We start from the raw sequence: 144,179 nt of genomic DNA on the forward strand, positions 1-144,179 counted from the left end.
TATTTTTTTTAGATTCAAAAAGATTGGTTTTTTGAAAGTTATATTAAGATAAAATAGCAAATTTGACATTTTATCTATGGAAGCAGACATTTGTTTTGGGACAACCCGAATGGAAATCAGTTGACATCTTTTGGAGTTATGTTTGTGATTGGTTTTATGTATACTAGCAGATCGTTTTTGTATAGCTGATTGGTAACTTTTGTTGATTAACTTATCATTAGTTAATTTGGAGTTAATATATTTTTGTTGGATTAGAATGTATAGCCGTAAGTTGATAGCTGATATTGACAGTAATTTCTGTCTAATCTTGTTCTTTCAACAAATGAGTAGTTGCTTTTACAATAAATAGAAGTAAATCTACACATTAATTGTATAAAATCTCTCTGTCATTGTTATGATACTTGATAGATAAAATCTAAAAAAAAAGGACTTAATTATCAGCTTTGTTGCACCTGGTGTGAAACTGATTATCCAAAAACTCATTATCTGACACTTGTATAGGCTGATAACCAGAAGCGAAATACGTTTATCCATATATTAAAAGCCAATTAGTGTGACTTCAAGCTGCAATAGTAAGATAGTTATTATTTGAAGTTGTTTCTCATGTTTACTCTTTTATTAGGTTCTATCACTACTTCCATCCTATGAAGGAAAGCGTGTCCTTGAACTCGGAGCTGGTATTGGTCGTTTTACTGGCGAACTAGCCAAAACGGCAGGCGAAGTCATAGCCCTTGATTTCATTGAAAGTGTGGTAAAGAAGGTATGCATATGGAGAAAATAAAGTATATTCATTATACGTTGTAATTGTTTTGTCATTTATAAGTACTACTATTCTTGCAGAATGAGAGCATCAACGGGCACTATAAAAATGCCAAATTTATGTGTGCTGATGTGACGTCGCCAGACCTAAGCTTTCCGGCTGAATCAATCGATTTGATTTTCTCAAATTGGTTATTGATGTATCTTTCTGACAAAGAGGTAAGCCTTGGCGCCTTCAGTTTTCCATAATGTTGCGAAAATCCTTTCGTCCTGCTTAACTTGTGTATATATAGATATATATTTGTTGATCGAAACCTGATTACTATAGTAGTCCTACGAAATAGAAATAACTTCTTGATAAATGTTTGTTGAAGTCCCGACGGTTATTGTGATTGAATATGTAGAATCTAGTTTAAACATTAGTTTAAGGCAGTTTAACTTAAACATGTGTTACATCCTGAAGTTAATTCCTTTTTAGTGAATATATAAAAGTTGTTTAAATGGATCTACAGCTCTTGATTCAGGTCATGACACAGCAATTTCATCATGTTGTTATAGTCTTTGTGTTCTTCTACCAGAGGGCTAGTTTTTCTTTTTGTATTGGGTTTCTTTTACTAACGGCTAAATGTTATTTATTTTGGAAACAGGTTGAAGATGTTGCAGAAAGATTTTTGAAATGGGTGAAGGTGGGAGGATATATTTTCTTCAGAGAGTCATGCTTTCACCAATCCGGAGACCATAAGCGAAAACATAATCCTACACACTACCGTGAACCTAGATTCTACACAAAGGTACATATATAATTGTCATTTGACACTATAATATCTGTAATAGGTTTTTCGCATTGCATGAAAATTGCAGTGTTATACTTGACAGAGATCAATATCATTTTACTTTTTGTCATATTAATTCTTTTTTTCATGGGTTATGGTTATTTAGGCCTTCAAGGAATGTTACGTAACCGATGCATCTGGGAATTCCTATGAACTTTCTCTAATTGGATCAAAATGCATTGGAGCTTATGTCCGCAGCAAGAAAAATCAAAACCAGGTACTTTGTTTACTACAAGTTTTCTGGTTTTTGTTTGGGACAGATGTATGCATCAAACTTGAAATTCCGGAAGCTTTTAATGTATTTGACTCCTTCCCATTATTACTGAAGTTTTAATGTGACCCGTTTAGGATTAAAATAGCATAAATATACTAATTCATAAGTTCAGGGGTCTAGATTACCACCTCTATCGGGTGTAACCTATGTAGCACTGAAACGGGTACGTCAAAGGGGTACGGGAACGATACGGGAACGGGGAACGGCAAAACTAAAAAATTCAGGATACGGGTACCGCAATACAAAAATATAGAAATATAAATTATATCGATTTTTTTATAGAGAGAGACTTGAGAATTGAGAGATTATGTGTAATTTTATATGTATAACTGTATAATATATGTTTGATTAGTGATTACTCATTGAATGTTTAGTGTTTAATAATTGGTTTTGGAATAGAAGAAACTTAATGTTAATCAAATTGTATATAATATAGCCTGTTTGGGTTTGGGGAATAGAAAAAGCCCATTAAAACCTTGATATTAGTTAGAAACAGTATGGAAACTTCAAAAAAACGTTTCGGTATCTATAGAAAATTCAAGGAGACGTTTCATACGTGTTTCGTATGCGGAAACGTTTCCATGGAGTTTCGGAAATGGGTATGCCTACCTGTTTGGAGTTTCGGTGCATCATAGGGTGTAACTTATGTTGGATTTTTTTGCAGATCTGCTGGATATGGCAAAAGGTGGCTAGTTCGGAGGACAATAGAGGCTTCCAGCAGTTCTTGGATAATGTCCAGTACAAAAGCAGTGGCATTCTACGGTATGAACGCATATTTGGACCTGGGTTTGTGAGCACAGGTGGAATAGGTATGTCAAAATTTATTATTTCAATCTATAGTTGCTTTATGAGTTTATCCTGTAACTGTGGTATGTAGCATCTTTGGTCCTATTAGGCTCTAACTATGCGCACTCTGCCAGCAAAATAATCACTTTCTTGATTTTCTGTCTAGTCTGACTACATTATCCGATAAAATGAAGTTGCAATGATTAGTTTTTAATGTTTGGATAAACAGGTCTCATATCTATACTATCTAATAAAACAAATCACCCATTTTTTCCTTAAACTTTCTACCTTTGAAAGACCAAAAATACCCTTCTCCTTTATTCACTAATTTATACGTCTCCATCTAATATACCTATAATACCCTTAATGAAATAATTTATAGTATAGATCCCTCAAGACTTAAAATAAATACACTACCACCTTTAACATCAATTATTTTTAGATTCGCCCCCACCGCCGTCCCCACTGCCGTCTACACAGCCTTACAATACATTAATGTCGTTAGTTCCCATATGAAAAGCCTCTTCCTTTCTATTTCTTATAATACATTAATGTCGTTAGTCATTTTTCTCTGTTATTTTCTTGTATAATCAGCAAATATGTGAACATCTAGTTATATGATTAGTGATTAATGTAACTTCTAACAACATTAGCACATCCTCACCTACTCGCATAATCTCTTCAAAATTGCATGTCCAAAGACCATGGCCACTGAGCCAACTCCTTGGGGTACTTTGGTGTTTATCTTTTGATTGGAAGATAGAAATAGAACTTTGTTTAAGTGAATATGGGGTCTATTTGGAGTACACTTTAGTTATATAATGGATCAAATGAGTACAAGTAAAAAGTTAATTAAAAGAGAAATGATTAATTAAAGAATACTTAAGTTCTAAAGATCTTCTAAAATTGCTTTGTGATCATTGCAATTCTGTACTGTGAGCAGACACCACAAAAGAATTTGTTGCAATGCTGGATCTAAAGCCCGGCCAGAAAGTTTTGGATGTTGGATGTGGCATTGGGGGAGGCGACTTCTATATGGCAGAGAACTTCGATGTTGATGTTATTGGCATTGATCTTTCTGTAAATATGATCTCTTTTGCTCTTGAAAGATCAATTGGGCTCAAATGTTCCGTTGAATTCGAGGTCGCTGACTGTACTAAGAAATCATATCCAGACAATTCGTTTGACGTTATCTACAGCCGTGACACCATCCTCCATATTCAGGTAAGATTGCCATATATATATGATGGTTGAGATAATCGGTTTCTGTTGTTTGAATAAATAGACTGTACTTCTGATAATGTTAATCTTTTAGGGGTAAAATAAGAACTCAGTTTCATACTAGTTGCAACAAAACAACACTGATTTTCAAAGTGAAGCTTCTTAGTTACACACCATAGTAGCCTAAATCGACAAATTTGTGCTCCGATTTGGCGATTTCTCTAGACGCCTCTTCATTTTTCACACTAAAAATGTCCCTTTCTTGTTTTTGTATTGGTTCATTATGTAATTATAATCGGGTATTTTCTTCTTTATGGCATCCAGGATAAACCTGCTTTGTTTCGAACCTTCTACAAGTGGTTGAAACCAGGTGGCAAAGTTCTCATTAGTGATTACTGCCGAAAAGCTGGAAAATCGTCTGAAGATTTTGCAGAATACATCAAGCAAAGAGGATATGATCTCCATGATGTTGAAACTTATGGAAAGGTATCAATACATTAGGATACACACACACATAAGATATCACTGTTGGTTTATATGTTAGTGCCATGTTTCCTGATTTGTTTAGATGTATTTCTCAGATGCTTAAAGCTGCTGGCTTTGGAGAGGTGACAGCAGAAGATCGTACTGAACAGGTTTTTTCCATGAACACCCCTCTCTGTATTTTGTTCTAGTTTTTTATTCTAAAGGTTGACCATTGCAAGCCTGTGCAAAGGCGTCCATATAAAGTTGGTTAAGCACGTAGTTCTTTCTTTCTGTCAATGTTACAACCCCAAATTTATTTTGTATTAATAGTGGATGGCACAATGGCCGGGCTGGGTAATGGGTCAAAGCTGTAGTAGAAAAGGGTAAATGGAGGGAACTTTTGCCCTGGTACCACAATTGGATACCCATCGACTCACCCCGTATGAGCCATATGATGCATGTACAATACCTCCATCCTAATCCCTACATGATCTGGGCACCCCGAAGGATCGAACCCGCGCCTTTAGAACTTCACATGTGGGCCTAGGCTTCATTGGTAACGGGTCAAAGTTGTATCAATTTTTATTTTCAGTTTTCTAATATATTTAGTGTTTTAAGAATAGTATAAAACTATATTTTTAAAATAATAATCTAATTTCTTGACTAAAAGTGATTTAAAAGGTTGTATGCATTGAAAGTACATTCGAGTTGCTACCTTTAGCTGCCACTATATAGAGCAGGAAGTAAGTTTACTCATTTGTCATCAGAAGTCAGATTTGAGTCAGATACACATGCCCTTTGCCTAAACTAGAATGCAAGGCAAGGAGCTTTAATGCACTGGGGCCATTGGTAACACTTGTAATGAAATCTGTTGCCTCATTTTCAAAATCTATAATACTCCGTCGTTTTATTCTCCAGTTCATTGAAGTCCTTCAGAGGGAACTAGAAAGAGTTGAGAAGGAAAAGGAAGAGTTCATCCAAGACTTCACTGAAGTGAGTGTTTTATATTTATACCACCTATGGCAAACTTGTTACAATTCTGTTTTTCGGACATGCAATAGATGATGAATTTGTCTTAACGTTTTATGTGAAATTGATATCTGTAGGAAGACTACAATGATATTGTTGGTGGTTGGAAGGCAAAACTGGTCAGGACTGGTTCGGGGGAACAGAGGTGGGGCTTGTTTATTGCGAAAAAGAAGTGATGGCATGATGGGTATTTGTATTTCTAGTATTTGTATGTTATGAACTCAATTTCTAAATAAAAAGACTGGCGCCTGAGGCTCAGCTATCTTGTGGGTTGTAACTTGTAAGTACTATGTGTGTTGTAGAATCACTTCATTGGTTTTCGATGTTTTAATGCATTATATGTGCTTTCTACAGTGTATATTCCATGGTACTGTTTTGTGGTCTTAGTTGGTGTTTCACCCTATAAGACGTTCTAGTTATTAGTCAATCATTATGAATTACAGACTTGCTGTTAAAGGATATGAGATTGTATCATAGATAGCAACTCTGTTACTAATAAATTTTCAATTCTAACAATGTTACAGATCTGGATGATAATTTCATTACCATGTTTGATGGAAAAAAAAAGGTCATCTAGGATAATAATGATTTATTAGAAATAGACCTACTTAGAATGTTAAAAAGACTAAATACACGAAAAAAATGTTTGCAGGCATATGTAGATTGCATTCATAGTTATGTACTCTTGTATGATAAAAGTAAACCTTAAGTAAAAGCTATCTTGTACTTCAAAACATTAAATTACTAAAAACAAGTTTAAAAGTTCAAAATTGATTAAAGAAGTAAAAAAAACAGAACAGAAAAGGCAAAAAGATGTGATATCTGGGTTAACGGATGAAGAAAACAGCCATAACCAGAAGTACTAAAGGACAAACAAAGGGACAGTAATACAGTGTATATATTAATATAATGGCCCCTTGTTATGATATTAATCTAATGGCCACTTGTTAATAAAGTATATATATTCTTTGGTTATATATTGATTAATGGCATGAAATGTGAGAGAATGAGATTCTGAAGAGCAAGTGAGTGAAGCACTGTGTTGATCTTACTGTTTGATCCAATGGCATCTGATCTTAGAAACGAAGATATGTCCGAGGTACGTAGAAATCAAACTTCTTCATCATGTAAATTAGTATAATGTTTAATGGTATTATAACTTTTGTTGTTTTCGTTCTCTGTAACAATGGATCCTTTTTGTCTTGTTTTTTCCCGAACTTATTTGCTTTTGAATGGACATTTCTGTTTGAATAGTTGTGTATTATATATACCAATCATTCTTATTTCGGACTGTAATTAGTTTTCTAATGTGTGCACCTCATGACGCCCACTTTTATGAAGGTGCTCGCGTTCCTCCCACCTTATGAAGGAAAAGTAGTCCTTGAACTAGGAGCTGGTACTGGTCATTTTACTGGTGAACTAGCCAGAAAGGCTGGTAAGGTCATAGCCCTCGATTCCATTGAAAGTGTGGTAGAAAAGGTATACGTCCCTCACCCTGCAAAAGAAGCTCTAGTTATTGTAAAGTTATTTTTTTTTCCTAGTTATAACTAGTTAAGCTTGCAGAATCAGAGTATTAACGGGAACCATCAAAATGTCGAATTCATATGTGGCGATGTTACTTCGGCAGACTTAAACCTTGCAGCCGAATCAGTTGACTTAATCATCTCAAACTGGATGTTCATGCATCACTCCAACAAAGAGGTGAACTGTATATCTTTTTCTTCATGATCTTTCATATAATAAACACATTCAGTATAGCAATATCAAATCTTAACTGATCCATGAAGTGAAGAATTTGTTTTTAGAAACAGGTCAATGCTGCAATCAAACTGCTGAATGAGATGTCTGTTTTTGTAAAGTTTGTTGCTCTGTTAGTTATACATGTATATGCTACCCTGTGGCCTTCAGCACATTGAAAAGAAGTTAGTGCATTAGTTTGTTTCCTGTTTGTTGGAACTAATCCTCTTTGCTATTTAGGAACCTCCAAAGCACAGTTGGTTCAGTACTTCAGTTTGTTGTGGTATACTGTATTAGATATATGATTTCCATACCTTTTTTTCGAGGAGCCTCGTGTATATTCTTAAAAAATATGTAGAACTAGATATTTGGACCATTTTTTTTTATCAGTGACTCAATGTAGGCCATCTTTTATCTCAAATGGGTCAAATAATAAAGTTAACTAAAAGGAGAACGCATCGATGACTTACAAGTCACCCAATGTCTAATTGGCATACGACCTCCTAACCTGTTTTTATTCAATAACTTGGGTTATTATTGTCACGATAAGGTGTATATGTGGTTTTAAAATGGACAAAAAGTGTTTCCGGGTCAACCTGACACATTTGACTACTTGACTGGCAATAAAAATGACTCACTGTAAGACATTGCCAACCCATCCGACATGACCATCTTGTCAACTCTAGAACTAGAACACATATAAGTCTTTCAGCTTATATAAGTGCTTCTTTTGTCTCATTTTAAGTTGATAATTCTTATTCTTCCGCCTCTCTTATCTTCATTGTATGTTCTCTTCCAACTTTCGGCTTAGAAAGTCAATGATTTGACCTTGCTAAATATTGCTTTCTTGCTGGTTACAGGTTGAGGAGATTGCTAAAAGCCTTCTAAATTTGCTGAAGGTTGGGGGATACATTTTCTTTAGAGAGATGTGTTCAAGTGAATCTGAAGACCATAAGCAAGAGAACAACACATTCCGTGAACCTAAGTTTTACACTAAGGTATAAACAGATTGCTCTAAAAAGTTGCAATATTCGATTTAATACGTTAACCAAGCAAGTCGTTTGATTATTTGTTAATGTATAATAAAAAAAGAAATCTTCTGAAGTTGGATCAGTTTTGTTAAAAAGTTCATTCTGCTTAACGTTGAAACTAAAATCAGAAACTTCAAAAAATTTGATCTAAAATAATACATATGTTTGTATGTCTTGCCAATCACTTGAATGTGTATAATGTAATGTTTTCCTCTTGATATTATTGCTTAGATCTGTAAGGAATGTCACATATCTGATACATCTGGTAAATCGTATGAACTCTCTCTTGTTCGATCGAAAAGCCTTGGAACTTACATACTCGACAAGGAAAGTCATAATAAGGTACTTTGTTTCTTATGATTTATATATATAGATAATAGCTATCTAATCTATTGAATTACATACATTGGAATATACTCATTTTGGTCTTCATTGCAGATCTGCTGGATATGGCAGAAGGTGAATTCTGAGGACGATAGGGGGTTCCAGCACTTCTTGGATAACGTCCAATACAAAAGCAGTGGCATTCTACGTTATGAACGCATATTTGGACATGGGTTTGTCAGCACAGGAGGAATAGGTATGCCAAAATCTTTTTGGTCAAATTTATCTGTTGTCCTTACATAATCAGTCAAACATTTACATGTCTAGTTAATACATATCTGCAACTCAAACAAGAATAGCACATCACGCCGTTAGTGTACTTGCATAATCACTTTATACGCATGTTAACTAGGTCTGTTTTGTGTCTTTATCTTTTGATGACAGATAAAAACGTAATTTTCAACCCGTTTATGTGAAAATTGGTCTATTTGGAGTACACTTAAGTCATTGATTAAAGGGATAAGTATCTTGGAATGTAACAAACTTTGAACGAATGTCTATAGTAGGAAATAACTAAAGTTGTGTATATTGTATGTAAACAACTCGAAAATAATGTTTATTGTATGTAAGAAAATATATTCAACCAATTATAATCAGACAAGTGGCACCTCTATATGGTTGCCACGTATGTTTTCTTACATACAATAAACATTTTTTAAAGTTGTTTACATACAATACACACAACTTTAGTTATTTCCTACTATAGACATTCGTCCAAAGTTTGTTACATTCCAAGATACTTATCCCTTGATTAAATAAGTACAAGTATAACAAATAGCTAAAACAGAAATGGGTCACATCTGTTGAATGTTTCAAAAGTTGCCCAAAGTACACTTGAGTTTTTACAACTTCTTAATTTTTTTATTTAAGCAACATTAGCATTTTCTTAATAATAGCTTATTGGTAATACAAATTCCGGGATAAGGAGAAAAAGTGCTTTGATCTACTATGCACTCTTATCACCACACCCCGTCAATAAAAGATAATAACTTAGAACAAGAAATGTGCATCTATGTTAGTTTCTTTTCCTTAGTGAGTCTATTTTATTTTTATTATCCCCTATGCGGCTATGCATTCTTTTTCATTCGTCATTGCAATTTTGTACTGTGAACAGACACCACAAAAGAATTTGTTGCAATGCTGGATCTGAAGCCTGGCCAGAAAGTTTTGGATGTTGGATGTGGTATCGGGGGAGGTGACTTCTATATGGCTGAGAACTTTGGAGTTGACGTTGCTGGCATTGATCTTTCTGTAAATATGATCTCTATTGCTATTGAACGATCAGCTGGGCTCAAATGCTCAGTTGAATTCGAGGTTGCTGATTGTACTAAGAAAACGTATCCTGACAATTCGTTTGATGTTATCTACAGCCGTGACACCATCCTGCATATTCAAGTAAGATTCGTAGGAAACACTTAACACAACTAGTAATTTGATTATCACAGTCTAAAGTTGGAAAAGCACCTCCAAACACTCCCTAAATCATTCAAATTGCAATATAATCAGTTTTTTTTTATCTCTGTTGTTTTCTAGGATAAACCTGCATTGTTCCAAACCTTCTACAAGTGGTTGAAACCAGGTGGCAAAGTTCTCATTAGTGACTACTGCCGAAAAGCTGGAACATCGTCCGAAGACTTTGCAGAATACATCAAGCAAAGAGGATATGATCTCCATGATGTTGAAACTTATGGGCAGGTAAATCAATAAATTAAGATATATGTTAATACCATGAGTCCTGATCCATTTATTTGTCTTCTTTAGATGCTTAAAGATGCCGGCTTTGAAGAGGTGACAGCAGAGGATCGAACAGAACAGGTTCTTGACTGATCCTCCTCTCCGTAGCTTGTTTTAGTTGTTGCTAAAGGGTGATTCTGAGAGCTGGAAGCCTATAGGCAGACTTACATGAATTATTGGTTATTCTCTAAATTCTTTTAGAGTGTAATAATAATAATAGCAGTATTGATCTTGTTATATTGGTACATACCAAATTACAAATTATCGGTTAAAAAATTTAAATCCGCCACAAGAAATAGCAATATGTGCAGGCTGGGTAATGAGTCAAAATCATAATTTTCTGTAGTCAAGGATGCAAAGCTAGGGAGCTTTAATGCATTCAGGTCATTTCTACCCTTGGTTCAATATCATTTATGCCTCTTTTCATTAATTATACATAATTGTAACTTTTTTTTTCCCGCAGTTCATAGAAGTTCTGCAGAGGGAACTGGAAAGAGTTGAGAAGGAAAAGGAAGAATTCATCAGAGACTTTACCGAAGTGAGTGTTTTTCACCACCTATAGCAAAGTTGTTGCAGGTTTTCTTTCATAGAAGGAAATGCAGTAGAATGTGAATCTGTGTTAATCTTTTACGTGAACATGATATATGCAGGGAGACTACAACGACATTGTTGGTGGTTGGAAGGCAAAACTTGTCAGGACCGGCTCCGGTGAGCAGAGGTGGGGCTTGTTCATTGGGAAAAAAGAAGTAATGGCATGATGGATATTTGTATTCCTTGTGTTTTATGTTTTGAACAACCCGATTTCAAAATAAATAAGATTGGTGCATGAGTCTGGGACACCTATCTTGTGGGTTGTAATTTAAGTACTCTGTGTGTTATATTTTAATGCATTAGCAGTTGATGAGTTGCCCTAGTGCCACTTGCTGTCCGACCACGAGGAACAGCTCCCCCACTCCTATCGACCAAGAATCTAGTAGTATCTTTCTGGTTTTCTCGTCAGTGATCAATTGTCTGACCCTGATCGAGACTCAATCCAGGGTTCCTTTCGCTGGCTCACCACATTGGTCATCGACCTAGCCTGATTCAACCCTGCCAACCTCATGAGGTCTTTCACGGTCTCACCTGCTTATTGCACTAAGCAAGTCTCTTTGCCTGACTTGTTAAGTAATGACGTAACTGGTTTTTACACTCTCCATTTGTGGCCAACGTTTTGGATACTGGTATGTACATTATTGGTAGATAAATTACAAACTATTTAAAATGATCCAATGAGCGGCATTTCTAAGTCTGGCAATGATGTTTGGATCCTGGGACAGGGTTCGAGTCTGAGCAGGCGAGGTTTTACCTCCAATTTAATGTCGTGCCTTCTATAGCGGTTAAATTGGTGGGTTTTTCCTCCCCTGTGGTCCCTCACTTCGTGGATCGATCGCTAGTGCACATTCAACATAGCGTTCGGACTCATGTGCCTTCCAGAACCAGGGGTCTTCGAGCCTGCTGCGTACGATTAGCCAGCCTTGCGGCGGCAAAAGGACTGCCTGCCCGTATGGATGTATCAGCTAGCCCTCCCGTGACACGAACGTTAAAAAAAAAAATTAAAGATTATGGAGCCAACTATACAATATAATATAATTATAATTATAACTAGGATTGAGTATGAATCGGTTTGGTGAATTTTTTTTTTATAACCAAACACCAAACCAATCCTTTAGGTTTTTAAAATATCAAACCATATGTGTTTGGTTTATAACGGTTTGGTTTTTTGGTTTGTTGAGTTGGTTTTTGGTTTTTTTGGTTTATAATTGGGTTTTTTGTTTCAGATGTACAAGGCTCGTTTTTCTAAAACCATATCATAACAAATGAAATTTCGCATAGTAAATTTTTTTGCATAATATTAAAAGTCTAACTAAATAATCATTCACTGAACAACTAATATAAAATACAAGACATTCAATTATTCATGACTTCATGCATGTATAAATGTTAAATTACTCAAAGTCCACTTTTATAATCCATATCACATTTTACATACTCAAATTAAAAATTTAATGTCATTAGGAAAATGCATGTATATTAAATGGAAAATGATTAATGTGACTAAAATGTAAGCCTAAAAGTATGTCTAATAAATAGAGATCCACACATGGAAATTCAATGGTAAAGATTATGAAAGAGAATGTGTCAAAAAATGAATGCATTAGACACACTTTTACTCATATTTGTTAGGAATACCTGTCATTACCCATATTATATATATATATATATACTAAAAAATAATATGTATTGTACAAGTCTTTTAAGCATAAAATGTACAAGTTGTTATAGCACATATTAACTTTTACCAATTTTTATTTTAACCCCCAAAAGTTTCTATCTTTTAATTTTTACTCCATATGTATCATTTTCATTTTTTTGACACAAAATTTTTAGGCTCTCATGTTTCTATCAAACAACTTTCACACAGTTACGGTTTTACTTTTAAACATATGGTTTTTAATTATTTACATCCATCTTTATATATATGTATATATATACGCATAATGTATTCAATATATAATAATTTTTATCATCATTACGTCTTACTAGCATTTAAAACATTAATATATTTCTTGTTTATGTTTTTACTAGATTATAAGCAGCGTGAAACGCGGAAAAAACCTATAAAAGAAATTACATTTAGACGTATAAAAAGTTAACACAGTGGTATAATAAATACTTAAAAGCTATTGAAAAATGCCAGAATAATAAATAAAATTAAAAAAATGAAAACAAACGGGCTGTTTTTCTCATAAATCAACCATGGTATAAATATAATTTCAAAGACTATGATTTGACAATTGTTTTTGATCATCCACCTTACATGTGTTTTATAGATTCACGTAGTATCACAAATGATTATATTTTTAAAGATTACAACATACGTTTTTTTCCAGTAAATTGAAAGCTAAAACGATTGGTCCAATGCATAGAGGTAGTTAACTACATATAGTATAAAAAGTTATAAGGATTCACGGTATCCACAAGATAATTGGATACACAAATAGTAGTGGTTTTGTAGAAGTTGATTTTATGCCTATGATCCACAAGCATGTAATCACCTTCATTAAAGCCATAGCGAAGTTATTTATTTTCCTAACGCCTCCTCCATTAAAGAGGGACTCGAATGGAACAACTTTTGGGTTGTACTTATACGTCTGCTTCCAAAGTAAGACATTTTTAACCCAGATACAATTTTAACATATGTTCCAAATTCCTTGAATGCATCGATGTCAGCCATCTTATCGAACACAATTTGATCTGCCATGATATTGTATATAGTGATATGGAAGCAAATATGTAATATTTATTATGCTAATGTGTAGTTGATATATAATATTCATACATTTTTCATATCACGATAATGGTTGTTTGTCACAATATTTCCTATGAACTCATTCAATGATTCACTATAAACAATAAAAACCCTATTCTCCAACCTTAGTTATATATCATTAAGTGTATAGTTATACTTCATAACATAAGGTTAATAACCATAATCCAATACAATATTATTTGTTATTAATTATTTGTAAGAAATCATATACGAAAAATAAACTATAATGGAACATATATAGATCATAATATTACTTGACACAAATTTAGCAACTGTAAATATAAATGCTAACACTTATTAAAAAATCAAATATTAAAAAAGTTTTAAGATTGATTGACATAGCTTTTTTGAAACAATAATTATTTGTTAACAAATCAAGAGAACGCATTTTTTAATAATACTTATCTATACGAAGATTTATAAGAAAATCAAATATGAAATCAAAATAAAATCAAAATAAAGATAGACGATGATGTGGATAAAAAAGGGTATTCAAAAAGTTAGACATATTAAAGGGTATCCTAAAAGTTAGAATTATTAATTTTGATGTGATTAGTAGAATATTAATTAATAATATGTATTGTTGAAATATTTTATCCATATTTGAAGGACTAAAAGAGTATTTAATTAAAGATTGAATCAATGATGATATCATCATCTTAATCTAAGGGTGGAGAATTAAAAAGAAAATTTAATAAAAGGTCTAGATTACTTTATTTTTGAATTAAAGGTTCTCTTTTAGTATATATTAAAGATACATTTTATTAACTTTTTACATTTTTTTTATTGTTATTCTTACATGTTTAGTTGTTTTTTATTTAATCTCTTAATTTTTACCTCACATAGTTTTCATTTTTATTTTCTTGACCTTAAAGGTTTGAGTTCTCATATTTTCATCAAACAACTTTCACACTGTTACGGTTTTACTTTTGAACATTTGGTTTTCGATTATTTTCATCTGTCTTTTTATAATATATAACGTTTTTAATATATAACAACTTTTATCATCGTTACGTTTTACGTTTATGTAACATTTAAAGCATATAGTTATTGTTTATGTTTTATACATCTTATTATTCCTTTACAATTTTTTGTTGTTATTGCTACATATTTAATTGTCTTTTTAAAATTTGCGTTCGAATATTTGACATAAATTTGGGTCTAAAACTTTATCCTGTAAAAAACATATTCTGCGGCAACGCGCGAGTACAATAAGTAGTTAAATACTAAGGTCTAACTTTATTGTGTAATATATAATATGGTTTGCTTTGTTTTTTTGTTTGGGTTTTTATATGCATTTAAGAACTAAACCATTAATTTGGTTTTTCAAAATTCAATAACCATAAAATTGGTTTTCCATTTTGGGGCAAGTTTATGTTTTGGTTTTTTGAATTTTTTTTTTTTTTTTATTTATGGTTTTTATGGTTTCACCCCAAGGTTTACTCTCGAAACTAAGACCATTCGTAACCGTTCACCCTTTTCATCTACGTTTTTTCCTATCACACAACATCACCTTCTCATATCTTTCACTTAATGTTTTTCTCTTTAATATTTATCTACCATTTGGACCCCACTTTTATTAAATTTAAAACACAATACGATAACTAAAAATAACATATTTTATTAATATATTAATTAAAATTAAAATTTTAAATAATGCCGCATGCCTAGTTCACTAAAATTATATTATATTATATACCTTTAATAAAACTCATGGAAGTGAACAGTAAAAAAACGGAATAATATATAGTTAGTTTGCGGAGTAAAAACCAAAGCAACCTTTAACTGGAGTGGTCTGGGTGTCGCATCATAAGTGAGAGGTCTGGTTTTCGATACCCGCCTTCCACACTCTCTTTTTTATTTGTTTCAGCGTTTGAGGATATTTTAATAGTTATATTTACCCCTCTCCTTTTAATATTTACATTCTACCCCCTCCTGTTTTGTTTTTTTATGTCCTATTAGTTTGGGATTGAAAAATGTCATTTTGCCCTTTCTATTTTCATTCTTTTATATTTTTAAATTTTTTTCCTCATACACTTTTATTTCTTTTTTACATTTTCTTTTATACTTTTATATTTGTAAATATTTATTTATTTATTTATTTATTAGAAACATTCAAACGTACACTTCCTGATTTTGGCCAAACAATGGACATGCCCATTGTTACCACCTATAATCAATCTGAATTCACCAAAAAATCTATACAGTAGCTCATTAGCTCTTTACAGATCATAGACTACACTATATATATTTTAATGTCAAGTAGTCCATATGTATCATCTCTATTATCCATAGTAGTCATTCTCTTTGTTCAGTTGTATCTAACTTCTATTTCTTTCCACCATCAATCAGCATCCCTTCTTCAAACAAAAACCAATCCCACCTGCAGAACCAATTTTTCATAATCTTGGTCTATGCTCAGCCATATTTATTTCCCAATTCTCTTTCAACTCCTCATAAGCTGTGCATTGTTTAAACTTTAAACTCAAAATTCTCAGCTTTACACACTCCACAATCTTTTCCTTTATTGTTTCTTTGGGGATTACAATCTTTTTGAATATTCTGCTATTTCTTTCCCTCCAAATCCAATAAACACTTGCAGCAAATACAAGTCTTTGTACCACATTCCACACCTTGCTTGGGCATTTTGAATTTATAAACCAGGTAACAATTTTCTCTCACTCATTTGGAATTTCACTCCCTTTAACTTTTTTATTTACTTCCTTCCAAATCCAACTAGAATACTCACAATCAAAAAACAAAGGGCAAACAGAATCACTTTGATTTTTGCAAAATACACATTCAAACTCATTCTCTGGATACCACTTAGCCAATCTATCTTGGGTATTAAGTCTACCTCTCACTGCTGCCATTCTTTAATATTTATATTTCTAAATATATATATTTTTTAATATTTTTATTATAATAGCTAAAATTTTTTAGAAAAAAGTTGTTATATTTTTTTCTGTTAGTTTGACTTCAAATTTATTTTATTTTTCCACATTTTGTATTTTGGTTATTTTTGGTAATAAACATAAACATGATGGTTTTGTTGTAATATTGCTATTAAAAAGGAAAATGGATAACTGCAACAACGCACGGAGTGAATTTTCTAGTTTATAACAAGTATATATATGAGGTTCAGTACACATAATAGCCCAATGGATTCTAAATTCTTTCTTTTTTTCCTTACCAGTTCCAAATATGAATATCGAATCCACAAATAAACTCCAATATGGAATTTAGGAATTTAATCTTGAGTTTATTTCATACTTCAAGTTTACTATTCAATGCATATTTATTTACGAAAATGCATTTTAAATGATTTATTTGATTATTGTATTATAAATACAGATAATAAGAAAAAAAAATGTATATGTTATAAAAGTAATATATGCATTTTCTTGTTTTATAATAGAGAAAACACAGTTTTCAGAAAACAAGTTGATACAAGCTTTTTTAAAATGTTGTGAAAGTATTCCACAAACTTATGTAATTGCTTACAAGTTTCACATGTTTTAACATAGACTAATCAAGTTGCAAACATCAGTTTTCTATATCTCCCTTTGTATTTTGTTTAAACTTTGAGTCTATTAACTTATTGCAGGTAACTTTAAATTGAATAGGGTTGTCTCAAATTTTGATAAAGCTTTTAAGCCCCATAATTTTGTATACACTGTATAGTCTGTATATATTTCTATCTCTATTACATTACAAAACATTTGTTCTTACTATTTTTATTAACTTTACAAAAGTGAAAACCCCAAAATATCCCTATCACTTATTTATAATACCCTTAAAATAAATCTCAATCACTCATCTTTTTTCTCTCTTCTCAAATCTTAACCACTCAATTTTCTCTCTCCTCCGTAAATTTCATTCAAAATCTTTTTTACAAAAACCATAAATCGATAAATTATAAAAATTATATGAGTGTTATTAAAATTTCATGCTCTTTCATTAAAAATGTCATTTGATATACTTTTAACGAATTTTTAAACCCGAAGATGGAGCCCGTATCGCTAAAGGATTTGGCCATCACATTGTATCACGTATCTATAACTCTGGTTAATACATATACAAAGGAAAGCCTAAAATGTAATACAATGTGTACATAAGACTTACTTACCATTCTAATACACTATACACGAAAAAGACCACCCCATCATTTCCACCAGTCATTTCATGTCTACTCAATTTTATGGGTTTATAATATATCATCTTTGTGTGATACTCTTGTGCCAGAATTCATTTTATTCCGTTAGGTTATAACAGTACCATATGCCCCACGAAAACATACCATAATAACTTTCAACCGATAAAAAGATATAAAAACCTAAGACTTCCCATATAGTCTCGAGTCAACTGGAGCTACCTGAATTAATGTTGTTCCACAAACAAACAATCATCAAAACTCCTGAATTTTGTACATTACATAATGAACCCGTTAAGCTGAGTGCAACGATGACTATATTCGAATTTTTGGCTTCTTTTTCTTTTGGAAGGCACGAATAAAATAAAATTGGAATTGAGTTTGCAGTTTCTGGAGATTTAATAGGAATCGAGGATATACTATCAAGGATTAATGATAACTTTACGTGAAGAACTTGTGTTTTTGGAAGTTTTTGATTGCACACAAGGTGTTTGATGAAATGTCTTAAAGAATGTTGGATTGTTTGGGTGATTTTATTCAAGGATATGAAGGCTTTGTGGCAACCCAAATGGGGGAATTTTGGCATGTTAAACTCGAGGTGTTTTTTATTATCTAACTATTCGACGTCAAGTGATGTTGAAAAGTTATGCGATGTTGTTTCTCATGGGGTTGGAAGTTTAGATGATTTAGAAGCAAGTCTTGACAAGCTCAAGGTTTCTTGCTGCTCGTCGGTTGTGACCCAAGTGCTTGATTTTAGTAAGAGAGATGCGCCGGTGAGACGGCTGCTTAGATTCTTTTCATGGTCAGAAAAACATGTTGATGTTAGGCTGGAGGATAAAGACTATAATCATGCTATTAGAGTGTTTGCTGAAAAGAAAGATTTTTTAGCATTAGATATGCTGATCTCGAATATTGGTAAAGAAAATAGGGTGATGGAGAGCTCGACATTTAGTATTGTAGCTGAGTCGTTGGTTAAACTAGGAAGAGTCGATGAAGCATTGGGTGTATTCAAGAACTTGGCTAAATTAAGGTGCCCGCAAGATTGTACAACCGTTACTGCCATAGTCTCTGCTTTATGCTCAAAAGGACATGTCAAAAGAGCAGAGGGGGTCATTTATCACCATAAAGATAAGATCTCTAGTGCGAACTTGAAACATCTCATTTACAGAAATCTACTTCACGGATGGTCTATGCAAGAGAATGTCAAAGAGTCGAGACGAATCTTAAAGGACATGAAAGGTGCAGGAATCAGTCCAGACCTATTCTGCTACAACACGTTTCTCAAATGTCTTTGCAAGAAAAACCTCAAGTATAATCCTTCTGGGCTTGTTCCTGAAGCATTGAACGTTATGATCGAGATGCGAACATATGCAATTGCACCAACTACTGTAAGTTATAATATATTGTTATCTTGTCTTGGTAGAACTAGAAGAGTTAAAGAATCTCTCCAGATTCTCGACACAATGAGAAAAGCAGGGTGTTCTCCTGATTGGGTGAGTTATTATCTTGTTGCACGAGTTTTGTATCTAACTGGAAGATTTGGTAAAGGTAAGCAAATGGTTGATCAGATGATTGAAGACGGTTTAGTCCCTGAACGCAAGTTCTACTATGACTTAATTGGTATTCTTTGTGGGGTCGAGAGGGTTAATTACGCTCTTGAGCTATTTGACTTAATGAAGAAGAGCTCATTAGGTGGGTATGAAACAGTTTATGACCTGCTGATACCAAAGCTCTGCAGCACAGGTGAGTTTGAGAAAGGCAGAGAGCTTTATGAGGAGGCAATAGCCATGGGTCTCACCCTTGAGTGTTCTAGTGATGTGTTGAACCCTTTGATCACCAAGGTGTTTAAGCCAACAAGAAAATTGGAAGATAAAATCTGTGCTTTAGATACCCCGAAACAAAAAACTGTTGGAAAATTGAAGTTTGTCACCAATTTGAAAAAGGGGAAGAAGTTATTTATTGCCAAAAAGAATGGTAAGGAGATGATGGTGCTTAAGAAGGTCAGAAGGAAAGGAGCCCGACCTTCCCCTTGATTGGTAAGTGTTTTTACATCCATAAACATGCCGTTTTTTGGTATGTTGTGTACTTCTTATTACTTTACTATTACTACTATATGCATTAGTTAACAATTATTTGTTCATTCTCATTCATTTGACAATGCATTCACTAATCATGCTAGTCAATACAGACCATTGACTATTTAGTCATATGTTAAACTTACTAGAGTAGAACCTGTGAGAGCACGGGCTATACGATGTAAAACACTAAGTTTTCTTTTTGTTTATACAGTTTTAAAAATAGTCGAATCAAGAGTTATGGCCAAAAAAAAAAGTATTGAAATCACATATTTTTGTGATGAATTTAGATGTACTAATATTAACAAAATAATTCCGTTTCAGATCACAAATTCTTTTTTACCCGTTTTGATACCCGCCGAATTACCTCTAGTTTAAAATAAAAATTACAATCAAACTAACCAGTTATAACATTAATTAAATAAATAAATCAATAATAAAATGACTAAATAAAACTAAATAAACCAAAGGATTCATTCAAATATGAAATATGAATATGAACTATACAATAAATCCCATCAATAAACTTCAACTTGCTCAGTTGCTCGTGCATCAACTCATTACCCAATAAATATTACAACCTTAAAGATAAATATAAGAAACTCCATCTCTCTAAACAATAAAAGACAATATCCCTCAGACCAATTGTAACGGTAGGTTAAATGAGTCGGTGGAACATGCCATGTAATCGGTCAATGGTTACTACATGTCAGTGAACTTAGTCGGTGAAATGGTACCGGTGAATTCATTCACCGAGTTTATTTTCTGTTTAGTGGGCCAGTGTATTCACCGGTATCATTTCTCCGACTGAGTTCACTGACATGTAGTAACAGTTGGCCGATTACATGACATGTTACACCGACTCATTTAACCTACCATTACAATTGGTTAACAAGCAAAAATTGAATAAGTGTTTAACTTTAGTCATTGAACTTTAACTTTAGTTGGAACAGGAAGCGGGTATACTGTAGCGAATACAAAATCTCACTATTAGAGAGAGACCAAGAGACCATTTCTTGGGTCCTCAATGTAAAAAACCCTACGACGCATTCCACATTCATCGTTTTCCCCAAAATAAAAATAAACGAAATAATGTCTTTGGAATCCACCCCAACAGAAATTCAGGCAAAAATCTTGAAAATGCTACCTGTAAAGCCATTAACTCTAATTCCGATCTGTATCAAAATCATACGGTGTTTCTCATCCTCAGCCCGATCCTTTCATTTTAAGGTACGAAATTTATCCTAATCTGGATAACTATTTAAGTTTAGTAGATAATGAAAATCATAGTTTGGTGCAACAAGAATTTATTCCCACTGTTCCTGACCTCATTAAAAATATTGATGATACTAGTGTAGTTGGTAGCTCTCATGGTTTACTGTGTTTTAACAAAAGGAAATCTGGTATTTCCGGTGCTTTAACAGATACGGTTGTTCTTTGGAATCCGTCAATAAGGAAATCCGTTGGTATTCAAGTTCCAAATATGTATGATTCCCTTAATGATATATGCCATAGTTTTTGGGAAGATAATATAATTGGTTTTGGGGTTTGTCCTGTCACTTTTGATCCTACTATTCTCAAGATTGAATGCATTGATTATAAGCGGAAATTGAAAGATGTACCTGGCATTAGCCTCACTTGGAAAGTTCGAGTTTTTACTTTGAGCACTGGGACTTGGAGTATTCTATCTACCAATCTGCCCCGCGATTCAATTACACTTAGATGGTCCCACGTGGTTATCGACAGGTTTATTTATTGGGATGCTTTTGAAATTGGTGCATCTCAATCACATTTTCTGATAATGTCATTTGATTTGACTGCCAAGGAATTTAAACAGATAAGTCTCCCAGATAGCTTAACAAACCCGCTTTGTAGCATTAAGAGTATATCTAAGCTACATGAGTCTCTTGTTTTGTTTGAATACCATAGAGAGATTGAGGAAGACGTGTCAGTTTGTTGTTTGTGGATGATGAAGGAGCAAGGTGTTAGTAGATCGTTTACGAAGCTATACAACATCAACGTACCACATGCCACAGTGAAGACATTACTAGGATTTAGGAAGACCGGTGAACTTATACTGGAAACGCAAAAACAAATACAACGATGCTTTGCTGAACTTGAAGTCTACGATCCCAAAACAGAAGCCATTGATAATCTTGGGATTGATGGAGATGAGTATTCCTTCTTTATGTGTTCTTATATGGAATCATTTCTCATGATCGATCATTTAGATGGTTTTACATATTCCATTAGTAATTAATCACAAAAAGATGTGGGTTGATTTACCAAGTGATTTACTACACCTGGGAGGGACCGTTTGTCATTAGATAAGGTAGAATAAGTTATCTTTGTCTTGTAATGTCATTATTTGCTTCAACTTTCAGACTTACTTAAAAGTTTTCGTTCTGCAAATGCTTGAATTATTAACACTTCATGTCTTAGTGCTGGATGATCTAAAGTGATTCCATATGTTTCAAATTTGATGTGACATCCAGAATCTTGGGTGTTAGTCGTATTGTACGTTTGTGTGTGGGAACAATTAGTTTTGCTATATAGTTTTTTTTTTTTTGCATATATTTTTTGGTTATATATTTATAAATGACATAAAGAATGTGAGATAATGATATCCTGAAGATAAAGTCAGTGAAGCATTGTGTTGATCTTTAGTGTTTGATTCTATGGCATCTTATCTTGGAAACGAAGATAGGTCCGAGGTAGGTAGAAATCAAACTTATCTTCTTCATCATTTAAATAACTATAATGTTTAATAATGCTTTTGTGCTTTTCTTTCTCTGTAACAATGTATCCTTTTTGTCTTGTTTTTTTCCTGAACATATTTGCTTTTGAATGGACATTTCTGTTTGAATTTAGTTATTTACCCCCTCAATGTTACAGAAAATAGTTAGACTTTTAACTCAAATTCCCACCGCTAATATCTTGGCATTGAATCATATTGTAAGCATATTCTAGTCTTTAACAGGAAAACTTACACTCTATATACAATGTTACAGCTATTAGATGAAGATAAGTGGTAAAAACAGGAACAAGATTAGGAAAGAAAATTAATATATAACACATATCACCTTCTTATAATTTTAGGATGATTTTTAAGTTAGTTAATATTTAAAAAGATTTATCGTTTTACTTGTGAAACTATGTATATCAATTTCTGTATGTTAGTTTTTATACTTTGGTCTTCCTTCAGATTTATTACCATTTCCACATTGGTTTATTTCATTCAATTAACCTATGCAAATTTTGACATCATGTACAAAAGTGTTTGAAAGAAATACCATATGTTAAAGTGAATGAATAATTTATAACTTGAGTATATATCGCTGCAACATGACCTAGGGCAATATTACTAGTTTAGCAATAAAAGGAGAGAATGTGTCAATGACTTTACTTATATGCCGCCCAACGTCTATTTGGCATACGGCCTCTTAAACCTAATTCTATTCCATAATTTAGGCTATTATTGTAATAATGACGTTTTCTTAATCATACAAGCGCAATAACTTTTTAGTTTTTACAATGGTTTTAAATTGCAAAAAAAAAAAAAAATTTTCAGGTGAACCTGGCTCATTGTTGACCACTTGACTGAGAAGATACATAACTCATTTTGACACACCAACCCTGGACTTCTATCACTTATAGGTCTAAAAAGAATAATGTCAATCAAATGTTCCGTTAGATCATATATAACAGTATGTATAATAGTATGTCAAACTACATTTTAGGTTTGTGTCGAATAGACGGATTGACGATATTATCAATATTAGAACAACATTTAGTTTATTAATTTTAGTAATAAAAGTTTGTTTTTATATATTAAAACTTTGAGTTTATATTAAAATAATTTTTAAATATATGTCCATCAAAGTTGTAGATTGTGACATAGTACTTAACTATATATAAATATTGGAAAAAATCATAATAGGTCATTATCAATTATTTGTTTTATTATTACAAATATAGATGTATTACATTTTTATTTAACGCTATTAGAAATGATTTTCAGATGTACTTATTATTTTCCTTTACAAAGGTATTTTTGTTTTTTTATTATTTTTTAGTTTTAGTTTTACTTTTTTTTTTTAAGTTTAGTTTTGTAGTCTTTGGCCATAGTTACAGGTTGTCACTAAACACCCAACGAATTCCATTTTTGGTTCGGCGATCCAATTCGCGATACAATTCGCGAACCCATTCGCGAACCGAAGACAAAAAACACCGAACTAGTAGAGGGTGGTACAGTGACCTTAAATGGGTGTGGTCCAGCAAATTTGATCGGAAAAATTCGTGTTTTGGAAGCACCAGGTTCGGTGAATTATGTTTGGGTTAAGTGATTTTTGATTTAACTAATAATTAAATAATGCAGTTATCAAATAAATATATTAAATGGATGGGAAAAAAAACATTAATTTTTAAGTATTTGTTTTATTTTATGTAGTTGGTTTTAAACTTTTAAGTTTAAAGACTTGTAATTATTTTTTAAAGTATTGAAAATGCTTTGACTTTGAAGTATTAAATATTTGAATCTAACATTGTATTTTTTAGATTCGGGTTCACCAAACCGAAATGAGTCTACCCCTCCCGAACTGGATTCATAGGACCTCGCGAATTGCAATCCCGAATCGCGAACCCGAACCGGAACGAACCGCGAATCATGTGACTATGGTCTTTGGCAGATAATATAGTTGTGGGCTTGGGGTAGGGTTGTTGGATTACGAAAGAGAGATATTCACAAGATATATATGGGCTTTTATTTGTTGTTAATAACAAAATCACCTCACCCGGGCCCTCACCCTAATAAAACCGTACCCGACATTCATCCAAATTAAAATCAAAATCATCAAAATAGTGTCACATGCCAAAGTAAATAAATTGCTAGGATTTAGGAAGAGCGGTGAATCAATACTGGAAACACAACAAGACGGACAAAAAGCCCAGGTTGAACTTTACTATCCCAATCCAGTATGAATCTTCGGATTCGTGTAGACGATTATGACTTCTTTATGTGTTCTTACATGGAAACACTGCTTTTGCTTGATGATAGGCATGATATTCGGTTAGTTCTTAAAGATGGGGGTCGCTTGTCACTAATTGATGCAGGACACGAAAACAAGATATATTATTTTATTTTAGTCTTTATCTCGTTCCTTTTTTATATTGATTTTGTTAGTTTATTTCCTATTTTAGAGGATCTAGGATCTATTTATTGGGGTCTTTGTTACTGAAAAGTTTATTTGATTTGGTTTTAATTAAAAAAAGAACTTGTGTTCTTTGAACCTGGGGTTCAATTATAGTCTTTGATTAATCGTTTGTTTTTAGTGCGCTTCGAAACTGCATCACTAGTTAAGGTAGAATAATTTACTTTTGTCTTGTATAGGTGATGCCATTATTCCTTTCAACTTTCAATCTTACTTAAAAGTTTTCGTTTTGAAAATGCTTGAATATTAACACTCCATGTCTAGTGTTGTATGATCCAAACTGATTCCATATGCTTCAAATTTGATGTGGTATCCTAAATGACAGCTTTGGTGTTATTCGTTTTGTACGTTTGTGTGTGGAAACAATTAATTTTAGTTTCTTTGTTTATAGATTTTTTTTATATATAGTATATATGTTTTTTGGTCATATATATTGATAAATGATATGGAGAATGTGAGATTATCAGATCCTGAAGATAAAGTGAGTGAAGCACTATGTTTATCTTACTGTTTGATTCTATGGCATCTGATATTGGAAACGAAGATAGGTCAGAGGTGCGTAGAATTCAAACCTATCTTCTTCATCATTTAAATTTCGATAATGTGTAATGGTATTACTTTGGCAGACCTTAACTTGCAATCGAATCAATGTATTTAATCATCTTATTTTGGCTATTGATACATTTCTCCAACCAAGATCGAGGTGAACTGTGAATTTTTTTTTTACTTCATTATCTTTCATAAAATGAACACATTTAGTATAATAATGTTAATTCTTATTGATTCATGAGGCAAAGACTTACAAATTCGGAAACATGTCAATCTTACAATCAAACTGCCGAATGAGATATTTGTTTCCCCCGTCAATTTTGTGTTCTGTTGGTTATAATTGGGTCCATATATATGCTACCTCATCATAGTGTATCTCGTACCAGTTTATCTTGTCATGGTGTGAATTTAGTGCATTAGTTTGTTTCGTGTTTGTTAGAACAATTCCTCTTTGCTATTTAGGAACCGCATAACCACAGTTTGTTGTGCTACAAATGATTTCGATACCTGGGGTTTTTCAATTTTCTGATTTTTTCGCGGAGCCTGGTGTGTATTCTTAGGAATTAGGTAGAGTTGGCAGTTTTAACCCATTTTCTTATCAATTGGTCAACTTGGGCTATATTGTTATTGTTGTTGTTATTGTTGTTATTTTTGTTATTATTCTTGTTATTATTCTTGTTGTTGTTGTTGTTGTTGTTGTTGTTGTTGTTGTTGTTATTATTATTATTATTATTATTATTATTATTATTATTATTATTATTATTTACAAACCAAAATCAAAATTGGAAAAAGGAATACCAGTTCTACAATATTATTTAGAAAAACCATTAGAATACCAAGTAAATTTAAGAAATTTAGATACCCATATAGAAAATATAAAAAACAAGTTAAAACAATGTTATACAGATAACCCATTACAATTTTGGGATAAAAATCAAATTACAGCAAAATTAGAAATGAAAGATAAAGATAAAGAAATAAGAGTAAAGCCTATGAAATATAATCCAGAAGATCAAAGAGAATTTAGAGCCCAATTAAAAGAACTTCTAGACTTAAAATTAATAAGAGCTAGTCATAGCCCACATAGTTCCCCTGCGTTCCTAGTAAGAAAACATGCAGAGATTACAAGGGGTAAACCAAGAATGGTAATAAACTATAAAAAAATTAAATGATAATACAATTTTTGATGGATATTTTTTACCCCATAAAGAAAGTTTGATTAATTGGACTAGAAATAAAAAATTATTTTCTAAATTTGATTGTAAAAGTGGATTCTGGCAAATAAAGATGCATCCTGATAGTATCCATTATACAGCATTCTCTACTCCACAAGGGCAATATGAATGGCTTGTAATGCCTTTTGGATTAAAAAATGCTCCGCAAATATTTCAAAGAAAAATGGACACTATACTTAGAAATTATGAATTCATTTTTGTATATATAGATGATATTTTAATATTATCTGATGATATTAGTACACATTTAAAACATCTAGAAATATTTACAGAATTGTGTTTAAAAAATGGATTAGCTTTATCTGAACGAAAGACTAGCTTATTACAGGAAAATATAGATTTTTTAGGAATGAAAATAGATGGAAATGGGATAGAATTCCAGAATCATATTCTTGAAAAAATCACGTCTTTTCCAAATAAATTTATTGATAAAAAACAAGTACAAAGTTTTTTAGGTATATTAAATTATGCTTCAGATTTTATTAAAAATCTTGCAGAATTAAGAAAATCATTCCAAAACCTCTTAAAGAAAGATAAAATATTTAGTTTTAATGAAAGTTTAGAGGCTCAAGTAAAAAATATAAAAGAATGTTGCAAGAATTTGCCTAAATTACAATTACCAAAAGAAAATGATGATTTAATATTAGAAACTGATGCTTCTGAATATTATTGGAGCGGGGTACTTAAAAAGATAGATTATGGTCCTAAAAATGAAAAATTAGGTGAAAGTGTTTGTAGATACTGTTCAGGAACTTTTAGTGACACTGAGACAAGTTACCATATTAATGAAAAAGAATTATTAGCAGTTGTAAAAAGTTGTCAAAAATTTTATTACTTTTTACTACCAGTGAAATTTCTACTTAGAACTGATAACACCCAGGTAAAGGCTTTTGTTAAAAATAACTTACCATCTAAACCTGAGTATAAAAGATTAATAAGATGGCAAGCATAATTATCTGAGTATCTCACCTTACCAGATTTTCCAGAAGAAATAAGATATTGGGATAAAAATAAGATATTGGTATGATTTTGGAGCGATAAATACGATATACCTCACCTTACCAGATTTTCCAGAAATATCCCTGCTACCAAAATGGGTTAAAGATGGGGTAAAAGATAGTTATTTATATAATTCTACCATTACTCCTAATGATGTTATGGTATTAAAACTATTTTCTGCAGGACCCGATTTTTATAAAGAAAATAATTATCATGCTTATCATTTCATTATTATAGAAAAAGCTAATTTAACCCTTTCATACAATATTCATGCTAAAGAGTCAAAAGCTTTCCAAAGTTTTAATGAAAATGACATCCATTACAGACGAGCCCTTGGGATTAAGATAGTCATCGAGTCCACATGTTGGAAGGGTTCTTCTAGCGGGAGATATCATAACAGAGGAATACATATTTTTCCCTCCATAAGTTCTAAAATCTTTTTTAATCTTATTAATCTTTTATACTCAGGTTTAGATGGTAGGTTATTTTTAACAAAAGTCTTTACCTGGGTGTTATCAGTTCTAAGTAAAAATTTGACTGGTAGTAAAAAGTAATAAAATTTTTGACAACTTTTTACAACTGCTAATAATTCTTTTTCATTAATATGGTATCTTGTCTCAGTGTCACTAAAAGTTCTTGAACAGTATCTACAAACACTTTCACCTAATTTTTCATTTTTAGGACCATAATCTATCTTTTTAAGTACTCCGCTCCAATAATAGTCAGAAGTATCAGTTTCTAATATTAAATCATCATTTTCTTTTGGTAATTGTAATTTAGGCAAATTCTTGCAACATTCTTTTATATTTTTTACTTGAGCATCTAAACTTTCATTAAAACTAAATATTTTATCTTTCTTTAAGAGGTTTTGGAATGATTTTCTTAATTCTGCAAGATTTTTAATAAAATCTGAAGCATAATTTAATATACCTAAAAAACTTTGTACTTGTTTTTTATCTATTAATTTATTTGGAAAAGACGTGATTTTTTCAAGAATATGATTCTGGAGTTCTATCCCATTTCCATCTATTTTCATTCCTAAAAAATCTATATTTTCCTGTAATAAGCTAGTCTTTCGTTCAGATAAAGCTAATCCATTTTTTAAACACAATTCTGTAAATATTTTAGATGTTTTAAATGTGTACTAATATCATCAGATAATATTAAAATATCATCTAGATATACAAAAATGAATTCATAATTTCTAAATATAGTGTCCATTTTTCTTTGAAATATTTGCGGAGCATTTTTTAATCCAAAAGGCATTACAAGCCATTCATATTGCCCTTGTGGAGTAGAGAATGCTGTATAATGGATACTATCAGGATGCATCTTTATTTGCCAGAATCCACTTTCAAATATATGTTATCAAACTCATTTAGACACAAACCCATTAAACATTAACACGATTTCATATCAAAATTGGACCAAATCATCAAGAACATAGAGTTGGAAAAGTTCACTTTTAATTTGATCAAAAACTCATAATTTATTGTTGTTACCTGAGATTTGATTCCAGAAACACGTTTTGATTATCACAAGGATGCTAGAAGTACAAGTGATTTCGATTTAACAATCCAAAATCAAAGGATGATATTATGGGTGAAAAATGTGGCTGCAAGGTGTTTTAGTGTGAGAAAGTAGAGAGAAGAAGAGAATGAATAGTGTTGTGACTTCTCTCTCTAGTTTTCCATCTTTTCTATATATACATTTCCATATTTAATGAACCCAATAAATGCAAGGACCATTTGCGAACATTTTGAACTTAGGACTTTAATGAACATGAACGTTTATGAACCGGACTTTAATATTTCATTGTACATAATTATGAACTCGTCAAATAGATCAAGATTTAAGATCAAATTGACCTTCATATAAGCACATAATTCAAGTCTAAAGCATGTTAAGAACTTAGATAAATTGAACTGTCTGGCCGTTCTAATGGCAAATTTACGTTTTTAAGAACTTAATAAGAACATTTCTAAGACGGTTGTTACATTCTCCCCCACTTGGAGAGTTCATCCTCGAAATTTAAGAGTCTTGCCGATCAAAGAGATGAGGGTACTTCTTCTTAATGAAGTCCTCGCGTTCCCAGGTATCATTATACCCGTGTCTAGCACTCCAACGTACGCGAACTAGTGGTACGCGGCTTTGTCTGGTCTGTTTAGCATCCTTGTCTATGATCTCGATGGGCTTTTCAGTAAACTCGAGCCCTTCGTCTATATGAACATCCTTAACAGGAATGACGGTCGGGTCGTCAGCCATGCACTTCTTAAGTTTGGACACGTGAAATGTGTCATGAACGTTGCCCAGTTCTAACGGTAGTTCTAGCTTGTACGCCACTGGTCCCACACGTTTAATGATCTTATAAGGTCCAATGTACCGAGGCGCCAACTTGCCTTTCTTGCCGAACCGGGTAGTACCTTTCCATGGGGAAACTTTCAAAAGAACTTTATCGCCTACCTCGAACTCGAGAGGTTTACGGCGTTTGTCCGCATAGGACTTTTGTCTGTCTTGAGCAGCCTTAAGTTTTTCTTTGATAACAACTATTTTGTCTATAGTGAACTGTACGACTGGGGGCTTCATCCAGCTTCTCTCACCGGCGTCAAGCCAGCAAAGTGGTGATCAGCACTTACGACCATATAAGGCCTTGAACGGTGCACACTGAATACTAGTGTGGTAGATGTTATTGTACGAGAACTCGATCAATGGGAGATGTTTATCCCAACTCCCTCTGAACTCTAATGCACAAGAACGAAGCATGTCCTCCAAAGTCTGAATAGTACGTTCGCTTTGCCCGTCCGTCTGTGGGTGATAAGCGGTGCTCAAATTAACTCTAGTACCTAGCGCTTCTTGAAGTGACTGCCAGAAGTTGGACGTGAAGCGCGGATCTCGATCGGACACAATAGATAGAGGGACACCGTACTTGGTCACAATATCGTCTATATAAATCTCAGCAAGTCTCTCCAGTGAGTAGTCATCACGAATAGGAAGGAAACGAGCTGATTTAGTCAGTCTGTCTACGATAACCCAAATAGAGTTATGATTGTTCTTTGTACGAGGCAGTTTCATGATGAAATCCATAGTGATATCTTCCCACTTCCACACCGGGACTTCCAATTGTTTCAACAAATCGGAAGGTTTCTGATGCTCGATCTTGACTTTAGAACATGTCAGACATCTGCTGACGTACTCAAAGATCTCTCTCTTCATCCCAGGCCACCAATAGTCTGATTTCAAGTTCTTGTACCTCTTGTCTACGCCCGGATGAATCGAGTACTTAGAGCTGTGAGCTTCCTGCATGATGATCTCTCGAACACCATTGGCTGCAGGGATCCAAACTCGGTTCTTGAACTTTCTGACTCCTTCATCATCGACTTCAAGTTCTTGAGCGATTGGGCCTAACCGCTCCGCCTTTATGCTGTCTTTCGACCTCAAGCCGAACTCTTGACCTTCGATCACAAGTCGTCTTAAGTCTGTACGTTCTGCCTCCTTAATAGATAAGATCTTGACTTGTTCTTTTCTGCTCAAAGCATCAGCTACTACATTCGCCTTTCCAGGATGGTACTTGATCTCACAATCGTAATCACTGAGTAACTCCACCCAACGCCTTTGCGTCATGTTCAGTTCTTTCTGGTTGTACACGTGCTGTAAGTTCTTATGATCGGTAAAGATGGTACATTTAGTTCCGTACAAGTAGTGCCTCCAAATCTTCAAGGCGAACACAACGGCTCCAAGTTCTAGATCGTGGGTGGTATAGTTCTTTTCATGCACTTCGAGTTGTCGGGATGCGTAGGTGATCACTTTGCCTCTTTGCATCAGTACACAGCCTAGACCAGGTGCGTCACACAGTTTGCCTATTTGATGTGAAGTGTCACAGTACACGACAAAGTCTTCGGTGCCTTCTGGTAAAGCTAGAACAGGTGCTTCACACAGTTTGTCTTTTAGAGTCTGGAACGCTCGTTCTTGTTGTTCACCCCAAATAAAGTCTTTAGTCTTTTGCGTCAATTGTGTCAAAGGTAGTGCGATCTTAGAAAAGTTCTCGATAAACGACGGTAATAACCAGCTAATCCAAGAAAACTACGAACTTCAGTAGGAGCTTTCGGAGCCTCCCACTTCTTAATGGCTTCAATCTTGGCCGGGTCGACATGAATGCCTTTTTCGTTTATGACATGGCCGAGGAACTGTACTTGGCGAAGCCAGAATTCGCACTTAGAGAACTTAGCGTACAACTCTTCTTCTCGAAAAAGTTGGAGAATAGAACGTAGATGTTGCTCATGATCAGTCTTGTTTCGGGAGTACACGAGTATGTCGTCAATGAACACAATAACAAATTTGTCTAAGAACGGACGATAGACACGATTCATTAAGTCCATAAAGATCGCTGGAGCATTAGTCAGACCAAATGGCATAACGAGAAATTCGTAATGACCATAACGAGTACGAAAGGCTGTCTTTGGGACATCACCATCTTGAACACGAATCTGGTGATAACCCGAACGTAGATCGATCTTAGAAAAGTATGAAGCACCTTGCAATTGATCGAACAGATCGTCTATGCGAGGCAATGGATACCGGTTCTTGACGATTAGTTTGTTCAGTTCACGATAGTCTATGCACATTCTCATCGAGCCATCTTTCTTTTTAACGAACAAGATCGGTGCTCCCCAAGGGGATGAACTAGGACGAATAAAGCCTTTGCTCAAAAGTTCTTGTAATTGATTGGACAATTCTTGCATTTCAGGAGGAGCTAATCTATGTGGTGCTTTAGCGACAGGTGCTGCACTAGGAACAAGATCAATATTGAACTCGACTTGTCTAACAGGTGGAATACCTGGTAAGTCGTCAGGAAAGACATCTGGGAAGTCCCGAACAATGGGGATGTCTTGAACTTTAAGTTCTTTTGCACTTTTATCAATGACATGAGCTAGGTACACGAGATGATCTTTCTTATCTAAGTACTTACGGAACTTCATGGCTGAGACGATTTTAAGTTCGTTCGTGGACTTATCGCCTTGTACGATCAAGATCTCGCTGTTCTGAAGCGGTATATGAACTGTTTTCTCGTGACAACAAATAGTCGCGTGGTGTTTGGATAGCCAATCCATTCCCACGATAACGTCAAAACTACTAATCTCGACAGGGATTAGGTCAATCGTAAAGTTCTTGTCTACTAAGATCAAAGGACAGTCTAGAGCAATTTCATTAGTGTTGTACTTATGGCCATTTGCATACTCTACCACATACTTATCATTTAGTCTACCAGTTTTCATGTAAGTCTTAGCTTTAAAGTCTAATGCAACAAAGCTACGTTCAGCACCGGAGTCAAATAGTACGGAAGCATAATGATCGTTCAGAAGAAAAGTACCTGTCACAACCCGAGGGTTCTGACGAGCTTCCTCGGCGTTCAAAGCAAAAACACGGGCGTTAGCAGGGCCTTGTCGGTTTTGCTGATGCTGTTGGTTCTGGTTCTGAGGTCTGGGCCCGCGTGGATAAGCAACACGCTGAACTTGGGCGTTCTGGAACTGGTTCTGGTTTCTTTGAACTGGTACAGCAGGTGGTAGTGGGGGTCTAGCATCCCTCATCTGAGGATTTCTGTTCACTGGTGGAGGATTAGTTCTGATCAAGTTCGCTGAGACAACATTGCAGTACTTAGCCATGTGCCCAATGCCTTGGCACTTATAACAGGTAGGACAGGCACCAGTGTGATGAAGATTACAACGGTTACACATAGGATAAGCTCCAGAGTATCTAGTTGGTTCAGGTACTGCTGTCACAACATAGTTCTTCAAGATCTTCCCCTTCTTACTTGGGGGCTCAACTTTCTTCTCAACCACCTCTTCAGCCTTTCTCTTCCCCTTTTCAACATTCTCAGCCAAACCTCCAGATCTAATGATGTCTTTGGTCAAAGTCTTAGCCAGTACGGTAGCTCTGGACATAGTCTTGGGGCCTTTGCTGGTGAGGTCACGGCGGATCTCAGGGATCAAGCCCCAGATAAAACGATCAATCTTCTTCTCCTCAGTAGAAGCCAAATGTGGTACAAGTCTGGCAAGCTCGTTAAACCTCAAAATGTACTTTTCAATCTCTACACCTTCCATCTTCAAATCCCAAAACTCTTGTTCTAACTCCTGCAAGGCATCCTTGGTACAGAACTCAGCTTTCATCATCTTCTGAAGTTCTTCCCAAGAGTGAGCATAGGCGGTCTTCCTACCAACAGTAGTGACGATGCCAGTCCACCAAGACCTAGCAGCTCTGTCAAATTGGCTGGTTGCGTGCTCCACCATCTTATCTTCAGTGGTCTCTGTGTGGTACAGGGCTTCTTCCATGTTTTCAAACCACATCAAAAGTTCAGCAGCACCTTTCTCCCCTGTATACACTGGGGTTTGCACTGAGTAAAGGTCTTGAACAAACAACCCCTACTTCGGGTAACTCTGCCCTCAGTAGCAACTTGGGTGTTAATCTGACTAGCACCTTCAGAATCACTGTTCGCCTCTTGATTCTGTTCAAGCCTTTCTTGAGTTTTCTTGCTCTGGGTAAGTCTAGTACCTTTAGTCAGGGGAATTTCTAGCATCTGAGTAACTTGAGTAGCAAGGTTCGGCATCATCGCATTCATGCGGTCTGTGATGAGGTTCGCTACGTCTTCTAGAGTGAAATTGACAGTAGCATTAGCACTTAGTTCAGGTTCAGCTGCTTCAACAGCGGGTTCAACTCTAGGTTTTCTTCCCCGTTTAGCAGGCATCCTTCCTTATATCTCCTGATACAACGAAAATATGAACTTGATTACGTTTCGAACAAGTCTATAGCTCCAAGCACGTAGTACGTTAATAAATGATCGTCTTTAGCACATTATATGAGCAAGAACAGTCGTTGGTCATACGATAAGGACCTATAGTCGTATCAACTCTAAGGCCTATAAACGAACACTAGCACTAATATCTTACAAGAACGAATGAACTATAAGAGAACGAATGAACTAGGACATGGACTAGAACTGATATGATCAAGAACGAGATTGCACGAAGTTCTTAATTGGGCTCTAGGAAGCGGATGACACCTTTAATGACACACCTTGAGGTCCTAGGTGCTTTTATCGTAATTAGATGTAGTTGATCAGGTTACATCTAATTAGGATAAGAGTACCTACTACTCAAACTGATCATAAAGGATCACCTCAGAGTGGATTCAAGTTATAGCTCGAGTTTTCCTTAGGAAAAGCTCGGTGTTCACTAGAACCTGTCTCTGATACCAACTGTAACACCCCGCTAAAGCGGAATATACGGGATGCACAGATAAGCACAATTGCACAAAGTACAAGTTCCAACACAGCCATTGAGATTAATCAAAGAACAGAAGTACGATAGTTATTACAGAACATAAGAAGTACTCAAACTCAGTCAATGAACAAAGACAGAACAATTGTCTTTAAGAACCTATACTTGAACTAAACAGCAAAGGAAGGATCTTCACAACTCCCGATTTTGGATGCTCGAACAATCGCCAAAGGATGAGCTTAAGAGAGGAAGACTCCTATGCTACAAGGTCTACTTTAACCTAGCCTGAAAAGTATGTAAGTTCAAAAGGTCAACTACAAAAGCAGTTGGTGAGATTCACATAATGTACTTTTAGTTTACATATACGTATATATGTATAATAAGAACAAGATCATAAGTTTTGTACTTCTAACCAATGTACTTGGTAATAATAAGGACTAGGTCAAGATCCGCACTTTGAACATAAGTACGTTATGATAACAAGAACTGAACAAGAACATATAATGAACCTTAGGTATAAGTTGTCACTACTAAACCGATTGGCCAAGACTGAACTTTAGTGTAATAGTATGCTCATGTAGCTCTAGTACTTCATTTAAGATCTATGTCAGAACAGATGACATGTATAAGAACAAGTAATATGCATCCTCCTGAACTGTGGAGAATGAGGGTGGGCCTACCCTAAACAGCGCTGTCCATAATCACCTACGGTTCATTCCCCGAACTGTGGGATATGAATTGATAGCAGTGAACAAGAACTTAGCAGGTACATGTACGAACTAGAACATGGTAAAGATCAAGTACAATTGTATAGATGTGTTTAAGATCCTGCCCATTCAAGACTTAAACACTCTGTAAATCAATTTCAGAATTGTATCATAAGTAGTTCAAGATCATAAAATAGTACGTAAGATAGTTCAAGAACATAAGTACTTGTACAAAATAGTTTTCATGCTTTTCAGTCCCCGATAAAGAACTTTGAACAAATGTACGAAAGGGGGATCAGTGAATTCACAGTGATCTAGTACAAGCACTAGTAGTTTTAGCACAGAGAATAAGCACAAAGATAGATAAGTATATCTATCGAAATCCAAGTACGTCTTGATGGATTCCTAAGCACACAACGATCATAAAGAAGTACATATATTAGTTCATGTGATCATTCAATCACAGTAATGTCCTTGATGAACTGATGATTTGGTTCTTTGAAGATCTTTGAACGTTTTGACTCAAAAGAGTTTTAAATGAACTTTAAGTACATGAACTGGACTCGAACTGAACGTCTTTGAACTCACAAATAAGTACTTATCGTGTTAATGAGCTGAACATGTCTTTAAGGATGAACTTTTAGTCTTTAGAACTCATTTTAATTGATCATAAAACTCGTACTTTAATAATCAAGATAGAACATGTTTTATTTGCACTTAATTAGGGTTTGCACTTTGTACGTTGTCTTAGAGAGAACCATGATCTAGCTTTGGTGTAGATGATCAGCCTTAGATGTGTTTAATCGAGTAATGATGTTTTTATGAACTGATTTGATGATTAAGGATCAGGTGTGTATGATGTAGAACCTGTACAAGTTGTTTAATGAAGGCACAAAGTCGTTCTAGGGTTGAAAAGTACTCAAGGTCGTCCCTCTGGCTAGCAAGATCGTCCCATTGGCTTTTGAAGTTCAAGATCGTCTTGGCTGTACAAGTTCAAGGTCGTCTTAGGTTTAGCTAGGTATCAAGATCGTCTTATAGTTCCATAGTTCCAAAATCGTTTTAGGTACACAAGGACTCAAGATCGTTTTAGGGAAATAGGCTCAAGATCGTCCCAAAGTACTTGGTCAGGATCGTCCTAAGTGATCCAAAGGCAAGAACAGGTCTCAAGATCATTTTAAATGAACAATTGTTTGAGCTAAACCAATCCACAGGATCGGTTACCCATTAACGTACCAACAACACCACAACCCCACACAAGATCAAGCGAACAAGAACCATGAACAATGAGGGCTGGCAAGACGATCTTGGGCTCAAGATCGTCTCACAGGATCATTCCAATGAGCTGAACACGAACAAGAACATATCACAAAGATCTAGATCGAATCTGGGACAAGTTAGAACATGAAACTTGTACATATATGCACATAAACACTAACCATTAACACTTTTAACGATTTCAAGATCATCTATAACATGAAATAGGTGTGGCACATCAAGAACAAGTTTTCCTTAACTTTCAAAAATGGGTTTTGAAGGTTAAAGCATGTTACGACCCAAATTTGTTCACATATATGTTATCAAACTCATTTAGACACAAACCCATTAAACATTAACACGATTTCATATCAAAATTGGACCAAATCATCAAGAACATAGAGTTGGAAAAGTTCACTTTTAATTTGATCAAAAACTCATAATTTGTTGTTGTTACCTGAGATTTGATTCCAAAAACACGTTTTGATTATCACAAGGATGCTAGAAGTACAAGTGATTTCGATTTAACAATCCAAAATCAAAGGATGAATTTATGGGTGAAAAATGTGGCTGCAAGGTGTTTTAGTGTGAGAAAGTAGAGAGAAGAAGAGAATGAATAGTGTTGTGACTTCTCTCTCTAGTTTTCCATCTTTTCTATATATACATTTCCATATTTAATGAACCCAATAAATGCAAGGACCATTTGCGAACATTTTGAACTTAGGACTTTAATGAACATGAACGTTTATGAACCAGACTTTAATATTTCATTGTACATAATTATGAACTCGTCAAATAGATCAAGATTTAAGGTCAAATTGACCTTCATATAAGCACATAATTCAAGTCTAAAGCACGTTAAGAACTTAGATAAATTGAACTGTCTGGCCGTTCTAATGGCAAATGTACGTTTTTAAGAACTTAATAAGAACATTTTTAAGACGGTTGTTACATCTAAATATTTAAACCATTGAAGAGTATTATAAGGAAATAGAAGAGTTTTATTCCATGGTGGTTATATTACAATGGGATGTTAAAAGAAAACACATGATTATTATTATTACAAACAACTATTTAGTACATGGGTTTTTGGAAATTTTCTAAGATTTTTATTATGGCTAATGATCCTCCTTTCTTTCTTCTCTTCCTATATTTATAATACTTTTTCTTCCTTGGATAAGTCTTGAGTCATCTTCTTGAACTTTGGATTGTCAGGATTATGAGCTTTGGTGTCCAAATCTTCATGTGTAGTAGTATGCCTTCATATGGGGTGTCATAGGTCCTTGATGTACACTTGGATCTTGTCTTGGAACTTGAAGACTTTATCTTCTAACTTGCAGGTTTTTGGAGTCTTTGTATTGAAGTTCTAAATTTTTGTCAATACTTGTTTATTATATTTTATTTTATGAACTTAAAAATGTTTTTATACAAAATCTTTTATTTTATGAAATCTATATAAAATCATTTCCTACAAAAATCTTATTCTTCGGATGTTTGGCTACGAGAATCAATATTCATGCCATCATTTTGTTTAGAACAAGATGGGCAAATATTCTTTTGGTGGTTTCTGAAGAAACAAATCCTGCTTTGAGCTTGTGGACTCGATGCAATAGTACCTGAATCTAAAAATTTAATTTTATCTTCCAAATATTTTTTAGCTGCTGGAGGGGTTCTTCTAGCGGGAGATATCATAACAGAGGAATACATATTTTTCCCTCCATAAGTTCTAAAATCTTTTTTAAATGCATTTTCTAAAGTATTGATGACTATCTTAATCCCAAGAGCTCGTCTGTAATGGATGTCATTTTCATTAAAACTTTGGAAAGCTTTTGACTCTTTAGCATGAATATTGTATGAAAGGGTGAAATTAGCTTTTTCTATAATAATGAAATGATAAGCAGGATAATTATTTTCTTTATAAAAATCAGGTACTCCAGAAAATAGTTTTAATACCATAACATCATTAGGAGTAATGGTAGAATTATATAAATAACTATCTTTTACCCCGTCTTTAACCCATTTTGGTAGCAGGGATATTTCTGGAAAATCTGGTAAGGTGAGGTATATCGTATTTATCGCTCCAAAATCATACCAATATCTTATTTCTTCTAGAGAGCTTTTTTGTAGATAATTAATCCTAGGGTAAATCCCAGTATTATCAATATATCTTATATCCGTATTTTCAAGATTATATAACTCTTTCATTCTAAACCATTGTTGACCAACAGAATCTTGTTGGGAAGGTAATTGTTGAAAAATATTTTCAAAAATAGAAGTTTGTTTGGTATATGGTTTAAAAACAAAATCTTTTCCGTTTTGGTCATCTTGGTCAGAAGTAAGATCTATCGTTTGAACCCCTTTTGAGGATGAGGGAACATCTCTTTTTTCTTTTTTCTATTCTCCAAATATTGGAGAAAGATCTATTCTTTCTTTTATCTGATATTTCACAAGATGTTTTATCCTCATGCTATCAAATTCATAGAAAGATATCTTTGATTCTATAAGAATACAATTCCTCGAAATCAATTCTTTTAATTCTGATATCTCAGGGAGGGCGTCAAAGACATTTATCATGTCTTTCATGATATCTTTTATGGACAATACTTGTCTATCCATATCTTCTAAATAATTATCCATTCGTTTGCCTATCTCACTTGCTTCCATCCCTGGTTAAGAAATCTGCTAGAATATTTTTGTCAGATTTAATAACTTCTATATCAAAATTATACTCAGATAATAATGTTTGCCGTCTTATTAATCTTTTATACTCAGGTTTAGATGGTAAGTTATTTTTAACAAAAGCCTTTACCTGGGTGTTATCAGTTCTAAGTAGAAATTTGACTGGTAGTAAAAAGTAATAAAATTTTTGACAACTTTTTACAACTGCTAATAATTCTTTTTCATTAATATGGTAACTTGTCTCAGTGTCACTAAAAGTTCCTGAACAGTATCTACAAACACTTTCACCTAATTTTTCATTTTTAGGACCATAATCTATCTTTTTAAGTACTCCGCTCCAATAATATTCAGAAGCATCAGTTTCTAATATTAAATCATCATTTTCTTTTGGTAATTGTAATTTAGGCAAATTCTTGCAACATTCTTTTATATTTTTTACTTGAGCCTCTAAACTTTCATTAAAACTAAATATTTTATCTTTCTTTAAGAGGTTTTGGAATGGTTTTCTTAATTCTGCAAGATTTTTAAAAAAATCTGAAGCATAATTTAATATACCTAAAAAACTTTGTACTTGTTTTTTATCTATTAATTTATTTGGAAAAGACGTGATTTTTTCAAGAATATGATTCTGGAGTTCTATCCCATTTCCATCTATTTTCATTCCTAAAAAATCTATATTTTCCTGTAATAAGCTAGTCTTTCGTTCAGATAAAGCTAATCCATTTTTTAAACACAATTCTATAAATATTTCTAGATGTTTTAAATGTGTACTAATATCATCAGATAATATTAAAATATCATCTATATATACAAAAATGAATTCATAACTTCTAAATATAGTGTCCATTTTTCTTTGAAATATTTGCGGAGCATTTTTTAATCCAAAAGGCATTACAAGCCATTCATATTGCCCTTGTGGAGTAGAGAATGCTGTATAATGGATACTATCAGGATGCATCTTTATTAGCCAGAATCCACTTTTACAATCAAATTTAGAAAATAATTTTTTATTTCTAGTCCAGTTAATCAAACTTTCTTTATGGGGTAAAAAATATCCATCAAAAATTGTATTATCATTTAATTTTTTATAGTTTATTACCATTCTTGGTTTACCCCTTGTAATCTCTGCATGTTTTCTTACTAGGCACGCAGGGGAACTATGTGGGCTATGACTAGCTCTTATTAATTTTAAGTCTAGAAGTTCTTTTAATTGGGCTCTAAATTCTCTTTGATCTTCTGGATTATATCTCATAGGCTTTACTCTTATTTCTTTATCTTTATCTTTCATTTCTAATTTTGCTGTAATTTGATTTTTATCCCAAAATTGTAATGGGTTATCTATATAACATTGTTTTAACTTGTTTTTTATATTTTCTATATGGGTATCTAAATTTCTTAAATTTGCTTGGTATTCTAATGGTTTTTCTAAATAATATTGTAGAACTAGTATTCCTTTTTCCAATTTTGGTTTTGGTTTGTAACCTATATCACCACGCTGGCTTGCGCGTTTTGTAAAGTTAATTGGAAATTTTCTTCCATATGCATTTTTTATCCTTCTAACTACTATTAAATGATGACATGGTGTTTTTAGTATTATTTGGTATGCAATTATATCAATAGTTATTTTATTAATTCTTGCTAAAAAATCGTTTCCTAATAGAACATCTGATCCTGTATCATAAAAATAAATTGGAGGACTTTTAACTAAATATGATCCTAATAATATTATTGGATTCTTTATACCTTTTCTAAGAGTGACTTTATTTTTTGAAAAGCTAATACCATGACGAGGTGTTAATTCTTCATGATATTCTTCAGGAAAACATTCTAGTTTACAAATAGATACTCCTGAACCACTATCTACAAAAGCTGCAAAATATTCAGCTTTATAATCTTTATAAGTAATTCCTATAGGAATATATATACTTCTAGGACTTGTCATTTGGGTATATATATCATTTTATTATTCCATGTGATCTTTAACCCGTAAGAGGTTGTATGGTAAGGTTTTACATTTTCTAAAAATGATAATCCTAACATAATTTCGAGTAAGTTATTTTCATCTTCTCTATTTATCAATAATCTTAATGGAATCTTTTCATCTCCGAATTTTATTATGGTTTCTATAGCTTCATTAATCACATGTTCTTCTCCATTAAAATTGGTATATTGATGAGATTCTTCTAATTGGTATGTTTGTAAGTTTTTACAAAGTTTAGAATTTATATAATTTCCATTTATCCCTGTATCTATCAAAATGTTTACATGAGAGTAGTTTTTTCCATTATAGTATTCACCTTGTATTTTATAATTTTTTATGCTATCCTCTTTAGCTTCTATTATATTAGAAAATCTACTAGAACTAGCCATTTTTGTCAAAGGGTGGCTAATTACATTATTATTCGAAAATAATAATTTAGGAGTAATATTTTTTGATACTAATAATGGTTTATCTTGTAGATCAAGACTTAATGGTCTTGCATCAATTTCTTCTATTCTAGGTAAGCTAGGTACTTGTATTTGGCATACATCATTAAACAAGAGTGGAAAATTTATAGTATCTTTTATACTAAAACATTCTGAATGATGAGTATTTGATATTGCATAAGATATAGCATATGTAATAGAATATGGTCTATTTTGTTGTTTAAAGAAATCTTTTCTTTCAAAGTCTTGTAATAAACTTAGAGTTTTATCAAAATCCTTGTCCTGAATATGATAGGATATCCTTGGGTAAATATTAAATTTAAGTTTTCCATATTGTAAATTTCCTCTCAATATTCCTAAGCATGCTTCTTCTCTATTTTGAATCCTATTGTCCATAACTGCTAATTCTATAGGTGTATTTATACTTTCTTTAAAGATAGATTTTATTATTATCTGGATAGCTCCAACATGAACCCATCCTAAAGTATTTCTTACTTCAGGTTTTATTTCTTGTAGCTTTTTCTGGATAAAGGTATCATTACCTTGTTAGATGTTATATTAATATCCAAAGCTCGTTCTTGGATGTTTAATCCATAATATAAATGATGATCTCTAGGCCTTATTCCTAATTTTTGTAAAGTACTTAGTTTAAAACCAGAATAATTTGACAATGTAAAGTTTTCATGCTGTATTTGTTTAAGTTTTTTCTTGTCTATTAAAATTTCTTGTTTGTATTCTCCTAATTGTTCATTTTGATTATCTACTAAATCATTCTATGTTTTACTACTGCAGGCTATATCTAATCTATTCATCTTCAGATGAGGTATATTCTGTTTCTGTTAAAATAAATATACTTTCATCAGAGTCTATGTCATGGAAATCATAAATAGGAATAAAATCTCCTTCATTTATCATTTTTTCTACATCTTCATCTATTTCAAATATTTTAAGATTTTTGTTAAACTTTTTTGGACATTTGTTGGCATAATGGCCTGTTTCATGACAATAATAACATCTACATTCCTTAGGACTTGGTTTTCTTTTATAAGTAGGCTTAAATGTCTTTTTATATCCTTTTTTCTTATAATATTTTGTCTTACGCTTTTTAAAATATCTTTTTCGAAAATGAATCCTTTTCTTATATTTTCTCTTAATTTTTCCATAATAATATGAACTATCGCATCCTATCATTAAAGGCATTTTTGTATTGCTGCAACATAAAGATATTTTCCTTTTTAATCCTTTACTTAACTTAGCTAATACAGCATCCCCACACCATTCACTTAATTTATCTCTTACGTGAGTTATTCTTTTTCCTAGTGTATCTGCTGTTGCTGGATAATAAGTTTTATCAGTTTTTGCCCCCAAGGGTCTGGTATTTTTGCAAAAAGTAATGTTAAATAACTAGTCATATCTGGTACTTGATTATATATGTGATAATAATAATCTTGAAAAACACAAATATATCTTTCTATTTCACACATATCACATAACTGTAGTCTTATTAAAGCTGTTAAATATTTTTCTATGGTTGCTGAATCTTTTATTATACTTCCTTCACTACAAAATTCTAATCTGAATGCTTCTACAGCCCTAGTTATTATATTATTCATTTCTCCATCTAATTCAAATATTATTCTTCGCGTGTCTGCAGGCAAATTCTGCCAATATCTTAAAGCACTATTTAGTAAAGTTCTTTCTAAAAATCCCTTCATTGTTTCTATATCCATTTTATTAACAGAGACTGCTATCCTTAAAGCTTTTTCCCATTTATCTATTGCTTCTTCTGTGTTATTTATACAATCTATATCTAAATATATTCCAAAAGGATTAATCGGTTCATTTTTCATATTTTGGTAAGGTGTATAATTAACTTCATTTTTTATTGTTGATTTTACAGCAGCATATCCTTGTATTATCCTATTACTTTCATTTCTTATCGGAATTTTATTATTTGTACTAGTACTTGGTCTATTTGTATCATTAATATTAAAATTTTCTTCGTTGGGTTTTATGTTTATAAAATTATCATTTAAGTTTATATCTCCTATTTGAGTTATTAAGTCTTGTATCTCAGGAGATACATAGACTTCACTTTCTGAACTTGAGCTCATTTTTTAATTTCTTTTCTAATCTTTAGGTATTTTCATATTTTGTAATAGTTGGACTAAAGGTTCATTAAATCCATTTGAAGTGGCTTCATTTTTCTTAGTAGGAAAAGCTTTTTCTAATAAACCAATAATTTTATCTAACTTAAGAATTATTTTATCCTCATAAAATATGATTGTTTTTTGTATTTCTATTAAATCTTTATCCATTTTTAAAGATTTTTCAGTTTCTTTTAATTTCTCAAATTTATAGTTTTCCATTAAGGAGAAGGGTAGTGCCAGTCAATGTCATCGTATGAATATTCTGTATTTGTGAATTCATATCTATCAAAGCTAAAATCTTCATCTGAAATATAATTTTCATCAAAATCATTTTCTAAGTCTGTATCTTGATTAATATCTTCTTTATACATCGTAAAAGTATTATTAACAAAATTTAAATTTAAATTATGTTATTATTATTATTATTATTATTATTTGTTGTTGTTGTTGTTGTTTTTTTATTTATTTATTTATTATAACATCAGTTCCATTAGAAATAAATAGGATTTACAAGAAATGAGTGAGAACCCGAGATACTATCTGGCCCCCACTCATCCTCTAGCTATAGCAAAACTAATCATATTAAATATATGAGCAACAGCACCACTTGCTCCAATGTCTTGAGCTACAAAGAACTTCCGGATTCACTTGAGTAGGGTCATTGCATCCTTCCCAAGTTCTCCAAAAGAAGAAAACAAGAATGGGATAAAACCATATCCAATGCCTGCACACTTAGCCTTATACTTATCTCGTTTACGTTGTGCAACCTTAATCACTGACGACCAGGCACAAAGTCAACCTTACCAGTCTGCATCAAGGGCGATGACCCTATCAAATCGATGCATACGTCAAGCCTTTCATCCCATGAGTAAAGCAATATATCAGCTGGGTGTATAGGGTTGTCTCTTTCACCGGTAAGCGCAATATCAACTTCTTTACGAGGTAAAACCCCAAACCGAGAACAAATGTCAACCAAGGTGTCACGCACCATGTTATGTCGGTGCTTAATACCAATTACATCATCGTCCACATAAATATCCCTTGGAAATACCCCGGAACAAGTTGAGCACGACATTTGAACAGAAAATAGGGGACACCTAGCCGATAGCATAGAACACACCGGTAAGTCCTAGCATTCATAGTTTGTCCCAAATCAGAGATCGGAGCCACTCTAAGCCAGTTTGAAGTTTAGTCTTCCATTTGGGAATTTCATAATGCCATCTATCGAGAAGATAGAGAAAAGGTGGATTCAACCGTTTGAGTAACACGAGTGAAATATATATCTGCCACTTTCTTCATGATTTCCATTAAATGTGTGATAATATAGTCATATTTCCCTCCCCTTGTAAGAGAAGTTATACTCATTCCAAGGTTATTGTGTCCAGTTATAACTAGTGACTCTAGTAGAACTGGAACATTAACGGGCAACATGAAAATGTTGAATTCATGTGGGCTGACCTTAACCTTGCAGCAGAATCAATGTTTTTAATCATGTTAAACTGCTTATTGTTATATCTCTGCGACAAAGAGGTGAACTGTGAATCTTTTTTTTCATGATCTTTCATAATTTGGAAACATGTCAATGTTACAATCAAACTACTGAACGAGATATTTGTTTCCGTAAATCTTGTTGTTCTGTTAGTTATAATTGTGTCCATAACCCAGTGGCCTTCAGCTCATTCGTAGCACTGTATCTCGTCATGGTGTGAATTTAGCGCATTAGCTTGTTCCTGTTTGTTGGAACAAATCCTCTTTGCTATTTACGAACCTCAAGAGCACAGTTTGTTCTGTTTGTTGTGCTATAATTGATTTCCATACCTGGCATTTTTCAATTTTCTGATTTTTTTGAGGAGCCTGGTATGTATTCTTAAGAATCAAGTAGAATTGGCAGTTTGGGCACATTTTCTTATCAATGGGTCAATGTGGACTATGTTTCATCTCAAATGGGTGAATGCCTCAATGACTTACAAGTCGCCCCACTTCTATTCGGCATACAGCCTCCTAGCCTGTTTTTATTCGACAATTTTTGTTATTATTGTAACAGTAACATTTTTTTAATCATGTTTGCTCAATGACTATTGATAATTGGTTTTAAATTGAACAAAAATGTATTTTCGGGTCAACCTGGCCCGTTATTTATCACCTGATCTGCAATAAACCTGACTCGCTCTGACACGTCACCAGCCCCACCCAACCAGGCCATCTTGTCACTTATAGGACTAGGACACACAAGTCTTTCTGCATATATTAGTGCTTCTTTCGTCTCAGTTTAAGCGGTTAATCTTTATTTTTCGGCCTCTCTGTTCTTCTAGTATTTTCTCTTCTAGAATCTAGCTTAGACGGTCAATGATTTGACTTTTGCTAGATATTGTTTTCTTGCTGGTTACAGGTTGTGGACATTGCTAAAAGACTTCTAAATTTGCTGAAGGTAGGGGGATACATGTTCTTTGGAGAGATGTGCTCAAGCCAATCTGAAGACCATAAATTGATTGATCTAGAAAGTTGCAATATTCGATTTAACACATTAACCAATTAAATTGTTTAATTATCTATTAATTGATGAAAATGTTCCTTAATGTTCATGGTGTTTGTATGTCATGCAATCACTCAAAAAATGGTTCTCTTCTTGGTATTATATTTTAGATCTTTAAGGAATGTCTTATATCTGATGTGTCTTGTAAATCGTTTAGACTCTCTCATGTCTGATCGACAAGACTTGGAACTTTGAAATTTGACGAGGAAAATCAAAATAAAGTACTTTGTTTCCTTTGATTTATATAAAAATAGCTCTCCACCTATAGAATTACACACAGTGGAATACATTCATATCGGTCTTCATTGCAGATATACTGAATATGGCAGAAGGTGAATTCAGAGGTCGATAGGGGCTCCAGCAATTCTTGGATAATGTCACATACAAAAGCAGAGGCATTATATTAATACGAGAGTAAGTACCCGCGCGTTGCGGCGGTGAGATGGTGGGGGTGATAGCTAGGTAAGAGAGTGTGATAGTCAAATGCCTACGGCCTCCGCCCTCCGCCCTTGGATTTAAAAATTCGTCGAAAGTATATCGAATGACATCTCTAATGAAAGAGCATGAAATTTTAAGAACACCCATACAATTTTTATAATTTATCGACGTATGATTTTTGAGATAAAAGATTTTGAATGAATTGGAGGAATAAATGATTTATGGATGAGAGAGAAAAAAAATAATTGGTTGAAATTTGAGGAGAGAGAAAAGGTATTACGGTTATTTTAGATAAATATAGAATAGATGAGAGAGGTATTTTGAGGATGTACTTAAAATCAATATTTAAAATTTAACTCAATGTTAAAAATATGAAAGGAATCTGCTTTATAATATAGTATAGATATAGATATATTTGGGCATGGGTTTTTGAGCACAGGAGGAATAGGTATGCCGAAATCTTTTTGGTAAAAAATCGTCTATTTTCCTGTAAAATTAGTTAAAAGATAACTTTCTAGTTTTCTTATTATTGCAATTTCAAACAAAAGCACATCCCGCCGTTATCTTACTCGCTAATCACTTCAGATACTCATTAAAAAAGCCACGTGGTAGAAGTTGAACCTGGATTTGATGTATCGTGAGGCAATAAGTCCATTTAGCCAACGATGTTTTTGTGGTTATATCTTTTGATCACAGATAACTTGAATATATATGGAGACGGGTCTGTTAGGAGTAGTACACTTAAGTCATGATGTATCAAATGAGTATAATATATTAGAAACCTATCTAAAACAGAAATGGGTCAAATTGGTTGAATGTTTCAAAAGGTACCCTTTAATAATGGGCAGTGATAATCGTACCACAACATTTGATACATCTACCACACTGTACATATATTATAGCAAACTGTACAAGTAAGTAATGCATAAAAATGATAGATTAATTAAATTTTGTGGTACGAATATCAGTTCCTTTTAATAATACTCGTAGCTTTTTGGTAATGCAAACTCCGGGAAAAGGAGAAAAAGCGTTAGGGAGGTCAACCGAATCATAAAATTTATGTAAATAAATTTACTTTTGGTGGAAGGATCTTATAAACTTAACTAGTGCTTAGACCCACGGACAACCTAAATAATTTTTCTTAAACTTTATTTTAAGATTGTATTAATGAATAAATATAACTGAGTTGGACATAATAAAAATATTCTTATGAGTTGATTAATTTAAAGAAGAAGAATTCTAGATATACCTTGGGATTTATTAATGATACACGAGGGCTTAAAACGCGTACATTGCACGCCGGAGAGAAATTATAAAATGGATTGCCCATAGTAGGCGTATATAAGAAGGATTATGTTGGTTACCTGGATGTGATATGTATTATGAATTTTCTCCCACTTTGATATATAGACCCACGTGCATGCGCTATAACCTTAAATAATTTCTTTAACACCAGTTCAAGCATGCATGTAGCGAAGTAAATGTACTCCTATTACAACTAATGACCATTTTAAAAAAAAATTAATGACTTAAAATGCATAGAAAAGTCTTATTTAGCACTAAAATAAACCAAATATACCTCATAATTTTCATCACAAATTTGATAGGTTGTTCTTTGTATAAGATTTAAAATTTGTTGATCATTCATTTTAATTCCAATAGCACCGGTAGCATTTACAATCCTAACTTGCACGTTAAACCTACCAAAAAAAAAAAAAAACAGAGATACAATTTTACCACACAACTTAATGATTATAGAGTTTTAATATGAAATATAAATATATACCTAGGATTGATGAGAACCTAGTGGTAGGGGGTTTTGCCAGCAAAGACTTTCCTCTTTGGGACCCGGGTTTGAACCTTGCAAGTGCAATTTAATGGGGAGACACACTCTGAAAATGTTTGATTGCAAGGTAGGTGTGGTATGTTTAGTTTTACCTTCAAGCCGTGCAAAAAAAAAAAAAAAAACAATTAACTACTCGTACGAGTAATTTTAAGTTTACGAACATTTTACAAACACTTTCTTACCAAAATAACTTTTACCAATTAAACAATGCTTTTGTATTTTTTTTTTCTTTTTATTGATTGGGCCACCTATGCCACATGTATATGTAAAAATTAATTTGTAAAATGTTTCTCAATTTAACATTACTTTCAAACTCTCATATATTATGAAATTAGGTATTCATACATACTATATAGTTTTAGACAAACAAAATCTTCTAAATTAACTATTGGTCATTTAAAGAATTATTATTTTATATGGTTCCTGTATTTTCACTAGTCTAAATAATAGCTTTTATTAGTAAATTGTAAGATACATGATTGCTTTTATATTTTTTTTATGGGTAGTGATAAACCCATAATATTCTTTATCCATTGACAACAATACTTTTTTTTTTACAAGTAAATTTTACCTCAGACGCATATAATGTGTGTTAATCATACAAGGAAAGAGTCCCGCACTATTATAGTTTCACTTTCTCACCCTCTCCAACTACCGAGTAATGTAGAAAAAAACCATTAGACCCCACTTGTACTTGTTCACCCTTATGAATCAATGTAACTTGCCTTTCTCACACCGTTTACCATTTTAACCTACCATTTTAACCATGCTCTTAATCCCAGGGGTGGATCCAGCAGTGTAATATGGGGGGCTGATGAACCCAGCCCAACTTAAGCCCAATACTAGTAATTTTGATAACTTAATTAAAATGACCCCAGTCCAAAATCCAAAATGAACCCAGCTCAAGTAAAAAAACCCAATGCTTCATATAACAAGTTAACTAAAATACAAACGTGGGTGTAGACCGTGTAGTACCGTATTAGCCTTTTGAAGTTTGGTAAGAGTTTTCAAGGTACAATATGAATTAACAACAGCTAACATCTATTCTATTATTCTACACTGATATAAAACGGGTATTCTAAATTCTCAATTTAATAGTCATGAATATTATAATGGTAAACTTTTATATGATTTATTTCAAATCTCCAATTTTACTTGGTATTTACTCATAATTTTATAATTCATTGATTATTCTATTATGAATACATAATTTTACGAATTTTTTTATGATTCGATTCTAGTTAGAAAGTTGCAAATTTTTATTTCTTTAAGATGTTTATGTAAAACATTTTATAATTTTATTAGTTATATTTGTTTTATTAAAAGACATGAAGAAATACTTGAAAAGAAAATTACCTTCTTTAAGAGATGATGTTATTAGCAACGAATCTTCAACTAGAAATATGGCTCATAATATTTATTATTATTTGTATGCTGATTTTAGGTTGCTTTAGGCTATATTTAGTATTGTTTGGATGCTAATTTTAGGTTGTATATAGTGTTGTTTATATGCTGATTTTATTGCTGTTTTGGTGTTGTTTTAGTGGTGCTGTTTTTGGCCTCTGTTTTAGGTTGTTTAACAACTGTTTTTGTGTTCTTTTTTTGTGCATAAAACCAACTATTTTGATGTTACCGTGATGCTATTTTGCAAGATTTAGGTCTTACTATTTTGAGGTTACGATGAGGCTATTTTGAGGTTACGATGAGGCTATTTTTTCGTAAGGCTATTCAATTGTTTTGACGTTATAATATTTTCGCCCCCACCTCCTCAATTTCCTGGATCCGACCTGCTTAATCCTTTATAGGTTTTTCGATAAATAGCATAAAACAATAAATTCTCAATCTATAAACAAGAGATATACACCATTTCTTGGGTCTCAAAAACCCTGCTACTTCCATTTTATTACCACCAAAATAATTAAAATCAAAATAATGTCAGAGTATGTACCGATAGAAATTCAGGCGGAAATCTTGAAAAGGCTTCCTTTAAAGCCGTTAATCCAATTCCGATCTGTATCAAAATCATATAAGTGTTTGATCGACAGCCCCAATTTCGTTGATTCTTACAGTGTTGGTCATCCTCAGCCCCCCGGTGATCGTTTCATTCTAAGGTACGTAAATTATGACCCTAAATATCTAACTTTGGTCGATAATGATGATCATAGTTTTGCTCAACAACAACTTATTCCCGTTTTTCCTGACCCCTTTTACACACTTAGTGTCGTTGGTGGCTCTCATGGTTTGTTGTGCTTTTACGGTTATTACGAATATCGATACCATATGTTCCTTCTTTGGAATCCTGCGATACGGAAATCCGTTGGTATTCAAGTGCCAGTTATGTATGATGAAAAAGTTGGGAATATTGGATTTGATGATGTTGTTGGTTTTGGGGTTTGTCCTGTCACTTTTGATCCTACTATTATCAAGATTAGATGTGTTAATTATAAGCAGAAAATGAAAGATATGCCTGACATTAGCGTTCCTTGGAAAGTTCGAGTTTTTACTTTGAGTACTGGGACTTGGAGTATTCTATCTACCGATCTGCCCCGTGAAGCTATTAGACTTAGTGGGTCTCAGGTTGTTATCGATAGGTTTATTTATTGGCTTGCTTATGATTATATGCTTGAGATGAAGATGGTCGATCTCAATCACATTCTCTGATCATGTCATTTGACTTGACTGCGAAGGTATTTATAGAGATAAATCTCCCAGATACGTTAACAAACAGTCTTTCTAGTATTGAGAGTATATCTAAGCTACGGGAGTCTCTTATTTTGCTTGAATACCCCAGAGAGTTTGAAGATGACATATCAGTTTGTTGTCTTTGGATAATGAAGGAGCAAGGTGTCAGTAGAACGTTTACAAAGCTATACACCATTAACCTACCAGATGCTACAATAAACCAAATACTAGGATTTAGGAGGACTGGTGAACTAATTATGGAAACGCGAGAAGGATTACTTGAAAATGCCAAACTTCAAATTTACGATCCCAACTCAAAAGCCATTGATAATCTTGCGATTGATGGAGAAGATTGTTCCTTCTTTATGTGTTCATATATGGAAACACTGCTTTTGGTTGATCAACTGGATGGTTTTATATACTGGATCAGCAACTAATGAGCGTGGATTTATCAAGTAATGTACTACACCAGGGAATGAACGCTTGTCATTAGTTTAGGTAAAATAAATTACCACTTTCGTCTTGTATAAGTCGTGTCATTATTCACTTCAAATTTCAGACTTGCTTTAAAGTTTTCATTCTTTAAATGCTTCAATTATTAACACTTTATGTCTTAGTGTTGGATGATCCAAAATGTTTCCATATGCTTCAAATTTGATGTGACATTCAAAATGACAGCTTGAATGTTTTTCGTCTTGTGTGTGGGAACAGTTAATTTTAGTTTCTTTGTATGTAGTATATAGTTGTTGGTTATATATTGATAAATGACATGAAGAATGTGGATAATGAGATTCTGAATAACAAGTGAATGAGGCACTCTATTCATCTTACTGTTTGATTCTCTAGCATCTGATCTTGGAAACTAAGATAGGTCCGGGGTATGTAGAAATCAAACTTTTCTTCTTCATTGTTTAGATTACCATAGTATAATGTTTAATGGTATTATAACTTTTGTTCTTTTTTGTTCTCTAGTAACAATGGATCCTTTTTGTCTTGTTTCTTCCTGAAAGTGATTTCTTTTGAATGGCCATTTTTGTTTGTATCTTGTTATTTACCCCCTAATTGATACGGGAAAGTTACTTTTTCAATTCTCGCATCTCGGCATTGAATAGAACTTTATTTATATAAACCAATCATTCTTTCCGGTATAGTTGATCTTATTGTGTATCATATATTCATATGTTGACCACTCTTTATGAAGGAACTGGTGTTCCTCCCACCTTATGAAGGGATATTAGTCCTTGAACTATTAGTTGGTATTGGTCATTTACTGATTACTCAAAAAGGAATGTTGGTATTGATTATTTACAGTAGAGGTGAACTAGCCAAAAAGGCTAGCAAAGTCATAGCGCGAGATTCCATTGAAAACGTGGTAAAATGTAAAAAAGGTATACGTCCCTTGCCTTGGAAAATAAGTTATACTTATTTTAAAGTTATTTTTTCCAGCTGTAACTAGTTATTCTTGCAGAACCAGAGCATTAACGGGCACCATGAAACTGTCAAATCTGTATGTGGTGATGTTATTTCGGCAGACCTAAACCTTGCAGCTGGATCAATTGATTTGATCATCTCAAACTGGTTATTAATGCATCTCTCCGACAAAGAGGCGAACTGTAATTCTTTTTCTTTTTGATCTTTTATTAAGTCGAACACATCTAGTATATTATATATATATACATTAAAAGTGAAAGTACCAAGTTTTTAAATTAAATAGTAATTGATTCATGAAGCAAAGACTTACAAATTTGAATACTTTAATGCTCAATTAAACTGCAGAATGAGATATTAGTTTTTGTAAATTTTGTTGTTTTGTCGGTTATAATTGTGTCCATGTATATGCTACCCAGTGGCCTTCGCTTCATTGGTATCAGGTATGTCATTGTGCTATCTAGGAACCTCAGAAGCACAGTTGGTTCAGTTTGTTGTGGTATAAATGTCCCATACTTGGCATTTTTTGGTTTTTTCGAGGAGCCTAGTGTGTATTCTTACAAACTAGGTAGAGTTGCCAATTTGGAACCATTTTCTTATTTATGGGTCAATTTGGGATAAAGTTTCATCTCAAATTGGCAAAAAAAAAAAATTACTAAAGGAGAATGCCTCAATCACTTTCAAGTCGCCCAACATCTATACGCCATTCGAACTCAAAACCTGTTTTTATTCAATGGTTTGGGTTATTATTGTAACAATAACATTATTTTAATCATAATAGCGCAATCGCAATTTATAATCAGTTTTAAAATGAACAAAAAGGTGTTTTCGGGTCAACCTGGCCCGTATCGGCAATAAACATGACTCGTCCTGACATATCACCAACCACCCGACCTGGCCACCTTGTCACCTTTAGGGCAAGGACACACATAAATCTTTCAGCATATATTAGCGTTCCTTGCATCTCATTCTAAGCTGATAATCATTATTCTTTAGCCTCTCTTTTCTTCTAGTTCTATTCTATATTCCGGCTTAGATGGTCAACGATTTGACCTTGCTAAATATTGTTTTCTTGCTGGTTACAGGATGAGGACATTGTGATATGAATCAACCAGTAAAGCAACCAACAACAATACTATATTTAAAAGAACAAAAGATAGTAAAGCCGAATAGAGTCGGCTGTTAATAGATAAGAAGGATAGATACTGAGTTTCGAGCCTCAGCAACTCCGAATGATAAAGACAATGACCTAAAACACGGTAGCTACAAGCCTTATTTAAATAGGACATAACCCTAACCCTAACCCTAACTTGGAGAACACATAATTATCTAATAATAATAAACCGTAATTTATTAATAAGAGCCCAGCCCAACCTTCTGCCACCTGATCCGTATCACTACTCCCCTCCCCACAACACACCTTGTCCTCAAGGTGTGGCTTCAAACTCTAGTTCAATCGATCTTAGGTCCGGGATTCCATGGCTTTGGTGGACCTTCCATCTCGTCTGCCTCCGCTTCCTCTGGGCCTATAAGCAGCGTAAGGCACCTCAAACTCTTCTCTGGACAACGATGACTAGGACCAAACTTACCATTACACCGAAAACATAAACCTTTAGCTCTTTTATCCGCAAACTCAGCATCACTCAAGCGTTTTGTCCTTATAAGATCCCCAACTACAGCATCTATATCTCCAACTGTGGATTTAGTAGCAAACTCAACTCCGCCCGTCATTGTCTTGAAATCTTCTTTAACAAACTCACCCCCACCACCAGCTCTATCATCATCAATCATAATTGCTAGTTTAATAGTATTAGTTAAACCCCTCGGTTGTAACAATCGGACAGCAGTACGTATCTCGGGCTTTAATCCATTCATGAAAGTGCTAATCATGATCGGTTCAGCAATACCCTCCGACTGCGCCGCCATCCTCTCAAACAAGCTCACATAATCCCGTATAGTACCTTCCTGCTTAATGGACAAGAATTGCTCATACAAATCCCCTTGACGAAAACGGTCCAAAATACAACCCTTCAACATATCCCAATGACGAAAAGGTTCCCGCTTTTCCCTCCAACGAAACCAAGATAAAGCCTGGCCTTCCAAACAAAGCACAGCAGCCCGCAGCCGCTCGCCTGGTTGCGTGAACCCTCGGACATCAAAGGAGCGTTCCATCTTATAAATCCAACCGTACATATCGTCACCTTCAAACAAAGGCATCTTCAGCTTCTTGAGTCGGTAACCTGCCCTAATAAGAGGCTGACCACCAACCCTAATTCCGTCGAGCATCGAATTATCCATACCTCCAAATACACCAGACCTTGTTGGCTTGGTACTATCGAACCCATCTTGCCCGTTTCACGCATTCCCCAAGAAACCAGAACTGCTGCCCAAAACACCGTTTCACTACATATCCCCGATAATGCATTTTTCTAAAAATGTGTTAGGAATACCTGGCTCTGAATCAACAAGCTATCAATGGATAAAACTGAAGACATACTTCGTTCCATGCGATAGGAAATTATTTGATCAAAAGAGTTCACTTGCAAATCAAGATGATTAGATATGTTGAAGCTAGATATTTGTCTCATCCGCTGAAAGGATTATCACAAACAATTTAGTTTTTCACAAACTTTGACACTACACATTGTATGAAGATTTAGCAATCATCAACAACTACATCATCAAGCTATAAAGAAGATCATGGTTAGGGATGACAACGGGTCGGGTATGGGCCCGGTTTAAGTAATCCCGGACCCGATGAAAAATCCCCGTCCCAAACCCGGACCAGGACCCGACGGGTCTCTGTTTACTAACTAACCGTCGGGTAACGGGTTTTCCCACGGGTAATCGGGTATCCGTTATTATAATTATTATTTTTTTGGGATCCTTTATTATCTAAGCAAAGTTTGTTTCATAAAAACTAAGTTGACTTTTATATAAAAAAATCAACTTATTGTACCCTGATATCAATTTAGAGAACTTCATCAAATCTATTCGAATGAAGACATGCATGCTGTTTTGAATAACATTGTTTTGAATTACATTAACAGATAAGATGCAATCATGCTAAACCCTTACTTATATATACTTACAACCACATATTAAAATATACCCACATATATTTGTGGGTCGGGTATGCGGGTTCGGGGAGACTTTCGGGTATACGGGTCGGGTATGCGGGTTTTTATTTAAAACCGTCCCCGGACCCGAACCCGAACCCGAATCCGAAAAAAAGTTTAAAACCATCCCCGTACCCGGCCCTAGACCCGCATACCCGGACCCGACCCAAAAATGTCGGGTTTCGGATTTCCCCATTGGGTACGGGTTTGTTGGCCATCCCTAATCATGGTCAAAGATCAATGATGAAGAATGCCCAAGAAGAATATGTTCGTGATATTAGTATCATTTGAAGATAATGTGGTGTCTATAGATCAATCTCAAACAATTAGATACAATCTCAACTAGGGATGAGCATTTGGACCGAAACCCGTGACCCGCCCGTGACCCAGACCTGCCCGACCCGCCCGCCACCTAAACGGGCCGGTTCACGGTTCATAAAATTCGTGCTTCTCGGTTATCGGTTCGGGCTGGGTCAAAACCGTGGGTTGCCGGTTTGACCCGGTAAAACCTGAGAATACCTTAATATGTGGGTGTAAGAGATAATTGGGCTAAATATAGTTGAGCTTTTCAGAAGTTTGACTACGAAGTACCAGTCTAACTTGCAGAAATAAAAAAAATATAGTTGTATCATAGTCACTAGTCATCTTCGATATTTGTAACTCCATGACTTCATGTCTCCATGCTTTCTCTTCTCCATGTAAGACTCATCTTCGACGTTTGTAATTCCATAGATATTCACGTGTATATCATCGTATAAATATAATTTTTATAAATATGAGAAAGGAGGAAAAGCAAACTATGTCTCTTCAAGAAGAAGAAGATTGTGTTATTATTTTGTATAATAAGGATGTAAAGAAAATTCAGTGTAAAATTTGAGTAGTTGAATGCCATTTGAATCCATTTGTGGAGAATGGAGATGTAATGTCAAGAATATGAAAAGGGAGGAAACTATTATTTTAATTAATAGTGTGAAGTAAATGAATACACGTTTCACTCCATCACCAATTTCCTATACCAATATTAATTAATTATTAAATTATTTATTATTTATCTACTTTGTTACAGCCTGTTACACACTAATTCACCACCTTTTTTTTTGAAAACCACAAGTACCAACATGTATATATTTATAATAAACGAATATAATATAATATATCTGTATGTATAGTCACTTCACTCGCATCTAATAAGTCACGGGTACACACATATATCGAAATAAAAGAACATAAAGACCTCCATATCCCCTCCACCACCTCCGATAAGTTGCAGGCTCACCGCGCATCATCACGTATTCACGTCCGATTTTGGAGCCCATAAAGCTCAGTTTCCGTGCCAAACCCAGAAATTAGTTTCTTCTCCATCATCTTCATTTTCAGCCCAAAAAACAGCAGCCACCTAACTAGAAAGTCATTTTCGGGTCACCCATAAAAACCTGAACCCGAACCGCCTAAACCCGGACCCGAACCGACCCGCCCGGGGGGTCAACGGGCCGGGTCTCGGTTCCATTTTTCATGCATTTTCGGGTCATGGGTCTTGGCGGTTCGGGTCGGGTTGGGCCGGTTTTGAACCCGTGCACATCCCTAATCTCAACACATGATCAACAAGACGAATATTCAAATGAGGGGGAGTATTATACGCGCTGCACTCTTTTTCCTTTCATCGAGATTTTATCCCACTGAGTTTTTCTTGGTAAGGTTTTTAATGAGGCAACATACATCATATCATGTATAATATAGTGTGAATATCCAAGGGGGAGTATTGTAATATAAATATAGTATGGATATTCACTTCCATATTAGAGTCTCTAGAACATTCTTTTATAGATTATAAATACAAGGCTTAATTGTAACCCCTCATTAATATAATTACTTCTTCTCTTCTCTCAATTCTTCTCTTCATCTTATAACAGAATTCATTTTGTTCCTTTTAATTTGCAAAAAATGAGTAAAAATCATCTATTTGATTTGAACGAGTTTCCACCAAAAGTCATCTATTTGATTTGAACGAGTTTCCACCAGATTGTAGTTTTGCAAGTCACGACTCACGATGACAATTCTCAAACCACAAAACAAATTTTTAATACACCATTTGTTGGTCAATGTTTTCTTAGTGAAGAACAAGCATTCGCGTTCTATCAAATTTTTGCAAAAAAGAATGGATTTTCTATTAAAAAAAGGTAGCTTTGTCAATAAAAATGGCGAAAAGGTAGGTTTGTCGATGAGGTACGCTTTCTTCCATCATATGGTAGTATAACAATGGAAGATGAGGAATGTATACTCATGCACAAAGAATCTGGTTTGTCGGTTAGACAAATTATGTGTGTCATGAAGGTACTACGTTTCTTGTTTTTATCTTGTACATTTAACTGAAAAAATAAAGATACTATCATTCACCTATTTCACTTTGTATGATTTAAATCAAGAAAATTACTAATATAAAATAGACATCGGCAATTATCATTGCAAAGTCAATTTGAATAACTAGATAGTGTACATATACCATTGCCTAATATAAAAAAGGGTAAAATGGGAAGCAAACGGAAAAAGAAAAAATTAGTATTATTAATGATGTTTTATTTATGGAATATAATAAAGATTAGTTACTTTTTATCATGTGCCTAGGGGTACATAGTAAAAAATCTCTCAAGAATTTTCGCCATATTTAACTATTGTTAAGAGTTTGACGTGTTTGGTAGTTTTCATTTTTCATTTAAGTTTAGTCAGTTCATTGACTTTTTTTTCTTTTCACCTCAAATACCAACAAAAAAAACACAACGTATTTATAAAATATTTTATATATTATATTAATATCAATCCTCCTAACTGTTTTGCTTAAAAATCCTCTTAGAAAATGGGGAGGTGAGGTTAGGAAAGAGAATTAGTGAATGACATGGGTTAAAAAATAAATATATTAAGAGGATTTTTATGAGGATTTATCATTTTTTCTATATTAATTGAACGAATTCGTTGACTCTTCGAGTATATAGTACTGTTATACGATTACGTGAAGATCCACTTAAATAAATAAACGAAAAATAAATTTAAAGAAAGATGTATACATAATTTGGGTCACATAACTCACATATGCTGAGTGAGTAAGGTATAGAAAAAATCATATTTGATTTTACGCATATTGTGTGAAAAATACACAGAATCATATTTGATTTTGCGCATATTGTGTGAAAAAGGCATACAAAATCATATTTGATTTTGAGAATAATATTAGAAAAAAAACATTTAAAAGAAGTCCATATGAAGAAACATTTTCTAAATCATATTTGAATTTATCAAAGAAGAAAACAAAATTGATCATAATTGGATTTTATTTAAAGATAGATCGTTACTCATCTTAATATTTTGTCTTATGTAGAATCTTTCAATGAAGCATGTGTTGTTAACAATGAATATCATATTTGATTTTAAGCTAATTGTGTAAGAAAGGTATACAAAATCATATTTGATTTTAAGCGTATTGTGTGAGTAAGGTATAGAAAATCATATATGATTTTAAGCATACTGTGTGAAAAATACACAGAATCATATTTGAGTTTACGCATACCGTGTGAAAAAGGCATACAAAATCATATTTGATTTTGAGAATAATATTAGAAAAAAAAACATTTAAAAGAAGTCCATATGAAGAAACATTTTCTAAATCATATTTGAATTTATCAAAGAAGAAAACAAAATTGATCATATTTCAGAACCAAATTTTATTACACAATGTCTAGACAATTGATCAATCAATTAAAACTATAATCCAAGAATAGAATATGTGTCATAAAGAAAAAAAATACTTGTCTAATTGTTTGAAGCTCCTTCAATATTCACTTTTTCATTGAATTTTTGTTTCTTTTTTCCACATGTCCTGCTGTTGTGATTCGTATCTCCGCATGTAGTGCACTTTCTCTTTCTTTTATTGCTTTCTTTTATTCCTTTCTCCTTACCGCCCATTATACGGTTTACAGTTCCACATCCCTTATACACTCCAACTGGTGGGTTTTTTATTTCGTTTGAATCTGGTTTTTCAACACCCATCATTCTTGATATCACTTCATTTTTTTTCTTTGGTGGTTCGTTTGCCATATCAGCCTCAACTTCTGACTTCAACGATTTAACTTTTTCCAGAAACTCTTTAAGTTTTTCATCATCGTTCACAACAAGATGCAAGCAGTCCTCAAAAACTGAACTTGCTTCAGCAACCAACTTTTGAGTACCAACATTTCCATTGTCAAATCTGTTTCTGCTAGATCTCAAATCAGGTGGTATGATGCCTTTTGTCCACCGCCTCATAATGAATTGTGCATGTATTTCGTCTATATTATTGTTCTTCAAAACACTGAAACAATGTCGGCAAAGGTGACCTGAACGGAGATAGTGTCTACAGGTACACACAACAGAACCATCCCCAAGGTTATGCAATACCTTCATTGACATAAAATTATTTCAGTGTTGAATCAAATTTGATTTAAACATAACATTTACTCCCTCCGTCCCAATTTAAATGTCCTATTTTGACTATTGAAGTCTTTCTTTTGTAACTTTGACTGTAAATATTTTTGTTTGTGTTATACAATATTTGATGTAAAATATATGGATAGATTAAGCTTTAGATGTACTTTTCATTGATATAACTTTCATTTAGTATTATATTGTACAAACAAAAATATTTACGGTCAAAATTAGAGAAGAAAGACTTACCAAGTCAAAATTGGACATTTAATTTGGGACGGAGGGAGTATTTAATAAAATAAAAGCTCTACCTTATACTGAATCACATTTTGTCCTGTCTCTTTCACTTTCCTCTTTAACATCTCATTAATGATATAAATTTGACACTCTTCTTCGGCAGTCATTTGGGCAACTAAACAATCATATAGACCGGCTTCTATTTCCTTCTGTATCATCTCAAAAATTGTTTTTGTGTACAGTTTTGAAGCATTGATTTCTATTTTGAGTTTTGTGTTCAATATTGGAGTCTTCTTTATTGTTTCAGCATCTAACTTTTCTTGTTTTGACCTTTGTTTCATCATTGCTGATTCAAATCCACTCATGAAACTTACCAGATTTGACGTTGATCTTGTGAAATGAGAAAAAAAAAGCATTCTCGCTTTCTGACCTTGATGTTGTTCTCATCAGGCCACACATTGGAGTGTCAATGAAGTAAGCTGGTATCCACTTTGATCTGATTTAAAACATATGCTTGAACCGATTGTCATTTTGTAATGAAAAATCAATCATCAACTTCTCCCATTTTTCCTTGAAAGTTTTTGGTTCCATGTGAATATTCCAAACTATACTGTCAAACCTGCTCTTGAAGTCTCTCTCAGTTTCATCTTCTATACTTGGAGTTGCCTCTCTTATCTGTATTAAATCAAAATTGATTATTCACTGAAACAATCATAATTGAGAAAAACAGTATACAATCCTTTTTGATTGATAACAGACATCACCTTTGTTGGTAGTTTTTGTGTTATGTGCCACATGCACAGCCTATGTTTTGCAGTCTTAAATATATTTTTTTATTCCAATCTCCATGGCTTTGTCCTGATCTGTTACCACCATTGTTGGCTCTTTCTTGAAGTTATCCATGAAACATTTTAGAAGCCATGTGTATGTTTCTTGCTTCTCATCTCTTATCAACCCAGCAGCAAAGGTTATGCATTTGTTATGGTTGTCTATTCCCGTGAAAGGGACAAACATCATGTTGTACCTATCATCAAAAACCATATTCATGTACAATCAAGTTCAATTCGTAATCTATTATAGTTTAATTTTATGTTCATAATCATATTTGATTATGTATAGAGATTATAGAGAATTCTGTTTTTGTAACTGTATGTGCAAAATCATATTTGATTTTAAGAACAAATATTTAAAAACTCATACATTTGGGAAAACCATTTAAAATCATAAATGATTTTACATATATAGTGTCAAAACCCTATACAAAATCATATATAATTTTATACATCTAGACAATAAAGTAATTTTAAGCATACACTATGAAAAATTTATATATGATTAATGTATAACTTTGAGACAAGGCAAATGAGTTCTATACAAATAAACCTATTTAAAAACTAAAAAATATACCTGTTTGTTCAATTCGTTGCATCAAAAGACATTATGTCGCTGAATTCTTCATAGTTACGCCTTGCTACATTATCGGCCCAAAAGAGTGAGTGCAACTCAGAGTTGTCAACCTTATACTCAAATGCAAAACCAGGGATATGTTCTCTCATTTCCATCATTTTGTTAACTAAAATTTGAGCGTCACTTTCATTGATGTACACATTTAGGTCCCTCTTCCAGTTTCTGAAATCATCAACTGTCCCTTTTACATTTAACGAGCTTCCCTTCAAGTTACTGTATAGTTGATGAGCTTTTGTTGGTCCAACGTTTGAGATGGAGGCGTTGTAGACAAATAGCTGCTCTGCATATTTTAGTTGTCTATCTGTTTTGCATAGATGTCTATACTCTCGCCGAACCAATTCATGATTATGAATTGCATGGAAATTAGCTATTATGTATGTTTCGTTCAAGTAATCCAAGTCAAATCTCACTCTAGCTCTACATCCAGTGGATTCCATGCTGCTTTTTCTAACTTGTTTTTCATTTCTTTCTAAACTATCTATGTTAACCTTCTTTCTTTCTCCAGCTCTGTGACAAAGATAGTACTTTTGTCTTACTATTCCTGACAAATTAGTTTTCTAGCTCCCTTTTCTGATTTCAAAACCAGAATAATAAGCATACTCGTGGTACATCTTACGACATCTTTCAAGTGATCCATAGTTTCTTCCTATCACTGGTTGTCTTTTGTAATCAACTATTGGGACAAAAAACTGCGATCCGTCCGGCGTTTGGAATGTTCGAGTAACATTTGTTTTAGGTGTTTCTTTCAGCACGGGAACTGTATGAGAATATACAGGTCAGAAATAAGTGCATTCAATGCGAAATCATATTTGATTTTACACTCATAGTCTTAAAAAGAAAATTATACCTTAAAACGTAAAACTTGAACAAAATCATATATGATTTTGTGTAAAATCAATTTTGATTTTCAATAGTTTATTTTGTATATGTTTTTCACAATCTACGTGTAAAATCAAATATGATTACAGGAATAACATCACGCGTAACTAAAACGTCAATACAAAATCATATTTGATTGTACTAATAAAAGTTACAAAACAAAAATCTATAGAAACTACATACAAAATCACATATGATTTTACACATACGGATAATTAATCAAATATGATTCTGAACAAAAAATTTATTTATAATAGATAATTTACGAAATCATATTTGATTCAATACAAGAAATCACACAAACATATACAGTTATACTGCACAAAATCAAATTTGATCCTAAACTTAAAACTACACAAACACATGTGCTTTGAAACATGAATAATCATATTTGATTCTACTACATACATTTAGTTAAAATCTTCATAAATAATCCTAATAAATTTAAAAAAATTCATGATAAAATTTAAAATAAAGAAGAAAATAGATTAAAATTACCGGAAAATGTCTTTGAAATATCTGCATAATTTTCTACTTCCGAAATTATCTCTCTTTCATCAACTGAATTGGATGTTGATGTTGACGGAGCTTTGGCCGGAAATCCAGTTGGATTGATTGAATCCACTGAATTCGATGAAGATGATGACGGAGCTTTGGCCGGAGATCGAGTTACAACATTAGGATCGATCGATTCCATTGAATTCGCTAAATATGTTGCCGGTGTTGTTGCTGGAGCTTTCGCAGGAAATATTGATTGATTTTTTGTTATTTTGATCGGAGAATTTTGGAAAGGAAGGAAGTGTTTTTGATGAAGCAACTTTTGATCGTGTTTTATATGTTTTTTGGGAGAAAGAAGAAAATTATAATTTGTCAAATTACCTTTCTACCCCTCCGTGTTGTTTTTTTTTTTTTAATAACAGTCGTTGATCACTTTTGATCCAAGGGCTGAGATGCAGCCCTTTGGTTTCACCACTTTTTGTAGTTTCACGTGAGTACAACTCTTAGTTTTACTCCATATGTTATATAAGACCACGTATAAGATGATAATAATGATATATTATTGAAAAGGCATAACATTACAACCATATATATATATAGTACTAGGATATTACAATTGACTACCCTCTAGTTATGCTAAATATAACGCTTGATCTAATATTACCCTGCAAGCTAAGGGCGAGGAACGACCTGAAGCTTGGACTTCAAAAATAGAAAACGTTGTGATGGAAGAGGTTTGGTGAAGATATCGACAATTTGATCATGTGTGGCAATAAATTGAATCTTGAGCTTTCCTTGTGCTACCTTTTCTCGCACAAAGTGAAAATCGACCTCAATGTGTTTGGTCCTTGCATGAAACACAGGATTGGCGGATAAATAGGTAGCACCAAGATTATCACACCAGAGAGTGGGTGAATTTTTACTTGTAACACCAAGCTCACGAAGAAGAGCTTCCAGCCAGGTTATTTCAGAAACTGTATCAGTAAGGGCTTTATATTCTGATTCGGTTGAAGAGCGAGAAACTGTTTGTTGTTTACGGGCTGTCCAGGAAATCAAATTGGAGCCCAAGTATACCGCAAATCCTCCTGTGGAACACCTATCATCCGGGCACCCGACCCAATCAGCATCTGAATATGCTTCCAGTGGAGTTTTGATTGTATTTTGCCAATGAACATCGGTGAATGCGTGCAAGGTAGCACCAGAATCGTGACGAATGAGGAGACCATGGTCAGAAGTGCCCTTTAAGTAGCGCATAATCCGTTTCACAACAGCCGAATGATTCTCAGTTGGGGCATGCATATATTGACAAACTTTATTAACAGAAAATGTGATGTCAGGTCTTGAGAGAGTAACATATTGAAGAGCACCAACTAATTGTCTGTATTATGAAGGAGAAGCAAGAAGTGGGATGTCCTTAAGAGCTAACTGCTGGGATGTGGTCATTGGTGAGTTAACGGGTTTACATTCTGAAAGACCAAATTTCTGAAGAAGTTCCAGAATGTATTTGCATTGGGACAATAGTATATTTTGACCATGAGGAACAACTTCAACACCTAGAAAATAATCCAACTTACCGAGATCCTTGACAGCAAAAAAAGAACTGAGCTGAGATATGATCTTGTTGATGGCATTCTTGTCATTTCCCGTGACTATGATGTCATCGACGTAGACAAGAACATATAAGAGAACCCCACCAGACTTCAAAATGAACAGAGATGGATCTGTTTTAGATCCTTGAAAACCGAGTTGAAGAAGAGTGGTTGATAAACTCTGAAACCAGTCCCTTGGGGCTTGTTTGAGCCCGTATAATGACTTATGTAGCAAACACAAATGATTTGGCCGAGAGTGATCCACAAATCCTGGTGGTTGACGGAGATAAACTCTTTCTTATAAATTACCGTACAAAAAAGAATTTTGAACATCAAGTTGTCGAAGAGACCACTTGTTGGTGATGCCTAGAGATAACACAACACGAATGGTTGTGGACTTTATAACCGGGCTAAAAGTTTCATGATAGTCAACACCCGGTTTTTGTCGAAACCCTTTGGCAACAAGACGAGCTTTATAACGAATGATCTTCCCCTGGGATCCTTCTTTAACCTATAAACCCACTTGCAATCAATAATATTAGTGTCATTAACATAAGGTACTAATGACCAGGTGTTGTTCTTAGTAAGTGCATCGAACTCCTCTGACATGGCTTGACGCCACTCAGGAATTTTGTTAGCAACGGTAAAGGAAACGGGTTCGATTGGTGAGGTAGGAGAGACGAAAGCTTGATTAGCTGATGGATCAAAAATAGCTTTAGCTTTAGGATTAGGGCGTAAGTTGGCTGGCCGAGAGCGAATTGGTGGTGGCGGGGAAGATGGGGAAGTGATGGAGGTGGGTGGAGATGAAGAATCTGACTGGCTAATAGGTGTAATTGATTGAGCAGGAGATGGTGTTAATTGAACAGAAGTTGGAGATGTTGGGCATGATAATGAAGGAGGGGGTGTTGACTGAATAGATATTGGAATAGGTGACGGAGTATTATAGGAAGAAATAGAGGAAGTAGCAGAATCGGTGTAACTATCTGATGTTGGAAACGAGGATGGAAAGGAGGAAATATAAGGCTTGGTTAGTGCACTTGTTTGGTTTGGAGTAGATGTCTGGAATGGAGATAACTTTTCATTGAACCTAACATGTCGAGCAATGTAGACTCGTTCATTGGCCAAGTCCAAACAACGATAACCATGATGAAGTGGACTATAGCCAAGAAAGAGACATGGAGTGGATCGAAAATCCATTTTGTGTCGATTATAAGGACGAAGATGGGGGGAAACATTGGCACCCAAAGACACGAAGAAAGTGATAATCAGGACGTCTTTGAAATACATATTCAAATGGGGTTTTGTTCAAAGAGACACGAAAGGGCAAACGATTGATAAGATAAACTGTCGTTTCAAAGGCGAAATACCAAAATCGTTGTGGAAGATTGGACTGAGCAAGTAAGGCAAGTCCAGTTTCAACAACATGACGATGTCGACGCTCGACAACCATTTTGTTCACTGTTATGTAGGCATGACCGGCGATGAATTATTCCAAGAGAAGTAAAAAATGGAGTTAGGTTCCGAAACTCACCTCCCCAATCAGTTTGGACACTCTTTACTTTTGTGGAGAATTGACGTTCTACCATGGTGACAAAAGGTTTTAAATGTACTATAGACATCAGATTTTTGAGCTAAAGGATATATCCACATATATCGCGAGTAACGATCAACACATAACATAAAAAATCGATGACCGTCAAATGAACGAGTCGGTGCTGGTCCCCAAACATCACAATAAATTAAGTCCAAATTGTATTTACTGCGAAAAGTAGATTCATGCAATGAAAATTTGGAAGATTTTCCCAATTGACATGAAGTACATAAAGAGGAAACTATTTTTGTAGTAACAGGTAAAGAAAAATTGGAAACAATGGAACTAAAAACACGATGATGCGGGTGCCCTAAGCGTTTATGCCATATGGTGGAAGATGCTCGGGTAGCGGTAAATGCAACCTTTTGGAGAGATTTGAGTTGTGGAAAACGAATGGAATAGAGTCCATTGTCACTTGGACCCGTGAGTAGTGTGTTGCCTGTACGTTCGTCCTTCACAACAAAAAAGAAAGTGTGAAATTCAAAGAAAACATCATTGTCGAAGCAAAAACGTTGGACAGACAAAAGGTTCTTTTTGATCTCGGATACATGAAGTATATTAGAAAGATTGAAAGGCTTATATGGTGAGATAATTTTAGAAGAGCCAATATGAAGAATAGGTAAAGGGTTACCGTCGCCAACATGAAGAGCATCGTTACCATAATAAGCTTCAGACTGATCAAGGCTTGCTAAGTCCGGAGCTACATGGCTGTTACACGCTGTATCAGCAAACCAAGTTGTACCTGTTGATGAGCCAGCTTCTGAAAGATTGGCATAACTTGCATAGTTGGCCTGATGTCTGGTTTGTGTAGGCTTCTGATTCTGACATTGTGAAGGAATATGATTTATCCCGCACCTGTTACAATGTCCAAACACTGTATTCTGAGTTGAGGCCCAAGAGAATCGGTTAGTACGAGTGCCCCAATTGTCATAACCTCTGTTATTGCTGTTACGAAAATTTCCACACCCACCTCGATTGCCACGATTGTTAGAAGATGGACGAGCAACATAAAAAGCTTGAGGTTGAGAGCTATTAGAGGTAAGGGGGCTGAGTTGCAGTCCATGTTGAGAAGCAAGCTGCTGTAGAGTGGCTAGCAGGAGCTGTTGAAGAGAGGTAGAGCACGAAACTGAATCGCTTGTGGTTGCAACAAAAGCTTGAGAAGGCGATGAACCAATATGGGCAGAGGCAGTGTTATTGACCATGAAGTCATAATTATTAAGAAGCCCATTTAACTCATTGAACAGAACAGGTGGTTGACGAGTGAGAAGACCCGACTTTAAATTGGTGTACTCATCTCTAAGGCCTGAGATAACAAGCATAACAAGATCTTTGTCTTTGAATGGTTCCCCGATATTTGCTAGATCATTCGCGTATCCTTGGGCACGACTAAGGTAGTCAATCAGGGTTTCATCACTCTTCATCTGGATCCTTAAAAGTTGGGTCTTCAACATATATTCTCGGGATGAGTTGCTTGGTGCATAGGCCTGTGCTAAAGCAAGCCATAGATCTCGAGAGGTCATTCCCTGCACATGCTGAAAGGATGATTCTGAGATGGTAGATATGATAATCATTCTAACGTGTGCGTCATTAGCAATCCAGATGGGATAGTTGGGGTTGTCTTTTGTGGTTTTTGTGGTTGGGGGGTTAGATCCTGATGCAGTTGATGAGATTGTTTTTGATGGACAGGGGATTGTTCTATCGACATACCCGAAAAGATGATTGGTAACAAGAAAGGGTTCTATCATAGATTTCCAAAACCCATAATTTTTAGGGTTTAGTGTGAAAGGGAATTTGTGAGAGTTATGGGAATGCTTTTCATTGGTGTTGAAAGCAGCAATTAGCGCCATGTTGATTTGAGGCTGATTAAAAAAAAAAAAAAAAGGGAGGCTGCTTGTGCTGCACTGATGAACAGGTTAGTGGCTGTTAGGGTTACAGGTCGCCATTGGCTCTGATGCCATATAAGACCACGTATAAGATGATAATAATGATATATTATTGAAAAGGCATAACATTAGAGCCATATATATATATATATATAGTACTAGGATATTACAATTGACTACCCTCTAGTTATGCTAAATATAACGCTTGATCTAATATGTTATAACTGCTATAGAGCTCGACATATTCCCTTTAGGCCATATAGATTTTATCTCCTTGACCTCCTAACAATGAGGCATAAAGTATGGTGATACCATTTCAATGATAAGCTACTTACTTTTAGGGGTTCTTTATATAAGATATTTGTGTGTTGGGCAAGGTTATAAATTCAAGGTAACTTGTGAAATTTGTCGATGTGGTGAAACTAAAAGATTAAATGTTCAATATCTTTCAGTTTGTCTAAGTGAAATATGAGTTGATTTGGTAACGGGTCAGTGCATGTTTTGGCCAAAATGCTTTGTTTTCGCTGCCATAAAAGGTAAAGGTAGAACATGTATATCATAATTATATATGCACCATACTTTATAACAAGCTATAGGCCTATAGTGAAAGGTTCACCTTATTGTTTTTTTCTGGATACATTATAAGTGTTTTGTTCTCTATAGATTTTTGACAATATATTGGCCGGTGGTCATATCTACTCATTTAGGCCGATACGAAATGCAGGTTATATTTTATGAGCCAGATTGGAATCCTCGGGTGGATAAGCAGGCTCTATGGTGGGCACATATAATTGGTGTAGCAAACCCGAATTTCAGCATGGGTCGTCAAGGTAGAAATTACATACAAGTGATATGCTTGCTCTGTTTCTATATTGCTTGAGTGTAAAATTCCTTTATGTACAATGATGCAAATGTTGTCTAATAGAGGTAAAGAGAGGTAGCCTCTTTTACAACTATAAGTGATTTGTCAAATTCATAACCATGTAAAAATTCTGTTTCATAAAAGTATTGATCTTTTTATTTGAGTCGAAAAGTGGAAATACATATTGAAATTTCATTCCCAGGCTATAGTGTAATGAATATCATCAAACACTTGATATGACTCAATATGGAATTAACTTCATTATCTCATAAGAACTTCAATTTCTACACTTGCGTCTCAACTCTAAACTACTAACTCAACTCTCTTGAGTTGCGGGTGAGTTATAACCACATAAGTTCACATATTGCTAAAGCCATCCATTTTTACTTTGAACTATTTATTTATTTACTTATTTCCTTCAATAAAGTATATATAACATGATGAATGTTTAAAATATTTGTGAAGTTTAGAGGATCCATCTTATTTGGAAGTCTCTTTTTTTCCTTGACGGTAGACATCATCTACGTGAGTTTAGATTGTGATTTATAAACTTTGAAAGTAAGTCATGTAATGAGCTCACGAGAACATAAATAAACTATAATATATCACGAGACGATGGATGAACTACACGAAAATGAATATTATGTTGTAACTAATCACCGTCAAGGTATCTCGCACGTTGTTAATTGTCGGGTACCCATCTAGTAAACGAAAAATAAATTTAAAGAAAGATGTATACATAATTTGTGCACATAACTCACATATGCTGTCTGTCTTACTGTCTAATTCACTTGCGTGAATCCGTGTCACTCGATCTCTTTCTTCTTCTTCTTCCTCCATCGTTATCCAAAACCCCTACAATCATATCTCCTATATAACACACATCTGATCCGATTTGTTATATATACTCTGACTTTTTGATCTCAAAAATAAAAATAAAAATACAATAATAATTACTGAAGTCCATCATCAAATAATGGCAGAAGACCAAAACCACCCCCAAATATTTGAGGTAAACAATGGTAGTATGAAACTACTTGTCTCCAATTATGGCTGCACCATCACTTCCTTGTTTGTCCCTGATCAAAATGGTACACCTTATATATCTATTTTTTTTTTCTTTTTTAATTATATTTTAGTATTATATATATAAGGTTCTGATAATTATTGATGGGTATTTGTATGGTATTGAAGGAAATTTGAGTGATGTTGTTCTTGGATTTGACACTCTGGATCCTTATCTGGTGAGCATTCTCATCATCATTCACTGCTAAAAACTACCTCTTTATGATTTAATTTTTTTTATAACGGTTTTATTATCATAGGATTTTTTTTTTTGGATGCCAAGAATATCAACACTGTATTCTTGAGATTGATTTATAAAAGAAAAGAAAAGATTAGAAGATAAGTTTGTTTCCTCTCAAATCATCCCAAATATGGGAAGAAATTTTTTTATAAAAAAACAACTAGATTACCCCTCAAATCATATTATTTCCCTTCTTTTCTATCTTAAAAATAAACTCAAAAACACAATTTGTTTTATAATCCATTAGATTCCTTTATTTTCTTTATTAAAAAAACACTCAAGAACATAGTGCAAGTGTCCGACTATAGTGCATTACACTAGAACCTAAGCTGCATTACGTTTTTTTTTAATATATATATTTTTTTTTGGTAAGAAATAGGGGCGAATTACGGTTTATAGCTAACTTGAATTGGATTAAGTATCTGGAAGTGTAAGTAACTTTTACATTTTTTCTGTTGTGTGAATGTAACTTTCATTTGGTTCATTGTATGCAACTAACCCGCCAAATTTGAACGATTAATGTAAATTCTTTAGGTTGACCAATCAAAAACTTCTACGTGGCAGCTCATATGGTGTGCCACGTATACACTTTTACATTAATCGTTCAATTTGGCGGGTCGATTACATACAATGAACCAAATGAAAGTTACATTCGCACAATAGAAAAAATGTAAAAGTTACTTACATCCCAGATACTAAACCCACTTGAATTTATTTATTTTTTGTAATAAAAGATGAGACTTTTAAGTTTTTGTGAGACATTTTTAGCTACATTTGCCTTTTTTTTGGTTACAAATTGAAAAAAAAAAATTATTGGTTTATATAAAAGTTGTAACAAGATCTATGTCTATTCTGTGTTAGAAGGTTCTGGATTTGGAGGAGAGATGATCCGAACGGCTGAAATCCACTTTTGGTAATTTTAAGACCATTGTCCCACAATACAAATGTGATATAATTGAAAAATAATTATAAAGTTATCTTGCTAAACTTCGATTATAGGTTATTATTGAGTTGGAATGATCAATTTGAAAATGCATGTCCAAACACCCTTTAAAGTTTAAAGTGAAAGTTGTGCATTATCTGTTTCCTTCTATTAATGTCATATGTGATCCTAATTGTATATCTCAAATTGGTTTCTTCATATTATGCATTCTGATTCCTTTTTATATCTTCAGAATCGTGTGGCGCCCTACTTTGGTTGCATTGTTGGAAGAGTTGCAAACAGGATTAAAGAAGGGAAGTTCACACTCAATGGGACGGACTATACTCTGCCAATTAACAACGGTCCAAATAGTCTCCATGGTATGGGGTAACTTTCTTAATTTTATACCTAATCATCTGGGCATATAATTGACGTTTAGGGTTAAAATATATGGTTCTTTCTTGTGCAAAAAGTTTTAAGCTAAATACTTCATTTGTGATTTATCTAACGCGCATAAATGTAGCTGTGGCGGTTTAAGAACACACACAAAAAAAACAAAGTAACTAGGCAATATGAAATCTTTGGAGAAAGTCATATATATTTACAATATAGATAAAAGGATGGAAAGGCTATATAATATTTGTTCGATGTATGATTAATTTTATTATTCAATTGATACAAGTCCTGAGAAATATTAGAAAGAGCTTCCAAGTAGAGAAAAGTCTAATTGTCAAAAGACAAGATGATGAAGTAATAATTATTACTCCTGAGTATCATTGTCTTTTTTACCAGCTAATATGATCCTCCCTTGACTTGTACCTTATTTGGATTTTCGAAGACAAAAAATACTTGTTTGTGTACATCTGTTATCTTTTAGAAACAAAACATAGTTAGTTTTGTTCAATCAGGTTCTGTTCGAAAAAAATATTCCGGCTCAAACCATAGTCTCTACACAACTTTTTTGGGATTATTGCTTAATTTACAAGAATTTATCTCATATGATTTGGTGTATGATGTGTTCATGATCTTTCTTGTACACCTTTGGTTGTAGTCATGTGGTGTTTTGGGTTTGATTTGAGATACTATTTTTTTTCTTTTTAGGGCACATGATTATGATATGATGCCAATAGAGGCTGAGCAAGGTCATAAAGTTACTAATTCCTTGTTAGTTGTATTTAGTTAATGTACTCTTCTTTGTTTTGTTCTTTGAAGGTGGGCTTAAAGGATTCGACAAGGTGGTATGGGAAGTCGTTGAACATAAACAGGGTGACACTCCATCAATAACCTTCAAATATCGTGCTCTTGATGGGGAAGAAGGTATTCCCCTCTCTTAAAACTCATATTTCTAATATATTGATTATATTCAGCTAGTATTTTTTGGATCAATATATAAGGTCAGGTTATCTGTTAACAATTAATTAGTTCTGGGAACAAAAATATTCATATTAATAATTAGTTCAGATTGTCTGTTTTAAATGATCACTTTTTTTACAGGGTAAAATGTAATTACTCATTTACTCCTTTTTTGGACCTTATATAAGAGGCTGAGTATGATTATAACTAAAAATACAAATGTGTCCAATCACTGATCCTTTAGACCCTATGCTTTTACAACTGATATTCTGATTTTAACTGGCGCTGTTGTAATCAGGTTACCCTGGTGATCTTTCTGTTACTGCAACCTACACACTTACTTCGAAAACCACATTAAGGCTTGACATGGAAGCAGTTCCCGAGAATAAACCAACACCCGTGAGTTTAGCTCAGCATACCTACTGGAATCTAGCAGGCCACAACTCTGGTACCATTCTCGACCATTCAGCTCAGATATTTGCAAAACACTTCACACCCGTTGATGAAACTCAAATCCCGACTGGCGAGATCAAACCCGTAGAAGGAACTCCATTTGACTTCACCTCCGAGAAGAAAATCGGTACCTCAATTCACGAGGTTGGTATAGGATATGATCACAATTTCGTGCTTGATTGTGGTGAAGAAAAATCAGGCTTAAAACATGCTGTGAAGCTTAAAGACCCGTCTAGTTCAAGGGTTCTTAACCTATGGACCAATGCCCCTGGAATCCAATTTTACACAGCTAATTATGTGAATGGGATTGTTGGCAAAGGAGGGTCTGTTTATGGAAAGCACGGAGCAGTGTGTTTGGAGACACAGGGCTTTCCAAATGCTATCAACCAAGCAAATTTTCCATCGATTGTAGTACAACCTGGTGACAAGTATCAGCACACTATGGTCTATGAGTTCTCTGTCGAGTAAGGTGTTGTTTCAAATTTATGTCATATAACTAGATTCTAATAAGTTGATGAATTTTGTGTGCTTGCTTTAGAATAACGTGTCCATGAAAATGCCTGTAGCTACAGTGTCTTCCAATAATAAGCGTCTTGAGTTATTCTGTTGTGGAAAGTCAGTGATATGTATCAAGTTTTATAGCTGACGCGCATCAAGTAGGTTCGATTTTGTTCTTTGAAACAAACATGATGAGTTTGGATTGGCTCTTATGCCTTAGGCCCTAACTTATGGTTTATGACCGCCTCCAATAGAGTCCAGGTGAGGACGATTTAAGGTCTCTTAAGACGGGTTAACGACCAACTGAAGCAAATTCCCAAGACCGAGTTTACACATTTACATGTGTTTTAGAGTTTTATTTTGAGTCAAAGGTACATGTATATTACAGTATCACAACATGTAATTTTAACATATTAATTTAACACCGATCATAAATAACAGTCGTCCGAAAATATATATTGAGTGAATAATATAATGAAAGAAAGGTACATATCAAACAACTATTTGGTTACCTATATTGAACGTTTTTACTCATATTAAGATTTGAACTCAATACCTTAAAGTCTTAAGTTTTTTCAAATTGACACGACTTTTTTACAATTAAATCTAATCAAATGAATGACTACCAAAAAACCTTATGTATTCTTTTTATTCTTTTTAAGGGAGGGCACGTATTTAAAATTTATTAATAATGTTCAAATATAAAAAAAAAAAATTACTGAAAATGTTGATCAAATAAGAAAAAACAAACAAAAAAAATGATATACAAAAACACATAAAGAATAAAACAAAAAGGAGTCGGGGTTAACAAAACTTTTATTTTTAATACTTAATTTTAATATTGTAATGAAAGTATTTTTCATTTAAATAAAACAAAAAAGGGTCGGGGTTATGTAGAGCTAGCAAAACAGCTGCAATTTGTGGTTGGAAAACTTGCAAAATGGAAATGGCGAGTAGCAGATCATCAAAAAAGCATCAAACAAGGACTCAGGTACCACCTACCTACCTTTTCACATTTCTTTCATTTCATTTAATATATTAATTAAAAAAATTACAGAAAATGCAAAGAAAGAAACGGATGGAAGAGCTTCTGAAATCAGCTTACTCTTCATATAAAAACCATCTTTCTGATTCCCCTCTTTACAACAACTCAAATGGTAAATCTCTTTTATATTCTACGAGTATCATCTTCAACCTCTCTATATTCCCTCATATTCGAAAGATGTAATAATAATAATAATAATAATAATAATAATAATAATAATAATAATAATAATAATAATAATAATAATAATAATAATAATAATAATAATAATAATAATAATAATAATAATAATAATAATAATAATAATAATAATAGTGTCTTTGATTCTTGTAATAATTGTGTGAATCTAGCATTACAGTAATAGTGTCTTTGATTTTGTTTAATTAGGATTGGATCAAGATTGATTTGAGAATCAATCTGCCTGTATTTGGGGATTGTTATAATATGATCATGGTTTTAGTGCAGCACATGATCGTTGTGTATTTGATTCTCGATTGGTTTCGAGAATCCCTAATTTCTTTGAAAAGTTAGTGTTCGATTGTTAGAGGGTTGTTGATTTCCTAGTTCTTCCACTGGTTGTGATCTTGACACAAAGGGCGCTAGTTGACTAACGGAATCAATTAAGGGTTTTGGGGTTTGTGGTTTCCTTCGCATTCTATTCAATCAGCTAAGCGAATTAATTAAATAGTAGAGTTGTCTTCAGTTGCTATTGGCATGAGAGCACTGTAACATCTTTCTTCTCTTCTTTTTCTGTCGTTGATCCTTTTTAGTCGAGTCATTCTTCTGCTATAGACCTACCACTTGGGTGGCAAAGAATCCTTAGGATGGCTGGTATTTTTCTTTTTGATGTTTGATTACTTTGTGATTCTTGTTTTGTGTGTTTAATAATTGTTTCTTTGATTGATTTAGTTAAGATTGAATCAATCAACCTGTGTGTCTGTGGTGATTGCTATAATTTCATCATTGTGCAAGCATTGCTACTATATTCTATGCAAATTTTTTTTATTCTAGAATTACTAGTATGTGACCCTCATGGACAAAGAGTGTCTTTAGACTTTAGGAGTGGCAATAGTCTTCTTCGTAGATTTATAGCCTTGGTTAGAATCATAGACAAATGCCCTTATATGACGCGCCGTCTTCATGGCCAAGATATTGTAAGTATTGATTTTGTAACTAAAAATTAATGAAAGAGTTTTATGTTTGATAATGAGTGCGGACAACTATTACATAATTGGTTTTAAAGATGACCACGAATTATATGAAGTTGCAGATGGTGCCAGTGCTACTAGACTCTTAATCTTTAAGATTTTCCGCCCGCTATCACGGTTTGGACAGAATATGTCTTACCCCGATATTTCAATTAAAACTTAAATATATTCTAAAGATAAACTATGTTTGACAAAAATTTTAAAAACTTCAACAATCAAAGGTTCATATGATATAACCATCTAAACTAAACCTACTCCGACACGAAAAACACTATAGTCAAGAATTTTTCCAAATAACGGATGGAAAATCTCAAAGATTGAGAGCTTGGTAGCACCAGGTCACCATCTAAAGTTTCATCTAATCCATGGTCACTTTCAGATCCAATAATGTAGTAATTGTCTGCACGCATTTTCATGCGGACAACTCTCTAATTATTTTCAGTTATAAAAGTAATATTTACAAGATTTTGGCAATGAAGGTGACCGGTCCTATGAGGGCATTTGTCTATGATTCTAACATTTCCTAGAAAGGTCATATATCTTCGGAAAATTATTGTCTTGAAGGCTATCTTTGGTTTTATTGATGGTCGCATAATATTAATTTCAAAGTAAAAATTTATGTGGAAAATAGTAACATAATTTGTATTACGATCAAGTTATAACAATCACCACAAAAAACTAGATTGATTAATCCAACCTTAATTGATCAAATTATAACAATGTGCTTTTTTTATGTTGTACATGTGTATATTTCCACCCATTTGTTATTGTTTCCTGATCTTGAAATCGTTTTTCTTAGCTATTGTATGTGAACGCACCAATGAATTCTTCACTCTAATGATTCTTCATTCTTATCTAAATAAGCTTAGTGTTTTAAACTGTATGTTTTATTTGTACTTCTTACTAACACCCTTCTCTTTAATAGCTCTATCTTTATTTCTTGAGTCTGGACGTGGAGATAAACTATCATCTAATTTGAAGGAGTACATCCAAAAGCTACTTAAGGTGGATTTGTGGTATTAGTCATCTTTTTATTTCCCTCTTTTTGCTGTATTTTTTCTTTCCAAAAAAAGAAGTGTCATATGTAGAGGTGGCAGTTTTAACCCATTTACTTAGGAGTGGGTTGATTACTATTGCATTTAACCTCCTGATTTATTGTAACGCTTTCCTAAAAGAACGTCTAACCAACCCGAACCGTACCCAAAAAAAATGCCATATCACAACCCGAACCCACTTTGACTAGTTACCCAATCTACCTATATTTGCATATTTAATAAAATCTTTTATTTTGAGCAGATTAATATGGAGGGCCCATATGGAGCGGAGTGGCCAGAGGAAGAAAAAGTGAAGCGTAGAGAAATGTCATCTCCTGAAGCACTGTATATTTTTGTATACAAGGGTCCAAGCACTCCAAGTAAAGCAGAGGCACCCATAATTGGATTTGTACATTATCGGTTCACCATTGAGGAGGAAATACCTGTACTTTATGTTTATGAATTGCAGCTTGAAGAAGCTTATCAAGGGATGGCGGTTGGAAAGTTCCTGATGCAATTAGTTGAATTAATTGCTTGCAAGGTAATCAGTTTCATGATTTTTTTTATTGTGTAATAGAAAGTCACATGATATTTGTTCGAGGTGACAAAATGGGTGGGTCGGGTGGGTAGGGTAACCGGTCAAAAAAGGCCTTTAGTCTGACCTGAAGTTCCGATGTCCAAAAAAAGTAATCTTTTAATGCATAATTACCGTGTCAAATAAGATTAAAATTTTGCATTCTTGTAAACGTGATAACCCGGTTTTATGAATCTAATCATCTGGTATTATCTATTAGAAAGACACTGAAGTGACTCTTAACCAATTTAACCCTTTTCTTCAAGTTATACTTTCATTATGCCCACCGATCAACCTATTGATACATAAATTGTTAGATACCGCCACCTCTATCTCTGATATAGTTATCATTCATTTATATCATTTTTTTTCCCAATATTTAGAACTGCATGGGTGCTGTGGTTCTCACTGTACAAAAACGAAACACTTCAGCGATCAATTTCTACCTGAATAAGCTTAGGTAATATGCTACTTCCGCAAGTTAACATGTAAATTGTAAATGGATCTGATGAGATATAGACACGTATGCAATTCTGGTAGTGATAATAGACATTTTTGTCGTTGATAACATTCCTTACAAAGCTAATTGATTTTTAGCGCTTAGCATTATCATGTAGTCAAGTATCCATTATTAGACTTCATTTAGATCTTTGTGCACATTGTTAGTGCAATTATGTAGAATACTGTGACTGCATAATCTCACTGCCAAATCCATCTTTGAAACTTTGGTTGTGCAGTTACAATATATCAGCTATTTCTCCTTCAAAAGTTTATCAGTCGGTATGAATGTTTGTTCAATTACAAAGATGTCATTCGCTCGATGAAATTTACTTTCCTTATGAGAGTTGATAAATATATATTATTTGACATTTATACGCTATCTTGCAGCTGGGCGTGATAGGAGAAGATAAGAGTTATGAGATTCTTTGTAAAACATTTGACCATGAAGCTAAAGCTGTATTAGAGGTAATTTACTTCTTATATACCTGTAAGTTTAATCAACTTTCCTACCATTATGTCGTACTTTATTTGGGTTTTAATCAGTCGGGTATTATAAGGTCACTCCAGATCATAAACAAAATAACGAAGGCTATAATATCTCACCTCTTTCTGAGCAAGACATTAGGGCCATTAAGATGTCCATCACATAACCACAAACAAGCCCAGTGTGAACTTCGTTTAGTCTTCATTCTTTAGTTATGTGATAGCCTTTGACTAGGGAATTTACAGTTACAAGACGTGAACAACTTATCTTTTCGTGAAATTTGAAATTTATGGCTTTTGAACCCAAATACTTCTCAGTTCTTAACATGACTTTGTTTAATATTTAATAAGTACCCGACAATGCAAAAAGCATGCATTGTAAAGAAGTTGGTCGTAGTCGGCATTCGCATAAATTTTGAAGTTTTAAAGACCAGCACCAGGCTCATTTCATTAGATCAAAGAGGAGTTCCACTCGGTTTTATTCACATATTCCATTAGAGTTTGTACTTTGTACTTTGCATATTGGTTCTCATCAAGCCATGCCAAAGAAATCTACTTGACTCATTCAATTGTCTCATTTTCAGGAAGAATGAAGTCCAAAGGAGTTGCTCAGAGTCTGGATCAGCATAGTATTGTTAATGAGCGAGATTTCATTATCTGATTCTCTGGTATGTAGACGAACTAGAAAGCCTCGATTAGCACAACACAGGTCCAAAGGACTAGCTCTCCAACCGTTGCTTGCTGCTGTTGCTCTCCAACCATTTTAACAAAATGGAGTATATTCTTGTGGTATTGTGGAATTGCAAAGTCAGTTAAATTTGATGGTTGGCTTTTAGTGATTTGGTATCAGATGAAATTGCCCTTTCAACATATATTGAAGTTTGTCTTTTTTGAATCTTCATCAGTATCGCAAAAAAATGTTATCTAAATTGAAGGGCAAGACATCAGTCTTGAATTTGTAGCGGTATTTGTAGGTTTAATTGGTTTAGTTAGAAGTTTTAAGTTAAGTTTTAAGTTGCATGGAGTAAGCAATTCAAGTCTTCATGTGTGGCTGCTTGGTTTAGGACTTGAATAAGCAGTCTTCAAGTCTTTGTTTGGGTTTTATGTTTCATTGTTTAGCTCATTAGTTAGTCTTAGTATTTAGTTTAACAAGGTTTCATGGAAGTGTACCTTGAGAATGGTACACAATGGACAAAATGGGGGGTCATTTAGCGAGTCTATAGGTAGTAGTGGTTACAGTATTAGTTAGTACGAGTAGTTTGTTTGTTATTTTCTGCATTGGAATATGATTGATAGACCTAAAATATAAACAAAGATTTGTCAAATGTCTTGAATGTTTGACATATATAAGTTTTTCCTTTCTTAATCTTTACCATTCTTTATGCAATGTATATATTTATAAAACCTTAACTTCCTCACAATTTTTTGTCAAATTACAACGCCATAATATCTTATTGCAAGGTGATCAATGATAAAATGAAAGCATTCCAATGACAAAGTTGTCTATCAAATGTACTAGAACCCAACACTATTAGGCCTATTTTTTATGAAGAAAGCATTTTACTATTAGGGCTATTTTTAGGCATGTCAGTTAACCCTTTTAATCATTATCCGTTGTCCCATCTTTTTGATATATTGGATATCCATATAAAGCATTCTCTAAATAATTCAAGTCGAAAAAATTGGATGTCCAATTCAGGCCTATTTGGCATGACCGATCACTCGATCGGTAGAAATACTATCACATAGTCATCATATCCATTAGTATGTAAGACCAAAATTATAAAATGGATCACCTTTAACATAAACATCTCTCAGAATCTTTAGAAGATGAAACACTTTTTTATTATGTTTTATAGCTTTAATAAATACATCACATCATTTCATGAAAATACCGGCAACAAACAACAATACAGCTTAAAGGTGGGTATAGGAAGAATAAAGATGTTGACCGAATGTAGAGAGATTGTTTGAAGCGTATGTTAGAAGTATTTTAATGTAACCGTCCTAGAAAATTTATCATTTCTGATATACTTATCGACAATATCTAAAATCCCTATGTTGTCAAAGAACCAATCTTAACCAATCCTAATCATTTTCCCATTCAAAAATGTAAGTAAAAGTAAAACAATGTATTCCGTTTACTTTCTGAGTTTGACGATAACCCTCTTACTAGTTGTTGACTTTTTCCCTCCTACTGTGGCTCCAAATGGCGGGGGCAGCAATAACCACCACCACCGGTATTAGATTATGTTCATCTTCATCATCACTGCTGCCGCCCTTAAATTGTACTAGTATTCCACTTATTCATTATAATAATCGCCTTTTTCTATCTTCTTCCCCATTATTATTATTATCAACAACATTATCCAAACACCAAAATTATCACCGAATTCTAACCACCGCTGCCTGTCACTCTTCTTCTTCTTCTTCTTCTTCTTCACAATTATCATCTTCAAATAATAGTTCATTTTTTACAAAGCTCTATGTCAGTGGTAATATCTCTCTCTATCTCATTTCCATTACTCCTACTTACTTACTTAATTAGTTTAGGATTTTAATTTTTTATTTTTTATATTTTCCTCTTATAAGAATTAATAAATACGATAGCAAGTACCCGCGCGTTGCGGCGGTAAAATGACGAGGGTGATAGGTCATAAAGTGTGATAGGTCATAGGAGGTTATATGTCATAGAGTGTAGAGGTTATATGTCATAGAGTGTCATAGTCAAATGCCTTAGTCGTACGGGCTCCACACTCGGATTTAAAAATTCGTCGAAAGTATATCGAATGACATCTCTAATGAAAGAGCATGAAATTTTAAGAACACCCATATAATTTTTATAATTTATCGATGTACGGTTTTTGAGATAAAAGATTTTGAAAGAATTTGAGGAATAAAATGATTTATGGAGAAGAGAGAAAGTTGTATGCATTGATGTATGGTACATTATGCATTAATATGTGTATATTGTTGAATTGAATGTTGAAAGTTGAAAAGTGAATTTGCTTTCTAATATAGTATAGATATAGATAATGTCATGTTTTTGAAGATTAGAAAAACTTGAATACTTTTATGCATGTATTGTATAATTAATTATGGCATTTCGTCCGAAATTATAATACACACACACAGGGGCCTCAAGAAATCCACTGGTTAATTTAAAAATGGTTCAAAACTTAACTTATAAGGTGGAAATAAATCTATATATAATTGACTTTTGTGCTATATGCGTGATGAATACAAAGTAACTAAGAGAATGTGTGTGGTTCTACACTACATACATAATCATGTTTTGCGCGTGTTTGATATGATTATTTAGATAGGGTTGAATGGACTTGTGCCTCACTGGGAAAGATAACTGCTTCTTGAAAGAAATCGGGTCTGATTTTGTAGCATTAGTAACATATCGTTGTGATTCATCAACTATTAGTAAAGATAGCCACATAACTCGCAAAAAGACATGTTTGGCTCTATAGCATCGACTTCTAGAATCCCATTTTATCATCTATGTAGAGGAAGTCATGAACCTGATTGGTTTATCCCATCTCACGGTTTTGTACAAAATCATATATATTTTCTATATTATTTTTTCACAGTGTAAGGACGTTGGCTTTAAAAACTGAAAGGACCATGCTCTTTAGCTCGTTTTTCTGCCAGAGAGGCTTATATAGCTCTGTGTTATGTTTCACTCTAGCAAAAAATAATTTGTTGTTAAGTGCCTAGGCAAATTTGTTGCTACCTGATTTTTAGTATTATCTTTCCATAGTTTATTATCGATCAATAATAAATTTATTGACAAAAGATTCAAATGACAGGACTCTCATTTAGAACATCCGAGGAGAGCTTGCGGAATGCTTTCCAGTCATTTGGCCAGCTGATTGAAGGTACATATGGTACCTATTACATTTCATTGTGCTAACATTTTATAGAGATGGCATTTTTTATAGGTATTACTTCTTAATGGGTCAAATTGGATTATTTGGTTATTTTGTTTTTACAATCTCGAATGGGTCTATTTAAAGTTTAGCTTTAAAAGAAATATACTAAACAGGTTGAAAATCTCCTAAACTTCTAAATTGTTTCATTCACAGATTTGTATTATTGCAATAATAGTGTTATTGTCGTAGTTTATATTAGATCATAAACTATCGATATAATAATAATAACAATTATTATTATTATAATAATAACAATAATAAATAGATATTGAAAAAGTCTTGGCGTATCAACCCAACTCAACTCATAACAGAAAATGAGCCACCCGCTGTGTTTTCTTATGATGCACCGAAACTCCAAACAGGTAGGCGTACCCGTTTCAGAAACTCCATGGGAACGGAAACTCGTACGAAACGTTTCCTTGAAGTTTCCATATATACCGAAACGTTTCTGTGAAGTTTCCATACCGTATCTAATTAATATTAGGGTTTCAATGAGTTTTTTGTATTCCAAAAACGACTTCCATCTTGCCACTATGCGTACTCCCAAACACAAACCAACTAAATTATACAATTAAGATCACCATTAGACTTTTTCTGTTCCAAAATTGATTATTAAAAATTTAATCCGTGATCACCTATCACCATCAAACATATATTATAAAATTATACATTTATAATTTTACATAATCTCTGAAGTCTCAAGTCTCTCTCTATATAAAATCAATATATTTTATTTTTTAAAATTTTTTTATTGCCGTATCTTTGCCGTACCCGTATCCTAAATTTTTTAGTTTTGCCGTTCCCCGTTCCCGTATCATTCCCGTGCCGCTTTGCCGTATCCGTTTCGGTGCTACATAGGTGTTTTCACTCCCTGCCCAACCTGTACGACCCACCCATCCCGACACCTCTAATACTTTCTTTGCAGCTCTTTACTTTCATTGTTTTATAAGTATTTTGATAGTTGAATCTATAACTTATGACATTTCAGTGAATCTGGTGATGGATAAGATTGCTAACAGATCAAGAGGGTTTGCTTTCCTTCGTTATGCAACAAAGGAGGAATCTGACAAGGCCATTGAGGGTATGCATGGAAAGGTTGGTTATAACTCTAATATTTGAATGCCATGTTTCCTAAAGTTACAGTTTATAGATATTTGTGACTTGACTATTCGACCCGCCTCATTTCCATATCCATTTTTTTCCACCTCAAACAAGTTATTTTGCCGAAGTCTCAAAGACCCTCCATGAGTTTAAATCTTAGATTCGCCTTTGATGTCTTCAATCTTACTGAGATCTTTGAACTCGAGCTGAATATGTATGATCATATACATGTGTACGAGTCATTTGTTAAAAATTGAAAACATCTTTTATTTCCAATATGGAATAGGCTTCTGGTAATAAAATTAGTTGCTCAAAAAAAGTTAAAGAATGAAAATATATGTCCCTCCTGTTTACAATATGCCAATATCCTCTTTTCCTTTTCAAATGATTGGACATCACTTAAGCTGTAGTGATAAAGTTACTCGTAGTAACAACTGTTAGTTCCTCCACTTGTTAGTTCAAGGATATCATGTGCCAAAGTGAAATTTAATCAAATCACTTTATATTGAAACAAATTACGAAAAATGGTTTGGGTGATCTGAAAGAGGCTCAAGCCAATGGTTTTTTGTAAAATACAACAGAAGACAGAACAGAAGTATAGAACTATACAATAAGATTTAATGCTCGTCTTTGTATTGGATATAAACCAATGTGAAAAGCAATCCCTAGATTGGATTTTAGTTGATCCCTTGTAAGCTGTAACTTTGTTTTTTTCTTAGCTTCTTTCTTGGATAATGGTGATTGAAATGAAATACTCGTGGCTTGAAAAAAAAATGTAGATTTTAATCGAATTGGTGTCGTTTACCTATCATATGTCAGACGCTAATTGTTTCTATAACTTAAAAACTTTTGAAGAAAAAGTGTTTTGGTTCGACAGATTTGACCGCAAGTTTGAATTTTAATAGCGTTGTAAGATTTTGTATGCTTCTAAACTGTTTTGATGCTTGTTTCTGTTTGGCAGTTCCTTGATGGGAGGGTTATATTTGTTGAATTCGCTAAACCTAGGTCTCAGCTCAATCAAGGCATCAAACAGGACTCAAAGCCATACCGCTGAGTGTATACATGCTTATAAGGTTTCTCACATTTCTTATGTGTTGAGAATGCATCCATGTTACCATTTACCAAGCTACATTTGAACAGTATTAGTGGTGCCGAAAATCTAATTAGGGATGCAAATTTTACAGATCTATTAGTATTATAGAGGAAATCTGTCTAGTTTATGATCTTAATGGACTTCCTGGCCCTGCTTACCTTAGCTTTGGTTAAATCTTAATGCATATGAAATTTGCACCTGCCCTGTAATAGTATATTGAAATGACATTTTTATGTTCGTTATATAATTTAGACAGAGTTACGTGGAGGGAGCAACCGTGTAACGAAACACGTGTGTTAGGGACTGAACTTGTAGAATTCTGGATTGTCATGAAAATGACCAAGCACAAAGACCATATATTAATGTATCGAAACTCGGGTTGATCCTGCCTGATTGACTGATTGAATAAGTGCCCACTCGCTCAACTGGCTCATGAAACTAGCTTGTCTAGGTTCAATTTATAGGAACGTTAAACCGGATTCTTTTTCTTAATTATTTAAAAAAAAAAAAAAAAGGAGGTGATTTTTGGGTCTCCAAATTCCAAAAGCAGTTCACCACAATTGCCATAAACCACCGCTGGTAACACACTAACACCATCTTGGCGCTCTCCCCCTCTTTGTCTATCTTGATTTATCACCAACTCGTCTTTTACAATAAAATTAATAAAGTTGTTAATTACTTACTTTTTTCCATATGAATTTCACTTTTGTTCAAATTATTAACCAGATTTAAGTTTTGCATGTAATAATTAGTACTCGTATTAGTTAACTCCATGTGAACCCACAGCGAACTAGTAATATAAGATATAATTATATGGCATGATTTGAGGCACAAATGTAAACGCCGAAGTTCTATAACAAATAATATCCACAAATACACATGATCCTCATGTTGTGTTACTTTCAAAATTCAATAAATAATTATTTTGCAAACGTCATTGGCCAAGTTTCTGACTTTCTACGCCTCAAAATGACAAATTTCTCCTCTATAAGAAATTGACATAAGGTTCTAAATCATCTACGTATCTACATTGTGGTTTAATTATTGATCAATAATTAATTAAACGAAGCGTTCAAACACAATTACGTTGAAGCGTTCAAAAACAATCACGTTGACATCAACAACAGATTAAAGGATGTGGTTTTTTATACTTAAGTTAATCGGGAAAAACAAGTTTTTGACTTAAATTTGTGGAAAATAATCCAGACATACCCGAAATGGTTTCTAACATTCTGTTGGCGATATTTAAACATATATGTTCTGCATGTGATTAATTTAAGATATTGTAAATATGTAACAAGGTAATGATGTACTATGTGATTAGTTCATAACACAAAAGCAAGTCTAAAGTCTAATATTATCAATATATTTGTTTTGCATTATCCTTTCTTATTATGATTGGTACTTGTATTAGTATATGTGTTTATCATTTTTATATTATAGATCTTTTTAGATGATTACTTTGAAGATATTTAAACATCCAACCAGTTCTTAACTCTACAAATTTAACGTGTTTTGGACAAATAATATTCATGATATTGATTGATGCTATAAAACTAGAAGCCTATTGGTCAAAACCTCAACGTCAAATGTATTTTTCTCTTTTCTTAATTAAATGGGGGTCGAGTCGTCCCTAACAATTTGCAATGGAACACGTCTTGTTTTTTTGGATTCGAACATTTACTTAAGATAAAATAAAACATACAAATAAGTGAATCATTTGACTGAAAACCATTGTTTTATTACTATTTATATGCCCGCATGATACACCAGTATAGTGACGATGACGATGGCAGTTGTGGCGGTGATGATGGCTGTAGAGGTGAGATTATTAATGTAATAGTAATTGATGTAAAAGAAGTGTCATGATTAGAATAGTATAAAATAATTTTTTTATTTGGTCATACTTAAACCTAATTTATTTTAAATGAGTGATGATTTGTATACTACTAATTTTCAGTCATATGTCACCAAACATGTATAATATTATTGTATTGTACGACACTTCAAAATATATTTGGTGGTTTATGGTTCAAAATTGATAGACAGCTAACCAAAACACTCGACATTGTATATTTGTATGTGGTTTCAAGAAAATACTAATTTATACGTGGTTTTAAAATAAAGCAATATATTAAATTAAAGGAATTTCACAACAAAATGATATTTAAAACAACTTAAATATATATAGTTAGAATAACTAAACATAAAACTGATAAACAATGTTAAAATAAATTTAAATAGTTAGTTAAAAAAAAAGGATAGCACCTTTGTATTAATCAAACCAAATTACACTTAATCCCTATCACTAACCTGGATATTCTTCAAGTTTAACAATGCATGTAATCCTGTCTACAATTCCAATTACCTTATTGTATGCATCTCCATTTTAATAACCTCAACACACTAATATTTTCACTTTTTCTTCAGAGATTTAATTTTTGCTAAATAATCTCGTATTCCTCTCCTTCCAAATCATGTAGACGCACGCAGCAAGTGTTAGTTTTTGAAGAACACGTGTAGCAGAATTATTGTCTTTTTACTACTAATCTAATCTTTCAAATCCTTCCAGTGAATACTTTTTGAATACCCCCTTATCCCTCATTTCCTCCACAACATATCCTGAATATTCACAACTAAAAAACAAGTGATCTAATGGGTCATTTTGTTTATCAGACAATGTACATGAAAAGTTTGTTGTAGGGGTTTCATTAATCAATAGACTTTAAATCATATTTTGTAGAGTTAGAATCTTATTATATAGAAAAAAAAAACTCATAGTTATAGAAATAAAAGTTAGTTTTGTTAAACAATATCTACAACCTTTTACACCAAAAAAAAAAAGAGAAAGAATTAATCAGTTTCTAAGAGTGCTTGATCTCAAATTCTTCATCACAAGAATGCTTACATAGAAATGGGCTTCATGCAAGAGCCAAAAAAACAGAGTACATATAGCACCACACACATAAAATGATGGCTTGAGATTTATGACAAACTACAACAAATATACGGACATGAACCAAAGACCGAACAACATCAACATAAAAGTGAAAGCTCAAACAATAATAGCATCCATGATATAATAATATACATAATAGGTGTCACAGTGGATCACAATATACAACTAATTAGAAAACCAACTTAAGTTTCATACTAAAGAATCATGTAGTATTATTAAGGAACTTCACCCTTTTGTGATGTATGATTCTTAAGGCGCACAAATACTAATAGTCTTTCAAATAGAATATGGCTTTCAAATAGAATATGGCTTTCAGCACAATATGTTAATCTCTAATATACTTACCTAAAGCTTATGACACATCACACTTACTAACCAAATATGCCCTTAGGGCTCATGGGACTAAAAAATTGAATCATAAGCTGCAATGACAAACAATAAAAGGAAACATGAAAATACGCCTCCATAGTGTAACGATAGTAAAAAGGTGATAAAAATCTTTAACAATGATCTTCACAAGTAAAGTAACTTTAAGTACACTTGCCTTACATTATTAATTAATCTATGCTACACAATTTCATCTTTGAAAAGAAAATTAAGACTATGGAAATCTGATGATATATAGAAAATGTGTTGCCTTTTTTTTTGAATCATTTCTTTGTGACATAACATCAAACATCTAGCAAGCAATCACCATCCTGCATTCCTAGTTTTTATCGGTAGTTTTTTTTTCCCCAAAAAGAAACCTAAATGCAAACAAGATTAAAAAAACTGTAAAGATAATTATACTATAGATTCAATTCAAAGTTTTTATCGGTAGTTTTTTCCCCCCTAAAAAACCCTAAATGCAAAAAAAAAAATACCCAGTAATGATATAACCCAAAATCAAAATTAGAAAGATACCTGATATGACTTAAACGTAATATTTGTTCTCGAATCATTTCACAAATTGTGACAGAGTTTTTGTAAAGAAAGGTGGATTCATATTTTTAGTTAAATGTGCAATGAATTTAATGTATCCAGCGAAGATAGGTTAGTGAAACAATAGGATGTCAAAAATTCTTGTAAAGGAAAAGTGATTTTGATTTTTATTTGGAAGCAGACTTTATTTTCGTTTGATGGGAAATTAGTGAAACAAAGGGATTAATTGTCACGGTGGCAAACTTTTTTTAAAAACTGCTTTTAGGATCCTCTTTTATTAGAGATGGAGATCTATATCTCCACTATGTAGAAAAAATTACATACTAGAAAATATCTAAAATACCCTAATAATTTTACATTATCAATCATTTATATTTTAAAATATCTTCGTTAGCTCTTTACATCAATTACTTTTAAATCTATTATCCACACCACTTAACGTCTCCTCCACCGCCAAATGTCATCCACCACCGCCGCACCGTCGCTTCCACAAACATTGCCGCATTTTGCGGGTACCGTGCTAAAATTATATTAATCATTATCTTTGTAGATAAAATAATTATTTTAATTGCAAATTACGAGTAAGTAAACATTATTTGATTTAGTATCAAAAATCAAAAATAATTAGATAAATAAATAATAAAGAAAAAAAAATTAGCTGTTAAAAGTTAAGAAATATGTATGATAAAAATAAATATAAAAGAGAAATAACACATAAAAAATCTTATCCAATTATAAATGAATCTTCGACCAATATACGGTCTCAAATACTTATGTGTTTGACCACTCTCATGAATTCTATATTAATTTACTCATCCCCTTTTCTATTTTTATTCATGCAATATTTTCCTTTTCAATATAATATACACATACATACACAATATATATAAAAAGGGGTACATCATCATTGTTGTAATCACAAATTTTACTTATTATTTCGATTTCGATCTATGATCACCAACTGTTAACATTTTTTCATTAAAAATGTGATTTTCTTGGAATCAATTTATTTATATAAAAAAAAAAGATATAATTGGATTGTTTGGTTGGTGGGTTTTATTTATTACTTGGAATTGGATCCACTGGATTCCTTACACTTTTTTCAATCTTTGATCTTTCAATTCATTTAAGAATAATTATAGCTTTTTGCAACTTGGATCTCCTGCTTCCACTTTCAGCTACCTTTTATCAGGTACACACATTTTTTTTATATATATTTTTGATATATATATATATATATATATATATGCACACACATATATATGTATAATTGTAGTTTTGATTGTATTTCTTGCTTGATACTAATTGGGTATGTTAGAAATTGAATAAATTTTCTTGCTTTTGTTCATAAGAATCATGTTTGTTGTATATATATATTTATATAAATATATGTTGGTTTATATATAGTGTGTGTGATTGTAGTTTGATTGTAGTTCTTGTATATTATCAATTGGGTATGTTTTAAATGGAATAAAGTTTCTTGCTTTATATATAAGAATCATGTGTAACCACCACCAAGCTGGCCTAGTGGTTAGGCTGTGTCCTCTTTGTGAGGTTTCTGATCTTCCTAGGTAGAAATCTTAGGGGTAGCCAGGGAAAGGGTTCGGAAACAGTCACGGGATGCGCTGTTTATGCCACATACATCTCAGTGAAAGATTCGTTCTCCCCGGGTAACTTGAATAGGGAAAACGTCATCCGTTTAATTTCATGGGCTGTGTTATATTGGCTTATTCAAGAAAGTTTTGATTTTAGTTAGTGTTTACAAGTGTTGGGTGAGCCAGAAAAGGTTAGCAAAACTTGTAGTATTTTGAACACCGTAATTGTGAATTTTTATATCAGCCCAAAAATAGAAATTATTACAGTCAATATGAAACTTTGGGTTTTTAAGTGTTTTTATATGGGTCTATTTGACTTTTGAGGTGTTGATTTGAAGGAGAGACAAACAGCGCAAAGCTGGTTTTTTCAAAGGGATCTGCAACGGGTTCCTCAGTTGAAAATCGTGTGGTTGTGTCACCTGCTGGTCTGGAGTGCATATTAAGCATTATCAGGGCCCTGAGGATGGGGTCCTGCTTCTCTGCAGAAAGCAGGAGCCCTCTTCCAAGTTCTCCTACGACGAGTCTCGGGGTTAAGAAAAGAAAGAACTCCAAAAAAAGGCCACCTGGATTGCGCAGTTCTTCATTTGATTACCGAAAGGAAGAACAACTTCACAGAATTGCGGGTCGACTGTTCTTGAATGGGTCTAGTAAAGTTGCTTCACTCTACACTCAGCAAGGCAAGAAAGGAACTAATCAAGATGCGATGATTGTTTGGGAGGTTTGTCCCTTTAGATTTACTTTTAATGAACTTTGTTCTATTTTATCTAACCCATAAGATTGTTTTGATATATTACTTGTACCTTTTGTTTTGATTATGTCTTTTGAAATGATGTCTGCGATCTGTAAATCAAACTTTAATAATATAACATTTTTACGGTGGGATGAAGTGCAGGGCTGCAGGCCAGGTGGGTCTGCTAACTAGTCGAAATAGGTTTGGGTCAAAATGGATTTTTTTTTTTAAATCATGTAAAATCTGGTCTGGCCGGGTTGGGGATTGACCAGCAAAACATTTCATGTCCCTTATATATAGTTTGATGGTTACTTTATAACAAATGATTTTGAAAACTATATATGTATAATCTTTTTCGATAACCATATCAAGAGCCTGTCAGCAATTAAGTACATTTTTTCGAATTGTTTCCAGTTTTACTCATTATAATAAAACCAAGTATAGAGATTACTTATTTAATCCGTTACAAGTAGAGTATAACCTGAATCAACTCATTTCTTGCTAAATGTGATGAAATTGGTACCTCTAAAGAATCCAATTATCTGTTTCTCAAAGTTATAGATGCTTGGGTAATGTTATATATATCTTAGAAAGCAACTCTTATGTACAACTCCTCCTTTACATCCAAATCTGATAATCTTTTACAATATATAATCAAAACGGACTCATTCTAACAGTGTAACTTTTCAGAATTTTGGCTCCAGAACAGACACAGTGTTCTGTGGTGTTTTTGATGGTCATGGCCCATTAGGTCACATGGTTGCTAAGCGGGTGAGAGATTCACTTCCGTTGAAGCTAAGTGCACACTGGGAAGTTAACTTAAAAGGTAGCAGTGATGTTCTCCGCGAGATCATGGGTGGTATAAATTCTGAAGGAACATCCATCAATGTATCCAATGAGGATTCCCAGGTGCCTGCTAATTTTGCAGAAACTGATAAGAACCCTGAAATCTTTCAAACCTTGAAGGAATCCTTTTTGAAGGCTTTTAAAGTCATGGATAGGGAATTGAGCATGTATTCAAATGCTGATTGCTTTTGCAGCGGGACGACTGCAGTAACTTTGATCAAGCAGGTCAGTTGTTGAACAGTAGACGTGGCAATCTCGTCTGCTTGCATAATGGGTCAAATAGGTGATTTATGTTACAGCTGGGTTGATCCAAACAGTTTTTGTCAAAAGACTTAATTTCAATTTGTGGCGGGCTTGAGTGATGCCCCGAAAAAATATTTTTTTTTATCTTTTTTTGTAGTAGCTTCTATTAATAAATGGTGTGTCAAGTATGGTTACATGGAAAAAGTGCTTACGAGGTTTTATGCATTATAAATACACTTTGGGGGCCATTTAGCCTTTACAGCTAATCACATATATTTTAGCAGTTTGATCCGTTATAGTATGAACATAACCCAAAGCAACCTCATATGTAAAGTGGTCAAAATCAGCTTCTATGTTAAATTCAGGGAAAGTGATTCTTGATTTTTTATTTTTTGTTTCTATCTAAAGAACATTTTTTGCTTGGTTTTAGGGTCAGCATCTTATAATCGGAAATATTGGGGACTCAAGAGCTGTATTGTGTACAAGGGATAATGATAACTCTCTCGTTCCCGTTCAATTGACAGTGGACCTAAAACCAAACCTTCCAGGTTCAATTTTTTTTATTTTTCAAGTTGTTTGTGTTATTATCGTTATAATTCTATCATTTTTTCGCCCAATTAACATTTACCACGGATCCTATTTATAAAAGTATGTTTATAGAGTACAGGCATAACACGCTATCTTTATGATTTCATGCAGGCTTCTTGTCATTTTTGTTTTTTTAAGGAAAACAATGAGGGTGCTTTCTTTAACTTTGTAAAATTGTGTAGGGTAGTCGTGTAGAAATGAACTTATAAATACTGTTATTGGCTAGATAGCATAGATTCTTTAATCTTTATAGAAAAATAGTTATGATATTGCATATGCCGTTAGTAAACCCTAAATCTACTACTGCTGATGTATTGGGCGACCGCCTTATATCAAGTCTGAAGTCTAATGTTACAGTTAATTGTTGAAAACTTTTCTGGGTAGGTTGTTGCCAAATGAATTGACTGCCACTACAATGTGAGAGTTTGAGTGTCCCAAGTCCGTTGGCTGGGTTCATTGCCGGTATTAGAAATGAAATTGACTCGTTAGTGCTTTCTTGGATATAGGCTGATTCCTTGACCATGTAAATCCTGTGTCCGTATTTACATTTTCCATTAGTCATTGAATTCAGTGTTGTTAATTTGCTAATTACTCAACACATATTGGCCCACACTGCATATCAGACCACACCTGCCTTTTCTACTCTGTATATGCCTTGCCCTTACTCTTCACCTCATATCCTAGGTTAGATTAATCGTGTGTAACGTTAAAAATAATAAGAATTTGTAGGGTTAAAAGTACTGAGATCTGCTATTGTATTCTATCCTTTAGAAAAAATGTTATTATAATACATATCCTGGTTGAAATTTCTGGATACACATTTATGAAATCCAGAAACTAAAAAAGTGATTCTCTCTCAAGTATAAGCTGGTATGGTACTATGGCAAAAATTTCCATTTGTTGATTCTTTTTTTTCATTTTTTTTACATCTTATTGCAGCGGAAGCTGCACGGATCCGTAAATGTAAAGGGCGTGTGTTTGCCTTACGGGATGAACCAGACGTTGCTAGAGTTTGGCTACCAAACAATGACGCTCCTGGGTTAGCCATGGCTCGTGCTTTTGGTGATTTTTGTCTCAAGGATTTTGGGCTCATTTCAGTCCCTGAAGTTACATATAGGTGCCTAACAGAAAAGGATGAGTTTGTTGTCCTGGCAACTGATGGGGTATGGACTCCCTTTGTTTTTCTAAACTAATGATCAGATTGAAATTATGAATTTGTGAATTTATACTGCGTTTAGAAAATTCCAATGAGAAGATTGGTCAAAAAAGTTTTCAACGTCTACCAATTGACCTGATGCTTTTGAACCATTACACAAATCATCCGTCGATCGAACTTTTTTTAACCTTGTGTCCGATGTTTCTCCATATATATAAACCTATATATAGTAAAAAGTGATTTTGAGAACCCTTTTTTTTGCTAGAACCTTTAGAGCTTTTCAAATCAAGCCCAACTGATGATTATTTTTTACATGAAAATTGTTTTTTAATAGTAATCTGAATAATTGTGTGGAGGCATGGATTATCATCCGTTATACAATTATGTGGAGATTTGGATTCTTGATCACATGTGCATGAATATTGCTATGATTACATGTGATCGACTTGCATACATGTGATCATAGCAATATTCGTGCACATGTGATCAAGAATCCAAATCTCCATATAATTATATAACGGATGATAATCCATGCCTCCACACAATTATAAACTTCAAAATTACACATAAGTTATTCAGAAACCAGTCAAAAAACAATTTTTATGTAAAGAACAATGATCGATTGGGCTTGATTTGAAAAGTTCTCAAAGGTTCTCGCAAAAAAAAGGGTTCTCGAAATACCTTTACCCCCTATATATATATATATATCCAAATTATGCTTATAGAGCCTTGTACAATGTACATTATGCTCTAAAAACTTGTATTTTGAATATATATATATATATATAGGATGGTAATATAAGGCTGTTGGGTATCTAAGCTTAGGTGTAGAACACTCACATACTAATTTTTTAAAACATAAAATTCATGGGGGCCCAAACATTTATTCATTAAACAAGAAATACTAAAATATTAGTATGTGAGGAGTTCCACACCTAAGCTTACAACCTTATATTCACTTTTCCCATATGTGTGTGTGTGTGTGTGTGTAATTTTGCCTTAACATATTAAAACATTTACAGATCTGGGATGTGCTTTCAAACGAAGAAGTGATTGAAATTGTAGCCTCTGTCGAATCACATTCTCTTGCTGCTCGAGCTGTGGTGGAGTCAGCAGTGAACGCTTGGAAGCACAAATACCCGACTTCTAAAGTAGATGACTGTGCAGTTGTGTGCCTGTTTCTTGGCTTGGATGAGTCTATGACTTCCGTCGCCAAATTGAACCAAGTAAAGAATGTGGAGGAAGATGAGTCATCATCCAACATGAATATGGAAGCAGGAAAAGACTGGTCTGCCCTTGAAGGGGTTTCACGACTGAACACATTATTGACGCTCCCGAGGTTTGCCACTAGTGAGGATGACGAAAACTGTAAACCTGGGGGGAAAGAAGTTTAGTGATGGTTGAAAAGTTCGGTTATAATATCGTTCTGTTTTTCTGTTCATGTTTTTGGGTTTATTTGAGCTTGAGAACCTGAAAGTATCAAGATTGTAAAGAAGGTTTCAAGCACTTAAAAAAGCCAAACAGCTCATAGCGTATCGTGAAGAATCCGGCTGTTTTAGAGCGTCGGGTATATTGTTACCTTTTTTTTCCGTTTTTGGAGGGTGGAAAGGGAATTTTGTGAAACCAAATCGTCTTTTTGTTTTGTTCAGGATTGTGTGAATGTCAATTAAATGGTATGTTGATCATAGTTTATAGTGATAATTATGTTTGAGTAGATTATGTGATTTGATTGATTTTAACAGTCTATCATTCGTTTTAGAATTACATTGGCGCTCTTTTTACACTATAGAGTTCTGTTAAGCTTTAAGATGAAGTTGCTTGATTTTGTAATTTGGCTTCATTGATCTTTTCGTGCCTAATTCTGCTTGTGTATGAACAGAGTATCTATGTATTATTCTTATGACACGCCGTAGGTTTTAAAAAACACGAATGGTTGAGAGTCAGACAAAGCCTTGTGACATGCAAAACGGGCAAGCTTAAGGACTGTCGATATGTGGTCGATGAAAATTAATTCATATTTGCATCGACTACATTGAATAACACGTAAGAATCCCCATAGAGTGTTCCATATTGGGAAAGAAGTAGAAGTTTGAGGTGAATAACACGTAAGAATCCCCATAGAGTGTTCCATATTGGGAAAGAAGTAGAAGTTTGAGGCCTCTATAACTGTATACAGAGATAATGACATATCAATGTAATCACGCACAATGGTTATGTAATGTAATAATCTATTTAGGTGACTATGTGATGTATACATTTATGTTTTTTTGGCTATGCTATGTAAGAACCTTTTTATTTGTGTCAATTAATATAAGGACCTATGTATTTTTTTTTTTGCTATACTATGTAAGGTCCGTACATATTTTACATAATAAGTAAAAAAAAACATAGGTGCATATAGCCACCTGAGAAGATCACTACATTACATAACCATTTTGTCATAGGTGGTTACATTCGTATGCCATTAAAATAAAATAAAAAAGAAAAAGAAAAAGGATTTTGGTTATAATCAGAAGATATTGGGTCATTGCATCGGGCCAGCTAAGAGGGTACCCAATGGTGAGGACTCATCCCCAAAGACTAGTCTATGTCAGCGCCACATCAGCAAAAAACACTCCAAGGACTAATCTCTTCAAAATGCACCCAATGGACTCATCCCTCAAGGACTAGTCTTGGACCCACTAACTTTTTTGTCTTCTTCTTTGTATATAGCATTAAAAAAAAAAAAAAAGACTCGTCCTGCAGAGACTAGTGACCCGGACGAACACCAAGAACGAGTGAAAGACTAATTCCACCCAATGGTGTAGACTAGTCCCTCGATGCCGGACTAATGAGGGACTAGCCCCATTGGGCACCCTCTAATTAACTCTATAATATCTCAAGTACAAGTCAGGTAAAGTGACCCACACACAATGCTTAATTGATTTCTACAACTAATAACCTATAGAATCTATTAATAAGAATTACCCCTTGAGTTGAAAGTCATGGGGAGAAAAAATTACCCCTTTAGTCGAAAGTCATGGGGAGAAATGTTTATAAATCCTTCCTTTATGTATACTATGTAATATATTTACCTAGCATTTTTTAAAATATTTTTACATATATTATCCCTTAAAATATTTATCTTTTAAAATATTTATCTTTTAAAATATCTCCATTAATCATTTTAATCAATTATTTTTATATCAATTATCCACACAACTCGACGTCACCTCCACCACCGACAGTCGTCCCCACAACCACACCGTCGCCAGCACGACCATCGTCACATTATGCGGGTACCGTGTTAGTGTTTCTTTAAGAATACTGTATATTAGGTAACATTAAATGCATTTGGTAATCTTTCTTATAATGAGGAGTCATATGTTCAAGTTCCACACGAGACGAAAAACAAATTGATTTCATGTTGAGCCATAAGAATATTCTCATTTATGTTAGGTTTCTTTCCGTGTGTGGTCTTTGGGTCTTGCACTCAGAGAAAGGAGAAATCGGAATGACTAATGGCCTGTCAGTGATCTAATTTGTCATCAAATAAAGCCTTTTATAAGCCAAAGTTTTGTAAATTCATGCAAGGAAATATAAGCCACATCATATTAACTCCTTTACCAAATAAGTTGAAACAACCACCTTCCACAAACACTTTGAATATGGAAGTAAATGGGACTATATTTGACAATCTAACTAACGATACCAAATGACATGTAAATGCAACATAAATACACAAACTACCATCACCAAGGCGAGTTTTTACCATGTTTTCGTATAACATCAACTCGACTAAACAATGTGGAACCAACCCCAATAAACAACCGCGATAAATTTTCTTTTTATACTATTTCTAGCATCTAATGACCTGAAAACTACATAAACAACTGCTTTCCAGCATTAGTGTCGACGTATTTTCCACCAAATTGTGACGATGTCTATTTTGATACACCAAGTGCAATGTAGTACACAAGTGTGATGGGTAATGCTATTAGCATCCCAAATATAACCCTACAACATTGACATAACACAAAAATAAAGTTGAGTATCATATAAAAAAGTGTGAAAATCAGGTGGTAAAAAAACATAATAGTTACAAAATGTAGAGGAATCTATTTTGGGGCAAAAAAGAGAAGAATAAAAAGTAAAGTGAAAGTAAAAGAAAAGCCGAAGAAGGAAGCATACCCAGTACTTAGAATATCAGGGTGGACATTGTACTCTTTTGCAAACACAAAGGGGACAATTCCCTGTGGTAAAGCTGCCTGTTTGTTTTTATATTTCACAAATTCATCATACGAAAAGAAATAAAGTTAGATGGCTATATTTGTACAAGAATCAAACTTATTTTATTCATACATGTCATAACAATCTAATGTAATGTCATTTCAAAAAATATATACGGAGTATTATGAAATTTATCATTTTCCTTAATTCGGTAAATTTGATTAGGGGCCGACTGATAATAATAATACAGTTACTAAAGTTTTTCAGGCTGATTTGGATTCTATTTATATAAACTTTTATATATGGATTTGGATTGGATTATTAGAAAGGATAATAAAAAGACAAACCTTAAAGTTAATGATATAGAATAATTAATTAATTTTTAATGAATATTTATCCTTTTAAGGTTATATTTAATTAAAAATAAATCAAAAGAGAAAGAGTGGCAGACAAAATGGGAGTGTCGGATTTAGTGTGTAATTAAATAGACTGAATGCACGCTTTGCTTCGCTTTACTTTGCTTTGATCAAGGCATGGACATGCTCCACGTGACTCTCACATGACCCTCATTATCATTTTTCTTACATAAAAAATTGCCATTGCGATAAAATACACACACATAGCAACTTAACTTTGTTAATACACTTTTTATCTTTGTATATGGCTCACTAACATATAACTAATCACATATAGGCGCATAAATTTGTCAAAAGTACCATTTACACTATAACTTTCAGTCGACGAATATGAATGTTTAAAGTGTATCGTTATTTTATATAACTAAAAAGTAGTTTGTACATACATATCGTTAAAAAGTCAAACTACTTATAAGCTACTCATATTTGACTTAATAAAATATCACAACAAATGTAAATAAGCTCGGAGCTAAAAACACCATCTAACACCTAAACATTTATAACATAATTAGTTCTATAGTATATTTTATTACGGGTTTAAAAAATGACGTTGGTACGTACCTGGACAATGGCGATACGAAGGAGAACGCCGCGAAGGCCAACAATGAGGGAAACGGCAGCCATGACAGCTGGACCCGTAAGGAATCTCACACCCATTGAAAAAGCTGCCACCGAATTCCCACATGCTATTATCCTTGGTTGCAATGCCATAAACAATCCTACATCCATTTTCCAACCATCAAACTTTCAATCATCACACTCTTTCATTCCTTTCTTATAATTATTATTTTGCATCATCATTATCAGTAGGGATAATGATAAATCAACTTATTTGGTGTGCCTAAAGATGTGTCTAATTGTAAGATGATGACATGTGGAAAAATCAGGGGGCAAAATTAGGAAAGAGAAATAGTGGAATCCACATGTCAAATTCTTAAGGTTTTAGGCATATCTTTGGACACACCAATTAGGTTGATTAATCATTTTCCTATCAGGAGTCATATGCTTATAACAATCTTTTAAGGGGGTATGAGATTGCGTTTTGAGTTGATTATCCGATTATTACGTTTGCATCACGTAAACAAAGAAAAAATGTGTTGGACAAAATAAGTGATTGTCTGTGTTTTATTAAAGAGAAAACACAGTTTTGAAAAATATATAGGAATATGTTTTTTCAAAACGCAATTTATAAACGTATAATTTATTTTATAAATGCAAATACAAACACACCCATTAAACATACACAACAATACATAATTTATAACTAGTATAATAAAATATATATTTGCTATGTATATATGCCTAAATATTTGCTATAATATATCAATGCCATAAACAATTATACAACCATTTTTCCAATTGTTAGACTCATTCATTCGACTTTATTACTATCTTCATACCATTTTAGTTGTCATGTTGACTAACTTTGACTGTAAATAACTTTGTTTGTACTATATAGTAGTTGATAAAACTTATATGAACGAAAAGTACATTAAAAACACAATCTATTCATATATTTTATATCAAGTGTTACATCACACAAAAAAATTATATACGGTCAAAGTTAAACAACATGACTAACTAAAATGAGACGAAGGAATATCATTTTGCTTCATCATCGGAAGTCATATTGTCAGAACATCTTTTAAGCATACGTAATAATACATCACTATGTAATAAAAATATATCTCATACCCGTTTAAGTAGAAATTGAGTATTTGTTAATTGTTATGTATGGTTAAAATTGTTAGTACAAAAATCACTCCCCAATATCATCATCATCGACGTAATCATTATCATTTTTATTTTATCCATCATATGTCTTGTCAATACTACTTACTACTATTTACAATCATTTTACTTGCTTATTTGCAAGAAAATGACTACGATTACTTTATTTCACTTTTTTACTTTGATGCTAAAATTTGGAAGGCTTATGCATGCGTAGCATGTATGTATCATAATAATTACTACAATTTATAGTGCATAAAATCATAGCAAAATATCTTTAATTTAAACTTTTTAGTTTTATGAAAAATCGTTAATGTTTTGTAGTATTTTTCTTCTCAAAATAAACATCTAGTGCAAAGTCTAATACATCTTCAATAATTGAATTGTGTACTGACATGATAATTATTCTGAAACCAAAAAAATATTTGATATTATATCACGGAATGTAATGTAGATGTCAAATAGATGGATTCACGTAAGATATACTACTTAATATACAATTGTAATGCTCAAGCAATAATAAGAAAACGTAATTGAAATCAACACAAAAAATAAATAGACGCACATTTTGGGAAGAAAATTTATTATCTACTTACATGGTTCTAACTTTTTATCTAGGTGTGTATGTGTATTTAATGTTGTAGTGACAAAGTTCAAATACTACATAAAAAGGTGAACAAAATAATGATCGTTGATTGTATACTAAAAATGTATGAAGTGATATACGAAAGGAAAATAGGCTTATGGGGTCAAAGAAAGTGAAGTTGTTTATATATATGTATTTGTTATATAGGGTAACACTCCAGTGAGAACAGTCTTAAAATAAGAACGGTGAGAACACTTAAAAAACATCATTTTGATGCATTAAAAGTTCATAAAATAACATAGTGCTTAACTAATTATCATTATTTAAGTGTATAACAACACATTGGTCTGTCAAAATCAAGAAAATCATGTTTTTTGTTTTGTGCATCCATCTTGGATGCATATTCTTCAAAATAATGCATCCACCAAAAAACGTGATTTTTTCGATTTTGACGGATCAATGTGTTGTTAAACAGTTAAATAATGATAATTAGTTAAGCACTATGTTAGTTTTATGGACTTTTAATGCATCAAAATGATGTTTTTTAAGTGTTCTCATCATTTTTATTTTAAAACTGTTCTTATTTGATTTTCCCCTTGTTATATATATATATATATATATATATATATATATAAGTTGATTCCCATTCACACCCAAAAATGAAAATCAATTGAGAGTGAGAGTACTTGCTTTTACTTTATCATTATGCATTTGCACCCGACAATCTAAAACACCTTTCCATCATCATCCCCACCACTTACTACTTGTAAGTAATCATCACCATCATCACACTGCCTAACTAATTCCAATATCTTTCTTTTTCTCACTTTTCTTTTTCAGTTATTTACGTAACATAACTACATTAAAAAAAGCAAAGAAATTTGCATGAATTTTCAAATCTTAAAATTAAGTTATCAAAAAATAAAAAAGACACTTTCAATTTCTATCGATTTACAGAAATCAAATTTCGATTTTTACGAATCTAGAAATCTAAGTATACAAATAATTTATACAAATAATAATAGTATATATTACCTAGTTATTATTATGTGTAAATTTTTATTAAAATCCTATCAAGTAAATGTAGTAATCTAGAGTAGAATGCTAGAAGCTAAAAAAGTGGTTGATTTGTATGTGTTTTAGATGAAAGGAGTATCAAGATACTACAAAAAGAGGCAGACAACATAGACTTATTGCCTAATCGCATTCCTTTTCTCAATAGTGACACATTAAACGAATAACACTTGATTTGATATAAATTCGTTCAATAAAACTAAAGTTTTCTCAAATACACAATGAGTGACTTCCAAGAACAATATATATTATTTTAGTTTTTTAAATGATTATGTTTCAATTTTAATTCAATTCAATTACTTTTTCTCATTTTCTGAAATTTTTTAAAAAAGGATTCTAGATATTTATTTCAATTTTAACTTTTATAAATTATAATACTCCATCTATCAAGAAATAAACAAATTACTTTTTTTAAATTTTATATATATGGTCCCGAAATACAAAAGGCTTCTTCTTTCGTAGGAAAGATTCCTTTCCAAATTTACCTTTTTTTCTTATTTATCTATTGTTAGTATACAAGCTAAGTATGAAGAAATAATATTCTTACTATAAAGATTACATATAATAAACTAGTATTAAATATCAAATCAAATAAAGTATAATAATATGTTTCATGTTAGTATGGCAAGACATGAAATATGGATAGAGAGAATGTTTAATTAGTACTAACCAAGACTGAACATAGCCATGCCAAGTCCTGCATCAGACAGTATTGATATCGACTTTGCTATGATGGCTGGCATTTCAACATTCCATCTGTAGTATTGTAACATTAACAAAAATCATATTTATATAAGTATATCTATATATAAATTCTTTTATTCGAATATGCACAAGCTAAAAACAGATATAGTTATATATGTTTTGAACTGGCCTGAAAGATACTAGAGACCAAGTGAGACCAATCAAGCTTGAATATGTGTTTGGGTTCCTTATCAATTTCCTCCACACCATTATCAGTATAAGTCGTGTCATCACGCTCGTTGGTGGCATTGCCTTGCCACCAACGACGCCTTTTCCTGTCCTCTCGATGCTTATGTTGTTATTTCCGTAACTCTCCACATACTCTTCTCCATTACCTAAGTATAATAAATTAAATATATGTATAATCAGATTAGGATTTTGTTAAACACAACTCATATTAAATATGTAATAAATATAATATTATAATAAAATGTATAATGGAGGAGCGCAACAAAAGAATACATATATAAACCTTTTACGGGCGATATTGGCACTTTTAGTTCTTTCGTGGTTGGTGGGTCGACTGCACCATATTCACGAGCCGCAAATACATCGGAAACCGGGGAAGCACTAGAGCTCCAAACAAACATATGTAGATCATTTGAACCCTCGTCGGCTTTTTGCCCGTTGGCCTTTTTGGTCAACGGTACACTTGGTTTCCCCGTTGAAGGGGAAAACATTCCTGGGTTGGGTGCTGGGTAATTTCCACCTGGCATCCCGTGATGAAAACGTGACTTATTATTGGCAGCACTTGCTCCACCTTCCTCTTCATAGTTGGAAGGTCGTGGTGTGGGTCCTCTTGATACAGGAGGACCATACACATCTGAAGCCCCAAAATTTGAATTCCTCCCACCACCACCCGCCATTGAGTAAAAATCAGTATGATTAAAACTCGACCCTCTTGGGGTCGGGTTTCTTGACGACTGCAGAGAATAAATCTCTGCATTCGTCAGATTAGAAGGACGGGGCGTCGTAGCCCCAAACCCTTGTGAACGCCTAGAGAAAACATCTGATCTTGACGCATTTGATTTCCTAACAGTAACATGAAGCTTTCCATCCTCTTTAATCTCTGCTTCTGTCTCCAACACATGTCGCCCATCCAACGACATAATATCCGAATCAACATGGATTGAAGCAATGGACCCAGCTTGACCCGGAAACTGTTCATTAATTAACAACCTAGCCCCACGAAACTCAAATAAAAACAACATTAAAGTATACCAAATAATACATTGTAACACAACTACTTGAACCATTAAGCTCCCAGATTCACCACCATACATTCCTTTAAGTAAAGGAATGCCCATAACGAGGGTATTAGGTAAGGTCGATAACGAAAACAACGTTATCGACCATTCTAAACTACCCGTCTTGCTGAGGTTGCTCCAGAGTGTGAGCAACCCCAGCACGACAAGTTTTTGAAGGGTATCGGCTAAAATGAACCGTAAGTTCATTTTGTAAGGATTGTTGGACGAAATGAAGTGAAATGAGAGTAACGGAACCGCGAAAAGCGCAACGAAACGGTTGATGCCTGAGCATTGATCAGGGGTGAAAATCTTCCACCATTTGACAGAGCCATAAGCTAAGAACATGGCAACATAGAGAGGAACCACGGCTGTCATGACATGGTAGAAATCTGAGAGACTGATCATGATGAAAGTGTGTGTGAATTAAGTGTGTGAAGATGGTGGGAATATATATGTGTATGTATATATATCAAAGAATGATATTGAGGGTTTTGGGAGAGATATATGGGAAGTGATATATCAAGAAAGTGAAGTGCTTTGAGTGTTCAAAAGGAGTATATGGTTTTTCTACTAGTAATATCTTTCACTTTGTTTTTTTCTACTTGTTTTTGTGTGTATGTTTTAATTTATATATATGTTAACTTAGGTTGGTGGAAACATAAAACAAATCAGAATTAGGTATAAAACATTTTTGTATTTATTGTTTAAAATTTAGTACGTGTTGGCATTACATCAGCCAGTAAATAATTAGTTAAAGTTTTTAAACAATAAATACAAAAATGTTTAGTCGGGTTTTATCCTCACAATAGAACTTTTTTTTGTTCGAGCTCCAGGAAAGATATTCGGGATAAGTTGAGGGACTTTTCAAATAATTAGCCCTATAATATATTTAAAGATGGTATAACCTGTGAATTGTGAGAGGTCTAATATATGTTTTATTGTTTTTAGAAAGATTATTAAAAATTCTTTTAGTAAGATATTAAGTTCTACTCGAGGTAATGGCGGAGAGGAACGTAAAGGCATTTCATGAGTAGCTGAGGTGGAACTCAGGGATTTCGAACTAATGGCTATGAATATATGAATGTAAATGCGTTTCCAGAGTAACTCAGATAGAACTCAGGGAGTTCCCAGCTAATGATAGTGGACGAAAATAAAGGCGTCTCCATATTAATTTGGGTAGAACTTAGGTAGTTTCCAGCTAAACCGGTGGAGGCGAATCCAAACTGAATGACTAGTGGTAAAGTTATAAATATATGTAATCATGTATAAATAATCTAAAATTGAAAAAAAAAAGCCTGAAAATCGTAACTGGTCCAAACCAGTTTTGACCAAAACCGGTTCATTTATTGGCCACGGCCGGTTCAGCACCGGTTTGTGATTTTGAACGTTGCACCCAGTCACAACCCGGATATTCTGAAACTGGTTTGAAAAACTGGTTTAGAGGGATGTTAGTATATATATGAGCCCTTTTTTTTTATAGATTTTAATTACCATTTTTGACATCCTAAAACTAGGATAAATTAAATTTGTATGTTGAGTTTAGTTTAGAAATAACACTTAAACACACGCAAAGCTAATAAAAAAATAATAAAAATAAAAAACTAGTTATAATAGGGTTTTGAACTCGAACTAGTTTTAATCCGGTAAAAACTGATTAGAAGAAGTTGGGTTCTCCACCACCCCAAAAACCGGGATGTACCCGAACCGATTCTGACTCAAACCGGGTTGTATTTTTATACTTCACATATTGTTTTGGGGAAAAAATTTTATGAATTTTGACTTTTTCTTTTCTTGAAATGTTTTCTGGTGTCCCTATGTATATGTGTGTTTGTTGTATGGAATGTGTATAGTATGGTACATGTATTATCCATCTACTTGTAAGGCTCTTATAGTTAGGGGGTGCCTGGTTGGGGGGTTTTGAGGGGTAAGGAATGACAAAGAGAATGAATACTAGTGCTTGGTAGGGGTAAGCAAAGATAATCAATACTTAGGAGTGGATAATGGAGCATTACCCAATAAATTGAGGGGTAAGGTAATGATTACTCACAAATTTCTTCTTCACCCATTCTTTTTTCTTTTTCTGCCGAACTTGCTGGAATCCACCACTGGCAACTGCCACCCGACATCACCTCCGACAGCCACCGTCATCCGACATCACTCCGGCAGCCACCCATCCGACATCTCCTCTGACAACCTCTATCACCTCCAACAGCCTCCACCACCCAAAAACATATGTATATATATATATGTGTGTGTGTGTGTATGGTGGCCAGAGACATCACCATCGGACTTCACCTCCACCAACCGCCATCCGACAACCCCCACCACCAAAATCCATCATCCGACACCCAGTGGGTGGTGGACTGGTGGTGGTTGTTAAAGATATGTATTATTAGAGAAGAAGAGGGAGATGGGATATGGTGATGGTGGCCGGAGACAATTTCGGTGGGTGGTGGTGGTGGTGGTGGAAAATATGTATATGAGAGAGAGAGAGAGAGTTTCTCTTACCCTTTCCCTTTTGTAAACCAAACACCCCCTACATACGGTAATTGATATAGTTGCGGCTTGGAGCTATTTTATTATAACACACGAGCTCATCGACCTAGTATTATATTTTCGAGTATCTTTTGACACAATGATATTCAAGTTTGTAAATTAGAGTGCAAGACATGTAGCATGACTTGTGGAAGCATTTATGCTAGCTTTAAAGATTTGTATGTAGATCGGAACTTTTTTTGAAAATTGTATGTAGATTGGAATGCATCTCGCATATGTTGCCTCGACTTCTTTCATCAACGGGAAATTCATGATCTTAATATATGTGGTTAATTGTATATTTGAAGATATGATTATCTTTAATGAATATGTTGTAGTTATTCTCGCATTCTATGTAATATCCATGCAATGTTTTCCAGTTACACACTTACAAACTATGTTTCCGTTACAATACTTTGTTAATATGCACTAAATGTGGCTTTTGTTTTTTTGGAAGATATAAATGAAACTTAATTAGGTTGTTTAAACAAGAAGAAATAGTGTATTTGGGATATATATAATCTATGGATGAATGGTGGTATTATTAAAATTGTGAAATGGGTGAATGGTCAAGGGAATGGAATACGTATATATATTGAATTGAACCAAGCATATCAGTTAGATATGGTTTTGGGTAGCGCACTCCAAACATTGGTTTTTGTCTTTCTTTGTAGAGATGCGCATGAGCATTGGTTGAGATGATAGAGGGGACGGTAGCCAATGGGTGAGAGTTGCGATTTCAATTAAGTGTTGTCTTTTGATTTTTCATTTATTTATTTATATAAGAAATTTTTTAGTAATTCGTAACTTCACATCAAAAATATTATCACATCATTAACCATATAACACCACGCCATACATGTAATATATAATTCACTGATATTTTGCATGATAAGAAAACTTATATGATAGAGGCTCATGATTTTTATACATGTATAATAAAACATTTAAAAAAAAATTTGTTAGTTGCTATTCGGAATCAATATATTTAGTAGAAAGATGGATAAATGTAAATTATAGGTTATGTTTTAATTATTCATAAATGTAAAAGGTGTATCCCATCATTCCATGTATCTCAGGTAGTTCATTGGTTGAATGTATATCCTCCCATTCAAAAGGTTTTGGATTCAAAAGCCTTGAGTGAATATAGAAAGTCCATTTATAAGGGTTTGAGTATATCCAGATTCAAGTCTGAGGACAGTTTTTACCCCTTATTAATTGTTGTGCTTTCGGGCGAATTAGTAGGGGGTTTTTCCTCATCGGGTATGTGCAATAGGTATTTCCACTTCAAGAGAGCTCTCTAACGCCGACCCGGTTGAGACAAGGTATGTTAGACCTCCCGTTGTCGAATCTCGACACAGAAGTTTCAAATAAATTCACCTTTAAAAAAAAAGTATGTTAAAATACATAAGATATTTTCTTTAGGGCTTATTGCATGATAAATGTAATGAACTTTACTTAAATTGGAATTGTATGAAATGAACTTTAGAAGTTACGATTTGTTACGTGTAGCGACAAGTGAAACTACATGGTCATAGATGCATAGCAAACAAACAGCTAACAGGTTAAACATGAATTGTATCGTTCAACTCAGCATGTTGACATGTTATACAACTAGCTAATAAACCCGGTTTCAATCCGGGTATTTTAATTAAAATTTTTAAAATAAAATAAATAAAATATAAATATAAATATATATAATTTTTTGTTATTTGATATATTATAATTTGGTTTGAAGATACTAAATTAAGTAACATATAATTTATATATATAAGTACATATTGCATTCATAAAACATAAAAAGACATTTTCAATTTATAATAAAATTTAAAATAAACATTTAGTAGGCTATTTATCTTTAAAAATGTTCAATAGTAAATATGACATCATAAATAAATTAAAATCCTTTTGGCAAAAACTATAGACATGGCACATAATATTTTTTTTTTAAAATAGTTTTAGAAAACAATTCTTCTTTATTATATATAATGATAATGATTACTGAATTACTCACCATGATAAAGAGTACGGCACCGTACTATATGAATTATGATGAGTATAACCAATGTTTTAAATACCGATATACCTTCAGAGTTTTGGTAGGCTCATCTTGAAGTACTTACTCTTCTTGGGGTGCATTTATGGAGATCGTACACATTTTGCTGTGCAGCAAAGGGTGAAAGTGACGTTCTTCTGGTGGTTTAGGATGGATATGTTCAATGAAAGGGATGGATATAGTGAGGCGACCAGAAAACATTTTAGTTTATTGTTACAAAAAGTCATTTCATTACTCTGCTCGATCCAGCAACGACACAATATGATTAGATATGTGATGGAAAAGCTCCCTCATAGAGCTTTGCAAGAACAGAACTCCTGAAGATTGTGCAATCTGCCCAAATCTTATGCAAATTAATTGGTTTGACTAACACGACATGCAATTGGTGATTGCAAATACATGTTCGGCAATTATAAATTTGTAATCCCCTCTCTAACATATTGGGGTCCAACTAATCCTTAAAAATTAAAACTTATGCAAAGTGGGGCAAAAGTCCAACCAATCCTAGAAATTCCCATTAAATATACCCACAAAAAACCAGTAGTCACCTAATCTTACTTACGATCCATGAGTTCGATCCAGAAAGTTGATAGCAACTAATATGATCCAAATCCATGTTTCATGTGACACCGAGTCCACATGATATTCAGAAGCAATATGCCAATACACTTGCATAATCTGGTATACATTGCCATTTACATGCATTGCCGAAATTTGAGGGCAGTTCAGGATACCTGGACACTGCCATTGGAGTATTGGACTTTACATTACATATAGTTAACGAGATTCAGGGGAACAAAAGGGGGGAAAAAAAGAACAGGGAAGCAAGCGGCAAAAAAAAAATCACTCAACGCTTCGCATTTCTAACTCTCACTGATGTGCTTTCTTTATAAAAAAAAAATAATAAATAGAACTATGAGACCATTTCAACCACTACACACTGTACATTTATTCTGTACAAAATACCATCCTCTACCCACAATACAGCGACTATACTTGAAAACGTAAAAAAGGAACCAATGAATAAAATGAATGCTAACAAAACCGCAAAACCTTACTCTACAAACAAATACAAAATTTACAGATTTAAGGTACGTATCTTATGTTCAAAGGAGATGCAGGTTCAGCTCCCGCATGGAGTGCCTTCAGAAGCGCAACAAACTTGAATAAACCGTCTTCACTAAACCATCTCATCTTCCAAGTCATGGGAGCTGTAGCCCGGGTGCTGACTGATTCATTTTCTGATTTTCTAACTGTGTCCCAAGGGGAGAACTCTGATGCAACATAGTTGAGAGCTAATGTCACACAATAGCTCTCTTTGGTGTCTATGACCTACAAACAGAGGGAGAATAATGTGGTTCAATTATTAGCAAATGACAAATAGCAGTTTTAACTCATTTACTAGTAAATGGGTTCATTTCGTTTATGTATATCTAAAGGGTCAAATGGGCCAAACTAAATAATTAGTATTAAGCAAATGTACAAAATCAGTCAACTGTATCGAAAGTCGACCAATGTGAATTTAATAGACACTCATTCCAAGTTTTAACTATCAACCATGGTAGACCAACCCATAGTTGATCAGCTAAAGGAGTTCACAGTTAGTGTGAAGATGAAAAACAGGCAAAACCAAAGCATGTTGGATGGTTGGCCACCCATCACTCAGCCAGCCAGTTTGTGAAATTTGTAAACTTAAGTATGCAGGTTGGTTGAGAGTTTGCAGGGTCAAACTGGCAGAGTAGGCTGACACAGACATGTTTTATTAGCCGTATCATATTATTTGGATAGTCACGTGTACTCCAATTGGATAAAAGGTGTACAACTTGCGAAGCAAATAGGTGTCAAACCTTTCCGTTTCATTCTTTCTTTTAGTTCTCTCAAATTTAAGAACTTCTCATAAGCCCATCTGAAAATTATAGCATGTTGCTATACACATGCTTCTTTTCTTTTTTAAAAATATTTAAACCTTCGTTGGCACTTTGTGGTATGCGATGATTGACAAACCATATCCTCCAAGATCTATTTTTTCGTTGTTGACATGATATAATTTTGAAATAGAAAACGTTAAAGAAATTTGGTATGCAATTTCATTTTCTAAAGATATAATGTGACGTATTCGTACATGGTTCCTAATGTTCTTGACCAGGTAAAATAACCATAAATAAATATTTTAAAGGTTTAACATTATTAAAAACGTAACTTTCAATGTGAGAAGTGAATAAAATTTCGACTGAACCGGTTCTACATATTTTCAGTTGACTCAACATAATTGGCTAGTCAGTTTGGCGGAAAGGAAAACGGGGGGGGGGGGGGGGGGGGGGGGGGGGGGGGGGGGGAAGGATTGGATTTCTGGTATGCCTAAAAGTTTGACTGACTTGGACCGTTCACACCCCTAATTGCTCATCATGAATGAATAAAGCAAAACAGAATGTTAAGGATGATATACCATTTCTAATGCATTGACAACTAAACAGCACGTATCAAGTGAGAAATATGGAGTAAACGTGTCCTGCGAATCAAAACCAAACTGCGAGATATCCTCAATGCACACAAGCATATGCCCTCCAAGAACAAACAATGATCTCGAAAACCATTGATCATCTGCTAAACAAAACATGTTTGAAGAACTGCCCATGTTAGCAATATAAGGTAACAAAAACTTTAACTAACTGCAGCACCCATTTATTTATAAATTGGTCAACATGGATTATGTTTTATCTCAAATAGATCGCATGGTTCAAATCGAAAGATTTGGTTACCCATTAAGATAGATCAAAAGTCAGGCTTAACAGACCAATTTTCACTGCTTAATCAATCCACCAGACCTTCCCTTTACTAAATGAGCATAAAAACCCTATTACACTATTTATTAATATAATGTTAATATGCAAATTCAATAATTCTTGCAAAAGATAATAACGCAATTTCCTCATGATGGGGTAGTCGCACACAATAAGGTACTAACAGTTTCTATATCTATGAATCAAGAATAAATACCTTCAAAATTGTTGTTCCAAAATAATACCATCGAGTACTGAAGGATGTTTGTTTTTGATCCTCCACAGACGTCTCTCTCAAACAAAGCAACCTGTATCTTATCCAAACTGACATACAGATATATAGCCAGGTCATCAGAAAGCATAAAATGAAAAACACATGAAAACAGACATGCTTTTCCATCCAGCCAGGCAACCATATCATAATTCTATGGGTGTCCAGATTTACTATTCAAAACAAAACATTTGAAAATTAATTTTCAGAGTTTGGGTGAGAGATTCTACTTTAATTATGTGATTATTGGAGAGGCAAAAAGAGCAGCTTCGGATAATCACATTGAAAGCAACTACAACAAATTGGATTATTAAAGGGTAAAAAATTACCATCTAAACCTTCTATGAACTTAATTTGAGGGACCTCTACAACTTCAATTTCACAAAACATGTCTCCTTTTTAACATGAATGTTTCTTTTAAAAACTTTATCTATTCATTCCTTGAAAATTAAAATATCTCATTCTTTTAACTAAATACAACTGAAACATGACCAAATACTTCATTGTAGAGTCCGCCAATTATTTGTGACTAACTCGTCACTATCACATAATGACGCACAATATGCACACCCAAACACCTCTAAGGAAAACAATATTCAATTTCATTGATATTATTAATCACCTTATCAAAGGAAACCCTTTCTTCTTAGCATTTGAATGAAAGCATTCCAGCATAGATATAAGCAGCCGTGATTTCTCTACGCTCCTTGTTATGAGCGTATACCTTGCCCCTCGCTTACCATATACCCTGTGACATCAAGACTGGTACAACTGAATTTTCTCAAGGGGCAAGATAAGAAAGATACAACATCGCAAGGTAGATCAATTTTCCATTTCACTTAGATCTACTTTCACAACATTAAAATGTAAGTTATTGCTGAAAAAACATTTGCCAAAAAACACAAAAGAGGTTGGCTAATACAACTTATCATGGAGAGAAATTATCATAGCATTAATTAGCTAAAATAACTTAAGAGAACATATCTATACAAATTCCATTGAGTTTGTAAGGAAAAAAAGAAACCTACAATGATAGGATGTCATGTTGCATGAAATGGGAAAAACCACAAGGTGACAAATCTTTTTTTTTTTTTTTTGGGGGGGGGGGAGCAAATAGCAAAAGACGTGAATGGTGAAGCCCAGTTACTTATGAATGGCTGATTTGAGCTGTGTCCTAGCTCCAACTAGTCACACAGTAAAATACAAAACTAGCTTAAAAGGAAATGAGTTAAAAGTTACCCAAACCGTACTTATGCATAACCTCCTAAATCATCGTATTGTAAAAGCCATAATCTTATAAATAGCATAACTTTTGTAATTAGACCTATAACGAATATTTAAAAAAGAAATTAAATTTATTTAATATATTGGACAAATGTTGGGTCACCCACCCATTTTGACCCGTTACATAGGCCGCCCATTTTGCAACTTCTAGTTAGAGCAATTATTGAAGTGCTGAATCACTGACCTCACTGCCTGAAGTCCTAAACCTACTAGAACCTCTTTGACATCATCAGTCCCGAGGCAACCTACTAGACTGAGACTCCGGCTAGATCCTGCACATGGTAATGAACAGAGCTGAACAGAAAGAAGGTATTTGTATACGCAATATAGAAGGATTATAACGATTCCAATTTGCACGATTGTCATACCGCAACGAACCTAACCTGACCCATCATGTCGGCCATTGAGGAGCACAACATACAACTTTTGTTCACAGCTCAGCAATAGCGTTGTTCCACTGTCCATCAACAACAAAAAAAAAAGATAGTGAGGACTTATTGTTGCTCTTTTAAGAAATAATTTATGTAAGACGTTGACACGCTTTCACCCACCATATAACAATATAAACATAAAAAGTGATAAGAAAAAACATAAGAGTTGGGATTTGCATTCGTCTTCACACCAAGATAATCCAGAATTGTACTTGTATTAATGGTTTCCAGGTGTCCTTGATCGGTCGATTTCAATCATGTATAACAATGACAACTTACGTTGTTTAATCAAGAAAAGGTCTAAGGATTACAAAAAGTCGCAATATAGGAATGCTGACAAGAACAACACCTGTTATTGCACCCAGATCGATCCTCATGCAAACAATTGCAGCACACAAATTGCCTACATGTTTCTTGAACCCCAAAATCTGCAAGATCTACTTTGAATTTATTTAAGATAAATTCTTCTATTCTGGCGCCTGGAACACTTGTTTCAGCAATACTCTCTTCTCCTGCATTGATACAGTGTACGCCGTCAACTAGTGGTGGCAAAATGGAAGGGTCAGGCAGTTCAGGTAACAGATAGAAAAACGGGTTCAGGTCAAAACATGAAACTATCACTTCTGTCTAAAAAAATTATTTTGTTGCAAAGAAATTATATGATTTCAAATAGAGAGGTTCCTATGCACTAATATACAAATAACATTTAAAACCATTCGGGTAGTTTCCTTTCTACTGCTTTTACTGGTTTGACCAACTAACATAACTCGAATCAACCGATTTATAAAAAAAATGGGCAATCATAGCTACCTCTACCGTCAACCATCATCTGGTAATCACAAATTTCCGACTCTCGTCTATAGGCCTCTTGCACATCATAAGCACTGTACTTCAAATCATATGAATCAATTGCATCATCTGTTTGTGTCTTCTCTGTTAATGATACAACTCTTGGTTTTGGTTTTCTTTTGCTTTTCTTCTCCAACCAATTTGCTTCTTGCCTCACAAGACCAACAATTTCACCATTCCCTTGGTGATGGTTGCCAAACTGTTCAGTGTCCCTGGAATCTGTATTGAAGGTGTTCACAGAACATGCGCCATTTTCTATCATTTTATGTACATCATCATAAGGGGAGAATGATAGGCTCTCCATACTTCTTGAAAGATCATCGGTGGTAGATTCATTATGTATATTGGATCCAATTTCAGCATAATCATCTCCACTATCACTTGAATAGCTATCTGAAGATACTACCGAAAATGACTCGGCGGATAACTGAAGGAATTCTTCTTCCAGGTTGTGGCGACGATGCAGAATGTCTTCTTGATAATGAGGAGGTGATCCTGCATCAACTGAACAAGCATCGGTAATATCATTGACAGTTTCTAAAAATTTCATTTCGGCTTCTTCAACTTCGATGCCAGTGACAGAATATGCCCCCTCATCTGCTGGTGGTTGAATACTTTTAGTGGGATTAATTATTTTATCGTCAGAGGACTTCAGTTTGATATGATTTGAAACAGACCCTTCTTCAGTTTCATGTGAAACAGTATTGATACACATATCATCATATGGGTAATAAGATTCTTGAAGTTCCATATGGTGGTCACGTTCAAAAACTTCAGCAGAGCCTGATATATATCTTGTTTTTTTACCAAAATGTTTCAACCTTCTTTTCTTTCTAGAATTAGATACCTTGTTAGAAATCAAGGCAATCCCACTTGAGGTATCACTCATATGATCATCAGAAACATGAGTCATCCACCGTTGAACCTCCTCCTGCCATAGAGGAGAATGCTCTCTTTTCATGAACTCAATTCTTTTCATAAAATCATCAATTCCAGCTCCTTTATTTACATCACCATTTTCCTGTTTGCCATGTTCCTCATCATCACAAGTGATTGAGTCGTTATCAGAATCCACAACTGTGCTGGTGCTTTCACTTTCAATACTGGCAACACGAGATAGCTTCTTCTGAAAATAGGTTAAAAGGTAATCATGATGAAAGTAATAATAGAAAGCATGTATTTTTGTTTATTGTGTTACGTGAAAATAGGTCAAAATGTAATCATGGTGAAAGTAATAATAGAAAGCATGTATCTTTGTTTTTTGTGTTACGTGAAATTGTAAAACATATACAAATTGCAAACAAAAAAAAGTAAACAAAAAAGTATAAAATACACTTTCAACAATGTTCAGACTAGTACTTTGGAGCTCATTATTCTGACTTGAAGTTACAGTATCAGTTTAATATTTGCATAAGTCAAATAGTCAATTGTTAATAATCAGTATCACACAGGCTGCAACATAACTAGTTACAAAAAGGTAAAATAAACTTAATATATTTTTACTCTCATCTCTTCTTCTGATCCAATTTACTTAATACTTTTACTCTCATCTCACAAGATGCCTCTTTATCTATATCTATACTTCTATACTATATTATAAAGCAAATAGGGTTTCAACTTTCAACTTTCAATTCAACATTTACTTTGCCAAAATGCCCCTTCTATCAATTATATATTACCAAACACCATTTCTCTCTCATCAAATCTCAACCAGTCATCTTTTTTCTTTCTCATCCATAAATCATTTATTCCTCCAATTCGTTTAAAATCTTTTATCTCACAAACCGTACATCGATAAATTATAAAAATTATATGGGTGTTTTTAAAATTTCATGCTCTTTCATTAGAGATGTTATTCGATATACTTTTGACGAATTTTTAAATTCGAGAGCGGAGCCCGTACGGCTAAGACATTTGGCTATCACACTCTATGACCTATCACCCCCATCATCTCACCGCCGCAACGCGCGGGTACTTGCTCTCGTCTTTCAAAAGTATGTCCTTTCCAATTATCTATTAATTACTTAAATAACTTTTCAAACAAAACCAATTAAACTATTATAACTACTTCAAATAGCATAATGTAATCCAAAGACTATTTCTTTCAGCCTGTTTAATTACAGCCGATAATCTTTTCATGTTCACAGCTCCAAATAATCCTTAGGTACCTAACCATACCCATCTAATAAAGTTTACAAATAAAATACCCAAAAACTAATTAGCTAATAACCAACCATTTTTGTCGTAACACTCCCCTCCGTTTCAGCCTCATCTTTGGCTGGGGAATAGAATCCAAAGCTAGCTGGCTGTTTATGCCTACTGGCAATAATAATCTGTCGCTTCCAGCCTTCTCTAGTAGAAATCTTTTTGTCATCCAATATCAGCTGCAATGCAATGCAAAATAAAATATATTTATCCATTTAATTAGTTACAGAAAACAAAGATTAGATAGATTGTTTGATAGCCAATTATCTCAACTCATTGCTTCAACGGGTACATGGAGCTTCATTCAAATTGTATCTACGCTAGTAAAAGATACTTATAACTACTCCAATTCTCACCTTCTCTGGATCAGAGAAGAAGCTATACACTTGTGCTCTGTACCAGTTTGCAGAACAGACAGGATTTCCTTCTAACCACAAAGTTTTGAGTGATGGAAGACCAGCCAAGAGTTCAATCTCAGAGAAGTTAGATATAATATTGTAAGAAAGATCAAGCCCCTCAAGTGATTTTAGATTCTCCACCCCACGCATGGTACTAAGAGCATTGTTCCTCAGCACTAGTTTCACAAGTTGACATGAGACCTGCATGCAAAAATAATTTTATGCAATTTGGTTATCCATTCGATTAATTATAGAAAACAAAGATTAAATAGATTGTTTGATAGCCAACTGTCTAAACTCATTGCTGCAATGGATACTTGGAGCTTCATTCATATTGTATTCACAAATGTTATTGCATAATAATTAGATTTCCAACAAATTCAAGAAAAAACTTACCTTACTAAAGGATGCAATGGTTCTCAGATGATTAAAACCAAGATCCAGGTGCTTCAGCTTGCTACATCTCCAAAGATTATCCACTTTCGCAAACTTGTTCCTACTTAAGTCAAGGGTTTCAACAACTGGCAAGAGCCTCAAAGAATCATCCATCAAAACCAGGCCATTATAAGCACAAGATACAATTGACAATCGCTTCCACTGAGGAGAGTGCTCTATCTCTGCAATTCTACTAGCAAAAACATGTCGAAGCGCATCCTATTTCACCACAACAAGTATAAAAAAAAACAGCAATGGTCAACTAGAACTATAACTTATCCTGTTGTTTTAACTACAATCTACCCATACCATACTGTAAAAGTTCATTAAAACCAACAATTGTCACCTACCCAACAAGATATCTAGAACTGAACCTATTACTAGAAGAATCTTATACATCTCATACTGCAAGTCCATAAGAACCAATAATTTGTCAACTAGAAGTGGATTTTCAACTATAGATCTCATACTTAGTATTTAAACGATGAAGTTTATTAAAAATGGAATTGAATGGTTTAGTATACAAATCTATTCATCTCATGCCGCAATGGAACTTGAATAAGTAAGTTCATGCAAACCAGCAATTGCGAAGTAATGTAATATTTATCTATTAGCATTATTATTAAAGTCCATCCATCTCATTCTGCAAAAAAGTAGCAAAATTCATGGAAACCTAAGAATTTGCCAGCTAGAAGTAGAATTGAAATAAAAATTAGAAAAATCTATGCATCTCATACTCTCAAAACCAAAATCATTAACTTCACTCAGATGTGAAAACCATCAATTTGTCAACTAGAAGAAAAATCATATCTATAACTGTGAAATATATATATCCATCTCATATACTGTAAAAAATAAATTAATATAGTCCATGAAAACCAACAATTTGTCAACAAGAAGTAAAACTGAAATGTATTACCACTAAAATCTATCCATCTCATATATGGAAATAGAACAATAAGGTACATGAAAAGCACTAGTCATCAACAGGAAATAATTCGTCTATAATTATTACAATCCATGCTGTAAGAACCTAGACAATAAAATTCATGAAACTAACAATTTGTCAGCTAAAAGTAGAACTAATCCTACTATCATTAAAATTTATCTATCTGTGCTGTAAAATCTACTTTTAACTTCATACGGAATGCGGAAAAGATCTTAAAGTTGGATTATGACAATCAATCATCTCCAAAATACATACCTTCACCTAAATAAGGACAGAGGAGAAACAATTATCAACTAGTTCTTATACCATTATCTTACTGTCAATAAAATCCATCCATCCATCTCATACTATAAAAACAAGAAAACTAGCTTCACGCAAACCTAAAAAACACAATCTTACAGATAAATTATTACTGATCCTACTTTATTATAATCTATGCATCCCGTACGGCCATAAAGTAATAATCAAACAATTAAATGTTCATAAAAAACCAACAAGTATCACCTACGAGTAAAACTAAGCCTCTTATCATTCAAATCTATGCATCTTAAACTGCAAATTCCCAAATAATCAAGTCAACGAAATCCAACAGTTTGCCAAAGCAGAAACAAAACAAATCCTATTACCTTAAAAAATCAATTAACCTCCAACTGCATAGATACCTAATATATATCTACATGAAGAACCCCAAAAGCAATCTTACAATCAAATAATTACCTAAAGTCAATTCGTCAATAGAACAAATATCAAATACTTAACTCCATGCAGTAACTTAATAGCAAACAATATATATATACAGATACATACAGCTTCATGTATATAATAAAAATCTAATAATCAACTTCATGCAGCAATTCAAAAACAATAATTAGATACAGATATAGATATACAACTTCATAAATAAAATAAAATCAACTAATCAGCTTCATGCAGTAATTGAAATTAAAAAAAATATATACACATAGATACAGATACAGATAGTATAGATACAGATATAGATACACGACTTCATAGGTATAATAAAATCAAATAATCAGGTTCATGCAGTAATCGAATTTAAAAATATATACACACATAGATATAGATACAGATATAGATACACAACTTCATAGGTATAATAAAATCAACTGATCAGATACATGCAGTAATTGAAATTAAAAATATATATACATATAGATATAGATACACAACTTCAAAGATATAATAAAATAAACTACTCACCGAAATTAAAAAAATATAGATACAGATATATAAATACTTACAGTAGAATTATGACAAATAATCTTCTCAAGAGTATGTCTAAGTTCAAGCAAACCTCTAGCAGCAGAGCTAGACAAATCACATCCTCTGAGTTCCAGAACCTTCAATCTTCCAAACGGCAACAAACACAACGGCGTCGGATCTCGTCTTCTACACAATCCTTCATCATGTCCAATTATCACTGATGATGATGACGATATGACTTTAATCGACGTAAGTATCCGTAAAATCCGCCGTAATTGTTCGAGAGCGCGGTGATCGCCTAAATCGGATACATATGCTCGGAGATAGTCTACCGGAGCTCCGGAGAGTAACCGTTCGAGTTCCGATAACGATTCGAGACGTGATTGGACGTAGTGAAGACCTACTGGATTTAGTTTTAGAATTAGGGTTCCTTCAATTAATGGACCGGCTTGTTTCTCTACGAATTTTACTAGTGATTCGAGATACCGATCGCCGGTGATTAGTGCTGTTGTCGTCGTCATTTTGTTGACTTTTTCATCGAATTAATTCTTCATCAATTAATCAATCGGAAAGAGTTTGTGTGATTGGGTGTGTATGTGTGATTTTTACATTTTTGATGATGATGATTTTGATGCTTGGAATTTACTATTTACAAACCGTGTGAGAAATGGTTTCCGGTTTGGTTTCATTAAATTTGTACTCCTACTCTATTTTGTCAACTTATACATGACATGTCCAGGTAAATGAAAAAATATTAAAATTAAAACAAATAAATAAAGTCGAGGATTTATCAGATTTTTTATAAAGGTAAAGTGTAAAAATAAAATAAAAATAATTTATTAGAACTAAATTAATGTCCAACTTAATTTGAAAGGTATTATGAATATTTTATATAGAATGAGTATTCACTTTCATATTAGAGTTATATAAGGTTTATTGTAACCTTATTGTTATCTAGAATGAATATTATCTATAATGTTCTATTTATTAACATATAAATATAAGGTTTATTGTAACTTTATTGTTATCCTCATTAATATAATTATCTATTCTCATCTCTCAATTCTTTTTTTCATCTTATAACACGTTCAGTGTCGGCCCAAGCATTTTGGAGGCCTTAAACGAGATTAATTTTGGGGACCTAGTTTTTTAATCACTAGTTCAGGCTTATAGTTTACACCAAAATAGAATTTTATAGCATAGGAAGTACCGAAGTAAGAATATCAGTGAATAATTTTTAAAGAATAGAAAAATTAGTAAATAAGCTTACCCAGATTTATAGTCAAATTTAGAGGCCTTTCGATTTCTCCAAATCATAAGACACGAATATTAACATCATAATTTGAGAGAGAAAATCTTTTCAATTTTCAAAGATTTAGGGTTCAAGAATTGAGGGGCGTGACTTGTGAGGCAGTGACTTCTGCTTCTTCCTTTTTTTTTAATTAACCGTTATAAGATAGAATTAAGTATATATAATATGTATATGCTAGCTAAATTGGGGGCCTATTGTATTTAAGGGCCTCAAGCACTCGCTTGACCCATATATATATTTGAGCCGGCTGTGAACACGTTATCAGCCCGATACCCTAAATAAAAATTTTCGGCCAACATATCTTTTAAATTTAGATTTATGCCAATTGTTCCAAACTTAATAATAGTTCATCGAATCAATCTTTTGCTTGTATTTTATTCTTTATTTTAATGCTAAACAATAATCTTGCACGACCGTATATCTTTATAAATCCTTTGAATGAGACAAAACTATCATTAGGATGCTCCGGTAATATTTTGACTGCTCTTTTGAGGTATGTTTTGAGGTAAAACATTACTCGTATTATACTTATTATTATACTTATTGTTTATTAATATTTGTTATAGTCATCGAAACAAGTTTTTTCTTTTGAATTATAATGGTCTGAATTTGCTATTAACAGTATTTGAACTTGATTACGGCCTTGTTTATCTCGACAAGTAGTTGGATTTGGATGTCTGTCATTCCTAAAAAGAAAATATATTTTTTGTTCATGTAACTATTATTTGTGTTATACATATGTATATTTGAATGATTTATCTGAAGTAACTGCTAAAAGTAGCTAAATTAGATTTCGTTCATCTTAAACTTGACAATTTTTTGTATCCATCGTAAAAGATTGTTTTGTTTTGTTTTACGTAATCGGTTGAGTCGAAAGTTTTAAACTTAATACATCATATACTTTTACCTATTTAATGACATTAGTTGGTTTTGTTCTTAGCCACATCTTCAATCTTTCAATCGGCACATCTTAATATTAATATACTATCAGATCATCATGACTTATTTATTTTTTCCTATTAAATATGAATTTCTTTTTCCTCATCAGTCATGTCGCATGGATTTATAAATAATTAATGAATGGATGTCAAAATTCATAAAACTGAATCTCATGAAAAGATGGATATATTCCAACTTAGTGTTGTATTATCTCGAAAAATCGAGCATAAATTGAATGAGACTTTTGTCCATTTATGAAAGTATATTGACGAAAGGTCAAAAAGCTTCAATATTGGTTAGGCTTACTCATTAAGCTATTATTGGTTTTCGAACCGCAAATGAGATGTTGATGTATTTTATCAATACTAATGATAGTATTACATATCCTCGATATTACATGTTCCTATAATTTTGTGTTAGCAATACATGACTACAAATCAACAAGCTATCGCTGGATGAAACTGAAGACATACTTCGATACATGAGATATGAGATTATTTGATCAAAAGAGTTCACTTGTAATGATGATTAAATTTGTTGATTCTAGATATTTTTCTTATCTACCTAAAGCACTGTCATGGACAATTTGGTTTTTCACAAATGGTGACGCTACAAATTTTATGGAGGTATAGCAATCATCAACAACTACAAAATCATGCTATGAAGATGATCATAAGCAAAGATCAATGATAAAGATGCACAAGAAGAATGTATTCGCGATATTGGCAAGAAATATTCAATAGTATCATTTGAAATTAGTGCGGTGTTTATAGATCAAGCTCAAACAACGATAGAGTCAATTTCGACATATGATCAACAAGACTGTGACACAATCAAACTTCATCAAACTTGGTCGAACAATAATTTGGCTGGTTATTAAATAATTTATATACAAGATCTACATTCGATATTTTGAAGACGGATATTCAAATTAGGGAAAGTATTATATGCGCTGCACTCTTTTTCTCTTGACCGAGTTTTTATCCCACTGGGTTTTTCTTGGTAAGGTTTTTAATGAGGCAGCAAACATCATATAAGCGTATAATGAAGTGTGAATATCTAAGGGGGGTATTATGAATATTTTATATAAAAAGGATATTCACTTCCATATTAGAATTATTGTATTCTCTAGAATGTTCTATTTATTAGCCTATAAATATAAGACTTATTATAACCCTATTGTTATCCCTCATTAATACAATAACTCTTCTCCTCTCTCAATTATTCTCTTCATCTTATAACATGTTAAGTAAAGTAAAGAATATTTCACAATTCTCTTCCAACTCTCCCCACTTAAAAGAAGATTAAAAAAAAAACCAAAAAAGCAATAAAACAAATAAGGTGAGAAGGTGGCGAAGAAATTTGACACCACCGTCACCGCAATCAATTGGAAAGAGTGTGTGTGTGTTTGATTTTTATATTTTTGATGACGATGAATGATGATGTTTGGAATTTACTATTTACAAACCGTGTGAGAAATGGTTTCCGGTTGGTTTCCGTCATATTTGTACTTTACTCTATTTTGTTATCTTATATTATGTGTCACATATAGATAGAGAGAATAAAAACGAACTAAAAATCGAATAAATACTAGCGTTTTACCCGCGCAATATGGCGGTGGTGGTGGTGGTGGTGGCGATGGTTTGTAGCGGTGGTGGCATGACGGGTGATGGTGGTGGTGTTATTATCGTAAAAGTAAAATGTAAATGGGGTAATGTAGTTATTTTAGGAGTTGAATGATCTATGTTGTAAATTATTTCATTAATGGAACTATAAGTATTTTAACTGAAGATATTAAATTAGTAAATAAAAAATAGAAAATTAATTAATTCACTAAGATTATAATAGTTATTTCGCATGAGAACATTTTCGAACACTTTTTTCTGTAATGGGGTGGGTAGTTTTTATTTAGTACTCGTAATATAAATAAAGTAAATTATCAAAAATAGATTATTAACAATTAACCTTACCCGTACAATTTGAATCAAGAAGATTTCCATATATCCCACGATATTAAATTACTCTAGGACTTAATTTCCTCAAGGACGTTGATACCGTTCTCCCAACCTACATATTTCGTTTTGCTATCCAGATGTCTCATCGATCGTGAAGAAATTATCACATTTGCACAGCCAAGAATTTACATCATCGGCTCATCGCCACCGCACTTGGGGGCATTCAAGTTTACTTCGCCGATTATTGCTAACTATGTCTCCTTCAACTCACACCACTAATTGTATCTTTCTAGACATTCTTGACATTCTTGGTCAGCAAATTCATGACGGGTCTCATGGAAAATATGGTTTAAATTCGATGAGACATCTTCTTATGTTGTTGCGTCATCTCCTTTTAAAATATATACAAAATGTAATTGTATCTTGTTTATACTCACGAAAGTCGAGTTTTTATCATCGTCACACGTTCTATAGTTATCCTAAACTTAAAAATGATGTTCATCCTTGGTCATCGTAACCACTTTAGCATACTTTCTATGGTACTTTGCATCAATGATTATATATAGTATATAACATATAACTGCCACTCTTCATGTTTGCTTATATTCGTTCACTTAACGGCCGTAGTAGCATTTGAATTAGAAGACATAAACAAGACCAAATTAAAACTTTATTAATATTATAAAAGATAAATATTTTTTTACGTGTATGTGTCTTTTAAATTGAGAAACACAAGTTTTAAAATGTGAAACTAAAAAAATATAATAATCCGTCGGTAATCCGTCGGCAATAACGACGGATTACCGACGGATTATTATATATTTTTAGTTTCAAATCCTAACTATCTAGCTATAAACTTTGTACATAATCGAAAAACATACAAACATTTAGCTATAGATTTAGCTATAGATTTTAGTATAACTCAAACTTTTATACTAAAATCTTTTTTATTTAATATTATTTGTTATATAAAAAGCTATAACGATGATACCGCATACATACATATTACGTCCAAAAAAAGTTGTATTGTTATGAAAATTACCTTTGAAAGCTCGAATACTAAGCTGAGATGTTTATGTTTCAAGGTACCATATAGCTCTTCATCAGAAGAAAAAAAAGGGTATAATGTTTTCTTTAATCATGTAAGATAAATGTATGTTTATTATCATTGAACTAGCACACTACCCGTGCTATGCGGCGGTGTTTGTGGCGGCGACAATGTTGGTGGGGGACAAATGTTGGTGGTAGATGCGGCGTCGAGTGTTATAGATTATTGATGTAAAGAATTATTTGAGATATTCTAAAAGATTAAGGACAGATAGTGTAATATATCATTACGAGTATTTTAGACATTTTCCCCAATATGGGGGCTATTCTTTTTATAACATAGTATATATAACTTTAATGTAAACATGAGTTGATTGTTAAAAAAATTAATATATAGAAAGTCATACTTATAGTTTTTAAAAAGCATAAAATACATATTTACCAAAAAAATCACTATATATATATAAAATATATATTTATAAAACCGTGCATCATGCATAGGTATTGAATTTAGTATGTCACTGAGTTAATTAAGTACTAAAATAAAAATGTTTATAAGTGATAGCCAAAGTTTAAACCAATTTAAAATGTCATTATATTTAATCTCCATTGCTAAAGATTATTTTGCAAAAAAAAGAGCGTGCCAACTTTTTTTTTTATACAATAGGTGGCTATTACTCATTTAAAACATCTTATTATCTTAAAGCATTAGTGATGTGATTTTATAATGATATTGTTTTTTAGTCGTGGTAATATGAAAGTGAAAAAACACAAATATTTTTTTTTTTTTCGTTTCCCTCTTTTGTTTCACCCCAAGATGTACTCCATACACTTTTACATTTACTAGAGGGGTGCCCGCGCGATACGACAGCGATAACAGCGGTTACTGTAGCGTGGTGGTGGGATAAGGGTAATGGATAAAGAAAGAACATAATATAATTTAAACATAAACCCCAATGTTCAACTTGCAAAACATAAACTAAAACGTTTCATAAATAGGAAAAAAAAAACATTTGGATCACCGCAATCTACATCTATTTTATAAAGCAAACAACATACTACAATGATGTTAGGAAGTTTCTTCTATCAGGGATCCACATAACCTTACTAAGAATCCTACTACTGCCAAGTGAACCGAGAAACCGTCGACGGGCTAACTTCAAATGCGCCGATACAGAACCTAGAGATTTAATTCTGTACAAATTTGGAAGAAAAAAAGAACTTAGAATGGTAAATTTAGCCAATTTTATAATCAAACACAATTAAAAATCAAGCTCCCATATAAGAAACGCTTGGTAACTTGGGTAAACCATTTGGGATTACAAAGAGAATATATTTACCGTAAAGCGCAAAAGTTCATCTTTTTCCGCCAATTACTGAGATGCTTAATCACATCTCTAAGTTCATCTCTTACTAAAATTGTTGAACTGCATAGTAACAGGAGACCACTAAATCAACCCACTGGAAAAAATCCTTAAGATTTAAACTGAAAGTGAGGTTATAACCCTATAGGTAGGAATAAATGTATATGTAGATCTTTGAACGGAAATAAGTGATAAAGATAAGCAAGATGGAAAGAAAACAACCTCGGCAGTGCGCGAGCAGGAGCATTAAGATCAAGATTCATCTGAAGAATGAAGATGCATTATTCATCTCAAACCACAAACATTTCACATCAACAATATTGTAGGAAATCCACATATGTTACGTACAGCTAAAGACACACATTAATTGAAACTTTGAGCCAAAATCAAAAATGAAATCTGGGTATCTAGTATCATACCTTGGTGTCGTAACCTACAAACCACATCTGAGGAGATCCGCATGTTATACCAAATGCATATTCTGGTTAGAAATGGCCGAAGATGGCATAGAACTATGTTAACGACTTTGACGTCTAAATCCGACACACATTTCACCACTCTCCCGACCCTTAAAGACCACATTTTTTAGTCAAGATCAGTCAAGTATACATCATATATCCCAACATTAAGCATCAAACATAAGAAATGATATTTAAAAATTTAAACCAAATCTCTCATTAGTAACAAAGACACTTCTTTGTGTGGTAAGGAGATGCCTTCTTGATTGATCTCTAACGGCTGCTTAAATTTCATATAACATATGAAACTAAATCATAGGTAATATTAATAGTAGATGAAATATTGATAACTACAATTCATTCAATTATGGTAAAACCGTAACATAAGCAGTATAAAGAAAAAAGGGGCTAGCAATTGGTTTTTCAAGAAACGGAATGAAAAACCCTTAAAATTATATATAAATAGATGAATATTATTTCCAGTTGGTTTTTGAAAAAACTATACTATGATGAGTACATATTAAACCCAAAAAAGCTACAAACCAGTTAAAATTGTAGAGAAAAAAGAACTGGAACAGACAAACTAAAAGAAATAGTGACCAATTTACCATAACATGTTTAGATCACTATAAATTGTATTAGCAACCAAGCCTTTTACCTTTAAGTTTTAAAGCACTCCTAATTAATTTGTAAACTAACAGGTTTCGTCGAATTTAAAAAAATTAAATACCTTTGAATATAATAAAAACGAGATTGAAGATCCGTGTACAATACTGGACACGAGGTTTATGATATTATCAATATTAGATTTTTATACATTTAAGTCATAAAAGGTTATAATTTTAAAAATATACGGTTCTAAGTGTTATATTTTGCAAGTTGAATACCATAACCACAGTTTCATCACTTTCATTATTAGCTGAGACATGTTGATGAAATTGTTTGCCGTAGTCATTTTCACAAGGCACATGCTATAATAATTTCTCTATCATAGAATTTTTTGAAATTAGGTTTACTCATAATGTGATATTATTATGAAAGATAATTAAAAATTAAAATATAAACATACTTGTGATTCTGTAGTTGACATTCAACTATATGTATTTGTTCATGATGCGGGTCTATAACACGAATATGTTTATTTTCAATCATCTGTTCTTTGATAATTAGATAACAATTATGATTGTTTTCATATTCTTTAATAACAATTATGACTCTTAACTTGAGTGACAATTGTACACTTTAAACATTAATATACCAAGTTAATATATAAAAAAAAAGATAAAATTATGTATCTTTTTTATTGAGAGATTATGTTGAAATTTTTTTAATTAATTAAATGATTGTAAATTTAAAAAAATTATCTCAAGTTGATGGCTAAAAATAAATATAAGTTAATTATTCAGAACTAAAAAGTGTAAGTTATTGATGGAAAATAAAAAGATTTTTAATCTATTGTTTATCTACATGATGACATAAGCGAGAGTCAATTTGATAAAATCGAACGATTTGATTGGTTAATAAGTCATTAGTTCAACTGTCTTATATATATAGTATATATAAATTTAAATTTATAGTATATATAAAGATGGTTTTGTTTAGTGTGTGCCTCCGATCATATCATCCGTATATATAGTTATTCACTTATTATTTTTTATAGATATTGATGGTCCTCGAATGCACTGCTTGTGTTTTAATTAACTAACTTATAATGTAAATACGAAATAACAATAACAGAGATGAGATGTAAAGAACTTTGTTTAGTTATATGTATTTCAACTAAACGATGAAAACATGGATGGTTGTTTGATAACAACAATAAACAATAAACAGAAAAATATGTTAAGTTTTTGAACACACAAAACTTAACAAATTACTTAGAGAAAATAAGGTAAACTGTGGAACACACCAACAGTTTAGTGGCTAGGTCAAGTGATTCCTTTTATAGGCAGATAAGGAATCACATGACTACCCTAGTAGATGTTGACACATGAAGGTTGTCAACTATCTATTGGTGGATCATTCAGATCTGCAGAAGCCTCTTTCCTTTATCTTGTTTGTTTCCAAAAACGGTATGAAAGAGAAACTTCACTGCACCGAAGTAGTACAAGGTCACCTGTCTTCATCTTGATCTTTCAACACGTGTCCTTGGGACCATTCTTCTAATCTTCAAATTCCCGCTCATATTTGACTAACAAATACTGGACGGTGAGTCATTGAACATATCCTTTAGACTTTGAAGATAGATTATGCTTGCAGATGTATGAGCTCGCTGACAGCTCGCTGAATGAGCCACTCGCTGAGTCCCTCAGCGAATCCCTGATCCAACAGATATCTATATTTATATTAATTAACTTTATCAATCTTAATATATATCTAGTTGAGTTTTATTAATATATATCTAGTCCAATCGATAGATAATAACTTTGTTAATAATATGAATAGATAGATTATTAATTAGTATATAATACTAATAACAAAAAATAATAAGATTAAATAATGACATCATCAAATCCTAATTTGATAAAATTGAGAGCTATGATTGGTTAATAAGCTATTAGGTCAGTTGTCTTTTTGTATATATAAAGATGAGGATTCTAAGAAAGACAACCACCGGATGAAAGGAAAAACATTGTACTTACTTAACAATCAATGGTCTACGTTTTGGACAAAACAGCAATCTCTTTGATGTTAGTAAGGCCAAGGCAGCTCTATGCAAAGATTGAATAGAAAAATAATGTTAGCTTACCATATTTCACATAATAACATTTCACATAGCAATTTTAAACATGGAAAAAAAAGTATTAAAAGAAAGAAAAATACCAAATTCAAATCACAATAAAGGTTGTGATTATGACAGATTGGTGATGGCAAGGGGGGGGGGCAAATGGAGACCAAATCTGTAAAAAGGGGGGGGGGAATACAACATTAGTTCTTTTTATTTTTACAAATATGAAAAATAATAATGGAGGAACAAACCGATTTGCAAATAATGGCGGTGGTGATGACGGCGCCGATAGTGTCGATGATGGCGTTGGTGATGGAGGGCGGTGGTGTTGATAATGACGCCGATCTGATCTATTTAGTTATCCGATGATGATGGACGGCGGTGGTGATGGACGACGGCGGTAGAGATGGAAGGGAATGAAATCTACAAAGGAGATCGATTGAAACAACTTTGATGAAACAAATCAGGAAAAAATACATTTGCACAAATTATTTCACCTTGGAGTAACAAATCTACTTTGATTGAACAATTGGATCTTGCCAAAAAATTGATCATCGTCATTAACAGAGAGATGTGGGAGGTGGCTGATGGTGGTGGCGAGAGAGATTTAGAGGGAGACGGAAGAGGTTTTTGGTGTTGTGTGTGTTTTCAGATACGGGAGTTTAAAGTTTTAGGGGTATATCAAAGTCTTGATTCAGTAAGGGAGAGAAGACAGTATAGATAGATGTCAAAATGTTCAATGTTCAAGGGCAAATTTGACATTTTAAAGACAGAATTGCGTATTTTAAAAAAGGTCTTTTATATTTTCAATATTCTCTTTCACCTTCAAACACAAAAATATCTCAACACAAAATAGCCTTTTAAATCCTAATAAAACTATCATAAGATCTATACTATTTTTCTATTATTCTTCAAAACCACCACCGAATCACATCCATCAAAAAACCAAGCTATCACTTTGAGGTCTAAGTTCCTCTCGGTTGTAATCTAATTGTTTTTGTTTGTTTTGTGTATATCTAAAGTATCATCTTTGTTTATTTCGTGTAGATCTAAAAGCTATCGCAAAAATGGGCGAACACATATGAGGTTATTGGGTTGAACTACACAAAAATAAGTCATGTATATCTCTATTAACTTTTCTTTTCATACTTGAAAATTTTATTTTGTCTTTTTTTTTTCTTCTTAGATCTGAAGATTTTAAGTTGGAATCATAAGATTTCATCATTGAAGATGAAATAGAAAGTGATTACATTCCAGGTAATAATAGAGATGTTTCATGTTTCATGTTTCATGTTCCATTTTTATTTTTATATATTTATTTATATTTATGATTTATGATATTTAATATGTGTATATAATAGTTATTTTGGTTTCATTTTCTTTGTTTTGTTTCAGATCTGCATGTATGACGTTGAGGAATTGATCGAAAAAGAAGAAATAATAGTGATTTGTATATAATCGTTATTTGATTTCTTTTTATTTTGTATCATTTTTTTGGTTCCATTTTTATTTTTATATACTTTTGATATATAAAGATTTTATATTTGTTGTGATGTTATTTGTTTGTTTTTTTGTATATCAGTAGAGAACCAACATGAATTGGTGAATATTTATTTCGTTCTTAATAATAGTTTTAATCCTGATTAGTTATTTGGTAATTTTTTTTTTTTTTTTACAAATATTTTACCGACGGCTTATCTGTAGCTAAATATGAGATTATTTAATATATAAAAGAAATCAAAACTGAAGTTTCGTCGGATAGCCGACAGAAAATTTCGTAGGTAAAGTTTGTGTTCTGTCGCTCAATCCGTCGGAATTTATTACCGACGAGGTTTTTACGAACGGATTTTTTCCGTCAGTAATCCGTCGGTGATAGTAGTTAGCGACGGATTACCGACGGATTTGACCGTCGGTGAAGCCCAGTTTTCTAGTAGTGAATATAGCATGTATTACTAAATTATCTGGTTATGTATTGAATAAAAGTAGTACAGGAGCATGGAATCATTTGATATAAACAACACTTTGTGCTAGCTATCACCCCGCTTGAGCCATCATCGTTTGGTAAGTTTTTTGAACTTCACTGGTTTGACTTTTCATCTGATATTGTAGATATGCCAATCCACTTTGACCCATTAAAAAGCAACTGGGTTAATTTGCCACCTCTAAATTCAGGAACCGAATGGATTCTTGCGAAACAAGATGGACAAGCCTCTTGACACAATGCCAAAGTTCCTTCAGCATTTACTTCTAAGATTATCACCAGAATAGGTTTCAAAAGAGTATGATCATGAGTATGAAGATCTGCACGTAATTATCAACAAAAACAGTTTAAAATACAGTAATCAAAATGCATAACCTTGAAAATACTTGAGCATGATTACAGCTAGGCCCACATAAGATAAAATAGCTTCCTTTTTTTGAAAGGTAAATTTCGCTGAAAACCTCGTGTCGCGATTCGACAGCAAGAGATCTAGCATACGTTGTCTTAACCGGGTTCGCGCTAGAGAGCTCCCTCGAAGTAGAAATGCCTATTTCAAATACCCGATTAGGGGAAAACCCCCTACTAATCCGCCCGAAGGCACAACAATTAATAGGGGTAAACCCTGCCCCCTCAGACATGAACCTAGGTATATCTAAGCCAAGCCCTCATAAAGGGACTTGATTCCTATATATGTCCTTCCCAAAGCTTGAACACAAGACCTTTTGCAAAGGGAATGGTCTTTCAACCATTGAGAAATTAGGCCTTATACTTGTTGTGGAACATAAACTATGATCTCTCAAACCATGCGGAGAAACATGCACTTATTTTTTATTTTATTTTCTAAGTATTACTTTTTTATAGAACAACATACTATTCAATTCCTAATCTTACATTACACAAGTGTTTGGTATGGAACACAAGACTCGAAAAACCTTTATTAATCCACCACACTTATGTTTATAATCTGATGGAAATAAAGTTGTATATATAGTATAATAGAGATAGAGATGTGTGTGCCAAGTATGTCCTGCAAAGTCAAAGACCTAACCAATGAGTCACCAACCCCATTGGTAGAAACATGCACTTATGTTTATTATTCATGTGTGTCAAGTATGCCCTAAATTACATTTCATATAATCATAGAAATAACTCTATTTACAACACTTGACTACAAGTGTCTGACAATTTTTTATTAGCAGCATTAGCACAAGTAAGAAAAATAAATGTTCCTTCAAAACTCATTAGGTGAGGTTGAAATATTCTCATAAGAGTAATCACAATGGACTAGTTCTCATTAGTCCTTGGCTCGTTCTTGGTTGGAGGACGAGTGCACACCACTAGGTGTGACTCGTCCTTGGTTAGTTCTTGAGCCACTAGTCCCCCCAAGAACGAATGAAACCTTCATTATTTATTTATTTTTTATTTTTCTTTGGTTAGATAGAAGTGTAAAGTGAAATAAATGGTGGGTCCTAAACTAGTCTTGACATTGTGAGTGTTTTGGGGGATTAGTCCTTGGTTAGTCCTTGGGCTGATGTGGTGCTGACAGGGACTAATTCTTGGAGAATGAGTGTCTACGATTGTGAATGCTCTAAGTTACTTTGGTTGAAGCTCTTATGAGTGAAGTAGGTGAACAACCTAACTACTCCAACTTCCTTAAGCCTTTCTCACACTACCGTCTATGTCCTAAGATACACCAGACTCAATCCACTAATCGGATCCAAGTATGTGTAACTAAAGTTGTCGATTACACAATTAGATCCAGTTCGTAGTGGGTTGATCCGCAAATAGTCTATGTCTCTATTTATAAAAACAATACTTTCCGGGTGATACTAAATCTTTGAACAAAGCATATATAATGGAGTAATGGACCATTACTGATTCGCTCATTCCATTATATGTCTTGTTTCAGATTTGTCACAAACCAAATCGACAGATCAATTACTAAATGGGCCTCTATTGCCACATCCGATCTACCAAATATCAAAAAGCATAATGTCCACTAGGCTACTATTAAGTGGACTAAAGTAACAAAGGATTTTAGATTATTAGGAAACTTCTTCCAAAATATACAGAAATGCCAATCTAAATAGTCAGAATCATTAGTATAGTTAAATTAACATATATTAACATTTACAAATAATGAGTGAAGAGATTACATCTTTTACTAAAAAGAATTCTTTCCAGCTCATATAGTTCACAGCCACTAGCTAATTAGGGATGAGCACGGGTCAAAACCCGACCTGATATGCAAAAACCCGGCCCGACCCGCGACCCGCAAGAGCATAAAAACGTGACCCGTGACCCGGACCGTGAAGGTTCGGGTCGGGTTCGGGCGGGTCACGACTTTCCTTCACACTTTTTTGGTTTTTGCCTTCACCCGACCCGGCCTGGCCCGACCCTTCCAACCCGTGACCCGTGAAAACACCAAAAACTTGACCCGTGACCCAGCCGGCCTGTTAGGGCTTCGGGCCGGTTCCGGGTCGGTTCCGAGTCGGGCGCGAGTCAACGGTTTTTTTGCTCATCCCTAAGCTAACTCAAGTACATAAAGTATTTCGAAATCTAAAACTCCTGTAAAATAAAATCAGTAACACTTCATGCATAACACTTGGGGGCGTTTGGTTCACAGAATGTTTTTGAAGGAATTTGAATCTGTCAAAGGAATTGGAATTTGAAGGAATTGAAAACTGAATGGATTGGAATTTGAAGGAATTATAATTTGCATTTGTTTGGTTGGCCGGAATCAAATGGAATGGAATGGAATTTATAATATAAATAATAATAATAAAAATAATTAATAAATATATTTTCATAAAAATTTTAAGTTTTTTTATAAATGTATATAAAATATTATTAGTTTTTATATAATAATAAAAAATATTATAATATCATAATTATATTTTTATAAAATAAATAACTATTTATTAATTAATTATTTTATATAAACAAAAAACAAACTTTTATAAAATAGAAATAAATTATATAAAATACTGACTTATTGCTGATTAATAATATATATTAATTTTATAATATTAATAAATAATAATAATAATACTATATATATTATAATATTATATTTTTATATTATTATATAATATAAATAATAATAATAACTATTATTATAATTTAATACAATAATAATAATAGTTAATAATAATAATTATTTTATTATTATTATTATAAATAATAGTAATAGAAAAATATAATATCTATTAAATAAAACATAATAATAATTTTAAAAGTGTTAAATTGTGAATTCCATTGGAATTTAAAACTTTTCATCCAATTTGGCAAAGAATCTTGAATTCCTTCATATGGTGGAATTCAAAGGATTCCAATTCCAATTCCAATTCCTTACGAACCAAACAAGTCATGGAATGGAATTCAGATTCCAATTCCTTCGAATTCCAACGAATTCTACGAACCAAACACCCCCTTGGTGTATTTACTTAATTAGGATGTGGATTAAATCATTTCCCACAATCTTGATTATAATGCAATTTTTTTCTCTATCTCTCTACATAATCAGCTTAAATTTGACAATCAGAAGATCGTGATCATAATAGCAGTGGAAATCCTATACTAAATGGACATCATCAATTTAGTACTGGACGGCCTATATTGATCTAAACTCCTAATTTCTAATAATTGCTAAAGCGGGGAACTAAATATTCTACGGAGTATGATATACTAGCAAGATATCTGCATAGTGCAGCTGCAACAAATATATTTGGGTAGTTTATGGAAGGGAAGAGAGCATATTCCTTTTAGCTATGTCGAATATTGAAAGGAGGGCCTCCGTCCCATTTTAGTTGTCATGCTGACTAACTTTGACTGTAAATAACTTTGTTTGTGTTACGTAACACTTGATATAAAATATATGAATGGATTGGGTTTTTAATGTACTTTTTGTTTATATAAGTTTCATTAATTACTATATAGTACAAACAAAGTTATTTAATGTCAAAGTTAATTAACATGACAACTAAAATGGGAAGGGAGAGTATAATACAAGGATAACATTGTTATCCCAACTGTGACACAAAAACATTACAATGGTGGGGTCATGCAATGTGGTGGTGGAAAATTGTTCCCAGCAATTTCACAACATTTTTGGTGATTTCTCGACATTTGAGAGGGGAGGGGTCAGATTCTCTGTTGAGTTAGATATGAAGGAATTATAGATACATTCGAGGGACATGCTACAAATTAAAATTAACTCATACCGTCGAAAAAAATCAAGAAAGCCTCGGAAACCATCCACGGGCTCATGATGGCTACCCTAATAATATTCCATCTTTCTTTTTTATTTGTTAGAGTATTGTCTTGGTTAGGAATTAACTAGAATTAACTGCTACATGTATAAACAATTAAGAACTAGCTAGGATTAACTAAATATTGTTTAAAGCTATTAACTTTAAACCCTAAATTAAAGAATTTACTAATATTAAACAACATTATATACCAAATTTTGAAATGTACCTTGGTCTTGTGAGGAAATAGCACGAGGAACAATACCCAGAAGTTTTGCACCATTATATCTCAAAGGAGAATTAAAAACGACCAGAGTTAATAAAAACACCAGTGTTTCATATTAATGCGTCAAAGTCATAGATACAAAAGAGAAATGATATGTATTATATAATCAAGAACTAAGAGAAAGTTTACTGGGAAATTGGTGGAAATAGAGAAACGGGTATGTTGGAGGTTATAGAAGGAGAAGACAGGATCGATTAAAAGTGGTAGTGATTGTTAATGTTACTGTTACAGACATTTCTCACAGTTTGTCAAGTCCATTAGTCCAACTGTCCAAGTCCCAATCAAATACTAAACTAGAAAAATACCCGTGTGTAGCTCGGGTTACATTATTATCAAGTACGTTTTATCACTTAAGATACATAATCTACCAAAAACATATTTAATAAAAAACCTACAATATCTATCATTCAACTACAAATAACCCTTCTCATATCAATAGCCTACACTATCCACTGGTGCCGCCAATTGCCACCATCTCCACCCGCCATCGCCACAACCTACATTACTTGATGCGCCGCCGTCACCACTACTTGTGGTGGCTACCATCATCACCACCACCACCGGGCCAAGACAATTGTCAGTCCACACTTAAAGAGAGGCCCAAACGAATTAAAAGGAAGCCTGCCAAATTAAGAGAGTAAATTGGCATCTTTTACTCAGTGTCACGTGTTAGTCTTTTACTTGTTCTTCCTGTTTTATAGGAGTAGTGGAATTAGTTTTATTAAGTTATTAGTGGAGTCATGAATAATAGTAGTGGAGTCATGGTAGTGGAGTTATGGTTAAAATTAGTGGAGTCTAGTAGTTAGTTATGCTTCTATTTAAACAATTGTACTTTTCATTTTTAAGGATATGCAGAAAAATTGTTCCAAAATATCTCGTCTCTTATTCTTATCTTTCTTGGAGTTTGGCCTGCTCGAAAAGGCTTAACAATTTGGTGCTTTCATTGTCTTGCTCCATGCCTCCTAAAAAGGATTCCTCAACCAATGATGATCCAATGTCGGATCTAATTACCAAATTCGACCAATTTCTCACCACAAATGCCACCAATTTTCAAAACTTACAAGACCTGCTTGCTCAACAAATCACCAACAGCACTACCATCTCAAATCAATCCACCGCAAACTTTCAAAACCTTCAAGATACCATGAAGCAACAACTAGAAGCGACCAACAAACTACTCCAATCTGTTTCCAAAACAAAAGACCATCTTCCCCTTAAAACAACAGTCGAAACAACCCCTCTTTCATTCGGCTCCCTGAACTTTAAAGACCCACCTGTAAACCACCAATCCAACCACCCTCGTACCCCGAAAATCACCCTTCCCGTATTTGATGGATCAAACCCCTTGGACTGGATTTTCCAAGCGGAAAATTTCTTTTCTTACTACCAAATTTCAATGGAAGAACGCATTCAATTAGCTGTGTTCTACTTTGTAGGAGAAGCGCTAAGTTGGTACAAATATTTAGCAAACAACAACTTACTCGGCACTTGGACAGAATTTTCACGAGCACTCGAACTCCATTTTGGTCCATCCACGTACGAGAACCACCAAGCTGCTCTCTTCAAACTTAAACAAACCACCACAGTCACCGCGTACCAAGCTGAATTTGAGAAACTTTGCAATCGTGTTGCGGGATTATCCGCCGAGGCCCTTCTCAACTGTTATATCTCTGGTTTAAAACCTGAGATTCAAAATGAATTAGCAGTGCATCGCCCGTCATCCTTGCACCAAGCTTATGGTCTCTCGAAACTCATAGAAGACAAAATCAATCTGGCTAAAACACAACCTTCATACTCACGTACCTTTGCCTCCCCCTCATTGGCAAAAAAACACCCCAGTCACCACTGCTGTCTCCATTCCCAACCACTCACCATCGAAACCACCAACCACACCCTTGTTGAACGGCCCAAAACCAGCACTGCCTTTCACCAAATTATCACCTGAGGCAATACAACAACGCTGCAACCAAGGCTTATGTTTCAAATGCCTTGAGAAATATTCTCCAGGTCATAAATGCAGCCCGCTGCAGTTTCTCTTAATCGCCGATTATGAGGACGACCCCAACCCCATAGCCACCCTTGAAAACACACCAGAAAACTCGGCCATCAACGATAGCCCAAACCATCTTTTTTCTTTATCTGTTGCTGCATTCTATGGTATTTCAAGTCGCCAAGCACTTCGTGTGACTGGTTATATCAACAACCACCCTGTTCAGGTCTTGATCGATAACGGTAGCACCTACAACATCATCCAACCGCGTCTCGTCAAATTCTTGAAATTAAAGTCGCAGGATATTACCCCGTTTTCGGTTATGGTTGGTAACGGCGCCTATCTTCAATGTGAGGGTATGTGTTCTTCACTAAACTTATCATTGGCGATACTGAATTTAAGATCCCTGTGTTTATTTTACCCGTGGAAGGAGCAGAAGTAATCTTAGGCTGGGCTTGGTTACAATCCCTTGGACTCATAATGGCAGATTATTCAATTCCCTACATTTCTTTCAACATTGGCCCAAAGGTGGTTACAGTGAAAGGTGAGACCCACTCAAGCCTAATTACACCAAACTCTCTTCACAACCTAATAACCAAAAATTCTATCGCCTCCCTTCACGCAATATATTTTCACTTCACACCACCAGAGACTTCCCAACAACAACAACAACCACTACACCATCATGATGCCATCGTTCGCCAATTACTCCACAAATACTCGCACATATTTGCCACACCCTCCAAGCTACCTCCTAACCGCACTCAGGACCACCACATACCTACCCTTCCGTTGTCAAAACCGGTCAATGTTAAACCCTATCGCTATCCCCAATATCAAAAAGAAATTATGACCCGTTTGATTACAGAAATGCTCAAAGATGGATTAATCAAGCCAAGTACCAGTCCATACTCATCCCCGGTTTTATTAGTACACAAAAAAGATGGGTCATGGCGTTTCTGTGTCGATTATCGCGCTCTAAATGCAATCACTATCAAAGACCGCTTTCCGATTCCCACCGTCGATGAACTGCTCGATGAACTACATGGTGCCACCATTTTCTCTAAGATAGACCTCACTGCCGGGTACCATCAAATCCGATTAGCGGATGAAGACACCCATAAAACTGCTTTTAAAACAGTCGATGGACACTATGAATTTCTCGTGATGCCCTCCGGGCTTACCAATGCCCCCTCTACCTTTCAGGCTACCATGAATGACCTATTTCATGATGTTCTTCGTAAGTATGTGCTTGTTTTCTTTGACGCCATTTTAGTTTATAGCCCATCACGAGACATACATTACCAACATCTATACTTTGTTTTTGAACTGTTGGCTGCTAATAATTTTTTTGCAAAGCTCTCAAAATGTACATTTTCAGTGGACTCTGTTTCTTACTTGGGTCATGTGATATCGGCCGAAGGTGTCCGAGCAGAACCCGATAAAATTCAGGCCATTCAGGATTGGCCCACCCCTACATCCATGACAACACTTCGTGGGTTCCTTGGGTTAACTGGATATTACCGAAGATTTGTTCACAATTATGCTTCTATTGCTGCCCCAATTACCGACATACTCAAAAAGCCATCATTTCAGTGGAATACTGAAGCAAACACAGCGTTTCAACAACTTAAATCAACAATGGTCTCCCTTATCACACTCACCTTACCAAACTTTAACCGACCATTTGATGTCACCACTGATGCATCAAACATAGCTATCGGTGCTGTTTTGTCCCAGGCCGATCGCCCCATTGCTTTCTTTAGCAAGAAAATGTGCCCACGTATGCAAGCAGCAAAGAATATTGGTACAACACATCTTAATATTATTTGACTACCGAAGGAAAAAACTTGATCATGGCCATGTGCAAAGAAGGGCAATCTCGTTTCAAATCTAGTGATGGTCTCCTTTATGATGGCACTCGCTTATTTATGCCGCCTTGTCCAAATATTCGTTCACTGCTGCTACAAGAATACCATTCTTCTACGGTTGGGGGTCACTCGGGTATTAATGCTACTTGTAAGAGGATTTCCTCATTTGTTAGCTGGCCTAAACTCAAGACAGATGTCACTTTTTTCATCCAACATTGTGCTACTTGTCAGCAAGTCAAGTATCCGACACACAAGCCATATGGGCTGCTGCAACCATTACCAACTCCTTCTACAGTTTGGCAGGATATCACTATGGATTTTATCACACACCTACCCGTCTCGCAAGGGAAATCAGCCATTTGGGTTATCGTTGATCGATTCTCCAAGTTTGCACATTTCATTCCTTTACCTCCCAAATATGGAGCTGTCACATTAGCTACCTTGTTCCTTCAAAACATTTATCGCTTACATGGCATGCCTAAGTCCATCATCACTGATATCGTGATCCAATCTTTCTTAGTAACTTCTGGAGGGAGCTTTTCCAGCAGATTGGCACCAAACTGAAATATTCAACGGCTTACCATCCTCAATCTGATGGTCAAACTGAAGTCGTAAACCGTTGTCTTCAAGGTTACCTTCGGGCATTTGCAAGTGATGAACCACAAACTTGGAGTCGTTACCTATACCTTGCTGAATATTGGTACAACACGTCTTACCACTCGGCTATCAACATGTCCCCATTTCAAGCTCTTTATGGGAGACCAATTCCTGATGTGCATCACTACACTGCTGGTGACTCAAGTACTCCTTCCATTGATGCTTCCATTCAGGAGCATGAGCGTTTACGTCGGTTGCTTAAGAACAATTTGCAGCGTGCTCAACAGCGAATGTCTTCTCTGGTCAACACTCATCGCTTGGATAAAGATTTTGCTGTCGGCGACATGGTGTATTTGAGATTGCGGGATTACAGACAACATTCAGTGGCAAATCGTTCAAGTAAGAAGTTATCTAAGCGTTTCTATGGTCCTTTTAAAATTGTGGAACGGATTGGACAGGTTGCATACAAGTTGGAACTTCCCTCTTCCTCCAAGATTCATCCAATTTTTCATGTCTCATTGTTGAAACAAGCATATGGAGACCCTGAGCCCGTTCCGTTACCAGATTTTTCTTTTGATGAGAAACACATGGTAACACCACTGGAGGTATTAGACCATCGCACGTATGATGACCAATTGCAAGTTCTCATAGCCTGGAAAAATAAAACAAGGGAAGAGGCCACGTGGGAATTTTTTGCTGACATTCAATTGCGATTTCCACTGTTTGCTACTGAAATCAAATCAATCCTACAGCTCGAGGACGAGCTGTTTTTCGAGAGGGGAGCAGTTGTTACGGGCCAAGACAATTGTCAGTCCACACTTAAAGAGAGGCCCAAACGAATTAAAAGGAAGCCTGCCAAATTAAGAGAGTAAATTGGCATCTTTTACTCAGTGTCACGTGTTAGTCTTTTACTTGTTCTTCCTGTTTTATAGGAGTAATGGAATTAGTTTTATTAAGTTATTAGTGGAGTCATGAATAATAGTAGTGGAGTCATGGTAGTGGAGTCATGATAGTGGAGTTATGGTTAAAATTAGTGGAGTCTGGTAGTTAGTTATGCTTCTATTTAAACAATTGTACTTTTCATTTTTAAGGATATGCAGAAAAATTGTTCCAAAATATCTCGTCTCTTATTCTTATCTTTCTTGGAGTTTGGCCTGCTCGAAAAATGGATAGGTTTACGGAGAAAACCTACAAACTCCCAATGATAAAACCCGTAGAGTGGGTGAGACTCCAAAAACAAGAGAAGAAGATAAAGATTAAACTTTCATAAATTCATTCATCCTCCATACGAAACACAATGGCTATATTTATAGCCTTGATTACAAACAAGGAATTGAAATAAACTACCACTTAGTGGAACCTAAAACAAGGAGTACGTGTGACAACTTAACTGCCTATTTGACCGAGTAAACAAACTACTACAAAATAAAAGTAACACAACAAAAATAAGTTAACATTAACTAATTAACAAGTAAAACATATGTAGAGATATATTCATGGATGGTTCTTCACTTGGGCACGTATCAACCACCACCGGTATAACATACTTATATCTTTGTTTCTATATTATATATATATATACACACACACATGTAACATCATGCCCATTTAGGTAGTGTTGGTTCAAGCCCCAATCTCAAACTCACGTACTCCGTTGTGTATATATATAAATGTTCAGAAGAAAAAATTGAAGAAATCTTTACTTACTGCATATTTCATTATATTCCAAATACACGGCCTATAAATAGGCATACACATACATGACTTTTAAAAAGAAACTTTCAGCTAATTAACCTATTTAAGGATGTGCACCTAAAGAATCGGATAATACTAACTACCAATATACTCGTATTTAACAGGAGTGCACCTATGGAACAGGATAATACAAACTACCAATATCCCACGTTCACATTAACTATCAAACCCGTTTTCAATGGGTGAATTTATAGGGCCGGGATTAAGATGCTATTAGATCTGATAGACATAAATAAATTTAAATGAAACTCACCGATAGCAATCTCTATATATATAATTCAAAAGGATTTCTTCGCATTTTCTTTATTTGATATGTTGGAATTGTTTTGTGATTTGTTAATTGTTTGAAGCCATCTTACTTTTGTAATTTGGTGATATAGTAAAGCTTAGCATATAAAAACTAACTTGATGTGTATTCATTTATATAGTGAGACTGTGTAAAATCTTGGAGGGAAAACTATATGTATGAATTTCAAAGTTGCTTATTTTTCTGATTAGGTAGTTCGTGATACTATGTCCATTTCTTTTTTTACAGGGTTTATTGAAATTACTAAGTGTAATTTAATTCAGCACATGCATTTATCACATTAACTAAGAGATAATATTGGAGTCTTAATACACCAGTGTATATCCACTTTTCTTATATACTCGTAGTTTACAAAAAGTAGTAGGGAAGGAAATCTAAAGGACGCATGTTTTTTACCATTCAACAGACTATAAGATAAAGTCCTTAATAAAAGGAAGAATTTATAAGGCCATGATGAATTAATTTATTAATCCAAGGGATCACATTAATTTTGAGTGTCACTGTGGCAATTAATATATATAATACCAGATAACCAAGATGATTTTTTTGTGAAAGGTGAATTTCGCTGAAAACTTCATGTCGCGATTCGACAGCGAGAGGTCTAGCATACGTTGTCTTAACCGAATCCGCACTAGAAAGCTCCCTCAAAGTAGAAATGTCTATTTCAAAAACCCGATGGGGGGAAAACCCCAACTAATCTGCCCGAAGACACGATGATTAATAGGAGTAAACCCTGCCCCTTCATATTTGAATCTGGGTAAACCCAAGCCAAGCCCTCATAAAGGGACTTCCTTATGTCCTCCCCAAGGCTTGAACACAAGACCTCATGTATGGGGGGATGGTCTTTCAACTATTGAGCTAATGCTCAAAGACAGATAAACAAGATGATAGTTTGGTTTTTTGGCTTCTAAATAATTTGTAAGTTTGGTCCATTTAATTTGATATTTTGTACATAAGTTCTTAGATGAGTTTTTAACAAGATTTGGTATCACTTTATTCTCTTTATTTCATTCTCTTCAATAAAAATATAAACGGATGAGGTTTTGTTATTACCTAAGAAATGTGAGTCTTGTGACTCTAACGTATGCGACTTCACTGGATATCCCCACGGTCACTTTCGAATAGGATGCATGGTTAAGGCGAGATATATAGTTTAGGCCACTAGTAAATGTAAAATGTTTTGTAAGTCGGTTCTGCTACTCGTCGTTGGAACCAACTTTGGTATATAAGTGTAATCTCTGTTAGCTGATACACACCTTTTGATTTAATAAACACAAGTTTTATCTCTCAATATATTTTCTCTTTATCGTTTCAATATCAGAAGCAACGATCTTCAGTAGTCTTAAAATTCCGATCAAAATTTTGGCAATCATTTCAAGTCTTAAAGTCTACTTATCGATGTGAACCACTTGCTTGATCTTTTTGATTATGTATGAAGTTTATAATCTAGAAAAATAGGTTTTGAAGCTAAAAACTAAGATAAAAATTTGACCGTCGCTATCACCAACGGATTATTTACGGATTTTTTG

The 144,179-nt window shown here is 33.6% G+C and overlaps 13 protein-coding genes across 17 annotated transcripts in view; 10 read left to right on the plus strand and 3 right to left on the minus strand.

Annotated features, from left to right (window-relative positions):
• The window catches only part of LOC122605975 (phosphomethylethanolamine N-methyltransferase-like), a 7,159-nt gene extending 1,434 nt beyond the window's left edge, over positions 1–5,725 (plus strand). The window contains exons 3-12 of the mRNA XM_043778940.1: positions 623–760; positions 841–978; positions 1,407–1,550; positions 1,699–1,809; positions 2,531–2,675; positions 3,596–3,876; positions 4,198–4,359; positions 4,455–4,508; positions 5,257–5,331; positions 5,445–5,725. Of these exons, the coding sequence (XP_043634875.1) occupies positions 623–760; positions 841–978; positions 1,407–1,550; positions 1,699–1,809; positions 2,531–2,675; positions 3,596–3,876; positions 4,198–4,359; positions 4,455–4,508; positions 5,257–5,331; positions 5,445–5,543 (1,347 nt within the window). The 3' untranslated portion in view covers positions 5,544–5,725. The remainder of the gene's footprint in view (positions 1–622; positions 761–840; positions 979–1,406; positions 1,551–1,698; positions 1,810–2,530; positions 2,676–3,595; positions 3,877–4,197; positions 4,360–4,454; positions 4,509–5,256; positions 5,332–5,444) is intronic.
• A 943-nt stretch (positions 5,726–6,668) lies between these two features.
• LOC122605280 (phosphoethanolamine N-methyltransferase 3-like) lies at positions 6,669–11,166 on the plus strand. Its single transcript, XM_043778189.1, has 10 exons — positions 6,669–6,846; positions 6,931–7,068; positions 7,965–8,102; positions 8,367–8,477; positions 8,574–8,715; positions 9,634–9,914; positions 10,053–10,214; positions 10,281–10,334; positions 10,717–10,791; positions 10,904–11,166. The coding sequence occupies exons 1-10, from the start codon at positions 6,688–6,690 to the stop codon at positions 11,009–11,011; spliced, it is 1,368 nt and encodes a 455-aa protein (XP_043634124.1). The 5' UTR covers positions 6,669–6,687; the 3' UTR covers positions 11,012–11,166.
• A 6,713-nt stretch (positions 11,167–17,879) lies between these two features.
• LOC122602703 (pentatricopeptide repeat-containing protein At5g61370, mitochondrial-like) lies at positions 17,880–20,000 on the plus strand. Its single transcript, XM_043775294.1, has one exon. It carries the CDS (start codon positions 18,271–18,273, stop codon positions 19,807–19,809), a length of 1,539 nt encoding a protein of 512 aa, XP_043631229.1. The 5' UTR covers positions 17,880–18,270; the 3' UTR covers positions 19,810–20,000.
• Positions 20,001–20,943: 943 nt separating this feature from the next.
• LOC122604177 lies at positions 20,944–22,111 on the plus strand. The gene is made up of 2 exons (XM_043777074.1): positions 20,944–21,028; positions 21,126–22,111. Exons 1-2 carry the CDS (start codon positions 20,944–20,946, stop codon positions 22,109–22,111), a joined length of 1,071 nt encoding a protein of 356 aa, XP_043633009.1.
• Positions 22,112–25,142: 3,031 nt separating this feature from the next.
• LOC122602704 lies at positions 25,143–46,955 on the plus strand. Its single transcript, XM_043775295.1, has 4 exons — positions 25,143–25,616; positions 25,688–25,764; positions 42,975–43,005; positions 46,722–46,955. The coding sequence occupies exons 1-4, from the start codon at positions 25,557–25,559 to the stop codon at positions 46,866–46,868; spliced, it is 315 nt and encodes a 104-aa protein (XP_043631230.1). The 5' UTR covers positions 25,143–25,556; the 3' UTR covers positions 46,869–46,955.
• A 4,126-nt stretch (positions 46,956–51,081) lies between these two features.
• On the plus strand, positions 51,082–51,810 carry LOC122604178 (putative F-box protein At1g47765). Its single transcript, XM_043777075.1, has one exon. The coding sequence runs from the start codon at positions 51,082–51,084 to the stop codon at positions 51,808–51,810; it is 729 nt and encodes a 242-aa protein (XP_043633010.1).
• Positions 51,811–60,179: 8,369 nt separating this feature from the next.
• LOC122604179 (protein FAR1-RELATED SEQUENCE 5-like) lies at positions 60,180–61,432 on the minus strand. Its single transcript, XM_043777076.1, has 2 exons — positions 61,142–61,432; positions 60,180–60,803 (listed from the first exon to the last, which is right to left on the minus strand). The coding sequence occupies exons 1-2, from the start codon at positions 61,430–61,432 to the stop codon at positions 60,180–60,182; spliced, it is 915 nt and encodes a 304-aa protein (XP_043633011.1).
• Positions 61,433–70,596: 9,164 nt separating this feature from the next.
• LOC122603310 (galactose mutarotase) lies at positions 70,597–74,471 on the plus strand. The gene is made up of 5 exons (XM_043775984.1): positions 70,597–70,927; positions 71,031–71,080; positions 72,318–72,444; positions 73,277–73,381; positions 73,716–74,471. Exons 1-5 carry the CDS (start codon positions 70,813–70,815, stop codon positions 74,336–74,338), a joined length of 1,020 nt encoding a protein of 339 aa, XP_043631919.1. The 5' UTR covers positions 70,597–70,812; the 3' UTR covers positions 74,339–74,471.
• Positions 74,472–75,256: 785 nt separating this feature from the next.
• Positions 75,257–80,538, plus strand: LOC122603858 (N-alpha-acetyltransferase 40). 3 transcript variants are annotated; one of them, XM_043776688.1, is made up of 8 exons: positions 75,257–75,359; positions 75,426–75,525; positions 77,547–77,626; positions 77,918–78,196; positions 78,613–78,689; positions 78,967–79,009; positions 79,118–79,195; positions 79,798–80,538. In XM_043776688.1, the coding sequence occupies exons 1-8, from the start codon at positions 75,309–75,311 to the stop codon at positions 79,804–79,806; spliced, it is 717 nt and encodes a 238-aa protein (XP_043632623.1). In that variant the 5' UTR covers positions 75,257–75,308; the 3' UTR covers positions 79,807–80,538. The 3 variants fall into 3 exon arrangements, 2 of the variants coding, with proteins under 2 accessions (XP_043632623.1, XP_043632624.1); XR_006324506.1 differs by lacking the exon at positions 78,967–79,009; XM_043776689.1 differs by lacking the exons at positions 78,613–78,689; positions 78,967–79,009.
• Positions 80,539–81,422: 884 nt separating this feature from the next.
• On the plus strand, positions 81,423–85,754 carry LOC122604181 (organelle RRM domain-containing protein 6, chloroplastic-like). Its single transcript, XM_043777077.1, has 4 exons — positions 81,423–81,708; positions 83,032–83,100; positions 84,143–84,249; positions 85,217–85,754. Exons 1-4 carry the CDS (start codon positions 81,423–81,425, stop codon positions 85,307–85,309), a joined length of 555 nt encoding a protein of 184 aa, XP_043633012.1. The 3' UTR covers positions 85,310–85,754.
• A 4,400-nt stretch (positions 85,755–90,154) lies between these two features.
• LOC122603083 (probable protein phosphatase 2C 33) lies at positions 90,155–96,100 on the plus strand. Of its 2 annotated transcripts, none has more exons than XM_043775696.1 (6): positions 90,155–90,420; positions 91,162–91,541; positions 92,244–92,624; positions 93,073–93,190; positions 94,200–94,393; positions 95,409–96,100. In XM_043775696.1, exons 2-6 carry the CDS (start codon positions 91,287–91,289, stop codon positions 95,778–95,780), a joined length of 1,320 nt encoding a protein of 439 aa, XP_043631631.1. In that variant the 5' UTR covers positions 90,155–90,420; positions 91,162–91,286; the 3' UTR covers positions 95,781–96,100. The 2 variants fall into 2 exon arrangements, with proteins under 2 accessions (XP_043631631.1, XP_043631630.1); XM_043775695.1 differs by having other exon boundaries at positions 90,163–90,420; positions 94,170–94,393.
• Positions 96,101–98,081: 1,981 nt separating this feature from the next.
• LOC122605875 (auxin efflux carrier component 1) lies at positions 98,082–104,905 on the minus strand. Its single transcript, XM_043778836.1, has 6 exons — positions 103,619–104,905; positions 103,277–103,481; positions 103,073–103,158; positions 99,573–99,730; positions 98,557–98,633; positions 98,082–98,382 (listed from the first exon to the last, which is right to left on the minus strand). Exons 1-6 carry the CDS (start codon positions 104,796–104,798, stop codon positions 98,310–98,312), a joined length of 1,779 nt encoding a protein of 592 aa, XP_043634771.1. The 5' UTR covers positions 104,799–104,905; the 3' UTR covers positions 98,082–98,309.
• Positions 104,906–109,842: 4,937 nt separating this feature from the next.
• LOC122603250 lies at positions 109,843–120,456 on the minus strand. 2 transcript variants are annotated; one of them, XM_043775909.1, is made up of 12 exons: positions 119,849–120,456; positions 117,599–117,856; positions 117,161–117,403; positions 116,834–116,983; positions 114,561–115,722; positions 114,100–114,262; positions 113,703–113,776; positions 113,504–113,591; positions 112,658–112,783; positions 111,982–112,088; positions 111,431–111,585; positions 109,843–110,316 (listed from the first exon to the last, which is right to left on the minus strand). In XM_043775909.1, the coding sequence occupies exons 1-12, from the start codon at positions 120,329–120,331 to the stop codon at positions 110,071–110,073; spliced, it is 3,255 nt and encodes a 1,084-aa protein (XP_043631844.1). In that variant the 5' UTR covers positions 120,332–120,456; the 3' UTR covers positions 109,843–110,070. The 2 variants fall into 2 exon arrangements, with proteins under 2 accessions (XP_043631844.1, XP_043631843.1); XM_043775908.1 differs by having other exon boundaries at positions 114,561–115,725.
• Between the last annotated feature and the right edge of the window lie 23,723 nt (positions 120,457–144,179).

This window comes from Erigeron canadensis, chromosome 6 (genome assembly GCF_010389155.1).
Source record: "Erigeron canadensis isolate Cc75 chromosome 6, C_canadensis_v1, whole genome shotgun sequence".
Lineage (NCBI taxonomy): Eukaryota > Viridiplantae > Streptophyta > Magnoliopsida > Asterales > Asteraceae > Erigeron > Erigeron canadensis.

What these genes read in the sequence shown, in the direction of transcription:
- LOC122605280 (XM_043778189.1), top strand. Translation starts at nt 6,688, where the DNA reads ATGACGCCCACTTTTATGAAGGTGCTCGCGTTCCTCCCACCTTATGAA. An exon ending in TGCATCACTCCAACAAAGAG is followed by an intron (nt 7,069 to 7,964) that starts GTGAACTGTATA and finishes TGCTGGTTACAG; the next exon opens with GTTGAGGAGATTGCTAAAAG. An exon ending in ACACCATCCTGCATATTCAA is followed by an intron (nt 9,915 to 10,052) that starts GTAAGATTCGTA and finishes GTTGTTTTCTAG; the next exon opens with GATAAACCTGCATTGTTCCA.
- LOC122602703 (XM_043775294.1), top strand. Translation starts at nt 18,271, where the DNA reads ATGAAATGTCTTAAAGAATGTTGGATTGTTTGGGTGATTTTATTCAAG.
- LOC122604177 (XM_043777074.1), top strand. Translation starts at nt 20,944, where the DNA reads ATGTCTTTGGAATCCACCCCAACAGAAATTCAGGCAAAAATCTTGAAA. An exon ending in ATTAACTCTAATTCCGATCT is followed by an intron (nt 21,029 to 21,125) that starts GTATCAAAATCA and finishes TAAGTTTAGTAG; the next exon opens with ATAATGAAAATCATAGTTTG.
- LOC122602704 (XM_043775295.1), top strand. Translation starts at nt 25,557, where the DNA reads ATGTTTATCTTACTGTTTGATTCTATGGCATCTGATATTGGAAACGAA. An exon ending in GAAACGAAGATAGGTCAGAG is followed by an intron (nt 25,617 to 25,687) that starts GTGCGTAGAATT and finishes TTACTTTGGCAG; the next exon opens with ACCTTAACTTGCAATCGAAT. An exon ending in TCTATTCATCTTCAGATGAG is followed by an intron (nt 43,006 to 46,721) that starts GTATATTCTGTT and finishes TGCTGGTTACAG; the next exon opens with GTTGTGGACATTGCTAAAAG.
- LOC122604178 (XM_043777075.1), top strand. Translation starts at nt 51,082, where the DNA reads ATGTCAGAGTATGTACCGATAGAAATTCAGGCGGAAATCTTGAAAAGG.
- LOC122604179 (XM_043777076.1), bottom strand. Translation starts at nt 61,432, where the DNA reads ATGAGTGGATTTGAATCAGCAATGATGAAACAAAGGTCAAAACAAGAA. An exon ending in AAAATGTGATTCAGTATAAG is followed by an intron (nt 60,804 to 61,141) that starts GTAGAGCTTTTA and finishes ATGTCAATGAAG; the next exon opens with GTATTGCATAACCTTGGGGA.
- LOC122603310 (XM_043775984.1), top strand. Translation starts at nt 70,813, where the DNA reads ATGGCAGAAGACCAAAACCACCCCCAAATATTTGAGGTAAACAATGGT. An exon ending in GTTTGTCCCTGATCAAAATG is followed by an intron (nt 70,928 to 71,030) that starts GTACACCTTATA and finishes ATGGTATTGAAG; the next exon opens with GAAATTTGAGTGATGTTGTT. An exon ending in ACACTCTGGATCCTTATCTG is followed by an intron (nt 71,081 to 72,317) that starts GTGAGCATTCTC and finishes TTATATCTTCAG; the next exon opens with AATCGTGTGGCGCCCTACTT.
- LOC122603858 (XM_043776688.1), top strand. Translation starts at nt 75,309, where the DNA reads ATGGAAATGGCGAGTAGCAGATCATCAAAAAAGCATCAAACAAGGACT. An exon ending in TCTTTACAACAACTCAAATG is followed by an intron (nt 75,526 to 77,546) that starts GTAAATCTCTTT and finishes TCTCTTTAATAG; the next exon opens with CTCTATCTTTATTTCTTGAG. An exon ending in ACATCCAAAAGCTACTTAAG is followed by an intron (nt 77,627 to 77,917) that starts GTGGATTTGTGG and finishes TATTTTGAGCAG; the next exon opens with ATTAATATGGAGGGCCCATA.
- LOC122604181 (XM_043777077.1), top strand. Translation starts at nt 81,423, where the DNA reads ATGGCGGGGGCAGCAATAACCACCACCACCGGTATTAGATTATGTTCA. An exon ending in ATTTGGCCAGCTGATTGAAG is followed by an intron (nt 83,101 to 84,142) that starts GTACATATGGTA and finishes ATGACATTTCAG; the next exon opens with TGAATCTGGTGATGGATAAG. An exon ending in TTGAGGGTATGCATGGAAAG is followed by an intron (nt 84,250 to 85,216) that starts GTTGGTTATAAC and finishes TCTGTTTGGCAG; the next exon opens with TTCCTTGATGGGAGGGTTAT.
- LOC122603083 (XM_043775695.1), top strand. Translation starts at nt 91,287, where the DNA reads ATGGGGTCCTGCTTCTCTGCAGAAAGCAGGAGCCCTCTTCCAAGTTCT. An exon ending in CAGTAACTTTGATCAAGCAG is followed by an intron (nt 92,625 to 93,072) that starts GTCAGTTGTTGA and finishes GCTTGGTTTTAG; the next exon opens with GGTCAGCATCTTATAATCGG. An exon ending in CCTAAAACCAAACCTTCCAG is followed by an intron (nt 93,191 to 94,169) that starts GTTCAATTTTTT and finishes ATCTTATTGCAG; the next exon opens with CGGAAGCTGCACGGATCCGT.
- LOC122605875 (XM_043778836.1), bottom strand. Translation starts at nt 104,798, where the DNA reads ATGATCAGTCTCTCAGATTTCTACCATGTCATGACAGCCGTGGTTCCT. An exon ending in TTCGTATCGCCATTGTCCAG is followed by an intron (nt 98,634 to 99,572) that starts GTACGTACCAAC and finishes AAAAACAAACAG; the next exon opens with GCAGCTTTACCACAGGGAAT. An exon ending in CCTGATATTCTAAGTACTGG is followed by an intron (nt 98,383 to 98,556) that starts GTATGCTTCCTT and finishes TCAATGTTGTAG; the next exon opens with GGTTATATTTGGGATGCTAA.
- LOC122603250 (XM_043775908.1), bottom strand. Translation starts at nt 120,331, where the DNA reads ATGACGACGACAACAGCACTAATCACCGGCGATCGGTATCTCGAATCA. An exon ending in TCTTCTCTGATCCAGAGAAG is followed by an intron (nt 116,984 to 117,160) that starts GTGAGAATTGGA and finishes ATTGCATTGCAG; the next exon opens with CTGATATTGGATGACAAAAA. An exon ending in TGGCCGACATGATGGGTCAG is followed by an intron (nt 113,592 to 113,702) that starts GTTAGGTTCGTT and finishes TACCATGTGCAG; the next exon opens with GATCTAGCCGGAGTCTCAGT.